At 30.8% G+C, this 144179-nt stretch overlaps 8 protein-coding genes and 1 long non-coding RNA gene across 17 annotated transcripts; 6 read left to right on the forward strand and 3 right to left on the reverse strand.

Annotated features, from left to right (window-relative positions):
• Positions 1-2707: 2707 nt before the first annotated feature.
• On the reverse strand, positions 2708-12109 carry LOC129961733 (uncharacterized). The gene is made up of 3 exons (XM_056075283.1): positions 11722-12109; positions 9835-10144; positions 2708-3011 (listed from the first exon to the last, which is right to left on the reverse strand). Exons 1-3 carry the CDS (start codon positions 12043-12045, stop codon positions 2827-2829), a joined length of 819 nt encoding a protein of 272 aa, XP_055931258.1. The 5' UTR covers positions 12046-12109; the 3' UTR covers positions 2708-2826.
• A 1379-nt stretch (positions 12110-13488) lies between these two features.
• Positions 13489-25083, forward strand: LOC129961651 (uncharacterized). 2 transcript variants are annotated; one of them, XM_056075178.1, is made up of 3 exons: positions 13489-13548; positions 18442-18937; positions 24751-25083. In XM_056075178.1, the coding sequence occupies exons 2-3, from the start codon at positions 18454-18456 to the stop codon at positions 24867-24869; spliced, it is 603 nt and encodes a 200-aa protein (XP_055931153.1). In that variant the 5' UTR covers positions 13489-13548; positions 18442-18453; the 3' UTR covers positions 24870-25083. The 2 variants fall into 2 exon arrangements, with proteins under 2 accessions (XP_055931153.1, XP_055931152.1); XM_056075177.1 differs by lacking the exon at positions 13489-13548 and adding an exon at positions 14612-14632.
• A 4789-nt stretch (positions 25084-29872) lies between these two features.
• LOC129961932 (uncharacterized) lies at positions 29873-35757 on the reverse strand. The gene is made up of 3 exons (XR_008783856.1): positions 35624-35757; positions 32886-33236; positions 29873-30038 (listed from the first exon to the last, which is right to left on the reverse strand). It is a non-coding gene; the product is annotated as an uncharacterized LOC129961932 (long non-coding RNA).
• A 1109-nt stretch (positions 35758-36866) lies between these two features.
• On the forward strand, positions 36867-44033 carry LOC129961718 (uncharacterized). The gene is made up of 3 exons (XM_056075263.1): positions 36867-36982; positions 39692-40186; positions 43516-44033. Exons 2-3 carry the CDS (start codon positions 39718-39720, stop codon positions 43722-43724), a joined length of 678 nt encoding a protein of 225 aa, XP_055931238.1. The 5' UTR covers positions 36867-36982; positions 39692-39717; the 3' UTR covers positions 43725-44033.
• A 7161-nt stretch (positions 44034-51194) lies between these two features.
• On the forward strand, positions 51195-60114 carry LOC129961636 (uncharacterized). Of its 3 annotated transcripts, none has more exons than XM_056075160.1 (3): positions 51195-51291; positions 53658-54175; positions 59003-60114. In XM_056075160.1, exons 2-3 carry the CDS (start codon positions 53692-53694, stop codon positions 59977-59979), a joined length of 1461 nt encoding a protein of 486 aa, XP_055931135.1. In that variant the 5' UTR covers positions 51195-51291; positions 53658-53691; the 3' UTR covers positions 59980-60114. The 3 variants fall into 3 exon arrangements, with proteins under 3 accessions (XP_055931135.1, XP_055931134.1, XP_055931136.1); XM_056075159.1 differs by having other exon boundaries at positions 51208-51287; XM_056075161.1 differs by lacking the exon at positions 51195-51291 and adding an exon at positions 52026-52112.
• Positions 60115-68641: 8527 nt separating this feature from the next.
• On the forward strand, positions 68642-81125 carry LOC129961785 (uncharacterized). Its single transcript, XM_056075354.1, has 4 exons — positions 68642-68739; positions 70339-70535; positions 73160-73344; positions 80722-81125. The coding sequence occupies exons 2-4, from the start codon at positions 70360-70362 to the stop codon at positions 80799-80801; spliced, it is 441 nt and encodes a 146-aa protein (XP_055931329.1). The 5' UTR covers positions 68642-68739; positions 70339-70359; the 3' UTR covers positions 80802-81125.
• An 8591-nt stretch (positions 81126-89716) lies between these two features.
• Positions 89717-123350, forward strand: LOC129961759 (solute carrier family 35 member G1-like). 5 transcript variants are annotated; one of them, XR_008783826.1, is made up of 3 exons: positions 89737-89826; positions 118059-118455; positions 123144-123350. XR_008783826.1 is itself a non-coding variant. In XM_056075317.1 (3 exons), exons 1-3 carry the CDS (start codon positions 117298-117300, stop codon positions 123251-123253), a joined length of 534 nt encoding a protein of 177 aa, XP_055931292.1. In that variant the 5' UTR covers positions 117173-117297; the 3' UTR covers positions 123254-123349. The 5 variants fall into 5 exon arrangements, 3 of the variants coding, with proteins under 3 accessions (XP_055931290.1, XP_055931291.1, XP_055931292.1); XM_056075317.1 differs by lacking the exon at positions 89737-89826 and adding an exon at positions 117173-117324 and having other exon boundaries at positions 123144-123349; XR_008783825.1 differs by lacking the exon at positions 89737-89826 and adding an exon at positions 117182-117324 and having other exon boundaries at positions 118046-118455.
• Positions 123351-130055: 6705 nt separating this feature from the next.
• On the reverse strand, positions 130056-137091 carry LOC129961665 (uncharacterized). Its single transcript, XM_056075192.1, has 2 exons — positions 136952-137091; positions 130056-132466 (listed from the first exon to the last, which is right to left on the reverse strand). The coding sequence occupies exon 2, from the start codon at positions 132232-132234 to the stop codon at positions 130390-130392; it is 1845 nt and encodes a 614-aa protein (XP_055931167.1). The 5' UTR covers positions 132235-132466; positions 136952-137091; the 3' UTR covers positions 130056-130389.
• A 990-nt stretch (positions 137092-138081) lies between these two features.
• On the forward strand, positions 138082-142847 carry LOC129961763 (uncharacterized). Of its 2 annotated transcripts, none has more exons than XM_056075323.1 (2): positions 138082-138256; positions 141595-142847. In XM_056075323.1, the coding sequence occupies exon 2, from the start codon at positions 141718-141720 to the stop codon at positions 142498-142500; it is 783 nt and encodes a 260-aa protein (XP_055931298.1). In that variant the 5' UTR covers positions 138082-138256; positions 141595-141717; the 3' UTR covers positions 142501-142847. The 2 variants fall into 2 exon arrangements, with proteins under 2 accessions (XP_055931298.1, XP_055931299.1); XM_056075324.1 differs by having other exon boundaries at positions 138082-138235.
• The last annotated feature ends 1332 nt before the right edge of the window (positions 142848-144179 follow it).

Below are 144179 nucleotides of genomic sequence, written 5' to 3' on the forward strand. Positions count from 1 at the left end.
CATAAAAACTAAGTTGCAGCACTTCTTATAATCAAGTACTATATCTCAAATAGCACGACATGGCGCAAAATATTGCGAGATATTATATATATATATTGCGAGATATTTACTGTATCAATATTCAATACTATTCCACAATATCTAATATTGTTTAATATTGTACAATATATCTGTACTACTGGAGTGCGATATCACTTTAAATAATCAAGCAGCAGCACATTTTCTAAATTTCTCTGTACAATATTGAGATGATGTTTGGCCCTCAATGTTTCCAGTTGAATCCAGTTCCAAACACAGCAGACCATTATAATCCACACCTATATTCCACACATGAATGAAGGATTAATCATGTCAATGTTAAAAATTTTTTATTCAGCAATCATTTGAATTTTGTATTTTTGAAAAGTGTAGGCGTGAAATTTCATAAATTATCACTAGAATTAGAGATATACATTCATTTTGAAGCCCTTCAAAAGGGAGGGCTGTCTATCATATATACGAATTATGGTATTGAAGCATATAATGAAAGAATGATCTAAATGGGTGAAATTCAGTATTCGATCTTAACATAAAAACCGTAGATCTATCAGATTTTGAATAAACTTAGTGAAAGGGTAGAAGGTAATTGTGTTTGTACGTACGATCATTCTCAAAAATATAAGTTGTATAACGGAAATTTGATATTGACTCTTTACACTTAACTCTTATTTTTCGTTGATCCTATCGACAATTAAGTATAATTTCGAAATACATATTCGATTCTTTTCGTAATATGATGGCATTTAACACAAAGCTCATTGCATTATACGAGAAAATAGAAATGAGTACATTTATACTGAACTCAGTAGCATAAATATTTTATGAAAATAAAATATTTTTGTTAGTGGGGTCAGCTCAAGGAATACCAAATACCGTTTCCGAGACTAATTTTCAAAAATATAAGAGTCAAGTTTCAGAAAAAATATTTAATTCAAGATATCTCGTGTCTTAAAAGTAATGACTCAGAGGTGATTACATTTAAAATGTCAACTGGGGTAGTTATTCTCTAACATACTAGATATTGTGTCATTATGCAATACAATAGAAATGATATAAAATCTATGAACTTGGAGTAGTATCCTTTTCTGTTGGACGTCGATAAATGACAAATTAAATATTGTATTCATTGTCTTATACGATATGATTTACTGCCATTTGTTGACAACAAAAATAAGCACAATTTTAGAAAAAGCTTTTCGTTTCGATTTTAAAAGTCTTTCCATTTACAAATGTAAAGTTCTTTTAAAAATTAAAAATTGGACTTTATTTTCGATACAGCAAAAAATATTATAAATGTAATGTAAAGAGATGAAATATAAAAAGTCTCACAATACATTGAAAGCGTATTGAAAAAATTAACCCATGTCTTAAATCGCTGTTCTTTTTTTCAGAAATTGTCTAAACAGAAAAATTGAGTTTAATAAATTATCAAGAGATGAGATGAGAAATCCGCATTTAAAAGAAATGTTTCATCTTCAATTAATACTGAATATTTTTTTTTTTTTGTTCATAAAATAAACTCGAAAATAGTAGATGATTTCTGAAAAATGTCTTTTAAAAGCAATACTTTTGGACCTACTGCCTCAATTTACCTTGAATCAAATCGCAAAAAATCTTAAGTTACATTACCAACCAGAACACAGTAAAAAATGACTAAACAGTAATTAAAAGTAATAGGGGGAAAAAAACAGTAAATAAAAGGATTATTCAGAATCGCATTTAATAATTGTATTCCATTTAAAATAGTATACAATTCCTTATATAATACTCCGTTACAATAATATAATGGTTTGATTGAAAGTCTAAATAATCCAGTGGATAAGACGGCGCTTACTCAACCAAAAGGTGTCCGAGTTTAAAACACAAGACAAGTTGCAAATTGCTAACAAATCAAGGATTTTGCAAAATTGTAAAATTATGTAGATTATGTTATTTTGTAAAATTATGCAGAGATTTCATTTGAACAACTAAAGTATAGATGAAGAAATCAAAGCTTTTATAGGTACATTTTAAATTCAATATTCTATAATATTTTTCAGCACTGAATAAAATTATACGTTACTGTATAAACATCGTTTAATGTCAAAAAATGTATTTTATAATATAAAAATCTTTTATTTACACTGTTTAAAGCATTGGGGAAAATATGCTATATTTTTGTAAATTTTATGATATTATACGATATATGCTACTTTGAGTTTGCTTGTGTTTTTATGGCACAAAAATCATCTTTGACTAAGCTGCGCCCCATCCATTTAATTAAAATATTTGTATCAGTTTATAATAAAATCGAAATATGGAATATCTACAAAATCCAAGTGTCTAAATGCGTAAAAATGTGAGTAATGAAAAAGCGTAACATTGATGTAAGGTATGGTACTAAAAAGCGTGTACTACTTGGAAAGTTTAATTTAGTTAATGAAGTTGCCCACTTATTTCGCAACAAATGTTTTCAATGAAAACAGATCAACTTTTTGAAGACTTTAAAACAGTGGAATTTAATATCATTCGTGTTGAAAATATTTATGCGGAAAAGAACTAAAACTCGAGAGATAATTCTCCGTGAATTAGTAAAATTACTAAGCATTTAGTTTTAAGATCCAGTTGGATCTTTTTCACCATGATTCAAATAAATCTATATTAAACAGGAAATTAAAAAACGTCTGTCAATTCTCGTTTATTTTCAAATGCATCAAACATGCTGCAAAAAATGTTAAGATGAAAACAAGTATCCCAAAAACAAGGAAGTCCGTTTCGTTATTCTAGTTTCTCAAATATTGTACAAGTTTAACTTTTCTTCTCTGCACTTCCAGCGGAGCTTCTACTTTTCTCTGTTTTACTTCTGGATGAGGTACTACTCTGTTGCTCTGCACTTCCAGCGGCGCTACTACTTTTCTGTGTTGTACTTTCGGATGAGCTACTACTTCCAGAGGGGGTCTCACTTTTTGAGGCTGGTTTTTTCGAGGATTCCGCTGAAAAAAATTGATGGATGCATTAGGCTAATTTATTCTATGTATGAAATATCAAACAGCGATATAAGTAAAATTCTCTGAAAAAATTTCGAAATACAAAATCTTGACTAAGGATTGATTTTGCATGCATATAAGAGCCACATTTGCCTATAGAAGCGAGCGAAGGATTTATTGTGTCATATCAGGAGACCCAAGATATGGCATACTGCGTCAGTCTGAGTGGAGATAGACGATTGAAAAAAAAATGTAAAGGGCATTGAATTAGACAGCCTAGACTAAGTTAGCTTCAAACAGAAAAAAATCGAGGAGAAGTATCACCGAATTTAAGTAATGATTCTCATTTACTTCAACAAATTTTAAAATTCATATTTTGTTTTAAATATTTTGGACAGTAGAATCTACATTGCATTTAGAGAAAATTGACCTGGCTCCCTATTAAACAGAGTAAAACACTTAGGCCCAATGTCTAATCTTGCTAGTTTTATGTTAATTCTGTTAAAATATTATAGTTTGAAATCAACGATAGAGAGTTGAAGGAAATGTAGATTATTTTTCATTACATTTTTGCTAAATGTTATGACTTTTGGACGTCAAAATACTATTCAATATTTGAAAGCGGAACTCATGATCATAATTTTATTGATCTCCTTTGCAACTTCATTTACTTTCTCATTTTCAATGTGTCCCGCGATTAGCAAAATAACCCTATTAGCACAAAATGCCCAGCAACATTTTACAATATCTCCATAATATTGGCCGACATTCAGAAAATGTAACAACATTGTGGAGATATCGTGCAATATCTTGTGCTAGTAAGGAAAATATAATTTTGGTACAAGAGTTGCAAATATAAGTTACATATTTTATGCAATGTACACTTTTAATTATATACTTTTTTTAGTGGGCGGCCTTATTTTGAGGCACATTCGAAAATTTTCAAAAAACACTCCGTGAACTTTTATACACTATCCTATTCTTTTTCCATTATAGGAGGTGATCTTGCTTAAAATTATAAAAATTTCATTAATTCCCGAAATAAAAATGCTGCAGTAAATATATAATTTTTCAGACTTTGTCAGATTATTAAAAGAGGCAGCAAAACCAACACGAATCATTACCTTTGAGCTATATTTTGTGGGAAGTACCGAAATCCTTACAGTACTGTCGGTGATAATAAAATAATTGTAGATAAATAAAATGGGGAGTTTGTTTCTATATTTACCAAATTCATATATTGTGGGTATGGTAGAACCGCTGAATTGTGGAGACAGTTCTTTAGCAGATAATGGGACGATATTTTGACTGCTGTAATGATTCTAATATTTTTCTCATCCTTTGTCCAAACGGTGTGATACAAGAGTTTTTTTCTTCAAGTAGTGTACCAAAATTTGGATTTAGTAATCTGATATTGGGCGTTTGCGATTATTTGACTTTCAAACATTTTGTACGCTGTTTTTCGCGTCCGAGTCCCAGTAGAAGTTCAGCTATACGGATATGTTCTGAACCGGAGATGTACGAAACGCTCCAGGGACAAACAGAAAACACCGATAGTGTATACTATCCATGTATAGTAATACTGACTTGGCAGGAAACTGTAAACTTAACTACAGTAATCAAGCTTTTACATATCCAAGGATTTATAAGATTTTAGAAAAGAATGGAAATTAATTCGAGTTTTACTACAGATGACTTTAAAAAGATCCAGTGCTTTGATCAAATTCCTTTTCAAATCTAAAACACGAGATCTAAATATAAGTTTAGTATCTAATAAAACACTTAGAAACTTCTGGTATCATGGGGTTAGTACTATCACTGGACCTAGATGAAAACCACCTCGTCTTCAAAAGTGCATACATTTAGTTTTATGAACAGAAAAACCAAATCCGGTTTTTCCCATTCTTTTATCCTTGTCACAGCATTTTGATTTTTTTTATAAATGATATGAAAGCATGTATAAAAAATGATAAACAAAACAAATGCATATAACATTAACAATAATGCTTGTATACAACATTCACAAAAATGATATATGCAAGCTTTTTATAAAGGATTGCAAATAGATCTGAAAGTCATCATGATTAAGTGAACATGTATGCATGGGGACAAATGTTTTTATAATACCATTAATTTGAATAATAAATAAAACCATAAATAATAATCTCGGTAAACTTTCCTTGGCCACACCCTCATGTTGATAAAATTCATCTGAATAAACATCACAAGTGCGAACCTGAAAAGTACTTGTCAAAAGAAAAATTTTCAAAAAAGGAAGTTTGCAATGGAATCCCATGTTGTAAAAATTTAAAACACCGTGCCTCCATGCCTTATAGTAGGCTTTGCCGATTAAAAAAATATCGAAATTAAATATTTCTTCGCCAAACATCACTAAACGCCGTTTCCAATTGCAAGACGTTGTCTTGGTACTACGCCCGTACCTACAGCCACTTTGAAATTTAGAAAAGATTGTCATTTCCAAAATTTCAATTTATTCTCCATGAATATTGGCAAAATGGAAGATCTAGAGCATGGAAGTTGTTGGTGCATGAATGAATGTGTGGGAAAAATCGCTTAATAGACATATTATGATACGAGAAATTTCTCAATATGGAGTCCTCGATTCGTTATCTTGACTTCCCCAAATAGAAAGCTTTCTAGTTTATTTAATTCAACCCGATTGAGAGTTTGATTCGGTGGAATATAAATAGCTTAAAATATTACAGGCATTTTATTTATTTGCATGACGGCTGCTATTAGTGTGGCATCAAGAACACAAGCCCTGGATAGAAAATGCGATTATCATCTTACTACTTCATTCAACGATCGATTTTTGTGTCAATTGTATTTTTTTAATATTCTATAATTCTTGATTTTTCGGATTTTTTTTCAGAGGGTAAATAGGTCCCTTGCAGCTCAATACAAATTGATTGATATTCATTAACAATATTTTCGATATCGATACGAGAGCGGAGGTCACGACAATTCCATGAGAGATTAATAGCCAAGAAGATAAAACGAGAAATTTGAGAAGGACCAGGAATACCGTTATTATCTGTAGAAAAGCCCATATCATCGTCAATATTTTATTTCTTCTAAAGTTAAAAAGTTTTTTTAATATGTATGTTTTTTAAATACTTCCTTAAGTTTCGGTTCCTTTTGCATCTGTTGCGATTTCAACAGTTTTTGCTGCTTTAAACTTCTTTCACAAATTTCTCGATATTTTTCTTTACTTTTGTGTCAAGAGTGGGAGAGGGCAAAGATTGTTTTATGCTTTTAACAAGATTATTTTTCTGCTTGATTTTCAATTGAGAAAGAGTCGCTTTGGTTGAAGATTGATTCATCTTAAATATAAAAGATCGGTTAAGTGGTTGAATTGATTTAATTTTTCATTTGTTTCCATTTACACTGTTGAGAAGTCGATGTGGATTGGTATTAAAAATGGTTTTAAATTCCAAATTATTAATGGAAATTTATTGTTGGCAGTTTACCGTAATATTTTTATTAGAGGATAATTCCATTTGCATACATAAATAGGCTCAATTAGGAATACACAAGAGATCCTAGCTTTTGGTCTTCTCTCTGCAATGATTTTTCTAGCTTTCCCAAAGAAAGTACTCTGCTTCACCATAATAGCCTAAATCTCTTCCCAGCACAGGCTGGATATGGTGTAAACAAGATGGTCCATTTTACTAAGGGGAAAAGTAATAAGTATCGTTGGCATGACCAATACCTACACATTTAGCACATGTTTCCTTTCTCCCAAAAGACTAAACTGAATGTCCAAATCTTTGGCTTTCACAGTAGCTCAAATGGTTTGGGATGTATGAACGAATATATATGTATAATATATAAATTAATACAATATATTATGCAATTTATAGGCTATACTTTGGGATATTGGAGCACTAAATGTCAATTTTGTTTGTTGGAAAAAAATGACTTGTCTTCATAAATATACTTTTAAATTCAGAAATTTTTTAAATTTTTTAAATACTTTATTTTCTTTATCGTTTGTTTCTGAATTGAGTTTTGATTCTGAAGTTATAATTTATTTTATTCAGTAAGAGGTGAGGAGTCACGGAATTTTAATTTTCACCAATCTTAAATCCATCGTCAAGATTGCTTTCCGTTTTTACACTTTCCGTATGATTTCACGTCTTTGACCCTATTTAAAATAGCTTTATACAAATTAATATAGGTGAAACTACTTTGAATTCCACTCTCTCCACTTAATGGGAAGCCATGCACGGCCAACACATGGGTAATGTATGAAATAACGTCCAATAAAACACGTAAATCAATTTGTAAAGAGTCAAATGCAAAACCTAAGAGAATAGAAGTTAAAGAATATAAAATTTAAGAGGATAACGGAAGAAGTGTGGGGACACAATACCCATATTTATTAGACACAGTAAATCCCTTGAGGAAAGAAGATACCCGAGGGCATAAGATTGGGATGTCGGTACCTACCGAAAGAATGTGGGCCCCTGTGGGGACCTAAAGAATGAAAATTTCATTTCTTTATTTCATTTTATTTTCATTCAGACATTGGAAAGTTTAATATAAAATGAATTCTTTAATCTTATTTCATGATGATTGAATTTTGTAATGTTTTTTCCCTAATAGTTAAAAAAGTTTAGGAATTTTGTCTATGTATTCACAATTACAATATAAAATATTCAGGAATTATTTTAAAGCTATACATTTCACATAATAGAACCTTTAAGGGAAGACAATTGTGATATTTTAATATTCATTATTAAAGAAAAATGCTAAATTGTAGACAGTAATATAGATATTCTATATAAAGACAATTTATTCTACAAGTCTGCAAATAAATAAAAACTTTGAATTTGATTGAGCTGTTAGTTTGATTGAAATTGTTCATCACATTTAAATTGCCAATTATTTGCAGTTTATCTTTTTGGGGAGAAGGATAACTTCCGATAATTAATATGAAATTGATTTCAGTTAGGAATATGTCCTCTGCTAGTAGTATTTTAATCTTTGTGATGTTCTCTGTCCGTCAAACGAATTGTCAAAACTAAATGAGAAAGTCTCGTTTTCTATGATTTCAAGATACAGGATGTACTCATCTTTCTATGATAGTATGAAAGAGCAGCTGAAATACTTACAATTTAAATACTAGCACACGAACTTTAATTAGAAGACAAGCTTATTTTGGAAAAAACCAAAAAATATTAAGGAAATTTGAAATGTGACCAAACTAAAACGAGTTTTCTGAAATTTGGATTTTTTGCACCCGAAAATTCTTTGTCTTCATAGAATTCATTAAGAATTAAAGCAATATAAAATGCCTTTTCATGTTCAATCGCATACAAGTAACCGATACCAGCATGCGATATCCAACTGTTTGCTATTTTTACGAATTGAATATCTGATTTCTTTCTCTAGAGAATACTTTGTTTTGTAGTCAAGTTTGTAAATGCAGAAACTTAAAAAATTTGATTTACGCATATTTTTCTCAAAAATTGCATTCAAGACACTTAAAAAAAATTGGGTTAAAATTCTTGTATAATCGGCATTTTTTAAAAAAATACTTATGTTAACGACTGGCTGGTCTTGCTTTCAACAAATTGCTTCCAATGAAAGAAAAGAGGCTCCATCCCACCGAGATTGTACATACTCATTCAAGATTTACACATAGAGACACACAATAAACGTGTACGTTGGTGTATGTAAGTATAAGAATGGATACTAAAGAGAATATTTCACGAGAAAAGAAATACCTACCGTGCCATCTATCCTTTGATACTGTAACCATAGCCAACCGTAACAAATTGTCTTAGGCCTTAAGTTGTAAGAAAGTCTAATTGGCAAAGGAGGGCAAGTTCTCCCAATAAAATTTGCATTTATAAAAATAATGATTTTTTTCTTAATTTGTAAGAGTAGGTAAATTGCGTAATCTTCATTTCATATGCATTGCTCTAACAAGCAAACATTTGACTTGTAAATTCAAGACCAATTATTCAGCGTATTTCAAAGATCTAAAGGACATTAAATTTAAATGGGTTGGGGTTCATACCATGTTGCTTTGACTTGGGAACTAAGTATCAGTTCATTCATCTAATGAGTATTGAAAACTATCCAAATAATTCGTAATTTTGCATAAACAGTTACTGCGAAAGCGAGCCTCGCTCGGCAGTTCTGTAAAATCTTGGTTTCTTTCGAAGAAAATATTTCGATACGAATCGCATACTGTTTACATAGAATATTTTTCAATCTTACCTGCATATAAACTGTTCATCAAAATAACAAAAGTTATGAATGCACTGAAATTCGAATAACATGTTATTCTAATTGGATAACAATTGCATTGTTGCTATTGGATTTCAACCGAATGTATTCGTATATTGTCACATAGCATCATTTTACAAACCTTTGAGGTATCAGAAGGTTATCATGCTATGGCAACAAAGCAAGTAAAAATAGAGATGGTGCTATATGACATTGTCTGCACGCGAGTAGATAGAAAACGGCTCTAATAATTATAAAAAAGTTGTGTATAAATCATGTTTTTTCCCCAGGAAAGACATCTATATAAAGTTAAAAAGCAAAATTTTATCTAAATATAAAATTTGATCTAAAGCGTTAAAGCCGTTTCGGAGATGCATTAAATAAATTTATATGTCATACAAGCATTGCTCGTTTAAAAGTTAAGATACTGCTTTAATGTCAGAAGTACGAAAAAAAGCATACATACATGCATATATAAAAAGCAAACATCGAAATTAAATAGCTGTTGGGAATGATCTCATACATAATGAAAAATTAGATCAAAATAAAGCGATTAAATCCTACTTACAAGACTCGTCTATAACTCGTGGATAACGATAAGCAGGCACGAGTTCGTTCCCATGTATATCACTTTGAAATGGTGGCCCTGGAGCAATAGTAAGCCATGAAAAAGAGAAGCACATTGCTCCCAATCCAGTTGCAATCCCCAAGAAAAGTATTTCCATGTGTATAATGTATCCAACAACGCAAAATAAGATAGCCAACAGGGCAATAATTAGAGCAATATATATATAATAGCGAAAATCATAAATATGTTGGCGCCATAAAGGAAGCTGGATTCTGATTCTTTCACGCCGTGGGAGTATTTGAATTGGAATCTAAACGAGAAAAAAAAAGCATAAAAATTAAAGTAAAATACGTTAGGATTTTATAAAATGAGCACGAATTTGGTTTTAAATCTTACGTAGATAACTTTATTTTAAAATGTTTAATTTTAATAAAATGCTAGGAAAAACTAAAATTGTTGCTTTAACACTTTGAGAGTTATTATATTAAAAAAATTATAAATACATAGGTGAAGCTACATACAGCTAAGAGGAGCATACTTCAACGAACAACAACACTTTCAGGAAATCAATTTTATTCAAATGCAATTCAGATATACAATTTTATACAAAGACAAAATTACAAAGGCTTGAAAAAATTAATATAGAGCATTGAAATTTAAAAATTTGGCGTTTCATATAGATATTCTTTAAAGGATATAATCTCACATTTTTAATTGATCTACGATGCATAATTGGATGGAAATATTGATTTTCAATCTTACTTATAGTTATTACGTTTCTGAAAAATTTCTTTAGGATTACTAAAGGATTTGGATTTGCAATATTGATATAGGAATTCTTAAATTTTGAAATATTAGCCATAAGAAAGTCAAGCATTTTTTATTTATTTGTTTAACATTTTCGAGTATCAATACCATAAGCAGTAACCAAGTAACGGCAAGATGGAATGGAAGGTCAGAATACGTGGATTTATAAAAGCTTTAAGGATCTATTTTAAAATCTTTTAAGAAAGACTTTTTAAATGAAATGCATTATTTATATTCCTAAATTTCTTTTATATCGACTACAGAGAAGTAATTGTGGTTTTAACCAATGGGAGAGGTCTTCCTAAACTTTCTGGCAAATGCTCTAATAAACTTGTACCGGAGAACGCCTTGCGTACAATAGTCAAGAAATATTAATCTTTGGTGTGAATTTAGCATTTTTACCGAATCTATCGTGCTGTCTTTGGCATGCTGTTAATAGTATCCAAAAGATGAATTTGTTTTCGACACGTTTTTCGCAACCGATTGAAACAAAAGATTTGACACAAAACTCCAAACCAATTTTCATATATTTAAGTTTTGAATTATCGCTTCGAATTGCGGTTTTGAACTATCGTCTTCACAAGTTTCTGAACATACAGACCGACACACAATAAACCAGTTGTTGTATTTGGCTCAAAATTTGATAGGGGTCTACACTATAGATGTTAAATATGATTCTCCATTTTTTTCTATCTAACCGTCTTCGTTTTGCAGTTATCGTGTTTACTTATATTCGAACAATCTGACAGACGAACTTCGGCTGAACAAATTTTATTCAGAATTTGTTATAAATCTGCACATTTGATGCAAGGACAAAATTCAAACTATCTGGATCAAAACATTTGAGTTATCTTTGTCACAGACAGGCAGAAGGACATTTTCCAAAATGTGTTTTCTCAAGCTCAAGGAGGTTCAAAATGCCGCACTTTGTCAAAATATCGAGTTCTATTTTTTTTTTGACGATTACTATACTTTTACTATACTATGTATATAAGAAAGTAAAAATTAAGCAAGACTAGATTAAGATGACATCATTATCTCATATCATTAAACAGTTACAACATAAAGAAACAATCCTACCGGTTCATCTTGCGATACAGGAGTTTCAGGTGGAGGATTGTCTGGATCATGTTCGATGCTGGATAGAGGTAGTCGTTGCGTTGGGTGTCCTGATGTCGAGGGAATTTCAGATGGAGGACTATCCGAATCATATTCAATGCTGAATAGAGGTACTCGTTTCGTTGTCTGTCCTGCTGTCGAGGGAATTTCAGGTGGAGGATTGCCTGGATCATGTTCGATGCTGGATGGAGGTGCCCTACCTGTCGGTTGTTCCGACTTTGAGGGCGTTACAGAATCTTCGGGAGTGTGAAAGGCATCTTCAACACTAGATACAGGCGACGTCATCTCTATACCACACCCGATTACAATTCCACAAATAACTACGCAACAATCTCTGTTTCTAATGTTATTTGTGAGATGTTTAATGTGCTTTCCTTTTCACTTCATGGATGAAAAAAGGACCAATCAAAAGTTGATCTTCTTCCCCTTAATTTTGATTAATGATTAAGGGATGTTGTTGGCAGAACAGCTGAAATAGCGATAGAAAATTCTGTGATAAATATTGGGGATTTTATATAATTTATATTCGTATCTGGGTTACAAAATCGCATTATCTTTCTTTTACTGTATTTTGTTATATAGATGCTACTCAGTATTTGATTATATGACTATGGTAATAAAATCATTTAAACAAAAAAGTTTAAAGCCAATACTCAATTTCATCTTCAGGACATAACAAATTTTACAATCAAATTTCAGCACATTAAATATGATTCAAATATATCAAGCTATTTTTTAGCTGTTTGGAAGATATCTTTTATAGTGTACCTTAAAATATTTTTGATTTTTCTATCATTTAATTTTGGAACTACTCGATGATTATTTTAGGGCGAAGTTCGTAATTTTGTTCTATGGTCATTTGACAAAAAACATTCAGTTGCATTTCATTTTAAAAATATAAAATATGCGTAACAAAATTTCCACCACGAATGAAAATTTAACATATACCAGATTCATATGCATGAAGAATTTTAGTGCACAACCCAGCTCTCACTTTGAATCCTAGACTTTACCATCAGGTCTGCTTAGCTAAGAAATATTATTATAGTCTATCATATATCAATACATAGCTGAAAACGAATAACAAAATTAAATTGATCAAATATGAATAGGATTCAAATTTGGTCATATTCCATTTTTCATATTAATCCTGATAATTTCTATCTGATTCCTTGAATCCGATTTTTCTCGATTCACTAATTTAGTCACTAGCTTGGACAATGCTATGGTTAGAATTTTCGAACCTCTTTTGATATTCTGGCATACCAGTGGTTTTTGATTTTGTAATATATCCGAAATTATTGAATTATGTCTTATACTAAGGAATAGAGTAAAATCGAGGATTCTTTGTCCATTACATTGAAAATCTTCAAATCAATCAAAGCCAACGTGACATTTTTATAACGATTTTAAAATTGTTCAAAGCTGGGATATACATAGAAGTTTCTTATAAGAACCTTGCGCTGAAATTCCATCCATTTTATTCGTTGGCTGTTTGGGCTGTCATATTAATATATGCAGAAACAGATCAATAAAATTTCAAATATTTTTTTATTTTCCATTCTGAAATGCTCCTTGTTAATATTCATTAAAACTTCCAGGTTGAATTTTTGTTATGATCACAATGATTTCTTTTTTCATGTACAACAAAATATACATAATTTTATGAACTCTAAAAAGAAAATTTAAAGCTCTATCATGTCTGCGCATGCGAGCTTTATATTAGGAGGGATATAAAAGTAATAAACAAAGAACAGATGTTTTAGTTTCATCGTGGTAGGACGTAAAGTAAGTAAGACTGTTTTTAGCTTTATACTATTTCTTTTATTTATATAATAACCGATTTTTACTGATATACTGTGTATTAAATACACAAAAATTATATCGGAAAATGTCTTGTATTGAATAGAAATGGCTTTTAGTGATTAACTGGTTTGATAAGAATGTTGTTGACTAATTTTAAATAAGTCCAATAATTATGTTTCAATTATTGACGATACTTTCAACAAAATATTTTAACGATCAAATTGTGACGGATATTAAAACCGTTTTGTTTGTAGAGAAGAATTACTCTAGAATTTAATAGCGCGATACCGTAGAAATATTAAAATAGTAATTGTCTGGTTCTTCTATTTTCTAGCTTTCGCAGAACTGTAAATTTCCTCATTCTTTCGTTTATGAGAAAAATGATGTATTATAATTGCATTCTACAAGGCTGTTAATCGAAAGGGTAGAATCGAAAAATTTATGGTAGATTTTACTTATAAAGGTAATATATTAAAATGAATCTACATAGCTTGGTTAATTTTTGATTTGTCCAGACTTGAATGTTAATGAGTGAGGGACCGAATAACTATATCTTTTGAAAAACTCGGTTCAAAAACTATCTCGGCTGCACAATTTTGACTAGCTCCTGCAAACTTCCATTCTCGTTCATAACTCCTTGCATTTGGGTGTGCATTTTTAACTAAACGCAAATGAACAGAGGAAATTCCTGTTCTGTAGACGAATTTCATTCAGCAGTTGAGAACTGCTTTGCTTTATAGAAAATGTATATCTGTAAGTAAGGATATGAAATTTATTTCTGATATTATAGGGCCTATTTTAAAGTAACTTGTACCGTTTGCAACTTTCAAAATTATTTAAAACGTCTTACTTAAGAAATTTATCTAAATTACTAACGTTTCTTGCCTGTAACTCCAAGTTATTGAACGAAAATATTTCTTATACATTGTATAAAAGGAAGTGCATTTCAAAGATGTTAAAATGAATATTTCTTTCGATTTTTAAACCATAGTAAAATGATATTCTGTCTTCTGATGAAAAGAAATTGGTAAGGAGAGAAGGGAATATTGACAGAAGAAAGATGACGGTATTTCGAGTCTCTTTAATCTTCTGCAAGTAAATCATTTATAACATCTTGGTTTTAATAATACATTTGTAGAATTAAAAATCTGATTACAGATTAATAGCAAAAATATGGATCCTATGGCAGGGGACTCCTCACTCAGACCCCTCATGGGCGCATTTTTCTTGGATGAAACTGGATTCACGACTCGGAGATAACATACGATCTAAATTCCAGAATCTCCTCCCCTCAGCCTGATGCGTTCTGTTTAATTTCTTTCTTCCCTCGACACCAAGCAAGGGAGTTCTCCATAGAAACTATCGCCTCTCGGTTTGCTTTCTGAAGTCGCTTTCATTTACCAACAAAATGCTTTCACTCAATTTACTTGGCAATATATTTTCCATCTCTAACTTCCATCCTTAATATGAAAAGTAATCTACATAAGTGGTCACTTTTCTTTGATTTTTATGACAATAGGAATTGGACCCCTTCTGTCCCATAGTATTCTTAAAGTATGAATTTCAATTCGCCAACTGGGGGGAATTTACCTCGACAGCCAACATTATGAAAAATGTGTTTACGACTTAAATATATTGAAATGCTTATGGTTCTGTAAGATGCAGTACTCTCCGAATATTCGATATTACCCATCATACTGCTCTTGGATTGTATGTTCTGGAGCCTTCGAGAAATCTCCTGCCTAAAAATTTGTATATACGAAGTAATGAGCCTTCAGTTACCATTAGTCTTCAGATGTTGACCCTTCATTATTATTTTAAAATACTGTCAAATACCAATCGTACCTTTCATAATTTGTCAAAGCCCTTTACAATGGCTTCCTACTGTTAGACATCAATAATACCATTACTTGTAAGAATGCCTTGTGCAATATCAAAGTTGCAAGTGACTGAAGAGCAAATTGTTTCTCAACAAACATTTCTATTACAACCCCGGAAAAAGCACTGTGTTGGGTACTTCTTGCATTTTAAGAAGAAAAATGCTATAGATATAATCTATCTGCAAATATTGGCTGATCATCGTCAAAAATGTCATCACGCCAAACCATTTTAGATGGTTCTAGAGGCTAATTGTTTCTTTTACTTGCTATATATTGTAGAATTGAAAACGATGCAAAATTAATTCATTCTTTTTCATAGCGAAAGCTATTGCCATCTTTACTGCTATTTTATTTTGGATTGTTCTGCAGATGGCTATATAATATAGACTCCTTAATCATCTTGGAATCGCTACATACTCGCAGCCCTCCTTTGATTTTTAGTATTTTAAATTTCTTATAAACTTATTTGCAAGGGCTTGCATATTTTTTATGCTGGATTTTGCACACACGGGAATTATGGGTAATGTAAGCCAACCAAGTTTCTTAATGAATCCGATACCTCTTTCAGATTACAAGAAACATATTGCAGATATATTCCTGGTGGCAAAATGATTGGGATGCTCTGGTTCAAAATAAACGTTATACAACCAGGCCCAAAGCAGATTTCTGGCTCGCATAACCAAGCGGAAAATTGGACACAATATTAACATGTTTGAGAATTGACCATACTCAGTTCAACCGTCAATATCTGCTCTTTAGCGAATTCGCAACTGTTCTACAAGAATGTTTAAGACGGAAATAGAATCTACACGATTTGCTTCATAGCGGCATACATTCTTTCAGATGTCTAGCCCTGATCTGAGTGATTTGATTTCAAACATTTCAAGTCATCCTATCTTTTTATTAAAAATATTGGGTTTTAATATAATTATTTAAACCTTTTTAGCTTTATATTCTAGTTTCTAACAACTTTTATTTTCCTTTTCTCAACACTTTGGTTTTTCACTTTATGCATTGGAATTCGGTTCCCACTTCATTTTTCTACAAAAGGATCTTGCACCATAATAAAATCCATCTTATCCATTCCCTCTTTTATTATAAATTGATAATGTTTTACTACGATGTTTGACGCAGCATAGCCAAAGGTAGCTTCTACCCCAAAAAACAATCACTAGCTCGGAGCAAGAGCCGTGGGAAAAATCCGCAAAATTGTAGAAATAATTGCAGAAGTAGTCGTTAAGTTGTACAAATCATTTGAAAAGAGCTCTGCATTCACAAAAAAGTTAAAGGTTTGAATACCTCGGAAATGAGAATTTCAAATCTGAAAGAAATTGCTGAATTGGCACAGAAGTATAGAGAAGATAATCCGACGAGAAGTTATTCTGAAAGGAAAAGTATGATTAAAATGTTTTGTGTTCAAGATCCAAAGAAATACTTGAAATTATGTTATCTGTGAAATGTTTTCAGATAAAATTCTATTTGGTACGAGTTGTGTAAAATAGTGGTAAATTGTCTGAACTTGCAGATTATGAAGTAAAATAAATTCAAACTGTTAAAAACAAAACAAATAATGCTTGCAATTCTTCAGTATGTGTCAATTTTGTATCTCAAGGAATTCGTCATTTCGGTAAGATTCTACACCATCGCACAGTCAAACCTGCATGGGCATTTCCATATCATTTATGTAAATTTTCCCCCTAAAATGGCTATTTTGTTCTTTGAATCCGAGTTTAGCTTCTGAAGTCCATAGATGCAATAATATAAAGCAAATGCTGTCAAAACTGCCATATTGTACGAATATCATAAATTGCTATGACGGGATAACTTAAAACATCTTTAATTATCGATAAAGATATGGTGGTAAAATAAAAATGCTTGGATGCAAAATTCCAATTATGAGCAGAATATTGGTGTATTTATTTTCTTCAGATATAAAAAAAAAAGTTTGCAGCCATCCAATAGTGTGTTAATTAGTTGCGCTGGAAAGATTAAGATGAGTTGCCGAAACTGTCCAGTGTAACTCGTAGAGAAACCACACAAGGTATTCGATACTTTATACAAATCTTGACTCTATTTCTATCTTCTGACGGAATTAAATTCCAACTTGAGACTATGCCTCGGCAAAAGAAAAAAAAAATCTTAGTCGACGGGCCATGAACATTTTCATTTATGTGAGATTTTATTTCTCCAAGTCTTTGGTGATTTTGTAACACAAGCATTTTGACTTGCGTGGAAGTCTTCCCAGTGCAAGTTGTTAAAAGCATTCCTCCAAACAGAGTATATAATCAATTAGACGAAAAAAACTTATACTGACAAGAGGATAAGCGTTATAAAGTTAATACAATGGAACTAAATTTGAATTTTTTTATTCCGAATTCGTCGGTAATTTTTTGCTCTGGACCATTGCTTTCTTTTAATGTTAAACTAGTTTCTTTATAGAAGATATTTTAATTCGAAGCTGAACTGGAAGGAGTTGCTTCAATTCTTTTGCTAAATGCAGCTTTCGACGATTGCGGGTGAATAGTATTTAAAATCCTTTACTTCACAATCTTAAAACTCGCACAACCAGAAGCAATGAACATGTTGAATGTTAATTCCGCTTCTCATTTTTACATTTTATTGTGCTACTATTCTATTCAAAGTATTGTAATGTTTTAATTCTCCTGCATTAATTTTTTAGATTAAATATTTTTATTCCGAATTTTTAGAAGGGTCCTTTTCAGCTTCGAGTATGCGTGCTCCTCTGCATGGTAAAGCTAATTTATTAGGGGAATGGGTTTTTTAGTGCAAAATCGATACAATTTGCTGTCAACATTCCTTTGTTAATAATTCAGAGCTACAACTGACTAAAATATTGAATAGTATTTTTAGGCTTCCTACACGGCATACAATTAAAGTACTTCGAGTAGAAGGTTAAAAATGCAAAGCTTCGCAGGAGTTTACATGTTTTGCTTTTTAATATTAAGATGGCACACTAATTTTGTTTACTCTTCAGGAACCTATCGATATGTCGGAAGTGGCAAGTTCAAGTTGCAGCAAAGGTCCTCCAATTGGTGTTAATTCTCCTCCCGGTACCTCAGCAGATTTGAAATGTCTGTCGTCTGAAACTTTACCTACTGCCCCGGTTCAGTCGGAATCCTTCACTGTCAGTCAAGCAGCTACCAGAGCTAAAGATTGCTGCTGCTGTGAGATCATTGATCGATGTTTCAATTGGTGTAAGAAAAATGTATGCCCTCGGAGGAACCTATACAATAAGGGTGTGTTCTTGCTGGCAATGATTACATTTTTTGTCAACTTTATTGTAAAACGCAAGGAGGATTATAAGCCTAACTGGGAAGTTCTCTATGCCACTTTGCTAATAATGTATTGCAGTTTGTTCACTTGCTTTTTTGAAAGGGGTAGTTATTCTAAATCGTTCTGGCTTATATACCCAAAGAGAAAGAAAGTTGATAGCAGTCCTAAGAAATCTCCTGGACAGGAAGGTGAATACGGTAAGTTGTATTGATTTCTTTTTTCAATAAAGCAGTTTTTCTCTACAAACGTAATTGAAACAAAGATCGAAAGTTTAATAGACGAGGGGAAGTTTTTAACCCTTTACACTCGGATGGCGACTCTCAATCCCCATTCAAGATGGTGCATCATTTTGACGTTTTATTTTTTACTTGTCAAATGACTACAAAATTGTGAGACGGGGGAATACAAATTAAAATTAATATATAAAATTTTTTGGAGCAATGAACAAGTTCTTGTCTTAAGTGAATAAATTTGTATCGAATCACATTTCCGAGTACAAAAGTTTAAAATTGAGTATTGGTTGCCTGGTGATTGGACGCAATTTCATGACGAAAGGGCGGATAAAAAAAAACTTAGTTTTCATCAAAATTGGATTTGAAAAGCACTAAGCATTCGGATATAGTGCACTTTCAATCTGCAATGAAATACTATGGCATGGCAATACAGATTAGAATGCCAACTCGGGATTGGACAATGATCAAGTAATGTCGTTAAAAGTTGCGAGATTATTCCTATGTATTCTTTTAGACTCTAAACTGGACATAAATTTTACTAAATATCCTAAATCTCGATTTCCAGCAACTATGCACGAAAATATACAGGTCACAATAAAAAAAATACCGATTTTTAAAGTTCTGAAATTTTCGAAATCTACACTGGTTAAGAGACGGTATGCGTAGAAATCGCCCTGATATTATTCTGTTGATTTTTCTCAAAGGTGGGGGGAGCAGACATAGAGGCCGATAAGTAGCAAGCTCTTCTGAATCGGTATTGCTTTTGTAACTATATTTCCAAAAAGTTTCCCTGTCGAAGACAGCTGCTGAAGATAAATAATCGTGATGCCCCTAAAACAACATGACCAAAAATACCGCGTAGAATCGGCTTCAGAAAAATTTATCAGTTTTCTATGGTAAACTATTTCATGGTAGTAGATGGGGGGGGGAATTGTAAACTCAATCGTCCGGTGAGAATAATATAGTCAACTCTTCGAAAGTAGATTTTTTAGTGTAATTTCGGTGAATGTATAGGTTAAGTCTTGTTTTTTAATGCTTCCCCTCTTTGAGTCAAAAGCAAAGTTATTTTAATTTTTTTAAAATTCGCTAAACACTTCATTTCTATAAAATTCTTGAAAAACGTCCATTTAGTACTGTATTGGTTATATCTCGGTAGCTTTTTACTTCAATCTTTTCCGGGTTCCCTCGACTTCATTGTGTAGTTTTAAAACGCTTTCTGCAAATCTTGCTTCGACTTTGAACAATTTACAATTCAGTGTTCCACTGTATAACACTTGCTCCTTTTTTAACGCTTATTTGTTTTAAAGCGTTTTTATCGGTTCCTTCTGAAAATTGAATTAGTATATGCAAAATAGCCTTACAATCTGTCCAAAAAGTATTGGACACACAAGTTCAGATTTTTATCATGTACTTGGATGTACAAATGAAACGAAAACAAAGAAATGAATATTTTGACGTATACTAATCGTAATTCAAACTCTCGTGTAATGCAATTTTGGTTATAACTGAAAATAGAAGAAATCGAGTAAAAAAAAACGTGCTCATAGTGAGGCACTTTCCAATAAAATAAACAAAGAAAACGTAAAATTAATAAGAAAGGGCGGCCCAACAAGACATTATGACCTCTCGGTCTATTTCGCATGTATTGTACCAATGTTTTTGAAAAATGATCCATCAATTTCGGGCCCCTCCTTATCAAATGTTTGAAATCCTGCTTGTTAGAAACTTGATGTTCATACAATTTTTGCTGCAAATTATCCCACGCATGTTCAATAGGACTGAAGTGTGAACTTTGTGCCGGTGTCTTAATAACAGTAGGGATCCATAACTTGCAAATATCAGCTGCAGGTTTCGCCCTGCTACTGATATTTGCTTGGCACAGCTAAAATCTTGAAATTAATATACAGTTTGTCTCGAGATTCCCAGCTTTCTCATACTTTGCTTTAAATTTTGCTTAAGAATGTGAAGATGAACACATTTATTCACTGTATCCTCAATAAAATAAAAGTTCCCGACACCAGTGCTTACCATGAAACCCCAGACTATTTGATTGCCACCTCCATATTTGATAGTAGGCCGTACATTTTTGACATGCATTGCTGTATTTGGGTTCCGCCAAACTTTTTGCTTATCATCCGATCCGAAAATGTTGTATTTGCTTTAATCAACAAAAATTGCATTTCTCTGAAATTCTTGGCTGATTTACATTCCTTTTAGCAAATGCCAGCCTAGCTTGTAGATTTGCTGTGCTGATGTAGGGCTTTCTTTGAGGTACTAAGAAATGTTTTAAGAAAACAAATATCATTGCATACAGTTTTAGGATTTGCTGATTTTCCGAACTTAATTTTACATTGCAGAGTCAATTTTACTGCACTAGTTTTTGAATTGAAGGAAACATGTTTCATAATCCACCTCTCCTCACTTTCATTAAATGTCCTTGGACGCCCTGATCTTTGCTTGTTTTCAATACTATTTCTTTGCTTGAACCTGTGAATAATGTTAAAAACAGTACTTATTCAGTTTCAAGATATATCCTATACAACGAGCTGATTTTACATCTTTTTTTCCACTGACTTATTACAATATTTTTTACAACAACCGCTATATCTTTGTTTATCGCAATTTTTTTCTATAAATTATCTGTTAATTTTTGTTTAAAATTAGTCTAAAAAAAGTAGTAGCAAATTCAGTTTCTATTTATGTGCTATGTTGAATTTCTCATTCCAAAAGTGTCCCAATACTTTTTTGGCTCCTATTTGTCTTTGAATTGTATCTGAAAAGCTATATCAATTTATAATTTTAAAATGCCAATGAAACTTTCCTTACAAATCGTACACAAAATATTTCTAGATTCATTTTGTTTTTATTTTAATGTTTCCATTTTTGTTTCAATTTATAAATGGCTTTGTAGTTATTTCTGCCAAGTATCCCAACACTTTTTTTGAGTTACTGTATGCATTGATTTGGTATAGTTTTTGAATCTAGAATTGAATGTTTTTGCACTTGATATTTATAGGAAAAAACGAATCGTTTTAATGCCAAATTTTTCCAAGTTTCAGACTTACTTTAATAATAAACAAAGTAACGTAATATTTTTAAGCATCTTCATTGAACTTGGTTTCATGCTCATAAAAATGGATTTTTGTAATGGATTTTCCACATGTATGTAGTTCTCATATTTGGGCCTTTTTTTTCATGAAAAGGCAGTTTTAAATATCTTTCAAACGTAATCGCAGCTAACGGATTTCATATAATTAGATTTGATTAAAAACGGCCAATATTGGTAGAATTTGAGTTATTTTCAGTATGCTATGCAATGTTTTAACAATCATTAATAATGAATAAGTTTTAATAATTTAAATTTAAGACTAAAGGTAGAAAAATTTATCTTGGCATACTGATCTCTTAAATACTTTTTAATTGCAAAAGTATGTTTAAAAAAGAATAAAATCGTACGAAGAAAGCATTTCCATTTCAAATTTTGAGAACATCTAGTTTCTAATATTTTTTGTAAATTGTCCTTCTGTTGTACATTTCCCGAACTTGTTGATTACGAGTTTCGCAAGTTAGAAGGGATTATCTAATTAGACGTGAATTAAGTATATAGATTTGTAAATCTCGTGCGAGTTGTTCAGAAGTTAACCCTTAAAATCAAAAGATCCATTACTTATAAAAGGCTTTTCTCTTCTAATCAAAATTCGCATCATTTCAACTTTTTAAAACTATTTCATAGGCAATTTAAATTGGCCATAGTTAATTTAAAATTTTGGCTCGGAAAATTATTAACTGCTTGTATTTCATCCATACCGGGTTATGTTATTTTTTCCAATAAAAATATGCGTAATTTTTAAATTTGTTAGAATTGCGTAACATTCCTAAGAACTCGCATTTCCTTTTAAAACTAAATGAATTTTTCAATTTCATTGAAAGTTATTATAGTGAGCACAACAAAATCTCGTCTTTAAGCCATCGTCCATTCAGTAGATAATTCTTGCACATCAAAAGGCAAAATGTTTTAATCATCAAAACAATTCGAGCACTAAATCTTGATAAATCGGGTTTAAAACTCGAAAGACTTATTTGGAATTGCATCTTGTTGTCGTCCTCCTCATCTGACTGCAGTTCAAAATTACGAGGTCCGTCCTAAAATAACCCTAGTGTTTTAAAACGAGATGTTGATCCAACTGAACTTGGAATCGTGTTTGGCTGTGAACAAGGATGACAAATGCAAATGGCTAGAGAAGGAAATTCGGAGATGACAATAGATTTCATGGTCTTTATACAAACAATTCGAACCAAATAAACCAACTGCTAAAATTAATATATGTATTGATAACTGTTGAGACTTTGATCTAAATCTTTCCATCGATAATGTCTCTTTACGTATTCATCTGAAAAAGTTATGATAAGAGCGAAAATTTCATATCTATAGACCTGAATCTTATCTTAAACTAAATCGTATTAACTGAAAGATATCTTAAACACATCTTTCTTCCTACTGTATTTGGCAAAACGAACTACAAAATGTGTCGTATTTTGCAATATTTGACAAATTTGAGGTAGAACATCCCTGTTGCTTGTCATACAGAAAGTGCTGTTAAGCGACTTGCGATTTCGTGCTAGCATTAGCGTTCCTGTCCTAAATTAAAAAGGCTATGATAAAGTGACTATTGGTATCGACAACAAGCAAGAGTTATGGCAAGCATTTTCACACGATCTTCCAATGTAAATCGGTTTTATGATGAAGAATAAGAGCACCTGCTTGTATATTTGTTCAATGTATTGTGTTGGAGCATAATTATCAGGCATTTCTTTGACATGCTGTATTTTAATAAAATTTACAAAGTTTTATAAATTTATGAAAATATTCTACTTTTAGGCTATAAAAATTAGGCAATAAAATTATATTCGTCATTATGCTATACCACTTTCAGAAAGGATGGAAACTAGCACAGTCGTTTCGCTATCTCAACGCACCTTTTCGGTGAGGGCACAAGCAGCGGAAGTCGACGGAGGGAAGAGTTTGCCCGTCTCAAATGTGGCGACACTAGCTTGGAAGATAAGCCAGGAAGTGGTTGATCATCGGACTTCGATGATCAGGCACTTTTGGTAGCCCTGGAAGGGGATGAATGCTTGACAACTCAAATGCTGGTTGACAACTTCAATGTGGATCATTAAACCATCGTTCGTCATCTCAAAGCTTGGAAAGGTATGGACATTGGCTGGATGGGTCCCCCCAAGAACTCGGCGACAACAATAAAAGCGAACGTGTCCGAATTTTCATCGATTTTGTTTCAACGAAACGAGCGGGGTCTGTTTCTGCAAATGGAAAGCAATTGAAGTATATGGTGACTACGCTCCGGATTAGTCATTCAAAAATTTTAACGTTGAATTTTCGTTTACTTTTTCATAAGTGCCTGATAATATATTAAAAAAAATTTCTGTTAATTATGCACCAACCCAATATAATCGGAAAGGTCAATTGTAATAGAAAATTGAGGAATATGGCGGGATATAACATTTTCATTATAGCTGTCGTATTCTAAAATATCATTTATTCACAAATGTTGGAAATCTAAAGAAAATGTATAATTTTGATGGATAAAAATCTAAAGTTTAACATAAATGGATTTCTTGGTTATGTAGAAATCGGACCGATCTCATGGTAAAAACGCTCAACAAGGGTATTCTAATGTGTTCTTTACATTCAACCAACTCTGAACCATACAGACATTAATTCATTTAAAGTAGATTATTGATAACGTATTGTTTTACAGTTACTGTTCCAGAAACCAGTCCAACCGATTCAATTATTACGGAATCTCCAGGACATGGACTCATTAAAGAAGTTAAGCTAGATGTATATGGAGTACCAGGAACTTCGGGAATTAATTGAACTCGGAGAATGCATTTGGAGCAATGAAAATACGAGCATTCTACCACATCAGAATTAAAATTTAAAGTGATCAATAAGTGAAGCTGATATAAAGTGACGCAACTAAAGCAATGAATTAGTTAAAAAATATTTTAACCTTTTATATTTGTCTTATCAATCTTGTAACTTTTAAATTCTGTATTATTGATTTTTAGATTCGTGAATAAAATTTGTAAGAATATTGGTTTTCTTCTTTTTGAATAAATGTCTTAACCCTTTCTAGGGCCGTGGGAAGTACGCTTCCCACCAAATTTATCAATCTTTGTATGAAATTATGTAGGTTGTCATCAGTTCTGACTAAATTTTTTAGAAAGACGGAAACTTAGATGCTTCAGTTCTTTATCTCAGACAAAATGGCATGTCTTGATTTGTTACTTAATTATTAATGAACCAAATTAATCGTATTAAATTTAAAAACGCAGAAGAATGAGCTAATAGGAATAATTATAAAACAATTTAATACGATAAGATATTCGGTTGTACTTTAACTAGTATGTTTAGTATTGAGAAAACGGCGTTATAAGGATACGAAATGTCTAATTCTGAAAAACAAGGGCTGTCTTATTCGTAGAGTTTAGAGCATTTCAAATTTTGGTAGAATCTGATTAATCTGGATTACTACAGCGCCAGTACAGTAGGTTACTACGGAATGTTTCTTTCAAAGGCGTAAAGAATGCCTTACCCCTGGCATCGGTTTTGGGAAGCCCATTCAGATGTAAAAAAATTAGCGCTTTTAAACAATTTTTAAGTCAAGCTCTGGTTAAACGGCCTAATAAAAATTTTATCTCCTCAATGTTATTACGATATTGAAGAATATTCATAATAGCGAAATGTATTGTAATTGATCTATTGAGTATACAGTACTGTTTGAATTGGGAGAAACGGAAAGATTTTTTCAAGACCTTATCTTATAATCATTACATACTTTAAGCATATTTGTGAATTTTTTTATATTAGTGCGAAGTATGTCCTCCTTTAGCAGAAATGACATTCAACACGTCTCTTCATTGACTCCACTAGTGTAGCACACCTGTCCTTGACTTCATCTTCGTGGAAACGCATTTGTATAACGCTTTTTATCATTTTTTCTGTTGTCGTGCAATTCAGTCAAACAATTCTTGAGAATATTCCATAAGTTCTTAATGGGATTTAAGTCGAATAAGCTTGATAATTCGAATTGGTGAATTATCAGGCCAATCAAGTAGCATCTTTATTTTCCCACATAAAAGTTGGAACCAATTTCGAAGTGTGACAAGGAGCAAAGTAATGTTGAAATGTTCCATGAATGGAACAATTTTACTTCGTAAAGTTTCTGTATCTTTACTTTCATGTCTCTTCCTTTTAAGAGGAACCAAGTTTCCAGTGAAAATAAATCCAAAACACCTGTTTAGATGGATGTTTACAATCCAGTCGCAGACTTAACAGGTTTAAGAAATATAACCGGTTGATGGCGGCTCGGGACATCACTGGTATTCACATACCAATTCATACATAAAAAAAATGTCTCAATTAATTCGAGTAGTATAGTATTTTGCTAACAGAAGGGAAAATAAAACCAGACCTTAGGGATCACTTACTCTTGCTGTTTATTTACTTTAGCAAAGGTATAAACAAATAAAAACTTTATGATGACACGAATTGGTGTCTAAAGTTTCGATCTATACTCGGGAATGGGCTTCTCGATAAACCAAAAAATTTCATATGTGGACAGTTCGACAATAGTGAAGGAATGGGATTTAGATGTATAAATAACGGTTGGTATCATTAATGATGTAATATAGATTGTGTTTATCAGAGGAAAGATTTCATTCACCAAAATTTGAGGATAATCGCTCATGTTCTCTGCCACTCTTTTATAACGCTTCCGATACATAATCTGTCGCATTTCTAATGTTTTGGGTGATGAATTAATAAAGATGGGAAAGGATGGTTTTTTTTAATAATGGCGCAATTGGTCTATGTATTGCGTGGTAGTCAATAATTTTGAGGTGAAATTATTTCTCCATTACTTGTGTATCGCTATAAATTATTTCGTAGATGTCCTAATAGATTCGTGAGCTGTCCGTATAGACAAATAGTCCCATTCTGAATCGGAAGTTTTAATTGCAGTTTCTTTTGCCTTTTCGCATTTCTGTCAGACTAGAAGAAAATTGCCTCGCAAATCCTTTCCTAGACTCAAAGCACACTGAATTTAGATAATCGAAATATTTCTTATGTTTTAAATCGACAAAAACAGTTCATCCAAATGAAAGTAGTATCCGGAATATATTTTAAGATTTCTAATGGTTTAATGTTATTTCCATAAGATTACTTCCGATATACATATTTGTAGCAGCATGTCATTGAGTGAGGCAATATAATTAAAAAGGTCTTGTCGTGGATTTTTCCTGTTTATGCGAGAAGCCCATTTTTGTCGAAAGAAGTTAAATATAGATGTAATCTCCAAACACCTCGAATCGATATTTTGTGAAATTTAAAAGTTTCAGATCTGAGTCCGAAAAACCTATTTTTGGAATTGTGTTTTCAGCTAGACAGATGAAATTTTCTATATTTGTAGTTTTGTGAAATTTTAAACGTGATAAATTTAGAAGAAATCTGTCTTTTCTCAGTTGCCCGAATATAAATTAATATTTCAAAATGAAGAAAGCAAGATGGGATAACAATTGGTACACAAAATTACATTTGTCAAATGCATACTATCTGTCGATCTATTAATTTTACAAGCATTTTAAAGCAATCATTCAACAACGTAATGACATAAATATGTTTGTCTTAAAACGAGACGTTAATATAAGACTAGGACTATTTTGGTACGGACCTCGCAATTTTGAACCATGGTCAGATGACAAGGACGACACATGAGCTGGCACCCCATCTCCAAACTCCCACACCACACCAGTGGGAGGACGTTTGGACCCGACAGATTTAACGTGCACTAACTTACACGACAATTCTTCGATGAAATCGGGTCTCGAACATGAAACCCCCCCCCCCCGGTTCCGAAGCCGAGATCTTACCACCAGGCCACCATGGTCCAGCTTAAATATATGAAATTTGTTATATTATCTTATTACTTAGGTTTAAAATGTCTCCTTGAATAGCCCGGCATTTTTTAAATAACTAATAAATTAGAATAGAGATTGAACTTTCCTCTATCCATCACATGCGTCTAAGTTTTATATTTTACATTTAAATCTCGGTAATACTATATTTCCATTTTCTCAGACACAAAAACAATATTCTGTTTACAACAGATTCACGCTTTCTATACTGCAAATGTATTGTAGCATGCATTTTGTTTAAGAAAGAGCAGCTGCATCCTACAAAGATGATTATTTATAAATTTTATTCCCCATTTATCAAATCTAGAAGAATTTGTGAAAGGAAAATCTGTTTGGCCGTCCGCAACATGCACATGTCAACTTAATGAAGCCAAAACGCAATAGGCTAAGACGAAATTCGGCATATGTTTTTACCCCAAAATTTTAGATCTCCATTGGATTAACCTGGTGAAAGATTGGACTTCTTGTCTTACTGTGCCTTAACAAGTTAGTGCATAGATAAATGAAGTTTAGAAAAGCATTTTGGCATAAAAATTAAGATTGTTTCAAATTTTGTTGCAATCTGTCAGTCGGGTCAAAAAGAGCTTTTTATTTATTTATTTTTAATTTTTTTACTGCAAGACGGAGATAAACATGAAGTGTGCCACATTATGGAAATTGGATAAAAACAATTTTTTAAAAACACTTAGCCCAATAAAAATAAGGAAATTAAATTAATGTTCACTTTTTAAATTGTAATTCATAATAAATATTGCGGATTCGTAAAATAATGTTCTTCAAATGCGCAGCCAGATAATGCCCTTGCGTAACTTAATGTAGTTATCTGGTATTTAATATTCTGAAAATGTCAAAATAGTGTAGTTATCTTGAACAGTAATATAATATAGCGTAGACACCCTAGAGTGAATAAAGAATGAATTACGAAATATCTTTACGAGCATAAAATTAAATAAATGCGCAAAAACTGAGGGAAAACATTCTTATTGTTTAATTCTAGCTGCAAAAAGTTCTTCCTTCCTCTTTTACACCAACAGATATCTTTAATAAGAAGTACGTATTGCTTAAAATGACGCATATAAAATTGAACATTGTCATTTTCTTCTATTTGATCAACTTGCCCATTCTTATTTTGCGCTTCATAAATGCTTTTCACAATGTATATTTGCGCAAAATGCGTTAATATACTGCAATTAGCCGGTAAAGTGTTCCTATTTTTAATAAACTGATTTTTCGACATGAAAATTTCCAGATAATGCAAACACAGGTTGAAATCTAAGTTAACACCGATAGCCAAGCTTCAGTTGTCATGTTTGGGGCATTATTACATAATTACGAGGTGAGGGACAAAGGGTAAATCAGTAGCAAATTTACTACTAAAATAAAGAGGGGTAAAAGCAAAGCTATTTGCGTTAAGTGATCGTAAGCAGCTATTTGAGGAAGAAAGACCGCAAAACTGTCCTTTCTCTGTATTTGCTTGGTTTATAAGTAGCTATGCTAATATTGTAAAATGCTTTAAAATTATACAATATAAATGTTAAATTGTAAAAAAATATCCCAGAAAGAATTCATGTCCAAAACTTTCATTTATAGAATTAAGAAAATGGCTTAATTAAGTAGAAAATATTTTAATGAATTATTGACAATTACTACGAAAAAACTAAAATCCATATCATTCACTTTTCGAATATTTATAAATGGTGTTAATTATTGATAAATTTATATTTGTCTTTTCAAAATATTTTTAAAGTTAAAAGGGGCATCAGTCTTAAAGACAGTACAAAAGCGAAACAAAAACACCATAGCAATGACTCATTAAATTCAACACAATTAGGATCCGAATGTCACTGACGTGATTATATTGAGCTCTAACGAGTAATTGAAAGAAATTAATTCTAAGAGGAATGAGAACAAACAATTCAAAATTTTATTATTAAAACATTAAAAACAAGATTATTAAAGCACACAGTAAACATGTTATAAAATCAGCAATAAATACACAATGTGTTTGTTTCGGCTCAGAACAATTATAGAAAAAATTTCAGATTTTGAAAGTCTTCATTCTTGTCCCCTGAAAAAACAATTTTTATAATAATAAAGCAGCTGCAGAAATTATGGTACAAAAATTAAATACTACTAATTTTCCAACTTGAAAGATTTTCATATACATTAAAAAAGAATATTAAGATCAATTTCAGTTAAAGCAAGATGAAGTACACACTACCCGCATGTAATCAATATAATTAAGAATCTGTGCCGATTACAAATTCCTGTAACGTCTTTAACTATTAATAGGGAGAAAATTATTAACGCAATACAGAAAAGAACTAAAAGTTTTGATCAGTAATTACTCTGGGAATCTATGTCTAGCCATATTAGCAAATCCAAGTAGTTGACCATTTCCAGTGATAACGAAATGAAGATTTCTTCCTCACTTGGAAGCACAGCAAAACTTTAAGATAGTTTACGGCATATCCCATTAAATGAAGAGACAAGAAGTAATGCCAGAAGACTTGGGAAATTACCAACAGAAATGCACAATTCGAACTATTTCGTATTTAAACTGCTTTTCTTTTGGAGACGAAATGGACAACTGTTGTGTTCCATTTTATCTAGGCACGTCCGCCGAAAAATCTAGGCACAAAACCGAATTTTCGCTTTATACTCGATTTTTCTTAAAATTGTTAACTATCATATTATAACCATTACTATTCAGGGCAAACATTAAATATTTCTTTGTACTTATTACAGGAATGAAGTCTTCAATTCCTTTAGCTTTAGTAGCATTTTAATAGCAAATATCTGAAGACAAAGCTTCATTCGGTTTTTTTTATCGGGTTTTTTTTGGAGAATATTTATGGAAACAAAATCACATACTGATTACATATCAATATTTTTCAGTATTATCTACATATGAACTGGTCAATAAAAACTGGTTAAATTATATCATTATTGCACTTAGTTTAATATGTTGTTCGAAACAATTACAGTATATTATAGTACTCATTTGACAGTTTTTCCATCATTTATATTTCGGAACTTGCACTCAGTTTTACCATGGGGAAATCAAGTCCAAGAGGGCGCTATGTGACATTGTCAGCATGAGAGCAGATAGAAAAAGGGTCTAATCGTTAGTTATAAATATTGTTCTTTTTGGCTGTAAAATAGCGTTTTTTCAAGAAAAACACCTCTACCATTAAACTTAAAAAGCAAAACCGTACCTAAATATAAAATTTGATCCAAATCGTTAGAGCAGTTTCCCAGATACACGAAATGAATTTCTATACATGCAAGAATAGATCGTTTCAAATTATATTGTTTACGGATTTTCTGCTGATTTATTACAATTTTTTGTTACATGAATATTAAAAATGCGTTATCTTCCACGGACATTTTAAAATTGTAACTCATTATATTTAAAATTTTGCCGTTAAATAGCTCTTTTGGTAAAACAATTCCATTCAGTGGATTTCTTAGAAATCCATAACAGAGGCATTTTAAAGATTGACTAGGTATTCGATTAACCCCTTGTTTATATAAAAATTTTTGAAGATTATTATATTTATTTGCAATCGTGATCACATGACTAAGACTAAAATTGAGTGTGCCCTCTGATCTTTAAGGTAATCCTCTTCGCAAAATCCTACGATTCCTGGTAGTAAATTTCAGATTTTATTTTCGTTTCTATGATGTTCAGTGAGGTCCCTTAACGTACGGGGTATTGCATCATATGCACTTATGATTTTTCTTTTGATCTCCATATTTTAAGTCATTTTTTTTCTTTTAAATTTACTAATTAAATGCAACGAGTTCTTTTTATATTTATTATTTTCTGCTCCTTAGTTATTTTTTTATGATATTCATTTTGTATTTAAAAGAGAAAAGTCACATGCTTAAGCCGTTGCCGGAAATCAAATGCGGTTAGTCTGCCGTGTAGTACCGTACAAAAATCATTGTACCAAATGGATCGATTTTCTTTTACATTTTAATAAGACAAAATTTCATTATAAACAAAATTGTCTTACATTTAATTTAAATTTTCTAGAATACTGAAATTTATATTCTATATATTTAACAATATATTAAATAGTAAATATTCTATTTCACATTCATAATTTCTTTTATTCAATTTTTTCATCAATGGACATTTTTTAAAAGCCGAAATATGGGTATCAAGAAGAAAACGTAAAAGCCTAATATTTCTGAAAGCGAAATTAAGCAAATTAAAATTCTAATCTCACTATACTTTAGCTTTCAATGAATATCCAACTAATTAATATTACAAGTCAGTCAAAATTTCTTAGCAATTTGCTTAATTTTCTATAAGAATACTTCCTACTTTTTATTGTACTATTAAAAACAGTTTTAAAATTAAATTTTATTTATATTATTTTCGAATTTTTAACATTTTATAATTTATGGCTACAGACATGAAAAGTTTTAAAAATATTTTTCAAAATGATTTCTAAATAGAAGTTATGGTGTAAATCCATTTCTACTCAATATTAATTTATAACCAAGAGCTTTAAAATTGCCAAAATATTCCAATGCCATCGAGAACCAACTGTACAGAATATCGGGACTTTTGTAAATGAAGAAAAGAGTGAAAGATTGATTACGAAATTTTATCCTTACAAATGAGGAATACGCGAAATTAATTAAAAGCCCCCTGTTTGGTTTTCTGACAAAAAAAAATGGCTTTCAGACACTTTTAAACAGGCGACTAAAATTTTGCAGAAACGTTAACAAACAATTGTACAGAAAGGCGAACCACTACGTAATTTTAGACACAGAAGCAACAGAAAATTCGTTCACAATCTTCATTATAGAGATTTTATTTATAAATTTTATTATTAACTATGCAAACACTATGATTCTTAAAACCATACGAAGTACTACATTTTAAACTTATACTTACTTTCGAATCAAAGGTTTAGCCAAATCTTGAAAGATATTCTGATCTGATAATACTGCCATTTTTTCTAGCTAGGAATGGTGGGCCTTCAGGAATATTTACCCAATAAAAAGAAAAGTTCGCCGCTGCCAAAATAGCTACTGCTGTGTGAACTACAAAGGGAAAACTGTCCGCGAAGAACGCATAGACGAACAGTCCAGTTATAAACAGACTACAAATGAATACTATAAGAATTTTAGTTTTAAAAAATATCAAGTGTTCTTTCCAAGCTTCTTTTTGATTGCAAAATCTTATATATCGAGAACGGAATACACCATTTGGTATTGGTGGTTGAATTATTACGGCGCCATGATCCTGAAAAATGGAAATATACAGTTAATTTCAACCTGCATTACCATTTACGACAACAATCAAAATATTCGAAACTATTACAATTATTTTAATTTAGATCCAGTAATGCAAACCAGCTATCATTTGGAAGATTTCGAATTCTCTATGTCTATTCTTTGTAAAATTGAATTGCATTTCGTTCTACAAAAGATGCAGCTAATAATACTACTTATTTTGGAAAATTCCACAATAAGTTCTCCTTTTTTTATGAAAATAATGTTTGAACAGTTTAGTTTAGTTTCATTTCTTTAAGCGTAACTACAATACATCTAAATTTCTTTAATAGCTCGTCTCGAGAAGATGAAAGACGTTATTAAATTTCCTTTTGCCAGGGATAATGTTATTGAATTGTATGCTATATCTGTACAATTAAAATTATCTCTGTACAAAAAAAAAAGATTATAGCTAGAATAATTTTCATAAGATGTGAATTCGCACGGAATGTGTTGCAAGGCCGGGACCCGTGTGGGTGGGAGAGAATTAAAGGCCATGTTAACCAATGCCCCATTTAATTCAAAAGATGAAAAAGGGCTGGGATATATAGGAATGAAATTCTTTTCCTTGTATTTATCTTGCGATATTTAAAATAAAAAGGCATTCATAAAACACGAATCCTTATCGAAACAAATAAATTTTAGAAGTTTTAATATCTTAAAAAAAAAAAACCGGCGGATTTATGTGAACCGTGATTAGGTGGTTAGTTATAGCAAAAAGAATCTGTACCTGTAATAATTATATATAGTAATATTGCAGGCAGATATAGTACCTGTATCTTCGAGGATATACCAGTAGCTTTAATTCGATTATCTAGATTTACACGTGGAAAAAAATGCTTCAAACAGTGAAACCATGGTCAGTAATGATTGAAATTTTGAAATCCTTCCGAATTTATTAATTTGAATCAAAATGATACATTGATATCTTTCGGTTTCTTTTGTGGGTTACGATTAGGAATGAAAAGAGAAAGTTTTTGAACACACATTGGAGCACAAATATAAGATCGTGAGTACTGAGAGGGATTTTTAATTTACTTCGTTTTTTTTTATCGGAAAGTGAATCCTGCTTAGATCATGTTGGATATATGAAACAAAATTAGGATATATGATTTTTCATTTCCTTTCCACAAACACCCTCCTAGCATTTAATTAGTCTAAATTGAAAATATAGTTTAAATGTAGTTATATGAAATTAACGCGAGTATTTACCTACATGAAATTCGAAGTTACGTCAATTTTCACTGAATCTTCTTTCACTATGTTTTGTTTAATTATATTAACGTCCCATTTTAAAGCAACACTAGGGCTATTGTGGGACGGATGTCTCAATTTTGAATCGCGGTGAGATGACGAGGACGACACCACCCTCTTCCACTATGTTTTACATTGCTTATAAGAGCACAATGCTATTTTGCAATTTTCCATTTGGAAACCTAGCGGTTGCACAGGTTAAAAAAAATCTTCGTTAGCAATCCAAAGAAAATTTTTGGAATTTAGGTTCTTATTTTGAAGGTTAAGAATTAGGATTGCTTGATTTCATTTGAAGGGGCTTATAATCGCAAAGCTCGTAACTGATTAAGCTGCGCCAAACGCATGACATATGCGAGCATATAGCTCATAACAAACGTATGGTTTTATCTTAAGAAGAAAAAATTTTGTTCCATGTTGAAAATTATCAATTTTTTACACTTGTATAAGCTTTAAAACATATAAAAGAGCAATAATCAGACAAAAAATAATTTTTTAAAAGTTAAAAAAATGAGGCAGTTTATGAGGGATGTTTTAGAACAATACAAAAAATTGTAAGCAGTGGATGCGTTGGGAACTAAAATATGGGCATTCTATTAATATGTGATGGCCTGGCATACTGTACATCAAGGAGAGGTTTCCCACAACAACAAGTGCCTATGTATAAACAGAGTGCGGCCGACTCTTAAACTGATAATAATTCTATCCAATTATTACTCGTTAAGACTGTACAATTATAGAAAATATTACATATCTTTGAAAATGCATTTGATACTTTATTTAGATATAAATTTTTCTATAGATAGAAAGTGATAAAATAAGTGTAATATTATTACTATGATCTATTTAATTCAACTGCTACGTTTTATTCAATCAAGTATATATCGTATTTGGAGTTTTTATACAATTTATAATTCTAAAATTTTATTATGTTTTAAAAAAGTTTTCGAATAAAATAGAAGATTGAATGTAAAATTTAAAAATAAGGAAGCTTTTCAATACGAATTTTAAGATATTAAATTTATAATTTTAAATATTTTCAAATACTCATTGAACGAAATGAATAAAAACATAGAGCATTTCAAAACGCATTTATGAATACTTTACTTGAATCTCATCTGCCTCTCTTTGGCGCTCTTCTTCTGATACTCTCGAGCGTCTTTCAGCCATAGTTATATACAACAACTTCTCTTAATCAGTAAAACATGGATTGTGGAAAAGAGAAAAATGTATTTCAGAAAAGGTTTCAAGGTTTATATTTCAGAAGATACATCTTTTCACTTCACAACAATGGGTTTTGTGCTTTGAATGTGTTCATTATCTCAGAATCCTGGATGAATTTTTAAAATTGTGATAAGATTATATTAATAATGTTATGATTGGAGGTATGGAATTTCACAAAGAAATAACTTGTGAACATAAGATTTATACATAAAGTGGGTGGGGGGATAATTATTTAGTTTACTTTATTAAGAAGATAAGTGTTCGAACAATGCCACAAAAATTTTGTTCCACACTTTAGTTTCTATGACCTTATTTTAGGGCATGATTCGTAATTTAGATGGCAAAGTTACACTTGAAGGAACATACGTTATTCAGCCCTACACTACATACTACTAGACCTATAATAGAGCATTTAATGATCATTAGGTTCATACATGGCGTGAGTTTCCAATGATATTGGATCTGGAGTTATCGACCATTTGAATCTTTGTCAAAAAGCCATCGCAACCCAAAAGCAGATAAACGACTCAATAATTTTGGTTGAATTTTTTTCTGCTATATCGATGTTTTGTTTTAAAGCATGAACGATTTTACTTTTGAGGCGGGTCTTATTCTTCAGAACAGTTGTTGGTGCTGAAGACGAAATTTAGTTGTATTAACGTCCTGTTTTGAAAGAACTCTAGGTATATTTTGGGACGGACCTTGTAATTTTAAGATGGTCAGATGAAATGCTATCTCATCCAAATTTCCACACCACACTAGCGAGAGGACATCAACGGATTTCACATGCATCAGACCCGCTTACACGACGGTTCGACGGCGGAATCGGGTCTCGGACCTATAACTCTTGGGCCCCGAAACAAGACCTTACCACCAGACCACTGCGGCCTCTAGTGCGATGACGAAATCTAATCGATAATGATGCTATCCTAATTCCCACATCATACCAGTTGGAAAACATTCAGTTTTGATACCAGACTGAACCAAATTCATGGTGAATCTTTTAATGAATTTGAGTTTTGAATCTTGGAATATTTCAGAAACGAACCAAGACTGTACTACTGGATATCCGCAATACTGATCTATAATTTGAAAAAAAAAATTATCACGAATTTAACAATAGGATGGCAACATAATCTAAAAAAAATTGAATTCTTTCCTCATAGTCGTTATAGATGAAATAGAAATTTTAAATCAGTAAGAGTTTGTACCGCTATAGGATCATTCATTCATTCATTTCTGGTTGGTAAAGCGTTTTTATTTTCGATTCCATTTAATATTTTACTTTATTTTAATGCTCTATTAGTTAAAATATTTAACGAATATCGATGCAATCGGCATCTGTTATCAGCTTTTAATGCATTGGCGAATTACTTTTCCTTCCCAGAATTTTAATTTAGATCTTCATTAGTACTAATTATTATAGTACTAATTCATTATTATAATTATAATTATAATGAATATATCTTAAAATAGATTTTATATTCAAAGCACAAAAAGGATTCTGAAAAGTGGCGAGTTAAAATGCTTATAAACCCGTTAAGATTTTAATTTTGAAATGAAAGTTTCTTTATTTCATTGTGAATTATTTAATTATGCAATTAAATTATTTGATAAATATAAGAATGTCAAATTATATTATGTATTTCTTCTAAGCAAATAGTTAATAAACACACTTCGTATTTGAATGATTACTGGCATAAAATAGTATGGCTTTGTAATATTTTTAACGTTGTGATTGCTTTGACTGGATTTCTTTTAATTTATGATTTCAACACTTTTTTTCATATTTAGAAAATTTCCTATTATATTTTTTTTGTCTTGACATCGAACTTTAGTTCAAAGATTACTCCTAGGTATCTAATTTTTAAACTTTTCCCCGTCTTAATAGAGAATTTACAAATTATTATTGAATTGACTTAAAATGTCTATTTTAAATGGATCTCATTAAAAGGTTTTAATACTTCTTGTGAATTTACATGCATTGAAAGATTTAGCTGAATGTTTTTCTTGTAACTGCTTTTAGATCTTGGTATCCAACTGAAGCTTTTTATCCTTAATTATAAGTTCTTATTCATTATTCGAATGTCCGCAAGCTTTTTTGTACAAAATATTGCATACGATACAAAGAAAAGGGCAAAAAGATCCGCTTTCAAAGTTTAAATTCAGAGATGGAAAAATATAGTGGTTCTAGTTCCTTCTACATAGCCCCATCATAGCTCGAAGTTGCAATGATTTAAATGTTAGTCTTCTTATAGAGGTGTGATTTGAACTCGCATCAGTTAGTATCATTTTAATCTGGTGAAAGTGATTCTTAATTAAATCGAATATTAGCGCCTGGCATAGACTCAATGTTACGAAACACGAAGACAGACTGTACGGTTTTACAATGGAAAGCATGCATGTAACATAATAGGATGCTCTTGGATTAAAGGATTATTTTATACAAGTAATAGTCATTGGCGACTAGCTGGTTGGCCCAAGAATATTAGTTGTATTATTTCAATTAAATTTACTGTGCATAACCAATTTTTTTATTCCATTTGAATCGGATATAAGACGCTAATTGTAAAGTTAATCCGTCAGTTAAAATACCAATGGATTCGAAGACATTTTAGCAATTAGCATATTCTTGAAATATCGTGTAAAGCAATTTGATATACATGAACATATGTGTATAATACTAAAAATATTTTAGTAAAAACATGATTAGAAATTTGTTTACCAAAAACAGATCGAGTCGAAATCTGAAACATTTTTCATAACATGAAATAAATCTGATATTACTTAACCCTTTCAGACATTTTTTCTTAAATTGTTTTGTTTTAAATGGAAACATGTTGTACTTCTCAACCGCATTGTCTTCCTAAATATTCGACAATTCATAAATATCCGAGTCAGAACGAGGTAAATGTCACGGAAAATTTAAAATCTATAGAAATGAATGTTGAATGCTCTGAGCTATGATAACCTTCCTTTGATCTTTTTTCTTTCCATTTTATCTCCCTCGTTTAGCAAGCGGTAATGTCTTCAATATAGCCATTGCCTTCCGGAGCTATTTCTCAGATACTTCCTTAGTACAAGGTGTCTTGGTTGCCTAATAGTTTTTCCTAACATTCGGCATCAAAAATCTTTTTCGTGTATGAAACCCATTTTTACAGGAAATCTGACATGCTTTTTGCTCTGGTGCACCTTATACTAATAAGGGTTATCGTCCCAATTAAGATTATTCCCTACTGGCATGAAGATTATTGGCTATTAAGAAGCATCCTCATGATCTAATCATGGTTTGAAGTTATTAGAAATATCACCAAATAACTTCTTTTATCTTAAAACGACTAAGCTAATGCAAATATAAGAAAGTACACCCGCCTTGCTTAATGTCTGATGTAATTTGATACGTTTCAGGAAAATTAAAACTGACACCACGAGAAACATTTTACAGACTCTTTTATAGCTCGACTCTTGTGTGCATCCCTTCTACAGAAGTATTATCTGTCACCGGAGCATGGTTATTTCGTCTTGCACCATTATATTAAACCCACCAGAAAGCAAGAACCAATCATCATAAGTTTCCCATCCTTATAACTGAGATGACCTTTGGTGAATGCGAGCTAATGTAGAAAGAAAATTGTTTCAACCATTTCCCCACTTTATAATTGTACGAATAGAAGCAACGGTATCTTACTGTTTGCGAATGATGCAATCTGATTTCTATTCTTTTAATTAAAAACCATCTTGGTTTAAAATCGCTGCTCATTAATTCAGGATAATATAATTCAAATTCAAAATATTTTTCTGAAGTTGCTGCATCTTCTCACACTAGATGCTTCGTCGCATCACCTGCTGTTTTTATGTCAAATAGTCCATGTCAATGCTTCTTTCTGTATTCTGAAACAAATTTTGTTAATTTTCATATAAATGAGTTATTAAAAAAAATTACATTTTCAGGCCTCACGAAATAAAAGAAAATATACATGTCTGGAAATAACGAAGATGAAGGTCGATGTGCTCGAGCGTGCAGCGTGTGCTCTTCCGGCTGTCTCGATCGTATTCACAGAATTGGTAGTAGAATTCGAAGCTTTCCTTACCGTCAGTGTTTCATGGCTTTACCAAAAAAACTTGAACAACATTATGTGGCATCATTAATAGTGTTCCTAAGCGCTGCACTCAGCGTTACTTCCTGGTTTGAATTCAACCTCGAGACTTCAGTAAGCGTTTCTGCTTACTGCATAGCTTTGATATTTTGTGCTGGCTTAACTTTTCTTCTTGAAAGAGGTGAATGCTGTTCAGGAAGACAAATAGATTTCCGTCTGGTACAGGATGATTCAGTAAATCAGGCTTGTGTAATAAGACCAGAGGCTGATCGGGTGGTACGAGATCCAGGAAATGGCTCAGAACAACCATTGCCAGAAGATTTAGCTAATCAAATGGAACAAAGACCAGGTTGGTATATTATAATAATAGAAAATTTATCTAAGAATATGATCCTAAAAATAGATTATAAATTCGTAACTGTTAACAGTACTATCTTGATGAACTATATACTTAGATTTTTAATCATTTATTGTTATCAATATTATTACATTGCTTAATCTTGAAGTATTTTCAAAATTGGCAAAGTCAATGGAATTTGAGTATAGGAAATAAATTGTCCAATGAGAAATATATAACACCACCATGGACTTCTTCTCTAAACCACAGAGAGTACGATGTTATCCTAACCCGACTAAGGATTGATCATTCAAGGATAATTCACAATATCTACTTTTCTCAGAGCCTCTACCAACTTGTAGTCGTTGTGGGAGCATTTTAAATAAACATGTTTTATTAGATTGTTCAGATCTGAATTCGTTACGTTCTAAGCATTTTAACAAGGATATTTGTGATCTGACATACTTAGTCAAAAACCGCATATCAACTTCTTTGCATTCTTAAAAGAAGCGGGTGTTTTAAATGATATTTGATTTTATTCACTTGTACTTTTTCTTCAATTTCTTATTTTACTCCATCTATGTGGTTTTTTATTCTTTCTGAATAAAATTACAAATATGTTCTGAACCTTAAGCTTCGGCGCAATTTAGCCTATAAAAGGATCTGGGGTCAAAATAAGACCCCAATCTTATCTTCATCTTGAAGCATTTCCCTGAATCATTAGCGCATGCCGAATCTATTTTTGTCATTTATTTAAAGCCGCCGCCTTCAACTCTGATTTGATAGGCTTTGAAACAACAAAGAGCTTCGGCATTCACTGGAAATTGTGGGACACATCATTTTTCCATTCACATATGACAAATCCTGCAATCGCATATAGCATGTTCTGATTTATAAGAGATTTGTATTAATGCAGTTCGAGGAATATGAAATATAAAAAAATTAATATATCTACTGTGTATAAGTAGCAATTCAGAAAAGGTTATTTTAAGAATTTTAAAAATACATAATATTTATACTATCGAATTTCAGGGGGAAGGTTTTGACTTTGGAAAATACTAGCATAATAAATACTTCTTTGATGTATATATTAAGCTATGAATAAGTCGAACGTGCCCTAAAATTGCAAACTCTCCTTTCTTTAAGATGGTTCTTAAAGTTGAAATTTATTCCAAATGTCCGAAAATGGATTCGATTCTTTTGTGAACCCAGTTCTATAAAGAAAAATAATTTGGTTTGGTGTTAAGATTACTAAACAAGTTAAAATTCATTCTAAATCTCTTTCTAGTAGTGAAATATTAATCTGTTTTGGGATAGGGATATTTATAAAATTACATTTAAAATTTCATCTTTTACGAGAATGTGAAAAATTAAAGATGATAATGAATATACTCTTTGCCATTCTCAAAAGGATTTCAAATAAATTTTAGCGCATACTTTCATAAGGTCTTTCCATCAAAATATTTTCTGTATTTAGCAGTAGTTATTGCATCAAATCGCGAGTAACGTCGTGTCGATGTATTTTAAATGGTAGCAAGTGAAAAATGTTTGAGAAATAGACCAAACTTTTCGAAAGAATGAGGTCCCTGAACTTTCGTGATGGAAGAACAAAATGTAGGACCAGAATTGTCTTGTAATTGGATCTTCTGTTCTGAAATCATGAGTTCGAGACTTCATTCCATTTACGATTCATTGTATATATGTGGACCTGAGGATCATCAAAATCATTGTCTCAATTATTTTACCGTCGCTGTGGTGGAAGTGTAAGAAAAAGGTTAATCGGGCAAATGTTGTCCTTATTGTTCAAAATGATGCAATTTGTCACGAAATTCTTCTTGAAAATTAAAAATTTTACATTAATCTGACGAAAATTGATGACAATTGCATTTTTACAACTAAGAAATTGAGTTTATGTACATACTGATAAGAAGATGCATTCTTGTGGTATTTTTCTTTAGCTACGGAATAAAATCGTGATATTTGCTATTAATCATTCATATTTCAATCAAATATTTCATTGAAATTATAATTTCAAGTAATAATTATACATCATATACAAATATCAATTATACTGAGGATTATTAATTGCATCATAAAATAAGCACATTTCCGAAATGAGGAGTCATTTAGATAGATGCGATGAAAAAATGTATAAGGATTTTTCTACCTTTGTTCATAAAATTTTATCCGCAAGGATATCTTTAGTATTTGTATAAAGTCATGATTTATCTCAAATGCAATATCAGATTTTTATTGCAATTTCAAAAACATCTCAAGACTTTTTTTCTGTCTTTAAAGGAAAAAGCAAAAAAAAAAAAAAAAAAAAAAAAAAAAGTTGCATTCTAACTTTAAAAAAAAAACTTAAAGGAAAAGAATATTGACGACGATGCAAAAATTTCTTTAAAGGATGGTCAAATAAAATGTGCATCAAAAATGTAAAAATATATTAAATTGCATTAAATAATTTATTACATTTTTGAAAAAAAAATATAACTAATTTTGTAAAAAAAAAAAAAAAAAAAAAAAATGCAGGAATTCAAAAGGAAAGTTGTATTTGTTTGGTCATAGCAAATTCATTTGGAAACTGAGTTCATGATATGTTTTCCATATTTAATGAAATAAGGATTTATTCATTGGCAAATGATTAATAGACATAACTGTAAAATGACAAGATGCTAAGTTATAAAAAATGTTTTAGTGAAACTACTGTGACTATATACTTCAGAACGAATTTGTTAATGAACTATCTTTAAAATCATTAAAAAAAATGAATTCATAATGATATTTCATACAAATTAAAAATTTGAGTATATATATAATATATTATATAAGTTCCATATTACTCTTTTTATATCAGTGTCTCGTATTTTTGTTTACCATACTTCTGAAACAAATTCCAAATTCTTAGTGTAACCAATAAAGTGTTTTTTTTAAAACTTTTTAATCTTGTAGTAAGAGATCTACCGCTTTAGTTTATTGTTTAGATGCCTCCGAAACTATGCTGAAATATGAAAGAATTTTGTGAATTTGATTGAATTAGTCTTTGCAACAGGGAATAACAAAGTTCATGATATCTGCGCTTCCACAATTGGAAACGAGGCAAAATCTTCTTTTATCTGAAAAAAAAAATTACAGTAACTTCGCCAACCGCTGGAAGCGGAAAATAATAGTCCCACTATTATATTGAATGAAAAAAAAATCCGTGATCATTCAGCAATAATCAGGGGCGCCATCTAAGAAATAACTGGAGCGGTAGACCATTGATTATAAGAATGCAAATTCATGACTTTATAGCAGTTAAAAGAAACAAATTTGATTTAAAGTTTTATTGAATCGATTAGTTTCGCCACGAGCTCCAGAACTAACAGTTGCAAAAGTTGAAGTTCATAAATCTGCTCAATCCAGTGAGAGTTCCAGTTCTGATGAACCCGCATTCGCCGTAAAAGATGAACCTGTACAGCAAGCCTTGGCTCCCGATTTGGGGAAAAATGTACCTCTGACGAGCACCGAAACGTCTATATCTACTAGTAGCACACCTTTAAAATGCTAACATGAATGATGATTCTAGTAAAGATGATCTACAAATTTCTTAATATAAATTTTATGGTAATCTTTTGAATAGTTTTTAAGTTTTTTATTTGGAAGTATTTAATTATTAAAGTGATTAATGCACATTTTAAGGATACTGTTAATGAAGGTTTTAAATTGTATTTTGGTTAAAATTGTGTGTTTTTAAACTTTAAGTGCCTGTGTTCAGTAAATATTCAGCTTGAGTCCTTTCGTTTTAATATTTTTTGTGTATTTTTTAATATTTATATTTTTTATTATTGGAATAAAATGATACTGCATATGCATATCAAGCTTTGTTTTATTGTATAGATTTTGAGCCATTTATCTAAGAATATTTTTTTTTCAAAAGTAAAATACATACAAACCATTTGCATAACTTTATAGTGGAAGCCATTGCTTCTCTACTTAGAATGTAATTAGCAATTTAATCGTCTCCAAGGAAGCTTCATCTTCAGAAATTTCATAAATCTTGCAGATGAACGTTTTTAAAATACTTTTATTTCTGAAAGCATTTCACCAAACGCTTACTATAAATCTTTAACAACAAAATAAAAATAAGTGTGCTTGTATTAGTAATTGGGCATGTATTAGTAACTGGGTAAGTGTAACTGGGCATGAATTCAATGAAGGTAGTAGACAAATGAGTTTTTTTTTAAAGAAATTTAAATGCATAAATATTAAAGTATTCTCAAAATACATTTAATGAAAATACAGGATGCATATATATATATATACACCAGCTGCATTCTCGGAACTTTATAAGATAAATAAAACAAATAATGCGACATGAAGTGTTTCTGGTACGAGTTGTATATGTATTATTATACAGAGAATTAATAAAGTAATACAAGATTATTTTTTGGGTACATAACAGTTGTATTTCTTTTAGATGAATTGATCACAAAGGACTTGAAAATTTAAAAAAAATCATGTGGAAAGTTGTGTTAATCAATCAAGAAGAAAAGAAATGAAATCGGATATTTTTTTCAAGAATCAATTTATTGGTTGCAGACTTGTTATTTTAAAATTCCATTTGGTAGTGTGAATGAAAGAGATGCATTCAGCTTAAGAAAATGACTCGAGTGACTGCTTTTAAATATTCTATGTCTAATCTTCCACTTAGGAGCAAGCGTTCAGATGAGGAGATTTAGATTGATTTTTAAAGGCAAACATTTATAATGCGCGTTTGTCGGCTTCCCGACATAGGGTAGCACGTCTTCCCCCGTGATCTAGGCGTCCCGGGTTTGAGTCCCGGTTCGGGCATGGTTGTTCTCCTTCTGTGTTCTGTGAGATGTGTATGTCCCCCCCCCCTGTAAAAAGAGGTTGTGCAAGTGTATGTGACGCATGAAGTAGCTCTTAACCCTAGTTGGCGCTACTGAAAAAACACTCTAACTCGGCTTAAATCACTGACAGATAACAGTCAGCGGACTTGTAAAGTGCCACAAATCGCAACACACATAATAACACGCGTGTTATCACACCATGGGAAATGATATTTATTGCCGTGAAAAACTGCTTTTCTTTATCTAAACCCAAATTCGTATATAGAGGATTTCATAATTTTTAATTACTGTTATTTCTACTCTTATTATATTAACCCTTAACGGGGGAAGTGCGATCTGTGAGACCGCTAGCAATGTATTTTCGGTCACCCCTATTCTATTTTTAGTTCAATCGAATGGATTGACCCTGTAGCTTCCTGTTTTGAGACTTTAGCGATAATGCGATGCTCGAGGATAGAACCTGGGACCTTGTGGTTAGCAGTCCAGTAATTAAACGATTTTATCAAAACAGCTGTTCCGGTAGAAGCGCTGTTACTGGCTTATATGCTATTCACCACAGTACTCTCCCCCAGTGAGTCGAACGATACGGTTGTTGAGTGGTGATGTATTGAGTTATTAGTAGTTGAGCTGTTGTCTAAATGGGCCTGTACCCAAGCTTGTCTGAAAGCGCCAAGCGTTATGGCGAGCGTGTGTGGGTGCTGATGCGCCAAGTGTGTCTGACGGCTTTGGTTTAGCTGCGTCAAGTGAGTCAGACGACTTTGGTTGCGGGTAGATGGCGCCACAACAGCTGTAAGAAGGTGAAGGTTCATCGTCCGAGGTCACCAATGAAGCGATAGGTGAATGCACGAGGATAGAACCTGGAACCTTTGGGTTAGCAGTCCAGTAACTTAACAATTATACCAAAACAGCTGTTCGGGTAGAATCGCTGTTACTGGCTTATATGCTATTCACCACAAGACCTTCAATACACGTGCACTTTTTCAACCGATTTCAGCGGATGCTTTTTAAAATAATTATTTCTTCGAATGCGGTCTCTAAGACCGCACCTCCCTATTAGTGTCCCAGTGATAAACAAGGCTTAACAGATGGTGCTAAAACTTGGGCCCCGAAAAATCATCCTATTTACTGATCCTATTATGAAGCAGTGTTCCAGACACTTTTAAATGAAGCAGAATGTGATTTTAGTGATAAGGATAATTGTACAGAAGAGTTTTTCGATGAAAGTTCGCATTCAACTGATTCTGATATGCATGTTCAAACATAATTCATTTTTCTAGTGATAATGTATTTTGAAAAATTTATAAAATATATTAATATACCAAGAGATATACATACAGAATTTATAAGTTGATTTTTATATTAGTTCTTAACCTGTATGTTTAAAAGGCCCTAGAAAACCGTGCTATGAAAGTCACACAAGCCTATAAAAAAAGGGCCAATTTTACCCATTGTCAATTTTATTTTTCATATAATTATTGAATTTTATATTATATTGCCTTCTATATACCTTCATATACAGTAAAAATAAATGATTTAAAAAGTAATATTTTTTTTTCAAGAATATTATTTATTGTAACATGTAATTTGAGAAGAAAATGTATGTTCCAACGGATTTACTTTTTCAATGATAATACAATTTAAAAATTTTCTAAAACATATCTATGTATCAAAAAAAAATATCTGCAAAATATATTGGCAGTTTTTCATACGGTCTCGTAAACCGCACTTCTCCAGTTAAGTCCTAAAATTTCTCTTTCCCAGTTAAGGGGTAAAAAGCACATGATGCTGTTTTATGATATTTTGCATAACATACAAAATAATATTAGCAAAAAATATAAATATATCATATATCTTTGTATTTATAGTGATCCTATACAACCCATAACATATGCAGAACATCCAAAGAATTAAATTGTAATTATACTACAAATTCATATGGGCTCCGATTTTATAAGAAAAATATTTCATTTTCACCGTTTCAATGAAACTGTGTCATGATATATCTCATCTAATTCATCAAAATATTTTTTATGCTATTCTTGCAGCAGCAATGAAATCAATTTTATCAAAGTGGAAGAAGCTATAATGTTTAGCAAAGAGAGTGATCGTTATCTTTATTTAAAGGATTTATATAAAGATAATGATGCAACTTTTTCAGCTGACGTAAAAAAAAAAAAGAATAGAACGAATAACTGAAAAAAGTAACCATACTCAGTTATTCATTCAAAGCAAATTAAAATACAATATTATCAGATTTGTTAAAGATAATAAGGCTTGTGATTAGCAATGAGTAAATTTACAGAATTGAAGAAGCAAAAGGAAGCAATTTTTGTTGATAACAAATGTCATTAACGGACTTTGAAGTCCTTGGATCTTTACCGATTCCAGATGGAAAACACGATTTGTGTTGCAGAAATTCTAAATCTGATAACAAATTCAATGTCGGTTTTCGAAATGTTACTGACATTCATCCCTAACACGCATCTACATCCTCGGTGTAAACACAGTTTTGTATTTAAACATTGAATATTGTGCAATTACAGACAAATCTATGTTATTTTTCTTCAGACAGCTAGATGCAGATTGTTTCTTTTAATTACTAAATTTTTATTAAAATGTTCAGGTTTTATTAATTTCTCCTCAGCGACTGCACGAGAAGTTATTACTCGATTTAAATGTAATCCACTGAGCTTGTAGGTGATGTAATTTTGATGAAAATTTATAATTTTTTTAAAGAAATGGAATTTTGTTATGCTAGTTAATGCTAAATTTGATACATACAATAAATTTTGATGAAATAAAACATACAAAATCTATAATTTAATTGAATAAAAATACAACAATATATTTAAATAATGCTATATTTTTATTGAAATTTGTCATTTTTATAAAAATAAAACAAGAGTTTTGTTTGGAAGGATTAAGAGCTAATTTGTAAAAATCACCGATGGAATTCAATAACTCCTACGGCTGAAGAAGGAGGTCTTAAGGTGTACGTACACATTTGAAGATTTTTTTTAAAATTTTAACTTTAAAAATCCAGTTTTTTTCACAGTAGGTTATTAATATGTGTTTAAACTCATTTCAGTGAGAAAAAACATATTATACTAATTATTAATTAATTAAATAATATTTAATGAGCTAATTAGCCTATTTTTTGAAACATGATATCTTAAATTCTAATTTGTACCGACACACAATTCTAGTTGGAAATGATGCCTAATATTAGTCTTCATGTTGTCTGCCTCAAACAAATTATAAAAATTTATAGTTTTTTTTAAACAATTTTTTCATTAACAATGAATAGAAAAAGAGAGATTTTTTCTGTAATTTTAACTTTTAAACAGCTATTAAAAATTTATTTCTATAAATATAACTTTGATTGAGGCACGAAACATCCGTTATTTCATACAGATTATTTTGATATATAAATAACTGTATTTGGTTAATTTCTTGTTATGATTGTTTGAATGAAGCAACATAGTGGAAAAATATCATTCTTCATGAAATGAGTTTTAAAAACATCGTAACTAGAGTTTTTAATGAAAGCACCTCAAGAAAAATAATTATAACTAGAGAAATATTTCGAATATTGACAACATCTTGGTATCGTTTGAAAGCTAAAGATCAGAGAACATTATTAAGCAATAAAAAAAAAATTCGATATTTTGAACGATTTTCGAAGTTTCAAGTGTGTACATACACCTTAACCTTTTTGCTACCAATGCCATATACTATATGTGTGCTCCCGAATATTTTTTACCCGAATTCAGCTCTATAAATATTTGAAGGATATAATATTTAATTAATAAAATGTCTGAGATGTGATAACGTATTATCTTCAAAGTCCTTGGTCGCGAATAGGTTAAGTATTTTCATAATGGAGATAGTTAATTAATCATATTTGTGCAAACGATTCTGTTGTTATGAATTACATATGCAAAGAAAGTTCTATTTGGAATTTTGTTAATGTAGTTTGTTTTAGAAAGCTTTGAATCAAAATAATTACAATATTAATAATTTACATAATTACTAAAAGTCATAGGTTTTTACCTTACCAAACCTCATAAATATCAGCTAACATGTTAGCATTATTCTGGTTGAAATTACGTTTTGTTTTTTAGTGATTTACGTTTTTTTAATATGCTTTTTACAAATCAAAAATAAAAACGAACATTTTTGTCTTAAAACCAATTTTAAAATCTTTCATATACTTCCTTATTTGTGAGTGAAATTTGAAGTACTTTTAACATACAATTATGACTAGAGTTGAATTTATCATATATTGAATTAACATATATAAAAATATTTTTAATGTAAAGGTTTCTTTTACAGAAGATATCACAATAAGCAAAGTCTTTCTATCGTCTGCAAATATTATTTTAATTTAAATGAGAATATACACTGTTCCACCTATGAATCGTAATATCGTGCAGTTTCTGGAAAAATTACTGACAGTTCCAAATAATTTTGATGAATTGTTAAAAGCTATTTTCCTATATTTTCAATTATTTTTAAAGAATGAAAAGTAAATTTAATTATTCATTGTCATCCACATCTTTAAGCTGTATTTACAACTTGAAATAATGGCAGTAACCTTTTCAACAACGAACTTCATTGCTTATCACTCACCAAAAGCAAGTAGTCATGTGAAATAAATTTTAAATAATAAGAAACCTCAAATAATAATAAATTTTAATTAATAAGAATTTTTAAATTGAAAGAAATATTTTTTTAATATTAAAAAGTCAGAAGAAAAATTTTAAATATCAATGAGGTAAAATAAATCTTTAAATATCTCTTTTCCCTATATGTCGGTAATTTCAAATTCAATTTATTAAACAAATTCTGGTGCAGCTATGTTGTTTGCTGGAGCAATAGTACACATACTTCACGAAAAAAATAGTTTTTAATAATTAAATAATTAATAATTTAATTTATTGTCACGAATCATTCATTAAAACATTCCTTATGATCAATAATATTTATGAACAAAGTTTAAAAAAAATAACTATTCTAAAGGGTAAGAATTTCTACAAGGAAATAAACTTATACATCTCAGTTTTATTGATACAGATTGGTTTAAAGATAAACACTATTCTTGAATATACTTAAAGTCATGCTTGTATCCATTTGCAGCATTTCACTCAAATATTCTTGATAATTGCTATAAAGTATGATAAATGATTTTTCGTTCATAATTTTTAATTTTCAACTGAACAACTTTGCTCCAACTACAATTGCATAGACAAGTCCAATGCGGTTTTAGGATTTTTTTTAACCTCATTATATTCATGCGCACACACGAACGATATGCATATTTTTTACAATGGATTCCACTTAATATGATCCATGACATTTTACTGTTGGGTTTATTATTAGGATTCAAATTTTTCATTTCAAGTCATTCTTCTAAACCACAGAATGAAAATTTCATTCGAAGTTGAAGGATGGGAGAGTTTCTTTCAATGTTGGTTCCATGAATTTTCCTCACTTAGCCTGTATCTTTGATTCAGCAACAAAGCATTTAAATTTTAGAGGCTATCTATTGAGAAAAACCTAGCAATATAATTTGGTAAAGAACACCCTTTTTTGAATTTCTTCATTTTCTGTAAATATATGTATACATATATTTAATTAATTTCAATTTCAGTTTGATTTCATTTGAAATCAAATCCCATTCATGTTCTGCACCATTCCATTCGTCTGCAATCAGAACTACAATTTAAATAATTTGATTATTCTTTTATTTAAACATCTGAAAGAATATAACTTGTTGCATGTATGATGAATCTCCTCCAATCAATATAGGTGTAGTGCGGAAATTTGTAGGGGGAGGGGGGGGGAGAACCCTCTCAGATGGGGTTCTCGGCATCTGACCGTTGTTCAAAATTATAAGGTCAGTCCCAAAATAGTCCTAGTATTGCTTTAAAAACGGGGCGTTAATGTAACTAAAGTAAATCAATCAATATATATTTCCTCTATCAAAAAAATTTTAACTTTATTTCAGATGTCCTTTTTCTAAGCTCTAGTTTGTTATTAACCTCATTCTACATATCTATTTTTAGAATCATCTGGCTTAGAGCTTGGCTTCGTTAAATGATTGTTTGCTTTGCATTTAACATTATATTTTTGAACGATGAATGGCAACAAAATCTAACAACATTGTCCTGTTTTTCTACTGACTATTTTATGAGAATTTTTTTTTATATCAACGCAGGTATTTATATTGTTTGGACTCTTTATCTGGATAGTCATATGTATGTATAAATTAATTATTTCTTCATTTATTCAATGATTCTTGTTTAGATTTTTTATTAAGATTTGTATTTTATTTAGAAGAATAGAAAATGATTATTAGCTAGATTTATTAAATCATAAAATATTTTCTTGATCCTTCGAATGTGTAATCAAGAGTGAAATACTGCTTAAACTGTTTAAAAAATAATTTATTTAGAATATTTATGGTGGACACTTTTATTGTGGTTACGTCATTCCAAGTTCAGAATTTAGAGATTTCTCAGGTAGATGGCTATGTTTTTTGAAGAAAATCGAGCGTAAATCTGTACTTCACCCTTAAAATAGAATTTACCAAAAAATTAACGTAATGCCGTTACATTTTTAATCCAGTTTTGGCCGGCAGAAGTTAATTTTGTAACTTGCGATAACAGTCGAATTTAGTGAGGTTTTAGAGATGAGTCGAATTTAGTGATGTTTCAGAGACGAGTCGAATTTAGTGATGTTTCAGAGACGAGTCGAATTTAGTGATGTTTCAGAGACGAGTCGAATTTAGTGATGTTTCAGAGACGAGTCGAATTTAGTGATGTTTCAGAGACGAGTCGAATTTAGTGATGTTTCAGAGACGAGTCGAATTTAGTGATGTTTCAGAGACGAGTCGAATTTAGTGATGTTTCAGAGATGAGCCGAATTTAGTGTAGTTTGAGTATGCAACAAGTTTTATCCAAGCGATTGTGATTTTATAGGTCATTGGATATCAGCTATGTTTACATGTTCATGCTTAAAATAACTCCACTACAGAAAAGTAGAACTAATAGACATATACTTAGTTCTATAGCCTTTTGGCTGTAAGTTTCGATTTCTCAACATCTTCTGCCAATAAAAATTAAATTAAAAATTAAATTGACCCTGTTTCCAGGAATCCATGGTACAGTGTTATTGCCTCCGCTGTTTTACTCAAAGACACTCCAATGCTACCTTTTATATCATATTAATCGCAGTACCCGTAGCTTCGTTGCATCGATTTACTCTATACGTAATTTAGAAAAGCTAAATACACATACTTGTAAGTTGTACAGTTTATAGCGGTATAAAAAAGAATCGATAAATTTTAAATTAACTTGGAAAAATTGATAAAAAAGCTTGAAAAAAATTGTACGATAATGAAATTGTTATTACTGTAAAGTAAATAGTTTAAACTTTAAATGATATAAAAATGTTTGTATTTTGCTTCTTTAGAAATAATGGCGGAAAAACTTAAAAAATCTTAACCCACATTTCTCACCCTCCTTTTAGATGGGCTAATAAACTTTTTAATAACATACTTAATCCTTCTAGAGGTGTTAAGAAACATATGTGCTCGGTTTCGTTTGAATCTGCTAAAGGCTGTGGAACTGCGTACGGTTCAAGCATACAAGGACTGATAGTTTTTATGTATATAGATTTCTCCCGATATATATTGCTATCTATTGGAGAAATCTCGTTTTACATTGCAGAACATTGTTACTACAGTTAAAAGTTAATGTACACTTTTAATTTGAGTATATAGATCATTCTTTTTAAAAAAAATAGGAATATTACATTTCCAAGATGTTTTAATACTTTACAGAAAAATTTTATCGGCATAAGAAAATTTATCAAATATTAGTATTATTTGAAGAAAAGTAGACAGTAAATATATATTAATTCCATTTGTTGTTTCATTTTAATTTATTTTAACAGAAAAGTCTATAATATTTAACTAAATTGAATAATGAACTCTAACAATGGAATAATACCAATTCCACAAATATTTTTTTTATGATCGATAGAAACTCAATTGTAAATTACATACAATTTAAAGCTTCAGAATGTGTTATAATTTTTAATTTATTGACTCTGTATGCCAATTTTCCCTCCCCACAATAGGAATAATGCATTAATGTAATAATTGCTGTTTTGTTTTAAATACTACAATATTTTGGACAATTTATTGCTGCGTCCCATTTGCCTGAATTAATTGCTAGTCATGAAATTTCATGGCTTTTTCATCCCTCCACAATTGTCTAGATTATTTTAGGTAAAAATAAGTCGTGTGTGGGCAATATACATAAGTTCGTTATGTTAATGAATTAAAATGAAAAATCGTTGATCTCATTGGTGAAATTTAAGAGGATAGTAACACATCATGTGAGATCGACGATGATTAGATGTTTCATATTTAACTGATGAAGCTTGTGTATAAATTGTCCGAACTTCAGCAGATGATCAAATGAGACTGTTTAGAAGGTCATCGTATTGAAAGCATTAAATTTATTTTTACTATATTTTGTTCTTTTTCAATTTTAAATTGCAATAAATAATTTATGACAATGTGCACTTAAAAGACGATTAATAGATCTTTTTAATTTTAGGAATCAAGTTGAATAAGCAATAGGAACTATAAATATGGCATCAAGAATAGAAACGGAAGATTCGGCATTGGGCAATAATCGAGGATTAAACGAATCCCATTGGGAGTATCTAGAACTGTTTTTAATCTTTATCATAATCACAATTCCTAGAGTATGCTGGTCCTACATTGCATCGTTGTCAAGTTCTTTTAAAGGCCTATTTTTTAAGCATTATATCGCCGTACCTGTGCTTCTTTTAAGTGTTAGTACTTTGACAGCTGTTGTTATAACTTTAAGGGGTCTGGTACGTTTGATCGTTGTGATTTATTGTTTATCATTTTTTGTTTGTTCCATCATAAGCCTTTGTTTCAAGCAAGGTGCTATTATGTTTATCGATTTATGTGAACAAGTGGAGCAGCAGGAAAATGTGATCGATCCTCAAGACTTGCAAGAGGTTTTACAACCGACAAGAGATAGCGCAGAAGACGAAAAGATACTTTTGCATAAGGCTTTAAAAAACCTGTTGGGACCAATACCAGGTAATTGATTTTTTTCATTTATTTGGTTCATTTAGAAAACAAAGAGTAAGATATCTTTAGATATCTTTGCATTAATTAATTAGGCAACATGACAAGAGTTCTACTAGACCATAACGATACAAACGGATGAGGAAGTAAAGCCTAGAATCATGGAATCTAGCCGTTTTGAAAAATTCTTGCTAGAAATCATCGTAAAAATTCGTTGCCACATTAAAAGTTGATTGACAGTCGGAAAGAAAATTAACTGCATATATTGGTAGTTAATAGTATTGCATAGAATATTCATATCACTGATTCTCCGACCTGTACGGATAAATAATACAGAATGCCTGGACTGCCGCAACAGCAACACTGGCGGGAACTGTGGTTGAGTCCTAAGGGCCATCACCGGCCACGGTACAACCCTTCTCGAAGAAAGTACGGTCCGTCATCGATGGGAGGAGCCAGATGCTCACCTTTTCGTGTACCCACCAGGGTGGCGAGATCTATCCACCATGCCGGAAGAATCTCATTCTCATTTCGAAGTGCCCCCCCCCCCGGGGGAGATATTGCATAGAATAATTCAAAATAATTATTCAATAATTTGAAGGAGATCAGAAATATAGAACCAACACATCAGTACTAGGGTACCTGTTCGCACAAGCACAATTAAGCTGTGTCTGGGTTTCATTACCTGAAAATAATTCGCCAAGACTGATTAAAGGTACCACTTCCTGGCATATCAAATTGTTTATTGAGGCAAACTATTGTGTAATGAATTATTCAGGGTTCGTTGAGCCAATATTTATGATACATAATGGCCAATCATGAAACTACTTCAGACTATCCAATGGAGATCATTCTTCTGGCTAACCATGCTTTCTGAAATTTATCAATAATCGCTTTTTCATTAGTTCTGCACCATAAATACATATCGCTATATTGATTGACCCATTCATGCTCACTTGAAGAAAGGTGATGGGAGATAAAAACTTTTTTCTTATTTGTTAACTAGTTGATTTGGGGGGGGGAGTTCAATAAAAATTTTATTCTTAAAAATAAAATTATATTTTCTAACATTGTCCTAAGAAACAGCGGGCGTTTATAACCGTCATTTGTTTTCATTAGCTCGATCCCTTTAATATACGAAAGACGGCTAAAAACGTATTGTACTGAGTACAACGATATTTTTCAAACTTTTTCGAATACGTAGTGTAAAATAAGTATAATTATCGTCTGAAAATTCGAACGAATCTCCACGCTTTAGACCTCCCTGAGTTCGGAAAACATATATATGGAAAATGTTCGTCTTCCTGAGACAAGGGTAATCAGAAATGCTTTGATCTAGATGGGTGAAATTTGGTATACTGCCATTATACCAAATTTGTAGATTTCTATCAAATATCGGACAAAGTCCGAAAAGAAGTCTATCTGTCTGGTAGTTCTAATATAATTTAACACGATAATTACAAAGCAAAGACAGCTAAATAGATAAAATTTGATGCTCAGAATTAACATCTCTAATCTAAACCCTTTAAAAATTTTGAGTTTAGGGATGGACCGTCTTTTGGTCTGCATGTTTAAAATAATATAAACGTGATAACTCAAAGACGCCATGATTCAAATATCAAATTTGGTATAGGATTTTGTGACAATTGTATTCTATGTCAAATATTTGTTTTAATGGGTTTGAAAAAATGCGTTGAAACATAAATTCAATTTTTGGAAATTATTAATCACATGCCAGGGATTAATCACCAAATAGCTAGCCAAAGATTACACAAATTAATTAGTGAAGATTGTAAATCCACGTTAAATATTAACATTTAGTCAATACTGTACAACAATGCCATGCAAGGGGTTTTTTGGGAGTATGCAAGAAAGTTTTGGAGTTTCCATTCCGACTTATTTTCAGAATAATTCAGTAAAAAGAAAAAAAAATATTTTATAAACAAATAATTTTATATTGCACAGTGATTAAATTAATTTGAAAAAAAAAGCTCACCAATTTCAAGGTAATCTTCCTGCTTCAATCATTTTCCTCCCAATGACGGTTAATAATGGCAAAGAGAAAATATAATACTTATTTTTAAAAAAATGAAAAAAAATACTGTACTCCAAAAAATAAAAACAGTAATCTCCTTGAAACTTTCTCGTAATAAAGATATTATTGCGGGAATTTTTTTCATAGCATTGGCGCACAATAGTTACGAAGTAATTAATCTTTGACATGAATTTAACTTTCTTACTGAATCTATTGTGGCATATATTTTTTGGCGATTAATCTCTGGCATGCAGCTGATAGTATCTGAATACCAAATTTGTGTTTTAGATGCGTTTTTCCTGCCGGATGGGAAAAAAAAATATTGATCCCAAATTACACTTTGTATTCACAATACCCCATACCAAATTTGAAGTATTTAAATAATTCTGTTTTTGAGTTCCGCGTTTACATATTTCTAAAAATACAGATTGACAGACCAATCAACCTCTTGTTGGATTTGGCTCAAAATTCGATAAGTTTATAGAATATCGAATCACAAAACAGTGATGAAAATGACGATAGCATATTTCATCAAGTGAATGTAAGTGATCCATATTTATGGCCAACTACTATTATTATAACGAATAATTTTAGAATGTTGTGTTAAAACCGGACCTGTATAACACAAAGAAAGTTTTGCGAAGAATACTGAAGAAAGATCATGTTTCACTGCATATTATTTACAAAAAATGCTAAATTGTCAAACCCAGATTCGCAGTTGGTTAATGTATTCAAAAACGCAAGACTCGGTATTTTGTTTTTATTGTATACCATTTTCGAAAAGAAGTTTAAATGAACAATCTACACGATTTATAAGTGGTTATAATAACTGGAGATAACTGTCAAATGTAATTCAAAATCATGAGCGGTGTTTTGGCCATTTTAATTTGTTTGTTTGGAAAAACTAAAATTTATGTTCGATTATTGATAAAACAAATCAAATTACTATAAATAAAAAAAAAAAAACGGGACAACTTAACTATTTCAAAGAATGTGATTGATTCTAACTTCACCATGTAATAATTTTCCATTTCGAGGAAATAATAGGAACTCCTAATAATGGAAATTTTTTAAGTTTAGATAGTGTGTAATTTGAATATTTCAGAACATTTTTCTAAAAAAGAAAAAGATTATATTCCGAAATAGCAAGTTGAAGTTAGTAAACCCAATAGAGGAATTTAGATGCTATTTTTAACAGTATGATTAATACCGTTATTGTATAAATATAAGATAGATTTAAGAGGATTTAAAATTAATTCATATTTTTCTAAATTATTTCAGTAATTACATAGAGTGCTGAGCACTCTTTCAGAAAATTAAAAATTAATAATGAATTGTCTTTGGTCAAGCACTTTGTACAGAAGGCTTAAATGCACTTGCTATATTAAGCATCGAAAAGGAAATTGAAAAAATTGTAATCTGAAAAAATTAGTTTTTTCAATATAATATGAAAAATAAAATCACGCATTAAATAAACTTGCAATAGCATAATATATGTTCGTGTTTGTAATTTTTTTTTTTTTTACTTTGCAAAAAAATTATTGCCCCAAATAGTTTCTTGCACCCAAAGATTGGTTCTGCTAATATGCAAGTACTTTAAAAGCATTTTCTGAACAATATTTCATTGCAATCGGCACACGATAAGCGTGATATTTGAAGAACTATTCAATAAAATTTAATGAAACTTGGCAAACATCTGTTAAAAATCTTTGAGGGTGAAATACGTTAAAGATTTTAAGGTAGCTTTATTCTGATATGTTTCACAGTCGTCCTCAGTTCTAAACATAGAAAAATTTTGGTAAAAAAATCATTAACTGTAGCTTCAATTGTTTATTTAAAAATATTTCTTATCTTGAGATCTATAAAACGTTAGATAGTTTGAAAAGAACATATGTGAAATAAAAATACGATATTTTCATTTTTTGCTTTTACAATTTTTCTTAACATAGAAATAAAATTTCATAAAGCATTTTTTTTTTCAAAAATTAAGGATAATACTAGTATATTTATTTTTCACTCTAATTCTGACCTTTTGAAATTTCAATTATTTAACACTTGGGCGTTTCAATCATTTCTTTATCATACTAAAAATATGAACTACTATTACCATCATTTGATCCACATTCGTGAGTAGTGGACGGCTACAAATGGCAGATATGTTATTGAAATACGTAAGAGAACGCATGAATATGACTAGTCAATCACTTGTCATGTCAATACTCCAAAAGACGGGAAAGCAAAATATGAAATCATAGAACACGGCTGTTCTTGTTGTAAATCACCAATATAATACGATGTATATTAAGTGCTTGTAACCTTTAAAAATGAATTACAGTGAAGTTTAAATATTTTCTATGAAATGCTAACAAGAAGAGTGTCAGTTTCATTTAGTGAAAGTGAAATTAATAGTTATATAATATTTATATTATATTTATTATCAGCTTGACTCATTTCCTGATCGTAAAGATAAATTTTTATTATCTATTTTTTATTATCAATTTTAAAATTTTACATACTTGAATATTATCGAAGGTATTACTCTATTTTAACTTTTTATGCATTTTATTCTAAGTTAATCTGTAAACTTAATTAAATTTTGTTAATATACCAGTGGCATCACTTTTTAGTAAGTTTAAGAAAAATTTCAAAATTCTATAATATTTAACAATAAATAATAAATCACATACTATAATGAAAATAATTAAAAAAATAAAAAATTGATTCAGTGCTTATTCGATGCTTTACATATTTATGTAATGTATTTTCCAAAAAAAAAAAGTAACGAAACTTTAACACTTTTCTAGAAACTGAAATTAAGCCAGATGAAAGGAGAACGCTCCAAATTCCTTATGATGATGACGCAGCTGTGCCATATGATGCACTTGATACATTTCCACCACTAAATCATGACGATGATAATACTACCAGAACATTTCGCAATCCTGATTCATGTTCACCTAGTGCACGTGGTGGAACTTATAGTATCTCCTATGAAGATATAAGCTATTTGTTAACATCAAGACATTTTGATGCTGACGGCTCCGATTCTCACGAAATTTCTCAACCTTTATCTGAAGCACGCATAGCTTATGACGCAAGGAAAAAGTTTGTATCCTTTATAAAGGCTCGACTCAATTCATTCAGAAAACTTCAGCGTAGTTATTCCTATGATTATAGTGCAGCTGGGCCATCTCATGCACCTGATCCATTTCCACCATTGAAATACGTTAATGATAGTTTCGTCGAACCATCTCATACATCTGACCTCTCTTCACCACTGAATCAGGATAATAGTAGTGTTACCAGAGCATTACACACTCCCGATTCATGTTCATCGAGTGCACATGATAGAACTTATAATATCTCCTACGAAGATATAACTGATTTGTTAAAATCGACACATTTTGATGCTGAAGGCTGCGATCCTCATGAAATTTTTCCACGTCTATCTGAAGCGCGCCTATCTGCTGACGCAATAAAGAAATTTGGATACCCAGTTCATGTTCTTGGAGCAGATTCATACAGAATATTTCATTCCAGTGATGAAAACTGTATTTCCGATGAACAAGCTCTGTTAGAAGGAAACACTTTTGAAGCTTCTGTTGAAGTTCATCATCCTGATTCACACAGGTCATTGAGTTCTAACAATGATGGTTCCAGTTCTGTCGAACCTGAATCAATAACAACTGATGAAAATGCAAGAGGGGTTATTTCCGATTTGCACTGTGACTTACCATATGAGGATATTAATCGGTCTTCAGAATCATTCAGCAGTCAATAGAATAAGGCCAAGTACGCAGAGTCTACCAAGACTAAAGATAATTAAGTATTTTTATTAAAAAACTAGAAAATGTTTTAACTTTTTCTATGGTATTTTAAATTACGAAGTATGCTTTTGATTGTTTCACCATGTTTTATGTTGTATTTTAATAAATTTCAGCTTGTTAATTTGACTAGTATCTTGTTTATTATGTCTGAATATTAATTTTTCATGAAAGGTTTCTTTTCTTTTTATTAGAACAAATGAAACATTGTAGGAGATTGAAAATAATTATATTTCTATAAATAAACAAACGGTTTTCATCTTCTATATCATCAATTTGATAATAACACTGTTGATAATATGTGATATTTTCTTTTAATTAATATTAAATGAATACGAGTAAATGCAGGATTGCTTCTCCCCAAAAGAAAAAAAATAGTTTTTATGCTTTCTTTAAAGTGATGAGTGTTAGTAATATAAAATTGTGTAAAAGAAGTAATACCCAACAATAATAGCAGGATAATTCCCCCCTCCCTTACTATTCGAGGCAAGATGGTTAGTTTTCGTATAGAAATTTTCTGCAAAATTATTCCACGCATTATTGCTTCGTTACTAGTGTGTGCGTGTTCAAAATTTGTCGATCATTTATAAAATGCAAAAAGTATTTGAATAAATCATTCAAAATTACTTGTCTAGACAAAATTAATTTGTATATAAGTAAAAAAAGTTGGATGAAATTTGCAAAGCAGCTTCCTAAATTGAAACGATTATGAAATGTGCTGAAGCCACAAAGCTATTTTTAGTTGGGTTTTTTTCTGTTGACATTATCTACTTTTATATATTTTATTAATTAAAGATGACAAAAGTTTTCAAAGGAATTATTAGTGAAGGAATGGATGTTTGGTAATCATCATTAATTAATTAATGTAACGTTTTGATCCTGATCGATCAAATAAGAGAGTAACGTAGCAAGCAAAAACAACTTGTTCTCATCTAATTTAATATTTACAAAATTCACTCAAAAGTTGAAAGTTAATCATGAAATAGTTCCTCGTTCAATTCGGAGAATTAACGCGCGGGCACACACACACACACACACACACACACACACACACACACACACACAAAAAAAAAAAACTAACAGTTTGTTAGCAGCTACTGCAGGGGTAGTTCCAGAAATCCGCCGATTTTTATCGGGTGGGGGGCGGGGTGCCAATTGTCAGATGAAGGAAACTGGGTGCGTTACACTGATAAGTCAATTGTTGCAAATGGATTCCCCATCTACATAGCAATTAGATTATCTTGATATATTATTCTTTTTAGTTTTATTTATTATGATCTCAACGATGGAAAATATTATGCATGTTTAATAAAAGGCAATGAATCTCGGAGATAAACTCGGTTCTCTTTCTGTAATTTGATTTTCATCCCATCTTAGAAATTAATATTCTGAATTTTATTTATTTATATCTACAAGAAAATGGCAAGAGCATATATATTCTGTAAATATATATGCTCACGCCCTTGTATAAATACATAAATAGTTTGAGAAAATTTTGAATAATAATTTTATATTTTGCATTAAGCTTTCTTAAGTGCTTTTATTCCTCAAAGGTATGAACCCGTACAATAATATAAATTATATTTTGGTCTAAAAAAAAGAAATGCCAATATATTTTCTTCTGCCACTTTTTTGAAGTACCTTCTGTTGTTGTTATTTATAGCACTTGCCATAGACGAGCCCGCTGACTAAGTCAGAGATTTAAACCGAGTTGTGCAGCAGCTTCTGAGGGTAAAGACCCCTGAGCACCCTAAAGCAGAAGTCTGACCAAACTCATATGAAGTTGACACTCACACACTCGCTTGCACAACCCCTTTTTACAGGGGTCCTCTTTCCCCTCACAGATAGATCGCCGTACAGAAAGAATAACCATACCCGAACCCGGAACGCCCAGATCACCGGGAAGACATACTATCCGTAGACCAGGACGCCGGCAAATACTTCCTTCATATGACAAAACGAGGTACAAATTCTTTTTTCTGGTTTAATTGCAAGACATCATGTCTTACACCAACATTCAATTTTGTGTAAGCATTTTTAGATATTATCAGTGACTCTATCCATATTACGGTTGAAACCTAATAGAAAAATGTCATCTGCATACACATAACAAGGAACACCGGATGATATTCACAAATATCATACATGTAAAAAGTAAAGCACTCGGAAAGCTTCCCTGAGGAATTCCTCGGGTACGAGTTTTTTGGAAAAACGTAACATTTTCCCGAGAAACGACAAAATTTCTGTCCTTAATAAAATTATAAATCCATTTAACAAGGTTGCCGTGGAAACCAAGATGTATAAATTTTGATATAAGGCTGTCTCTCCATACAGAATCATATGCTACTGTAATATCAAGTGAAACAATTATAATAGATTTTCTATAATTTTTTCGCATTAAGGATGTTATGAAGAATACAAGACACTATGATCAGTTAATAACTTACTAGAACTGAGCAAAGTTTTTTGGTGAAGGATATTTATTTAATTTGCCCATATTAGGTTTTTACCTGTCAAATATTTCACTTCAAAGGTGAAGTTCGATTAATAATAACATTGCTTCAACCATTTATAAACTGAAATTATTATTTTTTCTTAATAAATCTCAAGAAGAATTATTGTCCTGGTATTTATCAAAAATTTAGTTTGATTTTATAGGTAAATTAACCTGACTTCCAGGAACCAAATAATACATTGAAACGTGTAAAATTATAATATTTATTTATATTCATTGTATTATACTTTCATATTTTTTGGTCTTCTTTACTCTGGTATTTAAAGTATCAAAACATAAATATATAATAATTTAAGCATCTAGTATGAAACATCGTAACATTATAATGTTTTAGTTTGATTTGTCTTTGTTTTATTTTTAAATTATGTTCTTAATTATATCGCAAAGATATATATGACACAAAAATCGTCTTAAATAATAATTAGAAGAATGAAAAATGTTACTGTATGATCTATTAGAAAGTTAAAATAAATAAAACTGATATAATTGAAAAGCTTTTGAATTTTAAAATGAAATAAAAATAGTGTTAGTTAAATAGTATTCTGCGATGTTATTGAGGAATAAAATCAAAATTATGATTTATTTTTAATTAAAAACCTAGTTAAAATTTTGAAAAATAATTTTTTAGAGAAGATTGATAGATATCTAGGTTACACAAATACAGGAGATTGAATTTAATTTTAACAATTCTTATAAATTGGGTACACATATAAGAATTCAATGACGAAATTCTTTTCAAAACAATCATGTAAAAGAAAAATACAGGGATGAATTCTAGGTGAATGGCCCAAACAATTCCTTCAATTTTCTTCTTGTATCAGATATTGCCTTCAATTTCAAACCTTCCTTCACATGCCGTGTTGCATTGGCTAGAGATATTCTGGCTTCAATACCTAATTCTCTCGCCAAACACATATGTATGCAAACACTTGGTGAACGATAAACTCATTCATGCAAAAGTACCTTTGATGTTGCTGGTTAAAGCATTCTTCATTTTCTTCATCTAACTATAAATCATAGTAAGAGGTCCACTTCAAAATATTGCTCTAGAAAATTCCTTCTGTGTGTGTACGGTGAATCATTCAACTAGTTCGATAACAGATAAATATGCTTTATTCCACACAAAAAAGAAACAAATAGAGAGGAATTCACAGCTGAAGTGCAAAACTTCTATAAAAAGCGTAAACTCGTTCTGCAATCAACACTACATAGAGAAAGAATTTCCTCAAATTTTAGCTTCATCTCTCTGAGAAGGGGTTGCGAATTAGGGAAGAATGATCCGGATCTTGGTTGCTAAACATATCGCCATAATTCTTGTATTTTCGAGAGCTTTCGTTTTTGTTGTCAAAGTACTAAGATTTTCTGCCAATTTGCCAAATGGTCCTCAAATTTGACGCCAAAGCCTTGGGTCAATGATTTTTCCTCCTTTCAATAACTATTTAAATTACAGTAAAATAATGAATGTAAGTAATAATATTATACTTTCGTAATACTGTCCACCATACTGATTTAAATTGTGATGTTTGTTTTAATTAAATTATTATGTTTCCTGGTCTGATAATTCGTATTTATATACTGAAACAATAATTGATATAATATTTTCTATTGATAAGTTTTCTTATTTTTTAAGACTTTTTTATGGCAGTTTTGATGTGTTACAAAGCTTTTATAGAACGGTAAATATCTATTCAAATATATTACCATCCTAAAGATTATAAACGTTTGATGTAATTTTGAAAGAAAAAAATCTTTCCATAATACCAAGATTTTGCAAATGATCACATTTAAGAAAATCTGAGATTAAATGTGCAAATTAGCAAAAATTTATTTTGCGAAAAAGAGAATTTGACAACAAATTCTGAAAAGTTAAAATACGGTGTCGAAAAATTCTTCACATTATCATAAATGATAATAGTATTAAGGAATTCTTTTATGAAATAAAATTAGAGAAACAGTCTATTTTTGTTAAGTAAGCTAAAATAATTGGAATTTGTTTTTTAAGACATTAAAAACAGTAAATATAAGCACATTGTACGTTTTTTTTTTTTTACATTATATCTTCTGCTGCAAATAAAAAAAAGGAATAATGAAATGTTTTTCGTTCTGTAATAACTTCATGATAACAGTGTTTATAGATGTTCTAAGATAAAACATATTTTTTTCAAAAAATGCAAATGATTAAGTGTAATAGTTTTCATAAAATAAGAAACTTTTAAATTGATTAATATTAACATTATAATATTTATTATAATAATAGTATTAAACAATTTAATATATATGTTATAATATAAATGACAAAATATGCGGGAATCAAGACTATTTTTTAAAAACATTTCATCATCAGTGTATTAAGGTTATTTTTTCTTATTGGCAAATACAAATATCTTTAAATTGTTGTGCATTAATAATTTCTTTTACTGCAATGTTTGAAATAAGGTCTTTTATAAACAGGAACACCCTGGTCTTATCAACCATTTCAATATAATGCTTTTTCTTGTATTGAGAATTCATCAAACCATTGCAGTATATTTAGGATTTTACAAATACAAATTCGATGCTACCATGGAAAATTTTTCGATAGATAGAAAACAATTTCGGAATTTCGATAATCAGAAAAGACTTGTCCATTGTTAAAGTAGTGATTGCTGCAGCCATTTCGGAAAAAAAAAGAAATGTTCTTTGGAAATTGCCAACGTTTGCAAGAACCAATTTGAAATAACGAGTTTAAAACTACGTAATCTTTTAATTCCTGTTATTTTTATATTCATATCTTATATGCTAATGATTTATAGCTAACTTATTTTATGTTCTTTTTATTTCCCCGTCAATCGGAGAAAAGCATCTCTTTATGCACCTTTTGTGAAGCTAAATTAAAAATATTTTCTTGGAAACTTACAAGAGTGATTTCGACATTACGAAGGTCATTGATATAAATAAATACGATGAGTGGAATAAAGTGTGAATAAGAATAGTGGTGCTGAATAAAAATGTTATGCAGTCATTTTCTGTATTTTTTTTTTGCCAAGTATTATGCAAGCAATATTTATGACAAAATAAATGGTATCAATCCAAACCTGTCAAAAAACAGTATTCCTTTAGAGACTGAAATAGGTCTTAGCGTTTTCCATGGAAAAAAATGGTTTCTTCTCCCCTTTCCCTCTCCGTCTCTCTCCCAGATACCAAAATGGCTATTTTTCTAAGCGGGTGAATAGATTTTTACCCAGTTATGGCTAGATCCAGTATTGGTCTGTCGATATTACTGCGCATAGAAAATATTCTAGTCTTTTGAGTGAACGAAAATGTGAACTACTCTCTGTTGAAAGCAAAAAAACAAGCTGAACCAATGAATTAAATAGATTATTTTCTCAAATAATTTTCCTTTATATTATGTACTATTACCTATATTTTCATTCATAGTTCAAGAAATTCTTGATGCACCTAATGCCATTTCAATGATTACACCATTCAGAACGAAATTCTTTACACTCAATCACGACATTTTACATATTAAAACCATTTAAGAACAAAAAGCCTGAAGACTGATATTAATATATAGTACTATGCAACTAAATAAAGTTGGAAATATTTAATCAATGTATCCATTTCTTTTTTTGTAATTTTTTTTTCATACAAAGGAAAAAAAACAATATGTCACAAACCGTTTGAACTTTATACATTTCTTCTGAATTTTAGTGATATATTTTTTAAATACTAAATGTTTAACAAGTTAAATCTAATAAATTTTTAGCTAGTTTCAAAAAACGATTTATCAATAGATCTTCACAGTTTTATTCATTTAATATTTTTCTGGTACTTTGTTTAGTACTTATCTTTAACTTATTCAATTATTTGTGGAAGTAATCAAATTGTAGGTATTGGACAAGACTTCTGGAAAATTTCTTCAGTTCTTCACCCGATCACGGTCTCTAGAATCCAAAACCACCCTTCGTTCAAAAAAAGTTATGTTATATAAATATATATATAACTTTTTTATAGTAACTTTTTTTTGGATTTTAACTAGCTGGGGATATGTTGTAAGAAATATAAAAATTGCCGACAAGTTTGTAAACAGCTCAAATAGGGTGGAAATGGTGGAAGGTAGAAATTTTCATTTCACCATAACTTTTTTAATATTGAAGATAGAAAAATAAATCCAATTAGCCAAATTAGTGCCTCATTAATACAAACAACTTTTGTATCTGAAGTTTTTCTATAACTTCAGTATCTTAGAAGTAAGGGGCTGAAAACTGATTTTTAAGCCTAAATATTGACTTCTTCTTGCAGCAACAATTTATATTTCCAGATAGTAACAGATGGAAAGGGATCAACAATTGCCATACAGCTTGAAAAGAGGAGTTTCTTTTATTTGCTTTCAATTATCTTCTTAAAGTAATGAGAAGAGAATGTTAAAACTTTTTCAGTGTAATCTAACCTTATCCAATTTCCAGCACTAAAGTCTGAAATGCCGGTCTCTATCAAAGTGCATTCTGAAGTGTGAAAAATTTACTATCGCACATTACGAAATCTGAAAGTCAGCATTTCTACTTTCAGAGTTAAAAATACAACTACGCATAATATGGTACATTTATTCATTTTAATTTCGTGGCACAAGTTCGTATTTTGTTTTAATAAATCACAAATTTGATATATAGAGTGCATATGAACCTTCTTAATGAAATCAAGTTCCATGACATTAAATTAACTATTATGAGCATAACTGTCCGAGTAATTTATTTTTAAATTACGTTGTCTTTCATGGGGTTATATCTCCGCTTTCTTCGTCCTCTTGTAAACTCTGCAGGTAATTAGGTAGAATATTTTTTTCTTAGTTTTCAGAAATGGAAAAAAATCATGTGCTTAAATATTTAATGAAAAACATTTATTAAAATTCGAGAGAAAGTTTTATGACAACTAATTTGGTACCATTAAAAATAAATATTTTAAAAATATTTTAAACGATATGAAACGTATTTTTATGATATAATATATTTGGAAGTTATTGTGTAACAAATTCAAAATCACTCTGAATTTTTAATAAATAAATGCTTCAAAATAATCGTTTCGTGATAAACATTTTCATCTTCTAAATATTTACGAGTTCCAACTTTGATAGCTCTAGGTAGAAAAGTTGTGTATGTTGAATGCCAACACGTAATCAAGCACACACACACTCGCATGCACGAGCTCGCAAACGCTCACATACACAATGAATAGAGATTTGTAGAGCCATCAATCACTATGCAAAAGAAAAAAAAAACGTTGCAATTTTAACCAAAACTACGAGAGATTAAATAAATAAAATCATAATCATAAATCATCATCATAAAAATATCCATTCCAAAATATTGATAATTTTAACGATTCATGAACTCCATCACAAAGTCTATTCAATAATATTTTCGATATAATTTTATTAAAAGCTTATTAATATTTCAAATTTATTTATAATTTGCAATGCTTTTAATTACTCTTTCGCTTATGTCTTTAGTTTTCAACTAATCATGATATTCAAAAGGAAGCACCAGAAGTGTAGTGATAGAAACATGTATGTTCAGTCCTTATGTACGTAGTTAACTTGATGCCTGTAAATTGGATTAGGCACTCCTTCGCTGTCATAAAATTTTAATTATATTATCAATAGTAAGTTATAGCATCGAATTATGGATTGGTGTGTTACATTAAGATCGTTATAACATATTTCATGAAGAGTTTGCCAACTCTGTGAAAAAAACAATTGCTGCTTTTACAGTAAAGGGTGAGTTCGAATCCTAATAGTTATACATAAACAAGTTGTAATGTCCAGACATGACTGGGCTGCGTTGAAATCTCTTTCTTTAAGTTTATTTTAAGTTTGAATAAAATTTAAGGTATTTCTGAACGTAAAATGAATCCATTTTTGATTCCCATTTTAATAGTATGTTACTGTAAGGTGATCTTATTCAAATCCGACAGTTGTTGAATTAGTTGAATTACAGGCTACTGAAATTCAAGCTAGTTGGCATGGTTGTTATTCCATCAGAAAGAATTAGAGATTTGAATTTAATAAAATGATACCTTTGATCGAAGAATGGCAACCAAACACAACAATACAGAACTTTTTTTTTAGTATATAGTTATAATTTAACGACGAATGAAAATTTTGTATTGGTTTTATGTTTTGCTGCTGGTGGGAATCACTCGTTTATATCTCTAGTAAGAAAAGGTATATCGAAACTGATTTTTCTAATGTTTATTAATAAAAAAAGCTATAATTTAGATTAGCATTTCTTAATGATAAATAATTTAGTAATGGATATATTAAATGAAATTTGATTCATAGATGAATTAAGCATTCAAGGCTTGTATGAAGTATTTTCTTTCAAAGCCTTTAATCATTAAACTTACGGAACAAATAGTTAACGCACAATTTTGTAATAGAGTATCATGCTATTATAGTAAACTTCTTACTGATATTGATGTGAAATTTTCATTTTATTATCTTGTAATAATTTCGGAAGCTATCTAATATATGAAATAGGAGAGAAATGGTTGTGAAATATGTAATGCGATGCTAGATGTATATTTATAACACTTGTAATAGTTAATGTGTTATATCTACGAATTGTTAGTAATTAATTTTTTTTATTAAATTTTCGTATTTTTCATATCTTTTGAAAAATGCATTGTTTCGAAAACATTAGGTCGATTAAAATTTAATTCTTAATATTATATAAATTTTCCGAAGGTCTAATGAAAAAATTTGTGGCTTTATTCATGATTTTCTAAATACAATTTAAATGTGTTTTTAAGGCTTTTACGAGATATTCCATGAACATATTCTGAAGAACGCTACTATCATTTGAGGTATTACTTATTTTCGATCAATAAAAAGTTTAAAATACTTCAAACTTCAGAAAAATATATGTATAATTCTTTAACAATAATTTAAAAATTTCACTTCTGAGTTGAATAATGATATTTATTAATTCCAACCAATCGTTTCACTGACTCCTAAAATATAAATATAGCCATTTGAACAGTCCCCTTTTTCGTATATCTTAGGATTTCGTAAATCACCATTAAACTCATCTTTTTTTAGGTATAATTTTGAAATTTTTTTGTATGATTTATTTTGCATTTCCTAAATGGCATTATCAAAATGGAATTATTCTATTAACGCCAATGCATTCACTTTCGATTGTTTATTTGCTTTGTTGAAAGATGATTAACATTAATAGATTTTTTTTTTATGAAAATGGAAAAATAATGAAATGTAGGAAACCTGTTTCAAATGAACAGAATTTATTAGAAATGAAATTTTTTAAGCATATGAAAAATATGTTAAAAATATTTCCTGTCATATGGAATCAATCACTTCAAAACTTAAAATGCAGAAATATCTTTTGAAAAATTTACATTTTTTTAAAACTTTTTAAATGTGTTTGAATTAGTCTATTAGTGTATTTCTCTAAAAACTAGAAATTCTGCTAGTCGAATTTTCAACATCCATTTTCTGCTCTCGGTATATTACTGATATTCATTTCTGATCTGATGTTAGGGGAAAAAAACTTATGTAGAATGTAGCCTATTGAAAGTTTCTTTTATTTCTTATGCAAAGGCTTAATAGCTTGTTAGAATTAAGGAATATCTTAAAAATTTGTTTTTCAATTATTTTGAAAAATATAAATTCTTACCTTTTTTTTTTTTTTTTTTTTTAAAGTAGCAAGCGTTGAATTAAGATCTGAAGGGCTTGCATCTTTTTAGTGATGTTCATTAGGAAAGAGAAATTTTTTTTTCTTTTAACAAAGAATTGTTATTTCAGATCTTGTAATTGCAAAAGGAAATGGCTACTAGCGCAGCACCGATTGAATCTTCACTTACACAGTCGGATCATTCACATCCAACAGAGCAAGTATCCGACCAAGGTCAACAAAACTGGTTTCAATCCTGCTTCGAATGGATTCGTGGATGCTGGAACAGCTGTTGCTCTGGCATTAGATCCTTGCCGATTTCCTTTAGGTATCATTTTATTAATATAAATATTTCTTCTGTATCGGCGTTTATTTATGAGTGAAATACTGATTCAGACTAGCTAGAGCTTTGGTATTCCACAAATTTGCATACATTTAGAGCAATCAAAAATAGATTTTTAGCTGGTTTTTATCAATATGACGAATTTCTTTCCCACGCTACACTGTATACAAGCATTATACTAGAAATTCCTTACCGTTGTGATATCACAGTAATTACTATTTTGTGGGGTGTACACAGTAATCTAGGTGACCAGGAGAGAATCATCACTTCCAGCATAGTACAGCTGTTTATACCCTAGTATAGCGTAATACCATAGGTGATCTGATCCCTGTAGTGAGTGATTTTAACCCTTTAACGTTGATGCTCGAGTTTGACTTATGCATCAAATTATATTGGTTTTAAATTTCTGATCATAATCATTCAAAAACGTATTCGGTTATCTGGTATTTGAATCTAAGCATATATTTTCAATTCAGATGGTATCATGTAATTTAATAGTGTTTATGGGTTAAAAAAAGAACCCTAATCAACTTAAAATATGACATTGGGTTATAAAATGCTTTTGATAAATATTGTACATACGTTGTATAAAAGAATAATACACAATATAGAAAGAATAATACACTCGTAGATAAAAATGTCACGTTTTGGAAATGAATAAAAAAAATCGGATTACAAAATTCGAAAATGCAAAGTTGTTTAATAATACACGAACAACTCGGAAAAGAATATTTATTATATACTTAACTCCTTTACATACTATACTATGTCTGACATGCATAGATTATAAAATGTTTGATTTTAAATCAAAGTAAAAATTAATGTAAGACTAACCCTTTAAACATTTCTGATAAGTACAGATGTGTTTTACTTATATGGATTGAAATACAGAGGTGAATGTCCAAGATAGATGTCTTCAAATAGCAAATAAAATAAACTGTACATTAATTGATTAATGGAGCGCATTCGCTTTGTTTGGACTTTATTACGAGCCCTATTTATAATGCTAAGTGAGCCATTTCGATGCACTGTTGAATTACATCTAATTGGCAATTTTTCATTGTTCCTTTATTGCTAATGTACGCATTTCTTTCTATGCGATTCACGGAGATCCTTGAAACTAATTTTAATGGAAATAATAAGAATATAAAAGTATCAACTTTCTGATCGGAAATTATTAAATATCCCAATTTTAAAAATTAATTTTGAGTCTACTTCAACTAATCAAAGTTGATGTTACAGTAGCTTCTTAACATAATTGCTTCATGCCTGCGAAATTTGAATTTTATTAACGTTAACCGATTGATTGTAAAAATGAGATTGTGTGAATTCAACTATATCATATAAAGCAGAAGAGAAGGAAAAGGCACTTGCCTCAGAGCTGTCTATAATTTATTTCAAAAGTAATAACTGAAAATCCATTTTTTCTTATCAACAAGTTCACTTGTCTATTGTTCGCACATTTATCGATTTTTAAAAATTTGTTGAAGTATGATGCATGTTTCCTTTCAAAATATCAAATTTTTGACTCATTTTGGCTTTTTTGAAAACCTCTCCAGTTGGAAGATTTTCAGCTGTAAATTCGTCTAAATCGAAATCATCTAAGTTTATTGCTAGGTCATGTTCAGAAAAAGCTAACAATTTTTCAAAACTACAAAGAAGAGAAATTTTAGTTGTGCCGCAGCATTGCGTTGAAGTTAGTTTAGATAAACTTTCATGTACGTTAAGAACCCAAGGTTGTTTTTTTTTAGCAATGAAAGAAATTTTTAAAAAATTTATATTTGCTTCACAATTCAGTCGCAGACAATGGTTTATGGACTTTTAATAGATTTCGACCCAGGACTGTGGCATGTACATCCTGACACTTTAAACCAATCCAGATCTTTCTAGTCTAGACATCATATATATCCCATCATATATGAAATGTAACTTCAAATGTTTTTCTACATGAGGTGTAAGACAATCTTCGAATGTCAATTGTTAATGATGGTTGAAAATGAAGGATCGGTGAATTTCCTGCTTGAAAACTTGATAATATTCAATGATGCAGTCGTTACGGTAAACGAATAATTTCAGATAATTCAAATATGCAAGTTCGAGACTTCAGGTATAAAGAATATTCGGTACTAGAGGTTTGGTAATATAAAGCGAATGATACCATTAAAGCATAGTAAAGGGAATAATGGCAACTGTGATTACGTTGACCTGTGACCACTATTCTTTTAGAGAATAAACCTTTTAAATGAAGTAAAAATTATTAAAACATATTTACAGAGGCATCATTAAATCATGAGGTGGGCATAGTGCTATTTGACTATGAGTAGTATTGACTTGAGTTTCATTGATATCTTTGATAACAAAGATTGGTAATAAAGATTGTTTAACAGCTGAAAGAAACGTCAATTAAAATTCATGATCACCGAGCTTCGAAGCTTTTCTGTGATAAAAAAGAAAGGAAATTAGTATATAATTTTTTATGCATTTAAATAAGATCTAAAAGTTTGCAAGTTGAATTTAAATTTAAATCTCATTTTTTTAAAGCTTCCTTTTGTATTTTTGTGTTTGAAGCTATCATTCTGATACAGTATTTGGTGCTGCTTATTTTTTAGAAATTTAATTGGGAGAAGTTTTAATTTACTAAGAGATGGAAATACTGAAGCAGGAAACAATGGTATTGTGTTACAACCTGAAAATATCCCGTCGTATCCTGCCTATATGGAAGAGCCTCCACAGGACAGGGTTGCCAATATAGAACAGTCTCCACAAACCAATTTGGATAGCTTTGCTAATTTAGGTAATTTATTTTATTCTCTTGATGCCTAATTTTTCATTCCTTAAAGACATGTGGTACGAATTTACCATAAGTTTAAGATGGTTCATTTAAATTTTTTTTAATAAGTGGGCTGTATTCTTACTTAACTTTTAGCCAACTTTTTATTTCATCGAGGTTCGACGACCCCGCAACGAACTCAGTACGAAACTGTTTCTGAAACTGATCCCATGTCAGCAGGGTTACAATAATTTTATCGCTGAAGCCAAGCCAGCGTATGTTTGCTACATTCCTTACAAAAAGCGCCAACAAGGCGGTAACATTCCGCCCCGCGTTGCGTATTTATGCAACACAAGTTACAATTCAAGATTCAAATTTATAATCCACAATATACAACAAATTTTTTTTTTCGAGTTCAAACATGAAAATATATGTAAAAAAAGACATAGAAATATAAATAAGTATAAAGCATAAATGTACAATTAAATATGTAAAAATAGAAAATAAACATTTGAATATGTACATAATAATATACAGTTTTTTTTATGTACAGATTAGAAAATCAAATCTGAATGGGTAGGAGGCAAATTTTAGAGATGGTCTTTTAAAATGACCATTTTTAGTTTTGACAATTACAACGCGAATTTTGCCGTCCTGTCCGGGAATAACTTGGCTTATTCTTCCAAGACACCATTTAAAAGGTGGAAGGTTATCCTCCTTTAGTATAACCATATCATTTTCCTTAATATTATTTTTTGAAAATCGCCATTTTTTTCGGTCTTGCAAATGATTTAGATAGCCAATCAACCAGCGTTTCCAGATTTGTTCTACTATTTTTGTCAGCCTTTGCCAGCGGGTTAATTTACTGTCTAGTTCATTTAATACTGAAGGCTCTGGGATAGAATTTATGGGCCTGCCTATTAAAAATGGCCTGGAGTTAATGGTTCTAAATCCGAAGCATCGGAAGATAAAGGTGAGATAGGTCTTGAGTTTAGGATGCCTTCTATTTGAGTAATAACAGTTAAAAATTCCTCATAAAATAATTTTGCATCAGCAACAGTTCTTTTTAGATGATGCTTGAAGGACTTAACTCCAGACTCCCAGAGTCCTCCGAAATTAGGGGCCCGAGGTGGAAGAAATTTCCAGGAGATATTTTCAATTGCCAAAAACCTTGATAAATTTTCATCAGGAAAATTAACAAGTGAAGCGAGTTTTTTCAATTCTTTGTTGGCTCCTATAAAGGTTTTACTATTATCACTAAATAAAGTTGAGCATTTCCCTCGACGTGAGAAGAATCTTTTCAAGCAAGCAATAAATGCTTGTGATGTCAAGTCAAAAATTATTTCAAGATGTATAGCCTTAGTAACTAGGCAAACGAAAATAGCTACATGCACCTTATGTAAATTACCCTTTCTTTGATTTTTGTACCTTATGAAAAATGGACCGCAAAAGTCTACACCTGTGTTAGAAAATACAGGGTTGGGATTTACTCGCTCTGGAGGTAAATTCCCCATTAATTGGTCTAAGGGAGTAGGTTTGCACCTAAAACAAGTTATACAGTTGCGCAAACCTTTCTTGCGATATTTTTGCCTCCAATTGGCCAACGTTCTTGCCGAACAAAATGTAATAATGATTGAGGACCTGCGTGAAAGTTCTTTAAGTGATAATACTGGAAAATTAGAGTGGTAATTTTGTGCTTTTTATGCAGTATTATCTGATGTTTATGATTATAACTAACATCTGCATGAACCAATCTACCACCTACTCTCAACAAATTGTCTGCATCTAAAAAAGCATTTAAATGACTTATAGGACCCTTCTTCAAAGTTTCCCCGTTTTTTAGGGCCTTTATCTCTTTATAAAATTCACTTACCTGAATAATCTCCATTAATTTCTTTTTTGTTTTTCCAATTCACTATTTGTGATTGGACTGGTAATTTTTGTTTTATTCTTAATATTGAATAAAAACCTGCAAATAAAACTAAATACACTAATTAATTTTACATAGTCATTACTTATGGCTAAAAAATCCTCAAGAAATGAAATATTATTTACTGAAGATAAACTAATGTTTAACTGTGATTTAAGTTCAGTCAGATATTGTTCATCTGAAATTGCAGACTCATCAAGTTCAACACTAGAATAATTTTTAGAATCCGGTAAATAGTCAGGACCACACCACCATAAGACGTTGGTTAAGAGTTCATGAGGGTTCAAACCTCTAGATATTACATCAGCAGGATTCAGGTGGGAAGAAATATGTTTCCACTGGAAGTTTTCTGTTAGAGTTTGTATCTTTGATACCCGAGTAGCAACAAAAGTTTTTAGTTTATATGGAGGTGTCTTTATCCAGGCAAGTGCAATTGAATCTGTGTAACAGATTATTTCACTGATTCGCATCTGAAGAGAAGGACGAATTCTTTCTATCAACTGAGAGAGAAGGAGACACGCTGACAACTCCAAACGAGGGATCGAAATTACTTTAATGGGAGCGACTCTTGATTTACTGGCAATAAGTTTGACAGCTGTGCCATCTTCCATAATATATTACATGTAAACTACCGCTCCGAAAGCAGCTTCAGAAGCATCAGCATAACCTACTATAACAGTTCTTTCATAAGATTCTGTCAAGATATGTCTAGGAATTTTGAGATTTCCGATGACTTTCAAAGATGTCACAAAATTCAACCATTCTGTCTGAATTGACTGGGGGAGAGTATCTTCCCAGTTCAATTGTTGGATCCATAATTTTTGCATAAAAATTTTGGCCTTTGTGATAACAGGACCAACGAGACCTAATGGATCATACAAACGAGCGATAACTGACAACACGTCTCTTTTAGTGTAGAAAGGCTTGATCTTTAAATCTACCTTAAAAAGAAAATAATCTTCATTTGGTTGCCAATTCATACCCAAAGCTTTTACTGAAGAATGTCGATCAACGAGAAAATATTGTTGGTTAGTTTCCTCAGAGCTATTATTTATGAGTTCAGAGGAATTTGAAGTCCATTTATGAAGCTCCATGCCACAAGTTTGCAGCATTTGTATCAACTGCCTTTGTAATTCCTGGGCTGCTTCTAAAGTAGCAGCACCCGAGACGAAATCGTCCATATACACGTCTGTTAGTGTAACTTGCGAAGCTAATGGAAATTTTTTCGCTTCATCCAAAGCGAGTTGCTTCAGACAACGAATGGCCAAAAATGGAGCCGATTTTGTGCCGTAAGTGACAGTGTTAAGGCGATAAGTAGTTGGACTCATTCATATTATCCTTCCATAATATTTTTAGCAGATTTGTGTTTCATCAATTAATATTTGACGGTACATCTTCTTAATATCTGCCGTAAATGCGTATTTATAAGTCCTAAATCTAGTCATTATTTCAAAAATATTTTCTTTCACTGCACCGGCAAGAAGCAAATCATTTAAACTTTGTCCCGATGTACTAGGGGCACTGGCATTAAATACAACCCTTAATTTTGTGGTTGAGTTTTCAGGTTTATAAACTCCATGATGCGGCAAATAATAAAATTCTTCACAAAGGTCATTATTCACTTTTTCCATATGACCCAAACTTTCGTATTCTGCAATAAATTCTTTATATAAATTTTGCATCATGGGATTCTTATGCAATCGCTTAACTGTTTGGTTAAGTCTAACGTTGGCTAAGGCTTTAGAATCACCAAACAAACCTTCTTTCATCGGCATTTTAACTACCAATCGACCATCCTTATTTCTGGTGTGGGTTTCTTTAAAATGAGCCTCGCAAAACTCTTCACTACTAAGAATAGTATTTTCTTCACTAATATTTTCTACTAACCAGAATTTTTCGATTACTTTTTCAATATTTTCATTTCGAGAAACTAAAGTACATAAATTAGTACATGGCTCCTGATTATTTGTATTTAAATAGCCACCAGCGACATAACCAAATACAGTATTTTGAAATATTAATGAATTTAGAGATGAACGTATTTGTTCACCCTTAACAATTTCAAAGAAGGTTTCAGCATCCAAAAGGGCATCGATTTTGGAACTCCGTGTAAATTCCGGATCACCAAGCATAACCTGTGGAATTTCTAAATTCACATTTGTTGCCGGAACCATATCCGTAATTTTATCTATTACAAAAAAGGTTTGTGATAAAAAGAAAGATCCATTACAATTGACGATATTAGCAACAGTCTCATATTCAATCGAAGTAGAAATTCCTCCTAATCCAGAAACCGATGTATTTATTTTTTGTCTTCGTAAATTCGCGTTGTCAGCAAACTGCTTTGTTACAAAATTTGCCTGAGAAGAGCTATCTAGTATTACTCTAGCTCTCGAGAAGTGTCTATAAATATTCTGAATAAGTACTATTGCTTCTATTTTAACATCCTCTAACTGATGATCCTTTATTGACGTTAATAGTCTGGTTATTTGCGCCTTGATTCCACCACGTGTCCGATTTAACGAAGTAATGTCTTTCTCCATTATTATTTACTATTCAAATCGAAATTTAATTAAAATTCAAACTCCGCGAGCGGACCAAATTTTATGGTACGAATTTACCATAAGTTTAAGCTGGTTCATTTAAATTTTTTTAATAAGTGGACTGTATTCTTACTTAAAATCAAACTACAATTCAAAAGCCAACTTTTTATTTCGTCGAGGTTCGACGACCCCGCAACGAACTCAGTACGAAACTGTTTCTGAAACTGATCCCATGTCAGCAGGGTTACAATAATTTTATCGCTGAAGCCAAGCCAGCGTATGTTTGCTACATTCCTTACAAAAAGCGCCAACAAGGTAGTAACAACATGGGTAAAAACTGATAACTAATGAACCGAAATTTGAAGTGGAATAAGTTTACACGTACAAGATATTAAGTGTCATCTCTCTTTAACAGTTTTAGTAGTATTACATGTTTGTTTTTTTATTAAGAATATGATGATAATAGGGATACATATACTGTGGGAAATTGAAATTTCTAATCCTGGAAATATAATTAAAAGCATGAAAAAAATGCATGTTGTTTTTTTCTGCAACAATCAGTTATAATCATTTTTTATTTAAAAACATTTCAGGACGCTAATGGGTGTTGATGGTATTTTTTATTATATTTATCAGCAGGATTGCAAGTCAAAATGCAAAATTTCTTGTTCTTAACTCTTTTCACGATCATGCTTTTAGATCTTTATTTTCAAATTCGACTCTTTACTAAATAGTGTCCTAATGTAACTGTTAATAGAGCTTGCATTTCCAAACAATACCGATTAAATAATCAGTAATATGTTTCGTTAAACTGTTAGCTAAAATAGTTGAAAACAACGTGCCAGCCATATTTCATTTAGTAGTTTGTTTGAAGTAATCTGAAAAACAACGGATACCTGTTTTTATTTTCCATATTTTTAATGTTGGATTAAAAAATATGAAAAAAAATTAATATTCTTCTATTCAATTCTAAAATGTTTACTGCAGAAATCGCAAACGTATTTCCAGAAAATAACTTAATGGGTGTTGAATTTTGATATTGCTGGTTATAAGCATGGATTGTTATGAAAGGTTTTGTACATCAACTGAAAAAAAAATAGCCTGGAATTACTCTCATTTGATACCCGATTTTTACTTGTATTAAATTACGTAAGGTAATTTGTAAGATTAATGAGTTCAAGGTAGCGGTGTAATCTTTTTTTGAAAGTACATCCAAGCAATTTGAGAAGACCATACTTAGAAGAAGCAGTAAGTAAGCCAAGGTGCAGAAATGTAAAGATATTTATAGCGATACTGCATAATTGTGGTGACTACTTCAAAATATATTTACATGCATATATTACTGTCGTTTCTGAGAAACTTTGTGCCTGTCCCCCCGCCCCGCGTATATTACCTAAAAGTTCACTGAGTCATTAACTAATAAATTGAACTGCACACTTAATCCTTGTCGGACATCCAGAGATATTTATATGAAAAAAGAAATTTCATTAAGTTGATTTTTGAAGCCCTTGTTTATGGTCTATTTTTGAATGACCACTACCAGAAACACTATGGACTATTTTTACTGTAGATTCTATTTACAAAGACTTTTTAAATGAATAGTTACTACCTGACTATTGCATTGACAAAACAATTCTTCATCCAGTCATAATTTTTGAGATAACCCAGTGTTGTAAATCGTAGCAAATTCCGAAATAGCAAAATTTCGACATTCTTAGGGATCTAGTTTAAGTAAAAATTGAATTTGGTTGAGAGAAAAGACAAAATATTTGAATAATCGGTTTTAAATTTTAGATTAACATGCTATTAGGTTCTTGAAAATTTTTATAAAAACGGATTACAAATATTGACCAATACAATATTGAAAATATTGACCAATTGTTAAAGAAGTATCAAAATACTTCTCGATTAGTTTCCTATATGCACGAAAAGTGTTGAAGCCTTTACGAAACACTAAGTGATATTGGTAAAGCTAAAGATTTAGAAAACTGTTCTGATGCTCAACTCGTATTATGTTGAATGATAAGACAAGCATTTCTTATCAACTTTTCTACTCATGAATGCAATAAGGAAATAGTTGTGGTCGAAACAACTGATATCAGAGTGATAGGCAGTATCTACGTTTCATTATCATTCCACTTTAAACAAAGTGCCATTTAAAAGCCATCTCTCAATTAGTTGATTCAAAAAAGACTATCCAAACTAAATAAGCACACGCAGAAAAATGCCTTTCTCTTCACCTACGATGCTTGTTTATATATAAATGTAGTAAAACTAGCATTCCCCGAAACAATACGGAAATTACCTAGAGTTTTCACGGGCTAGTTATGAAATTGAGTGCAAAACGGATACACCAATATTTAGTCTTACAACCTCGAAACGAAAGGCTCGCTAAGATATTTACTGCACTTTAGGCGATTTTTCATTACTATTTTGCGTTTGTATTTTTTAATATTCATTTCCATTTCTAAAACGGCACGTACATTTTGTTGTTGCATTGTATATTGGATCTCCCATCACTAGTAACTTTAGCAAATATTGTTTAAATAGTAGTGAGGATCTGATAAATATTAAGACACTAAAACCATTAACCAAAGATATAGCGAAGAGCAACTATGAAATGAAGCTGACTGGTATATTTATAGTAAATGAGAACTTCTGATAATATTTCAAGAATATTGCTGAAAAAAAAATCAACTTTTGAAAATCTGAGTAACTTTTTTTCTTTCCCTACAAGATCATAAAATTCGATACAAGACTTTTCATAGTTGCGTCTGCTAAAACATAATGTTTTTCTGAAATATGTGTTCGTTCATTTTAGATCAATTTCTGTATCTTGAAAATATTACTGCATTTAATAAGCAAATCATTGGGTATAGTAAGTGTCATTTTCCTGTTTATAACTAAATAACTTGTACTTTTTTGCAGAAACTGACTGCGATTCCATTCCTATAATCAATTGTGTCCTTCAGATGTCTGAGGAGAAATCTATATTTTCGGTGGAATGAGAGAACCGGCATTTCAAATGGTGGCACACAATTTTAAAAGGAAGCTAAACACGACTGATCTATAGTAAGATTGACGATGAATTTATTGTGTTTTTCATAAAAAGGAAGTTTGAAATATCTTGTTGGTATAAAATGTTAAGTTATTTGTTTTTTTATTGCAATTAATTATTACGACAAATGTTATTTTTATTGAAAAACATCAATGAAAATTTCAAGCTTCGGTAATTATTCCTGAATTTTTAGATACCCTATGTATATGCTTTTAAACTATCCAATATGATAATTCTTTTAACATTCTTTACGAGGTGTTTTGTTCATTAAAGCAATTAGTTTCATTTTGTTATGATTTATTATTTCTGTGGTCTGTACTGAAAACATTTTTTCTACTCTTTAATAATTATCAATTTTAGATAAATAAATTCTAATATTGCACAGACTTCTGATTTGAAATACATTTGAAAGGATCGGTGCAATCCAGGAGATTATTTATAGATTTCAAATTGGTCAATTTAGTCTGGAATGAAATAATTCGTTACTGACATATTCCTTTCTCGCATTGAATTTCAAACAATGATACTATACAAATAGGTATAAATTGTTTTTAGTTGGATTATAGAAAAGGATTAAGAAATATTCTTGACGCACTGAAATTGATAATTTTTTATAGTTAAATTATTGCTCAACATTTGCGAATTAATATGTGGAATGAAAAAATGTAGGTTGTTACGATAATACTTTCTTATCTTCTGGAAACGATGAAAGCTAGTTACTAAATATTTTTCTTGCTGAGAAAAAATGCTTCACGACCCCAATTTGATGTTAAATAGAAAGTGATGGTTAATTATTAATAAACATAAAAAATAATTCGAAAATGTTATGCTATTTTATTGTAAATATGTGTAACATATCTATATTTGTATTTGTTTTAATTTGACAGCTTCAAAAAAATTTTTTTAGTGTTCGCAATCGAGAAAAAGCTTTATAAAGGGAAAAAAGAAATTAAAACGAAAAATGCCTATTTTGAATTTTATTTTTTAATTGAAATTAAAAATTAATAATTGATTATTTGCTTCTGTCAAAATTTGCTACACCAAATCAAAAAATCATTCCTTGGCTAATTTTTAATATTTTAATTATGTGGTATAAGAAAGCATAAATTAAAATATGATGAATGACATGAATGTATAATGCAATGCAATGCAATGTAAGATAAGTTAAAGAGACACTATTATTTCAATTCAGAATTTGTCACTTGAAAGCAAATATAGCTGTTCTGAATGATTTAATATTAGCTTATGAGTTTAAAAGGAGTATGACCCATGGACACGATGATTAAAGAGCTAAATATTTAAACAACTGCAAACAACTGTATTGAATAAAAATGTTTTTCTACCATAAGTACATCCAATTAAATTAGGGATAGGCCTCTGCAAATTTTGCATATTTGAAGTGGAAAATTTTATTTGTTTATAGACGAATACAAGAATATTTCGCTAACAGTCTTTTTTATTTTTAATTTTCTAAGACATAATTCAAGCTGTTTTTATAAAATGTACCATATGAAACTTTTCAATTGAATGCATATGTATTTAGTGGTGTTTCTTCCTTGATATACCTTGTATACTGTGGCCATTATAAGGGTCAGAATATATTTTCTGGAAATATATAATTGTTCATTTTCTAAAGTTGGAATTTCAAACCTTTGATAAATCTTTTAAACTAGTTTGAAGTTACTTCTCCCTCTATATTTTGAATAGTAGATAAGATGCCTAAATTATTTCTATCGTTTCAAATAGAGAAAAAAATCTGTGAATGTCGCCGCTTGAGGGTTTCAGATGACTCATCAAGATCAAATATAAATACTCAAAATCAAGTGCCAGGACTTATCAGCGAGCTCTCTTTTCTCGGCTTTGAAGAAAGTTACTTTTCCGACAATAGAGAGAAAAAGATTTGTCAGACACTACTTAATGCGTGAATTTATTGAGGAATAAAGATAGAAAATTTAGAATAAATGAACTCTTAGATTAATTACATCGATTTTATAATATCCTTATCAAAATGATTTACGTGCGTATGTTTAAAAGAAGTTCGGTTACATTTCATTGACGCTCAGCCAATACCAGTTTATAGAATATCTAATCAAGAACAATAACAGCTAATTTCAAAACCATTAATTATCAACGCATACTTCCAACTGGAAAAAATGTTTTAAGTGATTCAGCGATTACATTTTATGTTGTTGAATCAATAACTGAAATGCTGAAAAAATAGGAAATTTGAATTTTCTATACTCAACGATCCTAATAGTCATATTCAGCAAACTTTCTTTGATACTTTAATAAATACAATGAAGCATGTTAAATTGTCTTATGATTAAACTTGGCTGAGTAATATCTATTAAGAATAAACAGAGACCATATACATATTGATTTAAGGTAAACATTAATTGCCTCGAAAACTATCAACTTTAAACCAATTAAAATTGTTAATATTGAAAAATAAATACATAAGTAAAGAGTGAAATAAAAAAAAATGGAAATGCAGCGGTTCAGTGTGCAGCGAGTGACTTCTGATTTTAATTATAATTGTTCAATTATCGGAGATTAACAAACGTTTTCGGAGCGCTTGTGAATCCCTTTAATGGTCTCGGAAATTTAAAATAACTGAATTTTGACAAGGTTATAGTAATTATAGACAATGCAATTATAGATAGTAATTATAGAATCTTCTTTGTCCTTATATTAACCCTTCCATTTCTAAGATCCTTTGAGCTCTTATCTAGGAATACTAGAAAAGAAAGCCCTTTGCAGAAAACGAGTTCCTCGTTCAAAGAATAGAGAAAAATCCTTACCCTCCTTACTTATTCTTTATCCGAAAACTAATATGACAGTTCATGCTCGAACGCATTTTAAGTTTTTCAAAAAAAAAAAAAAAAAAACCTACTGGAGAGTGTCTTTTACAAAACACAATTTTTGGTTATTCAATCAATCATACATAACGAAATGGGTTGGAATTTCATATCGATATCCAGAAATCTCGAGTGTTCGCCTTTCCTTTGAGCGAGTGTTTGAAATCTTTCAGTATTAAAAAGGTTAAAAGAAAACTGGAATGATTTTATTTAAAAGGTTGTTCGAATAATTCGGTTTTTGAATTATGTCTTGGTAGGCAATTTAAACCGACAAGCAATTAATACATTTCATTCAACATCAAAAATTATATTTGATCTTAAATCCGCGGTATTTTGTCTTATTTTACTTGTTTCTCTTCTGTGATGCAATGCTAATTAAAAGTCGCTAAATAGGCATGGTTAGCTAGTCAATGAAGTACTGTCAAGTTAAGGAAAATTGTTAAATTTGCATGCGCAGGTTCAATTACATCGGGCGATCGGTTGTGCCACTAATTTGTTTCGGCTAATCGCTAATAGAATACATTGCATGCAATATTCCATGAGGAATATTCCAATATTCCTGCAATTTCCAAAGGCGTATGTGCAATTCCCGGCTCAAATCAGTGATTAGAACTTACTACTTGGTAGAATCCTTGATCACAGTCGGTTGATAGATCAAACTAAATGCAAATCCCGTGACTCACTTACCCAATAAGTTGTATAATCCCTTGCGTAATGGTGATCTTAATCAGTATAACGTTAATTGATGTCAGCCTCAGAAACTGGCGGGTTGTCAACGAGTATAATACTCTTATGCCCAGCAAAGCACGTTCGCACATTCTCGCGTCACCAAGAGATATATCATTTCATTTAAAGGCTAATTGTTTTAATTTTGGGGGTTTATCTTCTTATATACAAAGAATTAAAGAAAATATTTTAATCCTCAAAAAGTTAGAACCTGAGCAACCGATGAATAGCCACGTTTCGTACCTCCCTATATACGAAGAAGGCATTTTTGGAAATTTATTTCCCTGTCTATGAAAACGAAAACTCGAAAATGCTTTTAGCTGGACGGATAAAAAAAAATAATGTTGTATGATGTTTACACCAAATTTTTAGGTCTCTATCAAATTTTAAAAAAACATACAAAATAGATGAGAGGTTTCCTGGTTCGTGTTTATTAACTGCTTCCAAGATATTAATCGCCAAAAAAGAGTCGAGCTACGTCGCGTGCTTAATAAGCTCTTTCGTAACTATTGTTGGCCAATAGCATGCGATTAATTTACAAGTATATTTATTAGAGATCACAAAAGAAAATTTCTTGGAGACAACTACCTCGGATTTTAAATATTTTCGAAATCGCACATGTCTGGAAAACATAAAAATTCCAAAATCAAAATGTGGCAGTACAATTAATTAATGAAAAAGGGAATGTTAGATTTATATAATTTTAATAATATTAATGCAGGACGTTTACTTGTGCAAAATATAAAAACCTTCACTTTAATGTACAAGTTATAATGAATATCCATACGTAGAAGTGTACAAGTAAGTCAATGGTGGAACAATTCTCATTTTTTATTTTGGCAGATAATATGTTACCAATAAGTCCAAAATGCCAGGAAAAAACAGATGGAGTTTGTATTTGCAGTCCATTCATTAATTAGCTCATGCTACTATTTTCACCCAAGTGGGTCTCATTCTTAATAGATTCAGAGTCGAAGTTCTATACATTCTACTTATCTAAGTTGAGTAGAGAGGTAGAGGCAATTAGAGCAGGTGAGGCATTACTAGAGAATGCAAAACTGATTTCAAGAATTTAAGACCCGATTTTTTTTTTCTTATGTACGAAATGTACAAAGAGAAAGTATTGTAATCGATAAGAAAAGTGAACAAGAAATTTTGGTGAATTTCCGCGTTTCAAAATCTCTCTTAGTCTTACTTATAAAACCATTTTTGGAATTGTGTGAGCCTGACTGTATATTTTTTACCTGTTACCTGGAAAACGATGAAAAGTTGAAATAAAAATTTCTTTGGGTTTATATACTAAGCAAGTCGGAAATGCATAATATATTTACTTGTATTTTGAAATTTACATTAATTGGTTTATTTTAATTGAATTTTTTTCCAGAAATTTTAATTATTTAGAAATATGAAAAGAAAATTAGAAAATTAGAATTAAGAAATATTTAGAATATAATACCCATAAAAGGCATTTAAAGTTGTATATATCCCATAAAAGCCAACGCTGGTGTGAAGAGGAAACTGCCAGCTCAGGTGTCGTCCTCGTCATCTGATCGAGGTTCAAAATTACGAGGTCCCTACCAAAATAGCCCTAGTGTTGCATTAAACGGGGCGTTAATAAAACTAAACTAAACTAAACCCATAAAAGCCAATGAAAATACATGTTGCTCCTGAGAAACCCGGGTCAATAAAGGGTTAAACCCGAAAACTAAAATATGTATTATTTACATCAAATATTGAAGATTTCTCTAAAGGTTTTGACGATGTCAATTACAGGGAAGTTTGTCTGCCTGACCTCTTGGGTGACATAGTTAAGATGAGTGGAGCTTCAAAGAGTTAAATGGTTGAAATTTCACTTATGATTCTCTCATCAAAACAGTAAATGCGTATTAAAATTTTAAAACCATATTGAGCTGTTTGAATGAAATCTTATCTATCCACGTGTATTCTAAACATACAATTAAGGTAAGCAAAGGTGAATGAAATTGTATATGTAGTCTTGAGTTCAAAAGCGCAAATATCTACAACAATTTGGATAAAATCGGTCAAAAGGAACATTCAGCTGTTTCTACAATACTATGAAACACGTGATGTTTGTGTTGTGTTAATATATAAAAAAAGGAGGCGAACAATTCTAAAGTTTTTCAAAAAAAATGTTGATTAAAAATTGTTTTTAATTGAGTCCCATATATAAAAGTTGATGGGCAAACAATTCTAAAGTTTTCAACAACAAAAAAAAAAAATGTTGATTAAAAATTGTTTTTATTTGGGTCCCATACTTCTTAAATTCGACTTTGTGCCTTTAATATAAATATTGAGGGGTTGATTGAATAGAGACAAGTTTACTTAAATCTTGGATATTTTTGTTGACTGTTTACTTTCTAATATACGAAGTATATAGAAAGTATTGTAATAGTCAAACAAATTCAAGATTAAGATTCATCAAAATCTTCAATTTTTAGTCCTTTCTGAATTCGAGAAACACCTTTTGGGAATGGGAAAATATCTATTGTCTGTTTGTGACTAAAATAACTCAAAAAATGCTTAGATCTAGACAGATGAAATTTGGGATACGGTCTTTAAAACAAATTTGTAGAGTTCAATCAAATTTTGATAAAATCCATTCTGAGCATGTCTGTCTGGTTTTCTGAATATAAGTTAACATGATAATTACAAAACGAAGAGGGTTAAATAAATAAAATTCAGTGCACAGATTTAACATCTATAATGTAGACATCTGTCAAATTTTGAACCAACTCCAACAAAGGGTTGAACTTCTATCGTTCTGTACTTTCAAATAAAAAAATGCGGTAACTCAAAATCGCAGTGACTTAAATATATCAAATTTGGTATGTGATTTTGTCACTACAAGTGTAGTTTTTACAAATTTTTGTTGCAACCTGATGGGAGAAAACACCTCTAAACCCCAAATTCGATTTTCTGAAACTATAAACCTCATGACAAAGATTAATCGCCTAATTACTCGTCAACGATATAATAGGATCACATGGCAGACTCAGTAAGAATGTTAAATTGAAGCCAAAGCTTAATATTCATAACTTCAATATTATGCAGGTTGTCTCAAGAACCTAGACCGCGGCTTTTATTCCTTAAATATTGATCACAGACATATTGTAAATTACAAAGTTGAATAAAAAAAAAGGTGCAAAATGTTATGAAATCGATCAAAAGTTTCAAGGGATTAAACTTTAAAAAAATACAAAATTAAAATTTTTATACGTTTCTCGTACAAAAAAAAAAAAAAAAAAAAAAAAAAAAAAAAATTCCCAATGAGCAAAATTTGCCCCATCGTCTAATAAGGTCATGTACAAAATTTCAAAATTTATTGTGAAAACTCTCAAAGATATGTTAAAACAAAGTTGGAGAAGGATCAATCACAAATTAAAATGCAAATGTTTACAGCTTCAGTGCAGATGACGCGACGCAGGAATGCATCATAAGGAAATAAAATATGCTTTATATCTTTAGTTTTAAATGCAAATTTTAAAATCTATGTTTCCTGAAAGATACTTTAAAATTTCATATCATGAATTACAGAATATAATTTAAAAATAGCACAGTCAATGAAGTTGTAAAAAAACTTATGTAATATTTCCTTTATGTAATCTTTCCTTTAAGTTATTATTTCTACACATTTTTAATACTTTTGAACCAATAAATAGCAAAATTATTATTTATTCAATCATTACTTTCTTTGCTAATTTGTGTACGACCCCTAAAACACGAACATCCAACATGATTTTTCATCTTTGCGAACTCATATCCAGGCATCGAAAAGTGGTTAAGTCAGCATTTATGTAGTTTCATATGTGCTTTTTGATAAATTACTGAAATTTTGTACATGACCTTATTAGAAAAATGGGGCACATTTTACACTGTGATTTTTTTTGTACGGGATCCGTATAAAAATTTAAATTTTGTATTTTTTGAAGTTTAATCCCCTGAAAATTTTTATCGATTTCATAACATTTTAAACCTTTTCCTACGCAACTTTGTAATTTACAGTATATGTCTATGATCAATATTTAAGGAATAAAAGCCGTGGTCAAGGTTTTTGAGAAACCCTGTATATAACATCAATGTTACGCAAGGCGTTCTATGGCCTTATTGAGAGGATAACACCTTTGTTAGACATTATACCAGAAAGTATTTCTGGAACCACTTTCTCTGATTTTGTTCTAATTTTTAAGGATTTTTTGTTTATAATTTATCACGAGTGTTATTATAAATCTTTTGAAATAAAACTGAGGCTGAATTAATTTTCCCTCATTAGAAATCTAAACAATTACATAGTTTTTCATCTAACTTTACTTATAAATACTATGGGGTGTAAGGAAGGTTTAAGTTAGTGTTTTATAATAATTAATTTTAATGCATAGTTTTTAGTTTATTAAAAACTGCGCATTCTTCCCTTGACATGCTTAATAATGTGTAAACAAATTGTTACGACGTTCAACGTTCTTTTAGTTAATTGAATTAAAAATCGCCAAAACAAGGGTAGGAGATATTTAAATAAGATTACTTTTACCTGAATTATTAACGAACAATATTTCGTTAACTAAAATATTGCATTAAAGTTTCTATTGCTTGAAAATTGGTCCAAATCTTAATCACTTTTTTTTTATTTAATGATCAATAGAGATATAAATTCACTGTTTAAAATGGTTGCCTCTCAAAATATTTTTTATCATTCTTTATAATATATTAATTTATTAGAAAAGATATCAACTTCTTGCAATTTCTCGAAATGTTTTAGGGAAATCTGTAATTTTTGAAAAAGCTGCACGATTTTGAAATGCTTTGGAACAACATAATTTTTCGTTTCAGTTAAAAATAATAATGCATATAACAGAAAATTTTGTTAGTTATAACAATATATAAGAGAAATTGTTTTACGTAAGGACCTTTGATGCATAACAACTGTAATTTTTGATATAAATATTTATTACATTAAAATCACATCAAATGTTTCTTAGCAATCCTGAAATATGATTTAAGGAAAAGTTTCGTGGCAATTAATACTTAATAACCAATTTTGTATTCATTAAAAGATAATAATAAATTAATTTCGTCATAAGCAACACTGTATGTTTCAGCTATAAAAAAAGTATTCAAAAATTAATATTACAGAGGAGAAAAAACAATATTAACTGTCCTCTCGTTCATAATTATGTTTGGGTTCTTGCCAAAAAATCATTAACGTATCGCTGATTTCTTTTCGATATGCTATGTCTTTCTTCCATCCCCTTCAAGGAAGTAATCTGTTTATTTCATCGGAAACACATCGGCCATGACTTGTGGCTGGATAGACACGTGGGAAATGTAGCTGATTGATCCTTAGATTGCCACTTCAATGATCAATGGAATTTCTTGGTATGTTGTGTTTTATTTGTTCTTAGTAATGCTTCTTACGTTATCAAACTATATACAGTAATTGAGTTTCGCAGAAAAATTAAAAAAAAATCTTTTTATTGAAATATTTGGATTTGGATTATTTGAATTATAAAGTATATTTAAAACTAACCACATTTTATTGTTCTAGGTCAGTTGGTAAGATGTGAAATATATTTTTACCCATTATCGTTTTTCAATAAGTTATCGTCCAACATCTGCTTTCATTAATTATTTCCCATTGGGATATTTTGGATTAGTCAATTTTTTTAGTTTGAATTCTGTATTCATATTCTCCATTTTACCAACAATATGAAAAAAAAAGAATATACTACAATTTATAATAATTATGCAGTATTTTCCGAATACAACATTTTATTTCATTTAAGCATATTAATTGATGTGAGCATTAGATTGTCTTTACACATGGTATATATACTCCAGTCAAGTTCTTTACGATTTTGAAATCATTGTGGTTTCTTTTATCTCTATCTCCGTTAATAATACGAAACAATGTGCATATTAAGATTGAAATTCCAAATGACAGTTTGTTGAATCTAGAGTAACCAAATTTGGCAGAAATATTCTATGAAGTTTGAGATTGTCAATTCGGAACAATGTATTTTAAAATTTGGATAAAATTTTTAATTTATTAGAAATTAAACGGTATTTGGGCATTAAAAATATCACAATATCAAGATTTTTACACCATTTTAAAATTCAAACAATTATCTTTTTTATAAGTGACTCTTTTATTTCCAGGAATTTCCCCCAATTTCAAAATTTTTTTAATACATAAGTTGAAACAATTCTTTCATTGTCGTGATATTATTTATATTGTTTTCACTGCTCATAAAATATTTAATACCATGTCTTTTTCATTTGAAAATGTTACGAATGAGGATTCTACTTATGTTTTCATATTCTTTGGCAATATTGTAGTGAACTTTTAAATTTTAATTTAATTTCCTTATTTTATGAATCTATAAATGAATCTCACTCGGATATTACATATATTAAAAAAGAAGCTCACTACTTTTCATGATTATGGTTGCCATATATTAATTTTTCCAAAATCAGGAAGATCCAATCTAGTTAAAATGCCACTCAGCCAACTTTCATAATATATGTCCATTTTAATGTTTAAAAGCTTTAAACACTTTAATGCTCCATTTAAATCTAGAGCACTTAGTAAAATACTGCATACTTAGAAATTAAATATTGCAAAAAATTATGATTTTCCTACTTATGATTTACGAATTTCGTTCGACTTTGACGTACGCCTCGAATCTGTTTGAAATTAATCAAATGGATTTGACAAAGAGCAGAATATGTGCAAAACAACTAAAAATAAATCTTTTACACCTGTATCATTTTGGAGTTTAAAATATTTGATTGCAGAAATTATAAACATCAAATTATTTATGAAAGAAAGTATACATACATATACACTCACACATGAACATACTACAATCTTATATAAGGTATAGAGTTATTTAATATAAAAGTAATATTTTCTAAATTTTTTATTATTATTTCGAGTTTATGATTTGCTTTTAAAGTAAAATATTTGAAAATGGCTTTTATATGAATTATATCTATCTCGAATCATGGATGTTTTTGCATTGTCTTGCAGTTTCTAATTTTAAGATTTATTCTTTAATTAATATGGTATTTTAAATAGAAAGCGTACTCATATAAACAACGTATTTATATATGAAATTAAAAGTTTATTGATTATTTTGCAATTTTTTTTCTGAATATAGCTGTTAGATTTAGGAAGACTTACACGTTTTGCATTTGAAAATTATTTTACTGCAATCCTTTTTTAGTTTTGGTTTAGGATATTGCAATGGTTTCATTATAATATAGAAGGTTTCTATAAGAATATAAAACATATAACTATATACAGAAAGTTTCTATAGCTTATGTTGTTGTTGTTTCTAATGACACTTGTCATAGACAATCCCACTGACTTTAGAAGTGTATAGCTTATAGAATCTTTTAACCCTAAATTTTTATACCATTTGCTTACTCTGTAGATAAGTATATCAGTAGTTAGCACAGTGAAAAAAATTATTCCGATTTCAAGACAAAGTGAAATTTGTTAATTATATGATTAATTCTTCTGTATGCTGGAAGTTAAGAAAACACAGCAAATATTTGAATAAGGATCAGCATTGATGAGCTGATAACTTTTAATAACTGCCGGTTGAGCTTTCCTATTTTCGATCTGTTTGAGAGAAGTACGGAATGATTTCAAAAAATTATTTTCCTACAATTAGTTTTTCTTAACTAGCAAATCCTCAATATATTGTTATATAAATAGAAAATAAATAATCTATACAACATTGCAATTAAGGCTAAAAATACATTCATTGTTTGTTTATGTACTCTTAAATTAATAATTGTTTTATTATCATTTAAATAATGAATCAAAAAGTATTAAGATTAAGCTAGTCACAAAACATAATTTTTTCATTCCATTAACATGAATTTGAATATAAATCATAAGTACTTTACTTAATAATTTTCATACTGGAGTAAATCATTGCAATTATACCGTTGCGCTGTAATGAGTTATCGGCGGTTTTTAAAAAATCTTTTTTAAGTTAAAACAATATGAACATAATAATACTTTACGTTAGCTTACGCACTGTAAATTGTGACATGCATGACTACAATGTTTGCTGAAAACGCTCTACAGTATAGACTGTTGGATCTATGGTGCCACATTTTGCAAGTAGTTGCATTTTAGTAATAGGAACTGGCAAAAATACATACTTTTAATAAAAATTAAATGAAGTGTTAGTGTTTTCTGTTTACGATTTTATAGTATATCCTTATACAAAAAACATTTTTACATCAACTTAAAATTAAAAGTTCTTAACTTAAAAATACTTAACTTAAAAAATAAGAATACATCAATTTAAAATCTTTTTAGTGATTCTTATTTTGTTTCCATATAATATGTTTGGTAATTTTAATGTATTTTGAAAATATTTTAAAAAACAACTTGCAAGGATTCATTTTAACGTTTCATTTGTTGAATTTATGCTAATATTCATGATATAAGTATTAAATGGATTTTTTTGTAGATATTATCCCTGTTATATAATTATGAATACATTCTGAAAGTAAAGTATAGGCATATAAATTAAAGCTAAAACATTAACATATTGCAATGCTTCAGGCTTGAAGTTCGAATCTCTTTTAATTAAGATTTTTTTATTTAAGAGCTCAGTCTTTTTAAAAATACACCAATAAGAAGTTTTAAGTTGTTTGTCGAACATAAAATTATATAACGATGTTTCGAGACAAAAAGTCCAATTTCCATTAATTAATTCTTTTTAGTAAAGAGTTTTAATATTTTTGTAAAATACATCAATAAGAAATTTTGAATCATTTGTAGAACTTAACTGGGTTATTTCTAGAAAATAAGAAATGATAGTAAACCTGCCCTAAGCCATTATACACTTTACTACGAAAGTTAAGGAACAACCTATCTTTCAATGTCAATTCTAAAACAACGAATATGGTTGGTATGAAACACTTAATTGCATCTCACATCATAAAGTTAACAACTTTCTTGGAGAGCAATTGGCATAAGTAAATCCTATTTCTGATTCTATATTATGCCTTTGTTAAAATGGCACGTTTTTGAACAGCTCTTGTTGGTCTTCTGTCTTAGTTGCTAAGATTTTCTTGGCAAATTCTTATAGTAATCGTTTTATCCGATTTTTTAACCGTGCAGAATAGTCTGTTAGATGAAAATGGGCTCATAACTAGATAATTCTGAAAAATTTCTTTTGCAATGTGTTCCACAGATTTTGGAATCAATTACAAATAAAATAGTTAGTTTCATAGAAAAATATCTCATTATTCATATGTTCTTTCTAAAAGGTGGGCACTGTTTTCCTTTTATTATTTCTTTTAAAAAAGAATAGAACATTCTACCTCGGTGCGAAGACTTTTTTATAATGAAATTATGTATGCACGTACATCATTCATGTGCAATTCTCATACTCGAAGGGGAAGGTATATCCAATTTTGTTGGAATATCGAGCATATAGACCATAGAGAAGTGGAGGTCAGTACACTACACAGATCAATCCAGGTTTTCTCTGAAAACGATTCTGGTCGATTCTTCTGATTAACAGACAACAAGAGATCAGATAGTAAAAGTCTCAATTTATTAAAAGTGGGAATTTTAAAGAAGGCGCAAACTTACTTTGGTTCTGCATTCTATTGGGGTAAGTAAAGTGATTTCCACAAACCCCATGGGATACCTTTGACTGAAGGGAGGTATCAAGATTCAATTCTTATTGCGTAATCAAGAATTGCTGGTGCGTTTTAGGATGGCTTCATACTTACCTTTAATATGACTTTATTGTTAATGAATATCTAGAAAAGAAGGGTCTAAAAATAATGAAGTAACTCGAACTCCAGATATGGATCTCACAGTTTATTTTTATGACTAACAAGAAAGATAGCTGACTACTCAATATTCTGATACTGAAGTTATACATTATTTTGAAGAAAGTTGCCTACCAATATCCGTCCTCAAGTGATAGACAATTTAAACAGAAAAAAAAATGTCAAAAATGACTTTAAAGAAATACATACTCATATTTAATAAATTGTTTAACTAATTAATTTCATGAATGCCTTCAATGAATGAACTTCAAACAATGAAGTTGAAATAGCACAATTACGAATTATAAATCCTATTGTAAAATTTGCTTATAAATTGTTCACATTTTTGTCAAAAGTTCCGTATTCCAATGCTAATTTTAATTTGTCTGTAAACTCAGAAAACATTCTGTCCCTTTACTTTTAGAAATGAAATAATTTTATAAAAGCGTAATAAACGATTCATAATCAAAATAACTTATTAAATTAGCCACTCAGAATGAGAAACAATTATTATAAATTCTTGGCAAATCAGACTTTTCTCTTAGCAAAGCTTACCACATAAAATATTTCACCTCAGTGCTTACTCAATGTCATTAAAATGCATGCTTAATATTATTATCATGATATATTCCTTTTCAGACTAGTGGCAAGGCACCACTAAAATCTCCATTTCATGAGACATAAAAAGGGGATCTAAGAGGAAGATGCTTCGTCCTAAGATCACGACCATTGAAGGCACTAAGCAGCCATCAATCTTCAGAGGACTCGTCTTAGCCATGCTTTCAGGCGTATCGTTCTCCATCGTCTCGGTGATCGTTAAGCATATGAGAAATCTTCATCCAGGTCAACTGGCTTTGTACAGATTCATCGCTACGTTTTTCATGACAATGCCACAGACTGTTAAAACTAGGCAGAATCCTTTTGGTCCTCGAAAATTTCGCCATTTTCTTATACTTCGGGGAATATTTGGTGGACTTTACATTTTTTTGAATTTCATTTCATTTCGATATTTAGCTCTTGGAGAAGCTAGTGTGATAATCTTCAGTTCTCCTGTCGTTGTGACTATTTTTGCAAGAGTATTCTTCAAAGAACCTTGTAATATTTTTCAGTCAATAACTGTTATACTCACAATTATAGGGATCATCTTCACAGCCAAGTTGCCATCGCGGCTAACTGAAATACCAATTGCTTATAGTACTGAGAAAATATATGGTATTTTGGCAGCCATAGTTTCTTTGTTTTGTGTAAGTGCCATGCAATTACTTGGCAGGAAGACTAGGAGTGTCCACCAGTCCATTAATAACTTTAATTATGGTTGGGTGACAGTTTTGGTGACTGTATTTCTGACAGCAATATTTGGAAATTTCAAGTGGCAACAATGTGGTATCCAAAGTATATATGTTTTATTGTTGGCATTGTTTAGCTATAGTGGAATAACATTTGTGACGATGGCTCTTCAGTGCGAGTATGCTGGACCAGTTACCACAGTGCGAGCAGCTGCGGACATATGTCTTGCATTTTTGTGGCAGATTTTTATTTTTCATGATGTACCAGATTTTTACGGTATTATAGGAGCCATTTTAGTTTCAGTTTCTATCATCCTCATCGGTTTAAATAAGTGGCTTATCAGTTTAGAAGGCAATTTGTTTTCATGTAAGAAAACAAAAGATATCTAAAAATGCTCAATTTACATGGATTTTGATTTTAACAGAATAATTATCCTTTTAACAATTTTGTGGATTTAAGTTTTGATTGTAAAGATGCATTTTCATATTTAACTTTATATTCGCTTCCTGTTGAACTAGATATAATATTATATTCACAATTTAAGAACTTATTAATCAGTACAATGACTAATATATTAAAAACTAAAAGAAAACAATTAAAAAAAATGGACATTTTTTTACAAACATTCTTGTATTAGTATGCTAATATGTAGAATTAATTTTTGATCAAAAGTTTCGTAAAGAGAGCAAAGCAAACACATGGAAGCATGAGATGATGAAACTTAAACCTCAATCAATTCAGTAATTAGCTCAATTTGTAAATATTCATTAAAAATTGAAATATATTATTGTGATTAAAACTTCAATTTTCCACCAGTATTTCCTGCTTTTGCATTTTGGTTTTGACTCCTATATTTTAGTTTAAAACATTAGTTATTATATTTTAATGCTTTAATAAGAGTATGTTTTCAAAAGTTTTAGTTAAATATTATTTTTTGGATTCGTTTTAAATTTTCAGTGAGATTATTTTTATCATGGCCGTTGCAACGCAATAATTTGTATTAATTTCTTCTTTGATGCAGTTAATGGAACATTTTTTTGTTCCATTAACCATTGTTTAATATTAACTAAATTTAATATTAAAGAAGAAGAAAAAAGCACTCTAAAATTGTTTTTGAATCCACAACTATAATTAATTGTGCGTCTGTTTTTTTTAAGAACTTTAAAATGTATATGAAGTGAGATTGTAAATTCTCTCTCCAGAAAGAAGGAGGAAGATAAAGCTGATTTTCCATGTATAATTCTAGTTGTTAGGCTTTGCATGTAATATAGACATCACATAAATATTTTACTTTTCCTAAATTAATTTTGCTTTAAGAGGAGAGAAATAACAATTGGTAAAATTTTTCTCTTCATTGGTTATTTTATCATAATTTTATAGCCTCTGACACAATAACTTAAAGAATATTAATATTCCAAAAACATTAAACCTTTGTTTCTTACGTCAGTCTAGTCGATTTATTTCGCCAGTCGCATATAATAACGAGTATTGGAAAGAGTTGCTTGAAATGTTTGTGCCGAAGACAGTGAACGTGTTTCCACTCAAATGAAACAGTGCTTCATTACACAGTTTGGTTTCTAAGACTTTGTTTAGTTGTGTGTTCCAGTTTCGTTTCTCTGAAAGTTTTCAGAATCGTGACAATATTTTCTTTTCGCTACAGGAACAGGACAAATTTGAAAGGATATGTTTTGTCATTCCTACCAGGATTGACTTAGAAAATAAATGTAGGCAGTTTTGTTAATTGATGGCAACGCTGAAGTAAACATGAATAACCTGTATTTGAAACAAAACAGCACAGCACAAACATTAAACGATTTTCTCTTCCGCCATATTTTCTCAATCTCTTACTTCTGTTGCCACTCCCGAACAGAGAAACTTACCTCCCACGGAGTTTGATCGTGACGCAACAGGTTTGGTACTGTTCTTTCGTTTCAAAATAATCTTCGAAGTGGCGGAAACCATGTTTGCTTAGAGTAAATAAATGATTCCATATTCACTCCCCGGAGCTAGTCACCTTTTTATTTCTTCGTTAAGCCCGTGCTCATTTGCTTAATACTTTTCTTTACTCGTGTCGATCACATGATATATCGGAGTGGTTCAGTATCCTTAACTTTCTAGGGATATAAACTTCATCTCACCATCTCGTATCAGGTTCCGTCGAATGCATGCTCATTGCATCATTCTTTCTTTCAGATTGATCGTATAAATTGTGAGTAGATCATGTGTATATAAGGCGTATATAAGTTCAAAAAAAGAAAATTTTCAACTTGCCAATGCGTAACTTTTTATGATTTATTATACATTTAAGATGGTCGTATTTCCCTGATAGAGTCAATTGTGTTTTACATAAATAAAATATGTTTGTTTCATAGTTTTTTGTAGTATTTATTCATTCATATTATTTTTCTTTTATTCAATTTTATTATTTTGGGGTAGTTTATAAACATCATTATATATTTACAAAGATTATATATGTAATATTATATTTTTTTTATGTGCACTGAAAATTCTACTGCTTTATTTAGTTTAAGGACCACCGCATAACACTGAGCAAAAAATTTAAATCGAGACTTTTATTAGGTGCTTGCATGTATTTTAATTAGCGACATCTATTGGTAAACATGCGAAGTATCTATGTAAACGACAAAGGTTTTAGGTTTTATCAATTTACTATTACTTCATTGTTATCATTTTGAAGATTTTTCATTTAGTATTATTGAATTCTTCAATGTATAAAGACCCCAATCAAGGAACGCTCCAAATTGCATTTCCCCCTTTCATTGCTTTTATGGTTTAATTTGAATCATCCCATCAGAAGCTTTTAGAAACTTTTGGTGATGCTGCTCCATCATATCCCAATTGTCGGTTTTGGTTCCAAACAGTTAAGAGTGGGGATTTCGATGTCAATAACAAAGAACGGATAAAAGACAAAAAAAAATAATAATAATAAATCGAAGACAATCAATTGCAAGACTTATTGGACGAAAATGCGAAAGAGTTGTAGAAAATGAGGAAAAATATTTTGATTGTTATATATTGCACCAATTTTTCTCAATAAATACCTTTTTAAAGTGAAAAAAATGATCAAAATACAATCAAGCACCAAATGGTTACAGTAAAAATACTAGCGTGCGATTGCAGCTTAAGTCTTTTGTGAACAGCACAAACATTTCCCTTCTCACATTCCGTTCATGTATCTATTGAACAAATTGATATGGATAGGACGATATACATATGGACAAATACGTCCATATATCTATTGAAAATAATATTGAGCACGCAAATGCGGTTTTAATTTTAAACGTACTTTAAAATAAAATAACAGGCTCCTCGAATGTAATAAACGAGACCATTTTCAGAAACAAAAGCTCGGTCCAATTGGAATTAGGTTTTAAAATATTTTAAATAAATATGGTTTTGGTCTTTTATGTGATGAATAAAGAACGGATGAACATTTAAAAATATTATCTGGAAATGGCGAATAGGGATTTTAATAATTCATTTTTGGAAATAAAATAAATAAAAATTCCTCTCGGCAAGCTGGAAGGCAAAGATAGGTTCGTTATAATCTAAGTAACTGTTTTCAAATTCCTTTCAATCTTTGGACAAAACTAAGCGGGGCGGTCTCCTCATAACCTTCTTGCACGCATTCGAAATTATCCCCCCCCCCGATAAAACTGTGAACCTTGGGTAAGGCAGTGAATACTTTGCATGGCGATGGTGTACTGTAGTTATGAAATACAGCTCTTGGGCGTGAATCTAGTATTTTTACTGAACCTACCGTGCGAATATGCATTTTAGACACCCTTTCTCTTACTGATTCAAACCAAAATTTGACTCGAAACTATGGTTGTGGTTACAAGATAGCATCTCTAATTTCATTGACTTCAGTCTTTGAGCTAATGAATTATTGTTTTTATATATATGCAAGTACGAAACAATAGTTGGTCAACCGCTCAACACATTTAGTTTAAAATTGAATACGAATCTATCTGTTAGGTGATACAACTATGTACCAAATTTAATCTACATAGATTTTTGCCTTTTATAGCTATCGAGTTACTTTGTACTCAGTCAGCCAGCCAGTCTCCATATGAATTTGCTCAAACCTTGATAGAAGGCCGGGATAGTGTGGTTGGTAGGGTGTTGGATTCGCGTTCCCTGGGTTGCGAGTTCGAACCCCACCGGCCGAAGACTTCTCGTGTGTGGGTGGCTGGCTCACGAATAAATCTGTCGTGGTCACAAAGTCCTCCATGTCGACAGTAATATCACTGGGGATTCTGGATCAGGAGTTATCGTTCTCTGATCCAGGTCTAAATTATGATATGTGGATGAGTGAATGAAATGCATGTTTGAAGTCCGTCCCATAAAAAGGGTTGTGACGTCAGTGTTGCTAAGTCGTACTCTTGGTCCTTGATGGCGCTACTGATAAAGAAAAGAGACGCACCTTTGGCTTTAAATCACTGACTTCTAAAGTCAGTGGACTTGTCTATGAAAGTGCCATTCGAAACAGCAAAACTTGATAGAAATCTACACATTCAGTCTTACGTCTATATATCAAATTTCATCCGTCCATCCATGTGTTTTAAGTTATGTTCACAAACTAATACGCAGACGGAGTGAAAAGTAGACATAATGCCAAAAATGATTTTTAATGCTTATAGGATGAGAAATCTGAAAAAAAAGAGTATTGAGAGACTATCTGAATTTCAATTCATTCAGTCGTTTCTCCTCTAATACGGTTCAAAGATGTGGGTTCGTAATGTGAAATAATTCACTCGTTGTTAATCTGACACCAATTTTATTCTCTCTTATTTACAATTCTATTTACCTGCTATATAAAGTTGCTTCCTTTGTATAGTTGCCATATACAAAAACGTATATTGGTTTCGCTAGCAATTAATTCTGAGTTTAGAGTTTAGAGACTTTAGAGTTCTGAAAGTAAGTTATAGCTCTAGTATGCTTAAAGTTAAAACTAGTTTTTAGCCAAAGGCGCTCGTAACATCCTCCTACCTTTTGATTTTTAAATTAGGAGGATACAAAATCAAAATAACTCAAAATTAACAAAATATTGCATTCAAAATATTAAGAAATCAAAACATGAAATGCACATATTTGAAAAGTACATAATAAAGTTCAAAAGTTAGTTAAAACGTGAAGGTTTAACTACTCTTCTTCCACTTCTAGTTTTTGTTTCATAGTCGTTATTTTACGAGCTCATGATTTTAATTTCTTCATACGAAGCAACCGATTCGTTTTTTCTCGCAACTACAGGATCGTCATTGTCTAATTCCAAGGGGTATAAACGTTGCACAGGACGCACAAGTTCTCCACTCACTGTTTTCAGCTTTACTACTCGGATGCAACCATATTTCCCAGGAAACACTTCGATTATCATTCCCAAAGGCCAGTCTAGTCGCTTTTTGATATAACTTTCAATTATAACAATATCTCCCACTTGCACTTGTCTAGATTCCTTTCTTTTTAGCTTCTTCTGGATTAAAAAGCTTAGATATTCTTTTCTAAATCGTTTCCTCAAGTCCTCTCGTAATTTTTGTTGGTGCTGATATCGTTTGGAGATACTTACTTTATCCAAAGTATCCAAATCGGGAACTCCTACCTTTGTAGTCTCTTGAATGAACATCGAGGGAGTCAGTGGAGTTAAATCATTCGGATCTTCCGATAGATAATTCAGAGGTCGAGAATTGATGTTGGCTTCTACGTCAAAAAGAATAGTAAACATTTCTTCATAATGAAGCTATGTCTTTCCTAAAACTCTCCTTAAAAGTTTCTTTACCATCTTAATCATGCTCTCAAAAAATCCGCCCCACCAAGCAGCTGTTGGGGGGCTAAATTTCCACTGAATTCTTAAGACGGAAGCGTCATTTACAATCTTGTCCCAATCAAGAGAACCCATCAAATTATTTGTTCCAGTAAAATTTGATCCTTTATCGCTGTATATAGTCCTAGGTCGCCCTCGTCTTGCGACGAATCTTCTAAAACCTAAAAGGAATCCATTAGTTGAAAGAACTCTGTATTAATTCCAAATAAATGGCCCGATATACAGCGCAAGTAAAAAGCAAGATCCAGGCCTTTTCCCCATCCTTTAAATGAAGCGGCTCTGCTAAATCCACTCCAGTGACTTCGAATATCAAGGCTTCCCGTACACGGTATTCCGGCAGTGGCGCGGGAATTGATTAAATTTTCTTGCTCGTGTATCTTTTGCACCTTATACACCTTAAGAGCACTTTCTGGACAGTTTTTTGGCCTTGCAGAATCCAAAAGTTTTGACGGATATCTGTTAGGACAATTTGAACTCCAGCATGAGAAGAGATCAAATGATGTTCGAAAATCAATCTCTTCACTAACGGGTGCTTACAAGGCAATACTAGAGGGTATCTAAAATTTTCTTCATCATCTCGTCTAGCAATTTTAGTTTTCCATCTAATTAGTCCATCAGAATCACTAAACACACAGAGTGATTTAAGTTTTGATCGTGCATCTTCGTTATTAAAGGTTTCTTGTTGCACGATTTGTATCACCTTTTTTTCGGCGACATATAGCTCTGCAACAGTTAAACGAGCCTTCATCTTGTTAATTGGATTTCGGCAATTTTGTATAAATCGTAGCATCCATGCTATATCATTCGCATAATTTTTGAATATCTTGAGAACTTGCACATATATCAGGATGTATTCAGATCTGTAGAGTTGACCAACGTTACAACCCTCTTTTTCCTTTCTTGGTAAACCTCTTCAAAACTGTATTCAGAGTCTGTCGCTGGAAATTTTTCTTCTAGAAGTTTCAACCACTGTGGACCCTCCTACCATCTCGATTTCAGAAATCCTTGGATTGGACAACAACAGGAAGGGAGATCAGCAGGATTGCAAGTCCCTGGAAGATGCTTCTAAGCATCCTTTGAAGAAGTCTTTCTTCAAAGGATGATTCTTATTTCTTCTACTCTGTTGTCAAAAGGATTCTTATTTTTTCTACTCTGTTATTCACGAACGTACCCCAATGATCTTCTTTTTGTATCCAATAAAGGGCAACAGAAGAATCTGTCCAATAAAAAGTAGGTACGTCTCTCAAAGACATAGATTTTTTTTAATGTCTGAAGTTAACCTAGCTCCAATGCAGCATGCCAATAATTCTAGACGAGGTATTGTAATAACCTTTAAAGGTGTTACTCTACTTTTTACCTATATAAAATACATTTTGACTTCTTCTCCCACGGTATTTCTCAAAAATACAACAGTACTGTATGCAATTTTGCTGGCATCACAAAAGGTATGAAGATTTAGTCTTTGTGTGCAGCCATTGATCTTTACACATCTAGGGATCTTAACTTCAGACAGCAATTTCAAATCAACAATCAAAGTTTGGGATTTTTTCTGAATGTCATCTGGTAGAATTTCATCCCACCCTAAGTTTCTTTTCCAAATATTTTGCACTAAGAGTTTAAACCTATTCTCACAGGACATACAAATCCCAGTGTATCAAATATCTTTTGAGTCGTTGACAGACTATTTCTTTTACTGCAAACATCAAAATTAAATTTAGCATTTTGTAAATCACAGAAAAGGAAATCTTCATTTCTATTCCATAACAGTCCAAGTACCGAGGTTGGAGCGATTGGCTCGTCCCGACATAGCTCCCAAGTATATTCTCAACATCGAAGATCAAAACAAGCCTTGGAAAGCAACAGCTTTGCTTCTTGGACGAATCGGGTAAGATCTGCATTACGCACGGATGTCACACAGTTATCTACATAAAAGGAATTCTTCAATATTTTGGAGGTTTCAGGAAAACACTCTTTAGTTTCCTCTAGATGATTAATCAAAACCACTGCCAAGAGGAAAGGACTACAAGTGAGGCTAAAAACAAGACGGCGGTGACGAAGTATCTCAAATTTCCTTGTTTCGTAATCTTCCCACCAAAGAAATCGTAAAACATCTTGATCCTCTTTTGCAAATGAAATTTGAAGAAAGACGTTTTTAATATCAGAAATTACCCCAATATCATTTTGTCTGAATTTTCTTAAAATGGGTGGAATTTGCTCTATTAAATTTGGCCCTTTTTCTAGACAGTCATTTAAGGACGGAACTTTCTTAACTCGACAAGAAGCGTCAAACACTGGACGTACTTTGGTTGATGAGTTTTTCTTAAAAACACCTCTGTGCGGCAAATAATAACTTGGATTTCCTTCCTCCATTTTGGGCACTTTCTCTATTATATTTTCCTCAAGCTATTCTTCAAAAACAGCCTCATATTCTGCATATTTCTTTTCATCTTTTAACTTTTGTGAAGTACGGATACAACGTTGTTCAGCTGTGGATCTATTGTCTTATAGAATTTCTTTTGCTTCTATCCAAGGTAGCTTAACTATGTATCTGCCATTTTCATCTCTATCCACTGTTTTCATAAAATGATCCATTGCGTTTCTTTTCATTTCTTCTTTAGATTTAGTTTCAACTGGATCCATAATATCTAAAGTGTCTAGTTTCCGAAGATCAGCCATAGATCTATTTTGTATTAGCATTGAAGTCACCAGATGAGCGGAAGTATTTTCTCCTTTTTCTCCAAAAGCTTTACCCATGATCAGCCAACCAAATTTTGTTTCATATGCTACTAATCCACATTTCAGAGCATATATATTTCCTGAGAATAACTGTCCAAAAAAGTCAGCCCCTAACAGCAATTCAGTGTCAGGACAATCTTTGTCTTGATCAGAGAGTATTTCCCAATTTCCTTTCCCAATTTCTTTTTTTGACCCGAGGTATTTTTCTACATATAATTGGTTGATCAAGGACTTGCATATCGTAAGCAAATCCCGTATTCAAATTCTGAAGAGTTATTTTATATAGTCCATGATCTTGTTTTTCTAACGTAGATCCAAATACCGAATATATGATATTTTTAACTTCAATGGGTCTCAAATTCATTTCTTTAAGTGTTTTATTTATTAAGTATGATAGCTGCGAACCACTGTCAATAAGAGCTCGTACTCTGCGTGTTTTGCCTTCTACTTTAATATTAACTTGCAATGTTTGAAGGAGGACTTCTTCAGAAGCACATTGATTGGATAAATTGACATTCAGATTCTCTTCCACCCAGGTGTTTTGACTTTTGGTTTGTTTGTTGGCAGTTCTGGACACATGAAACTCCAATGTCTCCAGGCACTGTACATTTGACTTGCAAATTCTTGATGTATGGCCAGGCTTTAAACAAGTGAAGCAACATTTTTTATTTTTTAAAATCTTTTTTTATAAATCAAATTTTTTGGCATAATAAGATTGTTTTCATGAGTTTTTTCACAAAAAAGCAGATGGTAGTATGTTTTCTTTTTTCTATACCATCTGAAAACAAATCTGTAGCCGCAGTCACAGAATCAGAATGTAACACTTTCTTTCCTCTCATTATACACCTTCGGTGCAAATCCTGTTTTCGCTATGTGAATTCTTTCTTTACCTTCTATTTCCGTTTTCAGAAAGAATAATAATTTTTTCTGTATAAGCATTGCTTTCCGAGTCATGATTTGCTATTACAATAGGATTACGTAACCATACTCTGAAAATATCTTCAGGTATGCAGGATTCCACGAGGGGGAAAAGCATTGCTGAATACTTGTCTGATGTTAAACCAATTGATTCTAGAGCTCTTAAGTAAGTTTCTAATTTATCATAAATTTGCGACGTGCTTAATTTCCTTTTAGCTTCTGAAGCATTTATTATAACTAATTTTAGTAGCTCACGAAAGTAGTACTCAATAAGCAACTCATCCTTTCCGAAACACGATTTTAAAAACTTTATATTTCCTTGCAATAATTCGTATTTGTTGGAGGATAACTGTCTAAAATTTCACGTGCTCTAGTTCCTTCACTTACATATTGGATCAAATATTGAAATTTGTTTTCATTTTCTAATTTATCATCATCATGAATACGTTTAAATGAACTCCAGAAAGCCAGCCAATTCTTAATTTCACCGTTAAATTTAAAGAGTTCTATTTTATGTAACTTAAGTTTTCGTTTAATTCTAGGAGAAACAGAACCAACGCTTTCCCTTTCAGTGTCAGAAAGTTTAGTCAAATATATGTCCACATTTACTTTCGCATCAATCATTTTTGTGCTGTACTCGATTTTAATATATTCTATAAGGCTGATTTATAATTAGCCTCTTGAAATTTAAATGTTAAGAAAGAGTTCTTAATTAGAAAAATAAAAATCTATTATTGTGGTAAAGCATATGCGTAGGTTACAACCATGGCGAACATCGACAACCAAACATCTGTTGCCAACATTCGTTTTCACAAGTTAACATAAGCTAAACGATTACAATTCTTTCATCGATACACAAAGTGAACCTTACATTCGGCCCCGCTCAATATAAAATTTTGACAGACAGAAGAAATTTTAAATTGAAGCGTAAAAGTAAAAGAAACAAAGTTTTTGATGAAATCATAGTTCAAGTCTCTGGGGAACACAGACCAGTTAATATCTTTTTGATGATGGCTCAGTGTCTCTCATTCTCTTCGTCTGTGCTGCTTTCCTCGATGGTTGGTGAATTTCGTTTAAAGTAAGGGCGAAGATGTTGTATGGACAACCTTGATAAATTTGTTCTGCTGCGTTGTAGACTTGATCTCGTAGCACACGGCCCCGACTGGACGTATAATCACAAATGGTCCTTTGAAAATAGGAGAAAGTTTGTGATCTCCTTTTTTCGGCCAGTCGTACAATACGAGATCTCCTGCCTTGAAGGAATGGGATCTGCGATGGAGATCAAATCGTTTCTTGTTCTCCAAATGTGTTTCATACACATTATTTGCTGCTTCGGCCCTGGCCAAAGTTAAAAGTTCTAGTTGGTCTTCACGTGGCGTGTCATCTATGAAGCTACCAATGTGAAGTTCCCGTGGAAGGCGTGGCTCATATCCATGAAGTAAATAAAATGGCGATTTCTTAGTAGAATTTTGTTTTGTGGTGTTAATTGCGAGTAAGGCATTTGGAAGTAATTCGTCCCATTTATTCGGGTTTTTGTCAATCATTTTTTTCAAAGAGGACACAATGATGCCGTTGGCTCGTTCAACGATACTATTAGCTTGTGGTGAATAAGGTGGTGTCGTTGATTGTGTGATTCCATATTTTTGAAGAAACCGCTGAGTGTGACGTGCGGTAAATGCTGTTCCTCCATCTGATAAATACACATTTGGTGGTCCATATCTAAGTATTATATTATGATACAGAGCATCAGTCACTGTATGAGCGGCAAGAGATGCAGAAGGTGTTGCAATTACATAGCGTGTGGCGTGATCAATTTGGACAAGCATATTTGTATTTCCATTTCTTGTTTCTGGCAAACAGATTATGTGGTCAGCAGATACAATTTCCCAAGGTGTGGATGGAATCGGCAATTGCTTCAAAAGACCATAGGCATTAGCAGTACGTCGGTTGACAATTTGGCATTTATGACAGCTTCGAACATATGCTTTACAGTCCTTGCGCATATTTGGCCACCAATAACGTAATTGCAAATTGTGAAGAGTTTTTTTTGCGTCCATATGTCCAACATCATCGTGACAAGCGATCAGAGTTTTCTCTCTCATTGACTTTGGAATCACTACTACAGATTTCGAATTATTATCTTTAACTCGCACAAGAGTGTTGTTATCGATATTGTAATTGCATATGATTGACATTGTCCTTTTGTTTGGATTTTTTTCTCTGAGTAAGCAAAAAATATACTGACAAAAGTCATCTCTTTTCTGTTTCACACAAATGTCTGATTCATAACTTGCAGTAACTGTTAAACAAACAGGTGGTGTTGGAAAACGTGAAAGGTGATCAGCGATGACATTTTGCTTTCCGGGTCGGTGCTCAGTTGTGAAATCAAATTGAGCCAAATCCACTAAATATCGTGCAAATTTTCGATTAATTGCAGATTTTGAAACTACATAAGCGGTTGTATAGTTGTCTGTGATGAGTTGAAACTTGTGACCTAGGAGATAGAGTCGAAATTTTTCAGTTAGGGCCCAATGTACAGCAGTACATTCCAGTTCATTACTGTGGTAGCGTGTTTCAGCATCTTTTAAGGTACGTGAAGCATATTCAATGACACGACGCTTTCCATTCTGTTCTTGAGATAAAACTGCTCCTAGTCCAGAATAAGATGCATCAGTTTCTACAAAGGTTGGTAATCCTTGTTTGAAATACGCAAGAATTGGAGCAGTAGTAATTGCAGTTTTTAAAGATTCAAATGTACGCTGTTGGTCATCTGTTAAAACTATGGGAGCATTGTTGGTCTTCTTTTCTAAACCTTTTAAAACGCTTGTTAAAGGTTTAGCAATAACAGCATAGTTACGAATATACTTACGAAACTGATTAGCAAATCCAAGGAAACTACGGACTTCATGAATTGATTTGAGAGTTAGATAACGTTCAATTGCTGCTATGCGTTCCGGATCAGGACGAACACCATCTTGAGAAATAATTCGACCAAAAAGAGTTATTTCTGATACTGCAAATTGCGTTTTTTCTCGTGTCAGCTTGAAGCCAGCTTTTTGAGTGGCTTCAAAGATTTTATATATCACTTTGAGATGATAATTGAAGTCATCATGAGAAGTTGATATATCATCAATGTATGTGTTGACATTGTGGTGTGCCAGATGATTGTAGGCTAATTTAATCGCTCTTGTCATTGTAGATGGGCCATTTGTGACACCAAAAGGCATTCGAAGAAATTCATAATGTCCGTCAGGAGTGACAAATCCAGTTTTGTAGGTGTCAATGTCTCTTATGGGAATGCAGTGAAATGCAGATTTTACATCCATTTTAGAATTGTAGCTCTTGCCTGCCATGCGTTGAATAACGTCTTCCATTTGGTCGATTGGATGCGGATCAATATTTGTGATAAGATTAATAGTGCGAGAGAAATCTACCACAACTCGCCTAGGAGTACTTTCATGAAAGGGCTGCTCCACAATGAAAGCTGGTGCTGCGTACGGTGAGTTGGAATGACGGCAAATTCCTTGTTTTAACCATTTTTCAATTTGCGTTTTTAGAAATTGGCGATCAGCCTCTGAAAGTCTATAAGGTCTACATCTAATAGGTTTTTCATGTTGCAATTCGATTTTGAATTCCACATATGGACATAGTCCAATGTTATCATCATTCGAATAAAAAACATCAGTAAATTTTCCAATTACTGCATCAAGTTGAGCGTGTTGAGTTGTAGAGAGTCCTGCGGATTTAGGGATAAGGTTTGTTTCGGATGAAATTATATTGGGTGTTGCTTCTGGCAAAGTAACATCATCTAATGATGGTAGTGAGGGTGGATGAAGAGAGACACAGTTGATGCTGGGTTTCGAAGCATGAATACATTCGTACAAATGAAATGAAGTTGGAGTAGAAATACATAATGAGCCATTAGGGTCGTAAGTGCATCTAGCTTGAACTTGTTGTTGCCAATCGAATCCTAAAATAAGCTTAAATGGAAGCTGGGTGCACACTCCAATTTTAGGCATCATATGTTCCAAATTACCAACAATTATGTTTAAAGAAATCCAACCTATTGGCTTTATTTCATGGTCAACAACTTGGAACTGTCCATCAGTCCACGGGTTAATAACAATATCATTTGGAACACAAGATTGTTGAATGATTGTGATATCTGCACATGGATCACATAGGGCTTGAATTTCTGTATCATTGTTGATAATAACAGGTATTAAGGCACGTCTGTTAGTTTCAGTTCTAATACAATTTATGGAATTATTATTTGCACTATTTGCGGTTGTAGATCTTCCAGATGTCGAGTTGCGATTGTTGTTGTTGCGGCGGGAATTTGAAGAGTACAAACTTATAGTTTTGACTGCTGTGTTATTATCAGAACTAGTTGAACTGCTAGAAGATGGGATTTGGGCATTAGTTTGACTGTTGGTATATTGATTTTGTTGTGACGTGTTTCTTGGTTGAGCTATGGTTGAACCACGTGGAGGAGGTGGTAAACTGCACATAAAAGATGCATGGCCTTTGTTTCCACATCTCCAACAAGTAATATCACGAACATCGTCAGTTACTGGATTGTATTTACGACGTTGTTCATCATGTGAATAAGAAGATCGAATTTGAGATTTCGGAGAATGTTTCTTATGCTCTTGTTTTGCACTGCGAATAGCATCAAGTGCAGTTGCCCTGTCAATTAATTCTTCAACAGTATTCGTATTTTGAGTAGCTAATGCAATTTGCCATTTTTCCTCGGTAATATCACCTATGATCATAGAAATACGGTCAGGTTGGGGAATGGTGAAGGGAGCTTTTTCCAAAAGAGCGTCTTTTGAATAAATATAATCTACTAAACTTTCATTATGCCTCAACTTTCGTTCACTTTGGTGAGCCAAAAATTCTTGCATTGTAATACGCCTTTTAAATCTTGAGGCGAGAGCATTTTTCCAAGTAATCCAATCATTAAAATTTTTTCCTGTTGTTAATTGCCAATTTTTTGCAGATCCTGAGAGGCGAGAAATAGCATTAGTTAATTTTAATTCGTCGGACCAGTTAGCTAAAGTTGAAATTCTTTCAACTTCCTTTAACCATTCAAGTGCATTTTCAATTATATCACCTTTAAATATTTGGATTGAATTTGCAGTGTCATTTGTAGATGTGATTTGAATCACATTTGGATTTACTTGTCTTTCTAATGTTTTTGCGTTTCCATTAATGTAGAAAGAATAGCTGCGATATTCGGATCTATTTGAGAAGGCGGAGGCATAGGAAGTGGTGATTGTGTAGAAGAATTACTTAAAAGTTCTACTTGTTTTCGCAGAGATTCAATCTCTGTCAATAAATGTGCATTATCAGAAATTGCCTCCTCAGCGTTATTAAGATTCTGCACTCGAAGAACATTTAATTCTTCCAAAGTTCCTTCACTATTTCTTTTATTATTATCCTCTACAATACGCAAAATTAGTTCATTCTTATTTCCAGTTAGCGAAAGATTTCTGAAACGTAATTCTTTTTTCAGTTGAACTATCGTTAAAGTTTGTAGCGGTTGCGAGTCTAAAGAATTAAAAATGATATCCTCTTTTGTTGACATTTTTTTTTTTTTTTTTATTTCTGTTCACTGTTCTTGACGAACGAAATAAATTAGCGAAGATTGCTTGGCGACGTTCTTGTTTAAAAAGCGAAGATTGCTTGGCGATGTTCTTGTTAATAAAGCGAAGATTGCTTGGCGATGTTCTTGTTTAAAAAGCAAGCAATAAATTTTGCAAACAGAATAATTTTTTTGAAGGTAATGCGAAATCAATATTCAACATTCGTTAGAATACTCGCACTGATTTGTACAAGGTTTTATCACAAGTAAAATGAAAGTATATAAAGTATCTCATAAACTTCACTTACTATGCGTGGGCGATTCTTGGAATACGTTCAGGCAGAAACAATCTTGGCGAGATTATCATTCCTTGGCGAGGATTCTGAAAGTTCCAAAGAAGGCTTAACTAGTGCGATGTTTTTTTTATAAAATATTATTTGAAATTCCTTTTGCAAGTCCATTAGATTCCGGCTGCGCCATATAAAGCTGATTTATAATTAGCCTCTTGAAATTTAAATGTTAAGAAAGAGTTCTTAATTAGAAAAATAAAAATCTATTATTGTGGTAAAGCATATGCGTAGGTTACAACCATGGCGAACATCGACAACCAAACATCTGTTGCCAACATTCGTTTTCACAAGTTAACATAAGCTAAACGATTACAATTCTTTCATCGATACACAAAGTGAACCTTACAATTCATCCTCATGCTTTTCGGTATCCGGATTATCCCAGATGAAAACTACATATTTCATTATCTAATTTGGCCAGATCCAAATAAATTCGTTCGAAATTGCCTAAAAGGGATTTAATTTCTTTTTCCTGAGGTTCATCGACCCTTAATCTTTCAATCAGAACGTTATACGTTTTCGTAAAGTTAGATCTAATAGGTATTCGCTTCTTAAAGAACATCTCCATTTTTATTCCTTTATTTAATTCTTATTGCAAATAAAAACAGATGTATCGTATTTTTAGCGATCACGTTCGGGTTCACCACAATGTTGAGACTATATCTGAATTTCATTTCATTCAGTCGTTTCTTCTCTAATAAGATTCAAAGATGTGGGTTCGTAACGTGAAATAATTCACTCGTTGTTAATCTGACTCCAGTTTTATTCTCTCTTATTTACAATTCTATTTACCTGCTATATATAGTTGCTTGCTTTGTATAGTTGCCATATACAAAAACATATATTGGTTTCGCGAGTAATTAATTCTGACTTTAGAGTTCTGAAAGTAAGTTATAGCTCTAATATGCTTAAAGTTAAAACTAGTTTTTAGCCAAAGGCGCTCGTAACAAAGAGATTCGTCAAAGTCCAGAACTTAAATTTTGTTGACGACTTTTTCTATATTTCATATACGATAAATTAAGAATGGAATATTACGCATTGAATTAACTATAGGTAATGTTTACATCGTTATCGCATTATTCAATTTTTATTGCATTATAAATAGCATCAAAGAAGAAATATTATAAAAATAAGCATTTATGAATACTCACAACAAACTGGGTGAATGAAAAAAAAGTGAAATGAAAATTAGAAACGGAAGCATGCAAAACGAATAGAACAATAGGGGAATAGGCCTACTGTATGAATCTTAGCATTGAGCTTATAACTAAATCTAATACTCTTTGACAGGCTTATGAGATAGTAGTAGTATTTCTTTGAACATGATATATTATTGTATCACTAAGCAATGGTGTATTTAAGGACATCATTATTAATACAATTTAAGGGACCCGCACATCTAAAAGATTGCTATTACTTGCACATAGACACTGTTATTTTTCAAACAATCTACAACTAAACAATACGCTCTAGTTTAAATATTCATAGGATTTCCAATATGGTATAAATAACTCATTGATTTTAGAAATTGGAGTTTAATTTTTGTATGACTCAAATTTATTACATTATTCCTATACGGCGTGTAAAATTTAAATTTTATAAATATGGAAACTTCAATAGAAATTTTAATCGAATATATATATATATTAACGAATCAATAAGGATTCGGCTTGCTTTCTAATACTTTGGTATCTGATATTTAATGTAATTGAATTCATAATACATTTATCAGCCTCTTTTCATTCATAAAAAAAATCGTTGAAAGATTTTGTCTATGATTCATCATGGAATTGCGGAAACAGAAATGTCATCTCGAATCTTTTTTTAGAATTTCAAGAATACTTTATTTCACAAAGCTAGCACATTATTTCAATAATTTAAAAATGTACATGGTTTAGCACTTTGATGCAAAACAGGGTAGGAACAGTTTCGAAACTATCAGAAAACTTAAAGAGTTTTTACTATTGGCTGAATTTTAATACCGATGATCAAAAGATGGTTGCAAACTCGAATCCTTTGTTGTTAAAGCATTCACTGCTATTCATAAATTCTATTTAATTAGATGATTTCCTACTCCACTCTCTCATAACTATGTTTATCTAATTAAATAGCAAATGGCAATCAATGGCATGGGCCATATGACACTACCTGAAATTAAGATATTAATTAATGTCACTGAAAAAATAAATTGCTAAAATTTGATAATCTCATTCTCAATCAGATTTTTTTCCATTGATGACACGATTATGAGTCTTTTTGAGCATGAAACAAACCAAGAAAGAACCAACCATATTCAGACCAAATTTCAATCATTCTTTTACAGATCTTGGATGAATAGACAAAAGGTTTGTTCAACGCAGTCTTCAAAAAGAAACATAAAAATTTGAACATTTCAATGAAAAATTAATTGATGCAACTAAAATTTAATAAAACTTAGTTATATTTCTGAGAACGAATGGAGTGATATTATAAATGTTTATCATATGAATAAAATCAAAATATATCTATAGTCAGAATTTGAATTTTTTTTCAGAGCATTACTGAGAAAACAAACAAACAAACAAACAGGGGAGATAAAAATGATAGATATCTAATAGATGTGTATGTAAAATCACAGGGTTCAGAATCTATGCATATAAGATTCAAACCCCGTAGGAGTGGAAGCCAAACGGGAAATGAAAGGACGCTGTAAAGCATCCCATCCGATAGGATAGCACCGAAAGGCTATCCAAGATTCGGCAGCCAGTTAGTTTATACTAAAGTCCTTTGGAATGCCAAACAAAAAAAAAGCAGTAAATATAAAAAGTAAAAATAGGAAGTATGGAAAAGGCAAATAATTGTTTAAAAATATAGGAAAGAGAAATTGAAAAAGAAAAGTAGAAATAGAACAGCAAAAATGTAAAAGACAAAAATTGCATAAAATGTGAGTGAGTATATATCCATAATAATTAATGACAAATAATTATAGTTCTGTAGTCAACAGTTTCTTAACGATCATGATGCCGGATTTCCTTACAAGTTGAAATTTCTGTAAGATTCTCAATTCCATTTCCATCCTGTCAGAAGATTACTATTCGCCTGTGTCATGGCCTAGGGATAGCGTGTCTTCCCCGTGATCTGGGCGCCCCGGGTTCGAGTTCTGGTTCGGGCATGACTTTTCTTTACCTTGTGTTCTATCTGTGAGGTGTGTGAAAGAGCCCACTGCTCCCAGTAAAAAGGGGTTGTGCACGAGAGTATGAGAATGTCCTCTTTATATGAGCTAGAAGTCAGACTTCTGCCCTCGGGTGTTCAGGGGTCTTTACCTTCAGAAGCTACTGCACAAACTTGGCTTAAATCGCTGACTTCGTCAGAGTGCTTGTCTATGGCAAGTACCATAAGTAGTAGTAACAACAGACCACTATTGAAGTTGATTATTCAAAAGCTCACACTCTTCGATCACGTGTGGAACCGTACTTACTGTTTTCCTATTGAAACGTGCATCACTTTTGAAAAAAAAAAATATGAACTGAAAAGTCTTAGAAGCTTAATAATAAGCTTTTAATTATTAATTAAAAGCTTATTATAATTCAATTTTGATTATAATGAATATATCGAATAATGAAATATATCGACTATCAAATGAAAAATTTTGAAAAGGAAAGTGTTCATAGTACTATATATACCGATGGATTTAAACAAAATAATAGAGTTATATATGTCTCTGTACTTTACCAAACAAACAAGAGATTGATAAAAAAGGATTTAGATTAACAATTATTGCAATAATTTCATGGCAGAGACTACAGCAACTAGGTAGGCTGTTGAATACATTATAAATAATAAGAAAAAAGGCGTCAAAATTATATCAAATTCCAGATCATCTTTTATGCCCTTCAATTCTCTCTCTAATAAAAAGAAGTATATTAACCATATTAGATTTATAATTGATAGATATCAATATAAAATTTAACTCTTCAGGATAAAAGCACATATAGGGTTTGCTGAAAATGAAAGGGTTGACACCTTGACTGATTACAACTGAAAAATTAAAACTGAATGATAGATGAAAATGATGAATTCTTGGCTAAATAGATGGCAGAAATCCACAACAGGTAAATGGATGAAACATTTATTTTATAATATGAGCATCAAAGGGATCCAAGCAAATTTTTGTTTTAACCAAATTCTCATTGACCATGATGTGTATACATATGGATTTAGCTTCTTTGCTGATGGCTTCCAGGTCTGAAACTCCAATTTACCGAAGAATCTCCCTGTGAGTGGGTCTGATGCATGCTCAATCCGACAAGGCCAAATCCCCTCCAACTGGTGCTACGTGGAATTTGGAGAAATGTTGTAGGTTTAGGTTCATCTGAGATCAAATCAAAATTACGAGGACCATTCCTAAAAAAATCTTGTTGTTGTTTCTTATGGCACTTGCCACGAACAAGCCCGCTGTTACGAAGACAGCGATTTAAGCTGGAGGGGGAGCGTCTCTTATTTTTATAATAGCGCCAACTACGGCCAAGAGTACGACTTTGCTACTCACGCATCACACATTCGCTTGCACACACCCTTTTTACAGGAGAACACATTCACACATCTCACAGATAGAACAACGGAAAAACAACCATGCCCAAACCGGGACTCGAATCCGGGACGTCCAGATTACGGGGAAGACGCTCTACCCCTATGCCAGGACGCCGGTCCTAAGAAATCTTAAATTTACTATTCAATGGAAGTTAAATATAACTTTACCAGAACTAACCTCAGTGATACTTGTTTCAACATAATGGAAAGCGAATTAAAAAAAAAGTTTTAAGAAAGAACTATAGTAGAAGTGAATCTTCTATGTGTATCGTTAGTGTAACCACATCAGAAATACACCTGATCAATTCAATTGCATATAAATAAACGGATGGGTGGGTGGGTGTTGTTGCAATAGCAATGCAAAAGAACAATCGTGGATGAATCCTCACTGGAAAAATTATAACCACTCTAATAGGCGTGCATCTCATCATAGATAGGAAGTAACTCAAGTACTTACTATGTCCAACAAGGGAAGCAAGCACCAACACCTTCATATTTGGGGTGTGAACTGGTGGAGAAGACTCGGGTATGAATATAAATAAGATAAAGTGACACAATTCATAATTTCCTTAAATTAGAATTGCATATTAATTACGGATTGCAAATCATAAAGGAGACACATGTCGTAACTAAGAATAAAACATCATAGTTTTAATTAATGAATAAAAAGAGATATGTGGTGAAAAAAATTATTATTTTGATCACTTGTTTCTTTTCTTCTTAACGCTTATCTTAAGTTATATTTATTTCTTCATGATCTGAAATACATTCCACCTGAATTTGTCTTTTTAATAAATTGTTTTCTTGTCAGAGTTATGAATAACAAGTCTTAAATTTTATTTACAAAGCAGATTTATACTTGAATTTTCAATTTCAAAAAGTTCTGTTGTTAACTTGTTTTGCGGGGCCGTGATGGCCTGGTGGTAAGGTCTTAGAACCGGGGGGTTTCAGGTTCAAGACCCAATTATACCGAAGAACCATCGAATAAGCGAGTCCGGTGAGAGGATTTCAAACTCAGATGTCATCCTCACTATCTGACTGCAGTTCAAAACTGCGAAATCCGTCCCAAAATAACGTTTGTGTTAGTTTAAAACGGGGAGTTAATATAACTAAACTAAATTAATAATTTCTTTTGTGAATATAAATGAGCATTATGATTAAATTCGATGCTGGATTTTTTTAAAAAAAACTTGATATGTATGTTATGGCTGTCCGAAATTCAAAAAATTAAGTTATAAAATCACAATCAGAGTTAAAGTTGTGAAACAATCATACACATTGCACTTGAAATTAGAATCCGCACTTTCATTGTTGCATCGAGTTTTTTCATATGTTTTTTTCATTTATTTTCATGAAATATGTGTATCCATCAGCGATTGAAGAACTTTTAAGAATAAATGTAAACAATTATAGAATTATTTTATATAACTGAAAACTTTTAAATCTAAACAATTAAAATTCCAAAACTTCCTTTAAAAATATGCGAAAATAAGATAGCGATATTTATTTGTAATATTTTATTTTGATTTTTTTAAGATTTGAATTTTGGTAATTGATATTTAAGTGTAATTTTTCTCCCAGTGATTGTGGCATCATATTCCCTTCCACATTATATATCTCAACGCAAGAGTTGTAAAAAAATTAACTTATTACGCAAGAATTATATTTTATTTTGAGCAGAATTGTTTGCTTTTTTACTCCTTGTTTATTTTTATGACGAAGCTTTTAAGCAAATTTCTGTTATAGGAATGTCTGGCGATACAACTTTTGCCTCGGTAAATCCATTTTATTTTAATTTCAATGAATTTTATTAATAGCATTTAACATAATAAACTTGCTTCTTTTAATTTTTTAGGTTAAAAAAATCTTACTTTTTGGGGGGTTTTATATTAAATTATTTTTAGAAATAATCTTGTTTGATTTGCAAGTCGCTATTGGAACTTTCATAGCTAAAATTCGCATTTCCTCATTACTATATAATTTTTTAGAAATAAATTGTAAAACTCTGTTGTTTTTCGAATTGAATTAAAATGCAAAACAAATTTGAGGAAGATTAAGAAAACATAATTTTTCTATTTGCAGTTGATTAATCAGTGCTTTTAAATAAGAAATATTAAAAAAGATGTATCAGTTTACGTTCAGTTCTTGGATTTAAAAAGAATAAATTGAAAGTTACTAATAAATACTTATTTACAAGTGTTTTTACAAAAGTATCTTCAAAAATTAAATAAACCTTCCATAAACAGTTTTATAAAAAATGAAAACAGAACAGATTGAAAATATATAGCAAGCAAAAACGGATGTTTAAAAAAGCTCGGATTAATGCATTTAAAATTGAGAGCGCCATAAAAGAAATTTAAATTTCGATTAAGCTAACAAATAAATGCATATTTTCAACTATTAATTTGCTATAAAATGTTATCATAAATATAAATGTATATACTTGTTTTTAGTTTAACTATAATTATTCATAATCCAATTAAATGTTATTTTAAGTTATTTTTTTCAGATATTGTTGGCTGAGCCCTCATCTAACGGCAGCTTCATTTCGATTCCTTCAAATGATTCTTGTAACGATGAATTGTTCCTGTTCTTAACAACATCCTGCCAACTAATGGGAAGTGGCGTTATTTTAATATTAATATATTATTTAGAAGAAGATAGCATATTCTACGCACTAACAACGATGGTGGCTTTAATGATATTTATTACTTTTATTTTATCAATTCCAAAATGGAGAAATACTTGCAGATCTCGTAAGAGGAGATTAGTTTCACCTTTCTGGGTTCCCTCAGATTCCATTGAGCACTTCGCATTTTCACCACAGCTGATGAACAGTGAATCTTCTAGAACTCTCTTCAAAATTTCCAGTGTAGATACAATGAGAGAAACTGGAAGTTCTAAAGGTATTTAAATATTTAATAGAATAATAGGCTACAATTCAAGTTGAAATTATATAAAAATCAATAAGTGATCTTATTCCTATTGGATAACTTATTATTCTTTAACGTGTTTCATGGTTTATAGAAAGAACTCGATGATTTATTTTGTTTTGTTTTATTTTAATGAATTTTTAAATTAAAAAGTGTACAAGCATAAATTTCTATTAAATTTTAATCTTATTAAGGAAAATTTCTTATTATGCTAATTTAATGCATAGTTTATTTGTAATATCAGTTTCAGTTATCACTGGTAAAAGCAAATTTAAAAACTTTCCAAATAAAAAACTTTTTTTAGCATTCCGTTTATTAACTTAAAAATTTATAAACAATATTAGTCGATAGCACGGGAAATTATAAACTTCCTTGACTCTTAAAAACTGAAACTTAACTTCCTTGACACTTAAAAACTGAAACTTAACTTCCTTGACACTTAAAAACTGAAACTTAACTTCCTTGACACTTAAAAACTGAAACTTTACTTCCTTGACACTTAAAAACTGAAACTTTACTTCCTTGACACTTAAAAACTGAAACTTAACTTCCTTGACACTTAAAAACTGAAACTTAACTTCCTTGACACTTAAAAACTGAAACTTAACTTCCTTGACACTTAAAAACTGAAACTTAACTTCCTTGACACTTAAAAACTGAAACTTAACTTCCTTGACACTTAAAAACTGAAACTTAACTTCCTTGACACTTAAAAACTGAAACTTAACTTCCTTGACACTTAAAAACTGAAACTTAACTTCCTTGACACTTAAAAACTGAAACTTAACTTCCTTGACACTTAAAAACTGAAACTTAACTTCCTTGACACTTAAAAACTGAAACTTAACTTCCTTGACACTTAAAAACTGAAACTTAACTTCCTTGACACTTAAAAACTGAAACTTAACTTCCTTGACACTTAAAAAAAAATGGAGTAAAGTACTAATGTTTTGAAAATGGACAATTTTTAGCAGAATTTACTACTAATCCTTTGCACCCGTATGTCTGTCTCCAGGTACCATTCAAGACGGTGCATCATTTTGATGTTTACTTATTTTTAAAAAAATTTGACTATCAAAAATATCTACAGAATATTAAGATGCCTACAAATTGGTAGATAAAAAATACCTAAATTTTGTAGATTAATTTTTTGGGATACTTCAATTTAAAACAATTATATACATTTATTTTTCAGAGTAATTAACAAATCCTTGCAATAGATAATAATCATGCATTGAATTACTTATCCATGCAAAGGGTTAAACGCCAGTATTCTGAGAACATAAACCTTGTTTGTATCTTTTAAAAACATTGTTATCAACCGATGATGCTACTATTGATGAGATTTTTCGTTCTGTCAACTGGTTTTTGATAAGACCTTTATATACTTTTTCATTCACGTTATAAATTTCCTCTTCATTGAAACAGAATTTTAGTAAATCTGTAAATGATTTTTTATTCACTTCCTGATGTATTAGTCTTAAAATTTAAATATTTGTGTTCTTGCTAATAACTTTTAAAATTCTGTGCCTGAGAACATAATTCCTCTTTAATACCTTAGTTTTAAATTGACTTCTATTCGAATGAGCCACCTATTAATGAAATTTAGAGAAAGAATCGTCATGAAATTACATAATGTTTGGTATAGCATGACAAAGTATGGCTTTTACGCCATAAAATGAAAGCAAACTAAGACTCTATAATAGCGAATTATAAAAATTTAAAGAGTTAAAAAAACAAATGGAAAACAATTGCTTTGAAAAACCTTTATTAATGTACTAAAATGTAAATGTTCATAAAAGAATCTGGACATCGAAATAAACCTGTAAAAACGTACGAAGCATTGCGTAAAATGAAAGACATAAATATCGCTTAATTTTATAAAAATGAATGCTACTTCCTTTTCAGAGAATTTATTTCTTTCTCCAAAATTGTTTAACCCGTTTAATAAAATGATTTTGGCCATCAGTATAAAATATTGGTATGTCCAGCATCAGTCTATATTACAAACGATTCTTCTATATTACAAACGAAGTCTTTCTAAAACACTCTCATGGATAGCCTTGTAGCAAGTTTATCAATTTTAAAAATATTATGTTAGTATCAGAATCGCAAAATGAAAAAAAAAAAAAAAAAAAAAAAGGCATGTCGAGTTTTTTCCCTTTACATAGGTTTTATGCATGTATTAAAATTATAAATTGCATACCTAAATAATATTTTAAGCTGTTTTTCAGTTAAGAAACTAACTTCTGAAGATATTTATGCGATCTTTATAGGTAAAATAAGTTTAAAAATTTTCTCAGACATAAAATGTATTCATATTTTTCACTTTTCATAATATATAAAATATAATTCACTTCTCATAATATATTTAAACTATAAAGTTTTTAAATTAAACTTTGAACACTTACTCCTTGTTTTAATTTTTCTGTCTGATTAGATGAGCATTTATATTTTGGAAATTTACTGTCCAGATAGTTCGGGTATGTACCCTAAGAGCTTAGATTTTTGCTGATTAATAGTCATTTCTATTTCTAATGTCTGTGGATGGCAGTTTTAGATTAAGTTTAAAATTACGATAATTCGATGCATGAATCGCATTTGGGCGCCACAATTAAGGATTTAATATTTCAATTTTCTTTGTAATATATGTATATAAATGCCTATATAGTATTTACTTAACATTTACAGTGTGTAACATTAGAGTAACATTGAGACGACTGTAATCGTTTCATGACTTTGTGCTCATGCTTGACGAAGCAGATGCAGGTGGTAGGCAAAATTATGGATACTTTTGAATATATTTGTTTTCTAACTTTGTATGCTTATAGAAAATGTTACGTTTCACAAAATGCAAACCCTTGCATATCATTTTAAAGAGAATTTAATACTGATTTCAATCCAAAAAGCAAAATACAAATATTTGCAATACAAAAAAGTTGAGCGGCAATAATTATCGAGATACATTAGATACTGATGACTGCAGTGAGTTAAAAGTATTTAGTAGGGTAGCCTTTATTTTTTATTACTTCACATGGATCAGAAACGGACTTCATTGAGCTGACGAGTTTTTTCCTTCGTTATTACATGATACCAGGAAACAATTATAGCCTCAATTATTTGATGGACGACTTATTCGTGCAAGAGTTTTCAAACGGGTTCCATAAATTCTCAATAGGATTGATGTCAAGACCGTTTCTTGGCCATAATAACAATTCAATGCTCTTTGTACTAAAACGTTCTTTCGATATTTTTACTATATAGCAAGAAGCTGAATCCTGCTGAAAAATAAATGATGCATTGTTGGGAAAGAGATCAATGATGGAAGGTACAAGTTTTGGCTCTAGAATAGTGCCAATGTATTTTCTTGCATTTAGTGTCCCGTCTATAACGGGAAGACGACTAATACCGTCTGTTCATATGCATGACCAAATCATTACACTAACTCAGCTCTTCACAGTTGCCTGAATGCAGTCAGAATGTAGCTCTTTGCTATATTCTATGTCTTATATATTTTCGCCCATCACTACCGAATAACGATCTGTTGCATCACTCTATATAACTTGCGACCGCTGAAAATTTGTCCGATTAATGTGTTCCTTTTCCCACTGTAATCGTTTTATGCTCTGCTGTAAATTAAGATTAGGCCTTTTTCGAGGAATTCTAAATATTAGTCCAACATCTAATCTTCTGATTGTTTTGCAACTGACAGAAACGCCAGCATCATTCAGTTGACTTCTGATGGCCTCTGACGACATTCTTCTATCTTAGACAGCCTTTTTATTCTTCTGTCATCAACAGATGTGGTGCACCTTTCTCGATCTTTTCTGGCTTTTTCTATTGAATTTGTATCTTGATATCATAAAGAAAACTTTCGAACTCTAGATGTAGTCACTGAGCCACCCATCTATCTTGCAATTTCAGAATAGGAAAGGCCACATTCTTGTAACACAATAATCTTGGTTCTTTTTCTAGGTGTCCAATGTATTCTTTTATTTGATGTCATTGTTCCTTGACTAAATATTAGAAATATTTACAAAAATTCTTACTAAATATTAAAGATTAACAATTTCTTGCTTGTAATTTGATTTCATAAAACAGCCTCCCTTTCACAGAACAAAGCGCAACAATTAATTGTTCCAACTTTAAACATGTCAGCTTCTGTTGGCAGTTAGTAACATTTGATTGGTTCCCAGAACAAGAACAGTGATTGGTCAGGAAAGTTAGAAATTACAATCCACTTCAACATTGTGTTTGTTTTTCACATTACAGTAAGCAGAACTTTTGTATTGCGGATATTTAAATTTTCCTTTTGAATTGCATTGGAATCAGCTTTAAAATGGTATGTAAGAGTTTGCATTTTGTAAAAAGTAACAAAGAATTATTTTGCCAGATCATATTTTGAATATTCATTAAGATTGAATAAATATTCATTAAAATAAAAACCTCCAATCCTGTTTAAAGATTTACCAATGAATAATTTTAGTTTCTCTGCATTAAAAGTAAAAATAAGACATTTTAGAATTTTCAGTGCTTAGTGAATTATGGATTAAGGGAAATAATGGCTAAATCGATAAATCAGTGAATTTGATCTTCACTGAATTGTAAATTTGAGTAAATTTGTTTGGTTTTTTTAAAAATTTATTATGGTACGTTTTTAGCCAGAACATCCACTTCGGCAGCTGAAGAGACAAGTAAGGAATCTTACGTAATCTTTACTAAAGAAAAATCGAAGACAATTGATGAAGCAGTGGTTTCCATAGACATTTAAAGTAGAATATCCGATATCGACGACAGTTGCCTGTGATCTGCGATTACAATCGAAGAGTACTATCATAATAAAGTAATTGTTCCAATTTTGTAAATAAATTATTTTCACTGGTTTTTCTAATGTATTTCGATTTCGTTACCCAAATTAAATGGGACAAAATCCCTAGTAGGGCCCATATACTATACAATATATTAAATAATCGCATATTGTTGAAATATATATATCGCATATTGTATAATATTGTTGAAAACAGAATAGTATTATGTCGCACAATATCGTGTAAAGAACTCTGTTTCTATCTAAAGGATTATCTAGGGTAGCAGTCTCGCAGTTGAAACTTCCCGATTTAATATTCAAGGTGATGACATTTAGCGCCCTATATTTCTACAAAATTTCGTAATCGTATCTTTCTTCAAAAAATACGTTGAAGCCCCATTAATGGGATCGTTTCAGCTTAAAAAATAGCATTCGTTTGGAATGTTTCAATGAATTTTAAGTGCATTTCGTATAATCAGTTAATTATTATATATTGTCACTTTCAAAATTTATCGAAAAGAAATGGATAAAAAAATAATTTCTGCTAAAACATGTCGAAAGATTATTAATAAAGAACTAATTTTACTTGATGATTATTTAAGGAGGAGGGAATATTTTCGTGGAAACACAAAGAAATTGTTTAATTGAAGCAAAATTTAATGCTAGCGCTAAATTTTAGATCCTTTAAATTTTGAGAGCTAAAGCTTTAAAAGTTTGAATGTCAAGGCCCAAAGCTATATCGTAGTATATTTGATGAAAATTCCAAGTAAATACGAATTACCTCAATATATGTATATTGCATCGGTAAAAGAATAAAATGAAATAATCTATTTTTTTCATTTTCTTCAACAGTTATATTATCTCGATTTCTACCGTCTGTATGGTGCAAATGTTACAATCGGTTACAATGTTACAAACTTTCCAATGAGTTCATAAATAGCCGTAGCGCCATCTGTTGATAATTAAAAATTTTGAGCAATTGTGAAATTTGTACCGGAAAATGAAAACAGGCAGATAAAAAAAAAAAAAGCGAGTAAATTTTGCAGTCCTCCAGTTGTGAAGTATTCGTAAAGTTGAAATATTTTGCTCATCAGGAAGTTATTCCAAAATGAGTGTAAAATTTGCACTAAACTTCTCGATAAGATACAGATTGAAACTTCATAAGTACTTCAGAACTGGAGGACACTGCAAAATTTACTCGCTTTCTTATCTATCTGTTTGCTTTTTATTCTAAGGTACGAATTTTGCATTTGTTTAAAACTTAATTAGCAACAGATGACGGCGTCATTTCAAGTCATTAGATCATCTTAAAGTTAGTTACAAATCTAGTTCTGATTTTCAGTCGTGTGAAATTTCGCAAATTATATAAAATTAATAGACTATGTTTATAAAAATGGACTAATATATAAAATTTCACCTAGGCTAGAATCTAAAATTTATGTGAATCTCTTAAAATTCGTAATCTAAAAATTACAGGACAATCTGTATGATAAAAAATTAGTTTACATTTTTTAGAAAGAGTTATTTTATAATGACGTGGAATGAACACACATGCATACAATGACGCAAGGCTGTTGAAAAATTGATTTCAAACTCGTGGATTCTGAATGATTAAATGCTGCCAAGCGATCAAATCATAAAAGACAATTGAATAATGTGCAAAGATAAAAGTCGCACAGTAATAGCAGATTCCTTTTTTTCGAAAATAATTTGATGGATGAGAAATATTTTCCAATTCCCACAATTTTGTAACATATTCATATACAACAAATTCGGGATAATTCAGAATCCCTGTAATATTCAATTGAGATAGATCTACAGGAGTCTGTTATATACAGAACTTACCAAAATTGAAGAGATTGTTTTGAAAATGCGAGGAAAAAAGTTACAAATGCACACAATAAATGCCTAATTTAACTCGGGCATTACTTTTTTCAAAAATATTTGAGATATCTCTGTAGAAATAAATATGGGCCTTGCAAATAATCCTCTACCGACATCCGTAGACGTTCGGAGCCCCTTTTTAGTAAAACATGGTGTAGACATGCTTTAACTCTATTTCTGGGTTTAAAGGTTAGCAATAGAATGTCGATATTTGAAATAAACATTAATAATTTTTGAAAATTTATATTTTGTAGCATAAATTTAAGCAAATTCTTAAAAACTTCAAATTGGATACATCAAAAACTATTACTCTCATCCGAACAAAACTTATGCCAAACTGAACTAGAAGCGTATGGTTATAATAATAAATAAAAATTTTCGAACCAGAAGAAGATTTAACGTGAAATTTTTAGTAAATTTATAGCATTATTATTCAAACAATAGGCTGTAAATTAAAAAAAAATCACTCAATATAAATTCTTTTAGTTCATTCTCTAGAAAATAGTAGAAAGACAAAGTCCATCAAATTTCATAGTAATATAATAATTTTAATTTATTTGATTTGAAATGAGCAAAAAATAAGAAAATCAATTTTAAGAAAAATGCCTTTAAAGTACATACAGTAACATGTTTTAATAATAAACCCTGTGTACATACTTAAAATTCACTGCATTTATAGGTTAAACCTCCTTCCTCCTCAGCTTTTAACAATTTTCCTCTTTTAATCATTTTTTTTTCTGGCAATTTTTGCGTTTGCAGTGAATGCCGCCTAGATTCATTTATTTGTCGACCTTAGCAAATGCTCTAACTGCATATGCGTCCACTTTATTAACTTTAGATGTTCAGTAATCCTATAAAACCTTCGCTAAAATGTATTAGACATAAATGCCCCTAATCTGAGGATTCGGAGCTCAACAAAGACATCTTTAAGTACACATTTCCACAAAACACCGTTGTAACTCTCATTGGCTTTTGCGCTTTTCCGGGCAAAAAAAAAAAAAAAAAATTCATATTTAAAACTAAACTTGTGTTTATACAAATTTTGGCCGTTTAAACCGGTGCCTCCGGTTATTTAAATGTCCTCTTCCGGTTTACCGATCATTACGAAAATATTAATATCTTGACTTCTAATTAATGTAGAGACAAAAGTAAACCTGTTTTGGACAGCTCAAAGACTGGAGAACCTTAAGCACTAAACCTGTATTTGCTCACTTTCCATCTAGATCATAATACCCGATTTCTCTGACATATCGACTAAGAGAGATATATATAAAGTTGCGATAAATCTACCTGCATTTAAATGTATTAGATTCTGATCTCCAAATTTAAATTATTCAAGATAATATAAATTTTTAAATGTATATCATGGCTCAATAAAAACTAACGCAGCCTGAACGAAAATCGTATAATGAACATCAGTGACTGAGGTTGGCTGAACTGAAACTACAAAATCGATAACCAGGAATTAATGACGTGCGGAATGAAAGTTCAAGGTCAGGCATCGATAACTGACACAGAATCAATGTTTTCAAATCCTCAAAGACGGCAATTAATGCAATGATCTCACCGTCCCTTGTAATGTTTCCCTAGTATTTCAGCCGCGAAGGAGGAGGACAGCCACCCTCCCTGGACAATAAGCCTGCTTTCGGCTAGTTGCGTCATTGCCAGAGTAATTGTTCGTTGCATTTACTATTAAATATTTCTAAATTATTATAGCTTGTTTCTGACTTTTCGTAAATTACTGAACAATTATCCTCCACAACCCTACACACAACAACCCCGCAAAATCCAATTATCATAAGCAATATGAAGTCAGCAGAGTAAAATGAACAAGAATTTAGCATATCCTTAGGAAGTTTTAAAAAGTAATTCCAGTTTTGAAAGTAGCTATTTCTTGTTTAAAACTTGTTGATAAACACTTTCATCAGACGACATAAGCTGAATTTTGTAAAAAGTGATAAAAAAATAAGGAGGTGCTATTTTTTAATTACTAAGACCTGCAGGTAAAATGAATAATTTTAGGGCGTATTTTAATCTTTTATTATTGTTGCAGTCATTATCAGACATTAAAATTTCTGAATCCTGACAATATTAAATGTTTTGATAAACGTATCAATGTATTTAATAATTAAATAAGTTACAATACAGTATTTATTTAGATTTGTATGTTGATAAGAATATAATGTAATCATTTCTAGTTAAATATGAGAACTGATTTCAATTCGCTTGAAGAAATTTTCATTGACATGATTAGACTGGAATAATATTTGTAAAAAGCGATATGTATGATGAAAATAAAATCATTTAAAATTCTCTATGTAGCAGACTATACCATTGCATCTAGAGCTAACAAATATGGCAAGTATTTAAATCTTGCATAGTAGGTACTTTTTAATTAAAATTTTCGAATGTACTTTTGATTTCTAATTGAAAATTAATCAGCATTTTATTCTTTTTCTTTAGTACAAATATTGATTAATTTTCAATTAGAAAACAGTAAAAAAGTTTTAGTGCGTAAAATATTTTAGGGCAATATGATTCTTTGGAGAATCGTATTGAGAAAAGAAAAGAGTTTATACCGAGTATCTTTCTGTAGAATCCGTACAAGCTTCAATCTATGCAGAGGTTGCTTCCATATGATTTCCAGATTTGACACCAGATCTCATTTCAGTTTCTTGCCTTCTTTGAGTTTGATTTAGAGTAACCTTGGTATGTCCTCTGGACAATTTAATTGCACTTTCATTTTAAAAACTGAGTGTCATTGAAATGCCAATAATTTTCATGTGATTGGAATTTCGGTGAATACACAACTGCCGAATCTGCGAACCAGAATATTGACATTTAATTTTAGAAGATCCTCTGCAGGCTCCAAAAGTAACGGTATGGTGTGGGTTTGTTCATTACATATTCTACCCCCATATTTTTACGAGAAATTGAGTGTTGGAGATCCATTAACATACTTCATCACCGGGCAGCTACATACAACGTTGTTATAGAATAATATTGTTTCAGATCTGCAGGATAGAGTTCCTCATTACATTGACCTTTGTGTTGTCATTTCACAGAAGAAAGTGTCATCAACCACTTTCCTAGTCTATGGCCTCACCAATCCCTAGACAGCAATCCAAATGATTTTGTATTTCAGGGATATTTAAAATGTCTGGCAAGATGTGGTAATCCAACAAACTTTCCTGATATTAATGACAATATTTCATGGCATGCTCTTAGCATATCTAAGAACATATTGTGGTAAACCGCGAAGTATTACATTACTAGATTACATTATTTACATTACTAGATGGTAAATAAAAATATTGACCGTTGATGTTGAACATGTTTTTTGGCTTAATAAAATTTGTAAATTATCCTAAATGTTTGCTAAATTTGTAATTCATTTTAAAAAGGCTATCCGAAGACGAAATTTTGTACTATTTTTTTATTGTTCAAAAATATTCTCATCTCTTTATTACGTATTGTACAAAATTTTACTACTTTTTTTAAGAAGTAGTTTCTTTTGTAGATAATTTTAAAATAGGATAATTTAATTATGAACGCTGTGTATTGATTTCAGCTTATTAAATTCCCATACATTACTCTTCTGATTTGGAAATATTGTTTTGAACATATCAAGTTTGAAACGCATATTTTTGTGGCCACTACTGCACTATGAAGCAGATGCTGCATATGAAGCAAAGCAAATGTAAATATTGATGGTGCTGCAGGTATAAAATTACAGAAATGTTTTCCGAAGAGATTTGTAAGTTTTGAAGCTGTACTTAATCTACCAACGTTAATGTCGATATAAGTTGAAAAAATATCCAAGGAAATTTTATTAAAACCTATAAGTATCATCTTGTTCCCACGAGGCAGAAATTAAGATGGCGCATTTTAATTATCTAGTTTTAAACGTTATCGAGGAATGCAGGAAATGAATGATGCATTGGAAAAATTAATCAACTCATTTTGTAAAAAGCAATACATTGTAAATGAAATGTATTATTTCTGCACCAAAGAATTTAAACTAATTGTGTTTTTAAATTATAGCAGGTTTACAGGTATTATAAAGATAACATGCCACTAAATGACATTTATATCACATCGTATTGAATTTTAGATTTTATATTCAATGGTCATATTTTTTTTTTTTTATTTCAGACGACGTGCATACACGTCATCCACCTCAAAATGAAGATTTAGATTGACGTGTGTACATGTCGAATGTAGCTATCTGGTAAATCGGAAGGTACTTCAATATGATAAAGAAAATGAAATTTCCTTACGACTTTTTCAAAAGGAAAAAAATCTATAGTCTTCTGAAAATTCACATATTTTTTATTTAGGCGATTCAAATTTTAAATTTCGAATTTTCTTTTTTTCTAATATTTCTTTTATTAACTACTCAAGTATTTCTAACCTTTTTACTTCATTGTAAAAACAAATATGCACATCTAATATATATATCTAATATATTCAGGATTTTTAATATTCGACAGACAAACTTAAGTGGTAATTTAGAATCGCAAAGCTGTTGTTATAAAGATTGGAAGAGTGAGTTTGAAAAGGAAAATCAAATACTTCTGGTTTGTAAGGTCAAAATCTTCGGAATGAAGTATTAATTTCATACCAATCTATTTTGGGAATTTTGTTGAAATGAATTTTTATTGAAACCCAATTTTTTGCCAAATCGTTGCAAATAAGAGTTGTATATTAAAGTTTCGGAGAAATTAAAATTCTGTTGAGGAATTATTTGTAAGATACTTTCTATTAATGAAATTTGATTAATGAAATGCAGATAGAATGAAACAACTTTCCGGTAAGATATTTTATTCCATAATATGTGAAAAATAAGTTGAATACAGTAAAAACGTTCAATGATGAAAAGCGTCTCGTGTTAAAAGTGTAAAAAGTTCATTAAAAAATTAGATAAATTTTTTCAATATCATCTAAAACTTTAAAAAAAAAATGGAAGTCCACAAAATATTATTATATGTTATGAGCTTTCAAAGTTAACAATTATCTAACATCAAGTTAATAACAGTAAAATTATTAGAAAAATAGAAATGGAATCATAAATAATGGCAATGACTGCATATTATTCTCACCGATAATGAGCGATTCATCTAAAAATGTCTGGAATTGATTATCTGCAGAAAGTTACTCACATATTTCTTGCTTATGATTCTTTTATATTTTAAGGAAGCGCATCTTCACTTTTTCTATTTATCTTCTCTTATGCCTCGGAGAGGTTGTTCCTTACTTAATGATATATCTTCGTCTACAGTTATAAAATATGATTCTTCTCTGTCACTAAATTCCACATCTTCGATTGCACTCGCAAGAGATGACTCTCCGATCTCACTAGATGGCAAATCTTCGCTCACATTCGCAAGAGATGACTCTCCGATCTCACTAGATGGCACATCTTCGCTCACATTCGCAAGAGATGACTCTCCGATCTCACTAGATGGCACATCTTCGCTCACATTCGCAAGAGATGACTCTCCGATCTCACTAGATGGCACATCTTCTCCCACATTCGCAAGAGATGGCTCTCCGATCTCACTAGATGGCGCATCTTTGCTCGCGCTCTCTCCTGTCTCACTAGATGACACATCTTCGCTCACATAAAAAAGAGATGACACTCCGGTCCCACTAGATGACACGTCTTCGCTTTCATCTGTACGCGACGACTCTTCACTGGTAAATATACAAGAAACTGGGTTTGATAAACCACTTGTAGACGGGAAGATCAACTGTTCGCTTGCATAATGACTCTGATCTGTCTCAGATTCATCAATTAACTCTTCCAAGTTTATACATAATTCTTCATGCTTTTTCTGCAAAAGAAGTGATGTTGTATATGGACACTGTTCACTTGGCTTTTCATTGTCTTCAAATTTCAGTTTCTTGGCAATTTTTAAATAATCATCATCTTCACGATTTCCAGACAGCTTTGTAAATGGGGAAGTTTTGGAACAGCTTTCATTCGATTGCATCTTGTCATTATCTTGTTCATTTGAATCCCCTATTTTACGCTTAACAGACGGAGAAACTCTCGTAAATTCCTCTTTTGACGATTGCGGCCTGAGGGCTTTTGAGCCTGGAGTACCAACTTCTTTTTTAGAATGTTTAATTAGAGTGCTCTTGCTTAATGATTCGCAAGAAGAAGTATCGCACTCTTCCTTATATTCACTTGAATCCAATTCTTTACACATCATTGATGGAGACGTTTTTATGAATTCATCTGTCGGCGATTGCAGCTTCGGAGTTTTTGTTTCTGGTGTATCAAACATTTCTTCAGAATGCTTAATTGGGGTTTCCTCAGCTATTGATTCACGGGATGGGACATTAGCTTTCGATCGTTTCTTATATCTAAATTTTGGATTCGCAGCTTCTTTGCCTTTGCGGTCTGAATTTTCACTTGAATCTGCATAGGATTCCATAATATCCCGATGAAGATTAATCTCAAAACTAGTTTCCGATTCAATATCTACAATAGTTTCTTGAATGTCATCATTTACTAGATTTTTATCTGAGATGTTAGACTGAAATTGCTCGGTTGGTATTTCCACCATTGCCTCCGAAGTTTCAGGGTTAAGTGAAATATCCTTAAATTCTCTTGCTGAAGCTGGACTGGTTTCTAGAGGTAATATCTCGGAAGGATCAAATATTTCTTCGTTACTATGTGAAATAGCATCTAATTTCCTTAAACTTCCAGCCGAAACTGTTGAATCAGGTAAATTTTCTTTTGTGTCTTCGGATAAATTTTGAGATTTGTGGGTTGGTGACCCTAAAGGAGAAACAAGACGCTCCAAATTTTCCCAATCTATAGATTTATGCTCGATAATTTTGTTATTGGACAATAAGTTATCGAGATATGCCATCCTGCTCCGATGCATATCTATTGTTTTTTTCAAGTCTTCAAAATGCTTTTCTAAATGTTGCTGTTTTAAAAATAAGCTTTTTTCTAATTCAAAAATAGTTTCTAGCCCCTGATTTTCTGTATTGTCAACCAGAGAATCCTCCGAATTAGTATCGTCTGTATCAGAATTTTTTTCCATTGTAATTATATAGTAATTTGATATTTTCTCCGTTCTACAATTTTTATAATACAGTTTTAATAGACTCAAATTCGATTAATAGACACAGGAAGTAACTTTTGAGTAGCTTAAAATTGGCTAAAATATAATTTAATTTATATTTCTCCATAAAATCATTTTCTTTCCATTATCACGGCAATGATTTTGTAATTAGTAGCAACAAGAAACGCCATGAAATTGCAGTAATGGAAATCTGAAATGAAACAATTATTTTAGTTCATATCTGAATAGATAGCACTTCACAAACATTAAATGTTTTAAATAAAAATTGATAAAGAAATGCCATTTCTGATAATATTCATTGCTTATAAAATAAAGAGAAACATATAATTTTTGCTTCAAAATTACTCTCAATACCTTTAAAAGCCATTGGTTCAAAACTTATGTTCTCTCCTTATCCAGTTATAAATCGGAATTTGGGTTTGATTGAACAATTCTATATATCATGTTCTGCTGTCAAAATATCGTTTTTTTTATCATCTGGTACAAAAACCATACAGATGACTAAGACATCAATGGATAGCATGTTTTCCTGATATTTAAAATTAGATTTTTACTATAATTAAATATGTATTTATTGTTTAGCATTTAAAAGAAAAATTAGTTGTATGAGAACTTTGTGACATCATAGATGCACACTTTTTTTTCTATTTTGCAAAGCCAGTTCAGTTATATTAACGTCCCATTTTAAAGCAACACTAGGACTTTTTAATTTTGAACCTCGGTCAAATGACAAGGACGATACCTGAGCTGGAACTCCCTCTCCAAGCTTCAGCGCCACATCAGCGGGAGGACGTTTGGCATGATGAATTTAACATGCACCAGACCCGCTTACATGACGGTCCTTCTGCGGATTCAGGTTTCAAGCCTGAAAACTTTCGTTTCGAAGCTGAATACTTACAACCAATCCACTACGATCAATTTTGCAAAGCTAATCTATTCAAAAATTGCCAAAAGAAATGAATTTTTTTAATGAAAAAAATACTATTGTCATTTTAACCTGATATTGCAATGCTAAAGTGGGATATAAGCGACAAGATTTACATTCTTGAATCTAGACAATTTGTCACTGCACTAAATCTTGACTGGGATAAACGCCATATCACGAACTTATCTCATCAAATCCCATCCGATTCAACAATACCTTTGAAAATTCCGATCATACACACTTTTTTTTTTCTATAAATCGCTTTTATAATATAATCAATAAGCTTGATTATCCATAAGTTGCGGGAAGAAACATTCCAAACCGCTAGATTATATTTGTCAAATGCAATATATTATATATATATATATTTCATGGACAGCTTTATAAAGCTGTTTAAAGACTGCTGAAATATTTTAGTGTCAGTTAAAGGAACCAACAAATATAAAATTCAATATGCTTCAGTATTGATATCAAATAAGTTTTTTTGTAGATTTTAAACACGTTAGGCCCCCAAAATTGACTTCATTATTTCGCGTATGTATCTCCGAGTATGGAATTTCAAAATAGAATTTAGATCTAACATTTTATTTCGGTACATAGATTTAGAGATGGTCGAATGTGAGAAATTTCACATGAATTTACTATCGAATAGTATTTATCTCGTTTTGAATCTTTTTCCAAATTTAATATTTAAATTTTTAAAATAAATTTATTCTTTATTTTCTCTTACTTCAACAAAATATCAAATACATTTTGAAACTGTATAATCATTTACTTTTCATGCTATTTTAACTTTACCATACGTAATTAATGGTGCCGGAAGTATCACATTTTGAATGGAGCTAGTTCAATTAAATTTAAATATTTAATCCATTTGGAGAGAAAAAAATCAAAACTTCGAGAATCGTACATGCAATCAGGTTTATAAATTCACTTGGTATTCAAAATTTTATTAATACCTAATAAAAATAATTAAGCTAGCCGAGATATAAAAATGTAAATTTGTAAGATCAAAAGAAAAAAAGTTCATAAAAACAAGTCCTTAAAAACCGTTCTGAAAGATCCAACTGTTATAGAATTATTTATTAGACAGATTTATAAAAAAAAAATAATTCCAAAACATATATTTTGCGGTTGCATCCGTTTCTGTTAAATCTGAATTCCAGAAAAAAATGCTTAAATCGCCTATAAGTCACGTATTCCATTAGAGTACAATATGTGTAAATCAACTGTATGCAGGTTATTATGTGGACCAAAAAATTATTTCCTATTTAATGCAGTCTCTTCTAATTTTAGCATACCGACTTTGGTGAGCAAGTGCTTTTCCAATCGTATAGAATCGCTCTAATTTCAGTTAAATCTATTACTTTTATTGAATCTCTTCACATATTTTATTATATTGATATTCACGGCTGTCTTAAAGTGTTTAAAACATCAAAACATAAGTATCTTATATGTACTATAATTACTTGTTTTGTTTATTGAATGCATGAACTTCCAAAATGCAGTCGATTCAAATGATAACATATAATTTCTTATTGTCCATTTCATCTAATAGTGCTCTTTATCCGATCAAATAATTTTATTTTCTTATTTTTATTTTCTCGTATTTCAAGTTTATTAAGACAATTATTGTCATCGTCAAAATTTTGATCCCGAGATATTAATGAATTTCCGTGTTTCCAAATCCGAAAGACGAATGTTTGAAATTAGTCTGTGCGTCTATGAATGCTATAACTCAAATGCTTGGAGCTAGACGGGTGAAATTTGGTAAGCGGTGTTTACACCATATTTGTAAATTTCTATCAAATTTTGAACGAAATCCATTCAAAGAAAGTTTATTTGTTCGAATAAAATTCGACATGATAACTGCAAAATAAAGAGAAGCAGATAGATAAAAATTAGTTACATAGATTTAACTTTCAAAGTGCAGATCTGTACAAAATATTAAATTAATTCATTAGGACGCTTACTGTACTTTTTCATAACTATTGTTTGCTAATAATACACAATCATTTATTATAGCATACGAGAAAGTTTCGGGGAGACCACGCCGTCTGGTTTCATATAAAATGAGTAGTTAATCCCAACTTTAAAAACATAACACTGTGTGGAATGAAGATCATTATGATCCGTGCAGTGGAGGCAACAGGACGTATGCTTTCGGGAACATTTCTTTAATGATCCCATTTCACACAAAACACGAAGAAACAAGACATTAACGCGCGCACCTTAATAAAACAGCATATCATCTCATAATTAAAATCGCAATGCTCTATTGGATGCGTACCTAATAAGGCATCGGCATCTATTATTCAAAAGAGAAGACAGTAATGCAACTGCTACAATACATTTTATTTTTATTATATTTGCATTCCTAACAATATGTTAGGTAGATTTAGAAGTGTTAAAAAAAATAAAATTAGCCAATATAATATTTATGCATATAGAATATATTAATATATTAGATGGCTTTTTTAATTAATTTTATAAAATCTGAATAAATTCAAATAAAAATTCATAATGAATTTAACAAAAATTATGAGAAACTGATTGAGAATCTTCATTTCTTAGCTCTCAGTAATAAAGGAAAAATTGGGGGAATGAAGTATTTGTAGAAACAGTGGGGACTATTTAAATCGTATTGTAATATTAACAATGAAATATAATGTATAAAATACTGTCAAAACTATTTCTATTTATTATTATATTCACTTAAAATAAGCCTTTTATTTGACCTAGTAGAATCAAATGAGAAGCAGTGGCATATATTTCCAAAAATCGGGATTCTTACTTAGAATATGCAGTTGTAAATAGTTATATTTACTAGATTTTGCACATTGTGATAAGTTGATATAATTTCTATAAATTTTTCAATTATGATGCAAAAATCGTTTAAACACTTTCTATAGGATATAGTTGATCATAGCACGTAGAGATACTAAATTTACAACGCAGAACATTTTCGAGTAATAAAGACTTGCCGAATAAAGTTAAACAAATATTTATTAGATTTTTTAAAATAAAAATTAAAGAAAAATTTTCTCAAGATTATCGGAGTTTATCATTGCACAAAAACTATTTTTGCTCAGTTTTAAAATTAAAGAAAATTGTATTTTAGAGATAATTCATTTTCCTGGTACTTTATCTTTAATTTTAATAAATTTCTCAAAGTAAATTCATAAAAACTAGTAATAATACTTATTGTTCTCTTTTTATCTTTCACTTTCCTGATTTTGCCTTTGTTGACATTATAATAAAAAAAGTTGTCATTTTTAAACATTTTTTAAACTATAATTTTGGCTTTAGCTTTTTTTAACATGAAAACGATTTTAGATTGACATTTATTTTGTAAATTGCGTCACTAAAATCTCTCATGAATAAGTGGCAAGGGTTTATGGAAGCAAGTCAGACGAAAATAAGATGAATGAAACGAATCTGAATTATTATCACGTTATTACTTATTGAACTAGAGTCTCAAATCTCTCTTTTAATATCAGGCTATTGTAAAATTTTTGAGCAATGAATAAAATTCGAATATAAACAATTACCATTAATAAAATTCAACTATAAACAATTGTCCTGAATTAAATTCGACCATAAACAATTGTCATGAATTAAATTCGACTATAAACAACTGCAATGAATTAAATCCAGACATAAATAATACTTGCTCACATTTTTTATGGTTTGATACATGTTTTCTAATTTCATATAAAAATAAATAAACATAACCAAAAAGGCACATACCAAAGATAAATGGCGCACTCAGAGCAAAGGAAGAATTGTATTGACCTACGGTTATGATAGTGCAGTTCAATAAATTAACCAATTTAAGTTTTAAATAATCCCTTTTTTTTTCCACATGTCAGTTAAAGATTTACCATGAGAGCTCTGTCATATTCCTTGGTGGCTAGCGTCTAGTAAAGACTAATTTTATGTGTTGATTGTTCTAATTTTGAAGCATGGATATGCAGTCTAGTCTAGAATTATAAAGTCTATTTACCTATATATATATATATATAATATATCAATATAACCTGACAGTTATCATATTCATTAACGAATGTTGTCATTTCTGTAGATTCTCAAACGCAAAATGCAATTCCAGCTTCAAATGAAATGTAAAAATGGGAACCAAACTTTTAATTTTTCTATTCGATTGATTCAGTAAAATATTTTATTAAATTAAGGATCTCGTGTTATATATACAGGAGAAAGATGCAATTATTTGGAACCAATATTCCAAAGTTAAAAAATTATACCGAAATATCTACTAGTCTATCTAAAAAATTGATGTCTTTTAAATAATCGAGTTTTGTAAGATTAGCCTCTAATCCAAACATCCTTTGAATATCCGTATATTAAGCTTATTTCAGCGTTCATGCTGACATTAAGTAGATGTTACCCATGGGTTAGAGATTTAACATACCATTTTGAAGCCGTATGAGGGTTGTTCGGAAGTTGGAGCCAATCCTTTAGTTTATAATCTCTTACATTATAGAGCTTTAATGAAAATTGGTGCACTGAAACTTATTATTAAATATCTATGTAGGTTGTTGAATTATTTGTCAAATGATTCAAAATATTTCAGTTATGTTCGAATGCTAACAAAGAACACGAGGACATAGACATAATCGCTGATGATTGTTTAAGGGTATTAATTCTTTTCAGATAAAAAGCGTACATTTTATCTCAGATAAAAATTACTTAAAATGGCTAGATTTTGTGGGAAAAATTAAAAATGTTAGAATTGAAATTGCATGAAGGAAATTTCTTATTATTATTTGATAGAATAATAAACAAAAATATCGATATGAAATATTACTTTTGATATCAAGCATCCAATCTCGTTAAATGAAAGTTGAAACTTCGTACAAATTTACGTGTACCACATAATTTACTTTTCCCATAATTTTTCGGAAGTTCGAACTATGTTAAAACTTTGTTCAAAATGACAAAATACATACTATTCTTCAGTAAACAAAGCGTGTATTGATAGTCCCAGCATTTTTCTGTATTGGATAGTCAAAAGTACGTTTTTCCAAATCACAGGTATGAGTCATTTCAACCTTTGATTTTCTTTAAGTTAATTGTCAAATTTTTTAACCACTAAAAAAATAATAGATATAAGTTTTTGTTTTAATTTTTCCTATTATAGGATAACTGCTTTTTTTATGGTTTGTTTCCATTAAAAATTATTGGGTAATTAGTCCCAAAAAATATCAAGAAATTTTAATTATTATTATTTGTTAAGATACATAATTATTTGATATATTAAATCTATAATTATAAAAATAATCAAATTTTCTTTCATGTTTATTTGCTTAATTAAACAGATTGTATATTCTAATTAGACTACAAATATAAAAAGTAGATGTAAATTTTTTTAATGAGATAGAGAAATTCTAATTGCTTAAAAAATACTTATATTTTTCGGAAAAATAATATCATATGAAATGTTTTCAGATATTACAATCTATATATTTAGATTATCTATCTAATTTATATCTTTCTGAATGTTCTAATGATTTAAATTTATATTAGATCTGATTTCAGTAAATAAACAAATTAAAATAATGTTGAACCTTTTTATGCATCGTTTATTGCATAAATGTCCTCTATTTTTACAGAGTCCATCGTTCCTATAGGCAAACATTATAATGGTATTAATATCATTAGTGATATTTATAATTACATTTATTGTTTCCCAAATTATTAGGTGACAAAAATTCTACACATTTATGTTGATTTTGTCACATATGTTTTTGTAATGAAATTTAAATATATTTTACGCCGCCAAATGTCTCAAAATAAAATATATACGTTTTATTTTATTTTAATTATATTTTATAATCATGAAGAATGGGAAGGTGGAAAATTGATCATATTGAAATCTAAAAGTGTTTTGTTATGAGTAGCATTGTGCAGTTATATTTAGCAGACATGTAAATCTTCTTTGAAGCAGCAAATATATGAGCTTTAATTTTGTAATCATTTACAGAAAAGTCAATTTCTTAATTTTGAAAGTGCAGATTATTTTATTTCAATTTTTATTTTCGTAAATTAAATTTGTTGTACTAATGTGACTTTTATAGAAATGCATAAAACGTACTTAAAAGATATTTTGTTGGAGCAGAGAAAAATAAATGAAATTGATTAGTTTGATAAAGAGTAAAACCCTTATGTGTTGGAATTCTTATATTCCAAAGAAAATAAGTTAAAACTTAAGTATTTAATTAAGTTCTTTTGCGCAAGAGCCATGTTTGGCTATGCTTGGCCAAACTTATGGTAGATACATTTAATTAAAGAGGTTCATCATTGATAAAAATGTTATATTGAGATTAAATATTAGTAGATGTTAGGTTTTGTAGAAATCGGTATGATTTTATTGTTTTTCATGATACTCTGGCTTTTATTCAGGACATATAATTAAATTTCTGCTGATTGCAGTATGCAAGACAAATGGATACCCATATTACTGAATTTTCCTTTATGGTCGATTTTAAACTAAAAATAATTTATTTTTAAATTAAAATTATTTGACGTCTCTTGTATAGAAAATGCTGCATTTATCAAAAAATATGTCATCGAGATTTGAAAATTAAGCCATTAAAATTTTCTGAACACGATTACTCAAAAATGGAAAAGCTAAAGAATGAAATTTAGGATGCGGTTTTTGACAATAGTGGATACGAATCAAATTTTGGAAGAAATTTGACAAAGAAAAAATTATCAATCTATATTTATACATAAGATCGCAATATTTTAAACACGAATAAAGTTTTGACATGTGTTTACATCAAAATTTAAAATTTGTCGGAATTCCAGATTAAGATATTTTATGTTGTAAGCAATTTTATTTGAAATAAAGGCGCGATTCTGCTCTTTTAAGATGAAATGAAATCAAATTGTAATAACCTAAGATAAATTCGAATAAAAACATTCCTAAATGTTTCAAAATCCTTTATTTAAACTGCTTCAACGAAGCAAAAATCTCACGATTGAAATTTGTCTACTTTAAAATAACTTTCATTAAATTAAACATTAAACAGTAAAGATAATCAAATTAAAATTTTTGCGAACAAAAAAAATATATTCTGGAGTGGGTGGGGGTACTTCGAATATGAGAACAGAAAACATTTAATAATGGATTTCCAATTCATGAATGCTAGAAAAAGGGTTAATTAAGGATTCTAGTTCTGTTATCCTAAAATGGGCAATATACATGAAATATATTTTGTAGATTACTCCACTTTTGCGATACAAAATGGCGTGTCATTCAGTTTCCTCTTTATGGTGAGGAAAGATATAGTCTTTCTTACCATTTAAAAATACTTATTTCAGTTATTAAAGCTATATTTAATCGCTTCCCTGATTATCCCGAGCCATATCGGGTTCATATATATATTTCAATTCATTATCATCGCTAGAAAACTTGGGTCTCGCATGATTCGTTTAATCCAGTCCTTCTTCGGACCGAAGCTCGAAATGAAAGAAAATATTCTTTGATTGGCAGTTTACAAAATTTTGTTGGAGAACTTTGGAGGATGGTACTGGACGGACATGTGTTTTGGACAATAGTCTTTGTGGTGGCTGCCACATTTGCCTTGAAAAAAAAAATAAAAATAGCAATTACGTGTGAAAAAAAATGTGGTGCAGGCATTTTTAGATAGTGACTATGAAAGCATGTACTCTGAATACAGAGGGCTAGTATTCAACTTTTTCTTCTGGCCTGAGGTAAGTCAGGAGAGTTAAATTGATGATAAAAATATATGCTTTTATACCTGTAAAAAATAAACAAATCAAACCTGCTTGCTATGCTTATCTCAGAAAAACTTGTTTATTATGTTAACAAACAGGTTTATCTGTCTTCTATGTTTTGTTTCGATTCCTTATATTCAAAAATAGAGTAAAAAAATATGATTATGCTTTTGCAATTGTTCTAAAAAAGTTAAGGGAAGCGGTTAAATGCTCTATACCTTTAGAACATGATGGCTTGAGGATATATGGATATCAAATATATATTAGCTTTTGATATCTCAAATACGAATTATGTCAGAAGTAATTATTACTATCTTCAAAAAGAATCGATTTCTGAGTTTTGTTTCTATCTTACGGCAAAATCTATTGTCTTCGGTAAAACATATATCTAAACAAAAATGCGCCGCACTTCATAAGTAAATAAGCAAATTTAAAGGACAGAAATAGCTTTAGTTAGATTTTTTTCTGAATTGATCTTATCCTCCATTTAAGTATATGGGAACATGTAAATAATATACAAGTAAATATATTATCAATCATGTGATGGAATCTTATCCAGATTAACTTCATAAAGCTCATCACAAAATTATGTTTTGCACTAGAATACAAGTATGTTTTTCTTTTTGTAGGAAAAGGGAAGTAAGAAGTGATATTTCAATAATTTTAAAGATTTCACGAATCAAAAATCAACAAAAAAATGTGAATTATATCCATGAATTAAATTATTAATCAGGTTTAAGGCTGGATAACATATGATCCTTATGGAAACTAAATCTGAAGAAAAAGAGAAAACAGGAGATATTCAGAAGGAATTACAAGATACAAAGACACTTTCCAGACCAAGAAATTTTAGTTTACAAAGAAGACGCGAAGTGTATTATTTTTCTGAAGGGAGTGGCAGAGGAATTTTGAAACGGGTGCCAATCAAGGATGGTATTTATAGAATGAATGAGCAGAAAACTGTTCTGGATAATTCTGATGCAGCGAAATCTCGAAATGAAATTTGGACAGATATTCCACTTAATACTTCTGAAGGTTCAATGGTTAATAAAAATAATGCTGAAACTAAAAACGACGATTCATATGAATCACTATATCATGACCAAGAGGTGGAGGCTTTTGTGAAATCACTTGACAAAATTGCAAGATATAAACCTCGGAAATATAATCTGAATAATCCTGAAAGTACAAAACCTTATAAAAATAATCCCAAAGCAAAGGATGAAGATCAAGATCCTATGAAGATATTTAAACAAACCCAAACGGAAGATGACTTTTATACACCAATTAAAGGACATAAAAAGAAAAAGCAACAGTCAAATGCTTCTTTAGAAATTGATTCTGAAAAGTTAAAAGGATCAATTTCAGATGAGGAACTTAAAAAGCTTTCTATCTCTAAGAAGATAAGTAGTTCGTCGAAAAATCCAGAAGCACTTAAGGACAGTCGTGAATGCTTAAGTGAGCGATGGACTCAGAAGTCTTTGAATGATGCCTTAAACAAGATATCATTGAAAGCACCCACTACTGAATTATAAAAGAAAATCCGTTTGTGTCATTTGCAAGTTTTAAAATAAAAATCAGCGCCACAATCAATTCTACGAAGAAAAAAGAGTTTTCAAAGAATTCTGGAATAATGTGTGCGCTTCGAGTACAAAAAAATTCTTTTGCTTAAATATTTTAATCTTTTTTATCTGAATTTTTCTACCATATAATATATATTTTTTAACATTCAAATAAATTTTAAAAAGAGAAATATTCCACATTTATTTGAGAATGAATATATCTGAACTATTTGGCAAGTCGATGTTAACAAAAGAAAATATCCTTGACGTAGTGGAACTTATTTTAAATCTCGTTATGGATTCTAGATGTTTTAATATAAATTTGAATCTCTTTTAATATATATAATTGAACCTAAAATTTTTATTTCAGTACTTTAATGAAATAAATAATATTTTATGAACTTATTGTAATTAATTTTTTGTCTAATGTGAATTATTAGTTCTGATAACGTGTATTAATAGTATAATTTTATATATAAGGTATGCAGAAAGAACACACACACGTGCACGGGCATACTGAGCAAAGTAGGACTCATCAGCTAGATTAGAAATAAGTGATTTAGTGATCTTGTGCTTGGGTCGTTTAATTTTCAGGCTTCAGAGACAATATTGCAATTTTACCAGAAGCAATTTCAAAGTTATGCTTGAATTTAATTCATGGACAAATTTTAAGTATTCAGGATTCAGTGTTTTTCAATTTCCCCTTCTAACTTTAATCACTAACACTGCTAAGTATTGAAATATGACTTAATTTAATTATGTAATTATTAAAACTTTTCAATTTGATAAATATTCTTTCGATTTATTTATATCGATTTTATTGAAACATCGTCCGAGGTTATTTAACTACGTTGTTTGCTATGAATATAACTTAGAAACGCTTTTCTAAGTAACTGCTAACATTTGCCTAAAATTTTACTTTCATTCCATTTTGATTATAATCACAGAAATTTTAACGATATATTAATTAAATTCAAGAAATTTTTCCGATTTTAAGATGAGTCAAGGTTTGAGATATATAATCATTGATATAATCATCTTCTAAGAATTATAATAAAGGGGAAAATTAGTACGAACAAACACTAAAAAGCTTTTATTATATTAGATTCGTTGCGCTTTGTGCCTCGAAATCTCTCCTACTCCCAACTGAATATTTAATAATATAATATCTGACATTATCGTACAATATTGTGCAACATCGGGGCTATTCATGTGACACCAAGAAAGGATTCATAACAGCACTAGAACGGAATCTCCCTAGATTAGTGATAATCAGTTGTCGTCTTCTGTAAATAATGACGTGTGTGTGTGTGTGTGTGTGTGTGTGTGTGTGTGTGTGTGTGTGTGTGTGTGCGCGTGTGTGTGCGCGTGTGTGTGTGCGCGTGTGTGCGCGTGTGTGTGCGCGTGTGTGTGTGTGTGTGTGTGTGTGTGTGTGTGTGTGTGTGTGTGTGTGTGTGTGTGTGTGTGTGTGTGTGTGTGTGTGTGTGTGTGTGTGTGTGTGTGTGTGTGTGTGTGTGTGTGTGTGTGTGTGTGTGTGTGTGTGTGTGTGTGTGTGTGTGTGTGTGTGTGTGTGTGTGTGTGTGTGTGTGTGTGTGTGTGTGTGTGTGTGTGTGTGTGTGTGTGTGTGTGTGTGTGTGTGTGTGTGTGTGTGT

The sequence above is a fragment of the Argiope bruennichi genome, chromosome 2 (genome assembly GCF_947563725.1).
Source record: "Argiope bruennichi chromosome 2, qqArgBrue1.1, whole genome shotgun sequence".
Taxonomy (NCBI): Eukaryota; Metazoa; Arthropoda; class Arachnida; order Araneae; family Araneidae; genus Argiope; species Argiope bruennichi.

What these genes read in the sequence shown, in the direction of transcription:
- LOC129961733 (XM_056075283.1), bottom strand. Translation starts at nt 12,045, where the DNA reads ATGACGTCGCCTGTATCTAGTGTTGAAGATGCCTTTCACACTCCCGAA. An exon ending in CTGTATCGCAAGATGAACCG is followed by an intron (nt 10,145 to 11,721) that starts GTAGGATTGTTT and finishes TTTCTCGTTTAG; the next exon opens with ATTCCAATTCAAATACTCCC. An exon ending in ACGAGTTATAGACGAGTCTT is followed by an intron (nt 3,012 to 9,834) that starts GTAAGTAGGATT and finishes AATTTTTTTCAG; the next exon opens with CGGAATCCTCGAAAAAACCA.
- LOC129961651 (XM_056075177.1), top strand. An exon ending in TGGACAGGAAGGTGAATACG is followed by an intron (nt 18,938 to 24,750) that starts GTAAGTTGTATT and finishes ATTGTTTTACAG; the next exon opens with TTACTGTTCCAGAAACCAGT.
- LOC129961718 (XM_056075263.1), top strand. Translation starts at nt 39,718, where the DNA reads ATGTCTGGAAATAACGAAGATGAAGGTCGATGTGCTCGAGCGTGCAGC. An exon ending in TCAAATGGAACAAAGACCAG is followed by an intron (nt 40,187 to 43,515) that starts GTTGGTATATTA and finishes TGAATCGATTAG; the next exon opens with TTTCGCCACGAGCTCCAGAA.
- LOC129961636 (XM_056075160.1), top strand. Translation starts at nt 53,692, where the DNA reads ATGGCATCAAGAATAGAAACGGAAGATTCGGCATTGGGCAATAATCGA. An exon ending in CCTGTTGGGACCAATACCAG is followed by an intron (nt 54,176 to 59,002) that starts GTAATTGATTTT and finishes ACACTTTTCTAG; the next exon opens with AAACTGAAATTAAGCCAGAT.
- LOC129961785 (XM_056075354.1), top strand. Translation starts at nt 70,360, where the DNA reads ATGGCTACTAGCGCAGCACCGATTGAATCTTCACTTACACAGTCGGAT. An exon ending in TCCTTGCCGATTTCCTTTAG is followed by an intron (nt 70,536 to 73,159) that starts GTATCATTTTAT and finishes CTTATTTTTTAG; the next exon opens with AAATTTAATTGGGAGAAGTT. An exon ending in GGATAGCTTTGCTAATTTAG is followed by an intron (nt 73,345 to 80,721) that starts GTAATTTATTTT and finishes ACTTTTTTGCAG; the next exon opens with AAACTGACTGCGATTCCATT.
- LOC129961759 (XM_056075315.1), top strand. Translation starts at nt 94,965, where the DNA reads ATGCTTCGTCCTAAGATCACGACCATTGAAGGCACTAAGCAGCCATCA.
- LOC129961665 (XM_056075192.1), bottom strand. Translation starts at nt 132,234, where the DNA reads ATGGAAAAAAATTCTGATACAGACGATACTAATTCGGAGGATTCTCTG.
- LOC129961763 (XM_056075323.1), top strand. Translation starts at nt 141,718, where the DNA reads ATGATCCTTATGGAAACTAAATCTGAAGAAAAAGAGAAAACAGGAGAT.